We start from the raw sequence: 123429 nt of genomic DNA, 5'->3' as shown, positions 1-123429 counted from the left end.
TTCATAGCTCCCTCCAGGCCTTTGTTGCACCAACCTTCATCTCTCCTACTGCTCCCCTAGAGGCGCCACTGGCTGTCACAGGCCTCAGGCTTGAGGTCCCCTCTCCTTTACTCTCCCAGCCTCCTCTTCACTGGTGATGCCGCACTTCCCGACTCCCGACTCCTTGAGTCAGTTGAGCTCTTTAAAGGGCTCTTAGCCTGGGGCGCCTGGGTGGCTCAGTCAGTCAAGCTTCCGCTTCTTGATTTCGGCTCAGGTCATGATCTTGGGCTGGTGGGTTCGAGTCCCGCGTTGGGCTGCTTGCTCAGCAGGGAGTCTGCTTGAGATTCTCTCTCCCTCTGCCCCTCACCCCCGTGCATGCTTTCTCTCTCTCTAAATAAATACATCTTTAAAAAATAAAGTGCCCTCAGCCCATGTTCAACCCTTACTACTTGACCCTCACTCCCCACCAGCTGCTCATCCTCTGCCTGTGTGATCCTGAAAAATACTTCACTTGGCTCCACTGTTCTCATCACCATCATTCTGTTTCACTTTTCATTCACTGCCCAACTTCTTGAACAAGGAGCACACCCTCCCGCTCCATGGCGTCACTGTCTGTTCTGGTGAACCTCTGCATGCTGCTGTCCCCACTCTTCCTTTCTCTTCAGACACATATTTTTTAAGTAGGATCCATGCCCAGTGTGGAGCCCAACTTGGGGCGTGAACTCACGACCCTGAGATTAAGACCTGAGCCAAGATCAAGAGTTGGATGCTTAACTGACTGAGCCACCCGGGCACCCTAATATTCGTATTCTCTGCCAGAATGTCAGCTCCGTGAAAGCAGAGATTTAAAAATTTTATTTAGTTCTAATGCTTCCCTTAGGTCAGTGCCTGGTACACGGGAAGCCCTCAAACGTGAAGGAATGACTTGTCTTTCCTTATTGTACCGTAAGCTCCATGAGGATGGGCCTTGTTTGGCTCGCATTAGGTCTTTGGTGCCTGGCACCTAGTAGGCGTTCATGTATTTTTTGAATTAGCAAATGAATCCAGTTGCCAGGTAAGTTCCGTGATTGTTTTTTGCAACGCTGCTTTCTCTAGTTGATGTGGTTTGCATATTGTCCTTTGCATCTGTCCCTTCCTGCTGTTACCCTCACACCTGGCCTTCAGCAGTAACCTCCTTGAAAGCTCAGCAGCAGAAATCCACTCTGCATGCTTGCACCAGACTACTTTCTTAAAATAATAGGTTGATATTGCTCCTCTGCTCAGAAACTTTTATTGCCTCCCCGTTATAGTTTCTGCTGTGCAAACAGGTGGCACCGCAAAATCTCCTCTGGAAACTGGCTGTTCAGAAGAGCGGGACCGGGTTTCCCATCGGTGGCGCATTCAGATGCCTACCTTAGGTCCTCGCACTTTATAATTTTGTACATTTATAGTTTCTCCCTCTCTCTTTCTCCCTACCTCTATCCACCTACCTATCTTCCCACCTACCAGAACATAGCCCACTACTGAATTGTAGTTTAAATAAATGTAAAGCAATATTTCTAGGGGGCACCTGGGTGGTGCAGTTAGTTTAGTGTCCGACTCTTGATTTCAGCTCAGGTTGTGATCTCAGGGGCGTGAGACGGAGTCCCATGCTGGGCTCCACACAGGGCTTGGAGCCTGCTTGAGATTCTCTCTCCTTCTACCCACCCCCCCCCAAAAAAAATTAAATAAAAAAAAACCACCAATGTTTCTAGAGGAAATATGCTCCATTTCATTTGGGGGACACCAGGCACATATCCTGGCCTATAGGGAATTTCCCCTCCAAACCAAAATTGATGATTCTCAGACTGTGACAGCAGCTGTCTAAATACACCAGTCATTCAAGGCTCTTAAGTTCCAATTCCATCATGAAATCTTTATGATGAAATCTTCCCCATCATTTGAGCTAAAAGTGATAGCTGTCTCCCTCTTAAGTCTAGACTGCTTATTTGACAGCTGCTTTATCTACTGCATTGTCTTGTATTTTTAATTCCTTATGTCTTACCTCTGAAAAGACTATCAGCTCCTGGAGGGAAAAGGCTCTAGTCTACAACCTGTCATATAATAAATGGTAAGCACCCATTAAATAGTTAATAAATGATTAATTAATGCCTATTGTTTTCCAGCAGACAAGGGCAGGCAAGTCAGAAATCTGGTCTTCACAATGGCCAATTCTGCTCTTTTTTTTTTTGTTTTTTAAAGATTTTTATTTATTTGACAGAGACACAGCGAGAGAGGGAACACAAGCAGGGGGAGTGGGAGAGGGAGAAGCAGGCTTCCCGCCAAGCAGGGAGCCTGATATGGGGCTCCATCCCAGGACCCCGGGATCATGACCCAAGCCAAAGGCAGACGCTTAACGACTCAGCCGCCCAGGCGCCCCCCCCCCCCCCTTTTTTAAAGATTCATTTATCTAGGGATGCCTGGGTGGCTCAGTTGGTTAGGCGTCTGCCTTTGGCTCAGGTCATGACCCTAGGGTCCTGGGATCGAGTCCCGCACTGGGCTCCTTGCTCAGCGGGAGCCTGCTTCTCCCTCTGCTTGTCATTCCCCCCCTGCTTGTGCTCTCTTTCTGACAAATAATAAAATATTTTTAAAAAATACTTAGGGAGATCGCAAGTGTGTGCGAGGTGAGGGAGGGGGAGAGATGGAGAGAGAAACTTAAGCAGACCAGACCATCTGACCAGAGTCCGATGCAGGGCTCCATCTCACGACCCTGAGATCATCCTGAGCCGAAAGCAGAGTCGGATGCTTAACCACAGTGCCACCCAGGCGCCCCTCTGCTCTACTTTTGAGTAAAAGTATCCTGCAGCCTGATTATCAGGAGACTGCCTTGGAAACGTGTGCAACAGGTGTCTACAATAGGAAACGGCTGAAAGTATGAGTCAATGCAGAATGATCGTGGCTAACATCGTGTTGCTGTTTATCATGTGCCTGTATATGCCAGATAATTTACAAACCTCTCTCATCCTCACAACTATTCTGTGAGGAAATGGGCTCTGAGATGTGATGTGACATTGTAAATATCAAAACTTTTAAGGGATAGAGCCAGGATTTCAGAGCTAGCATTTGGAGTGCCTGGCTGGCTCAGTCAGTAGAGCACGTGACTCTTGATCTCAGGGTTGTGAGTTTAAGTCCCATGTTGGGTGTGGCATTTGAACCAAAGTCTCTCTGACTCCAGAGTAGGTTGAGAAGATGAGCTGGAGTGGCCTTCCTGCCTCACTGGCTGGTCAGTGTCAAGTGTGCATACCTGGTCGCTACTTCTTCCCTTCTATTTCCTAAAACGGCTGAATCAAAGGGGATCCCGCTAACCTTTCCTAGATCAAGGACCACTTTTTTTTTTTTTTTTTTAGAGAGCAAGATGGGGAGGAGGGCAGGGGAGGGGCAGAGGGAAACAATTTTTTTTTTTAAGATTTTATTTATTTATTTGACAGAGAGAGAGATAGCGAGAGCAGGAACACAAGCAGGGGGAGAGGGAGAGGGAGAAGCAGGCTTCCCGCGGAGCAAGGAGCCCGATGCGGGACCCGATCCCAGGATCCCTGGATCATGACCTGAGCCGAAGGCAGACGCTTAACGACTGAGCCACCCAGGCACCCAAGGGAGAGAATCTTAAGCAGACCACATCCAGCACAGAGCCTGACTCAGGGCTCCAACTCACATGGCTCCTGAACCGAGCCAAAATCAAGAGTCGGCCTCTTAATCAACTGAGCCACCCAGGTGCCCCAAGAAGGAACACTTTTAAATGGTCATATGAAGAGTGCCTGGGTGGCTCAGTTGGTTGAGCGGCCAACTCTTGATTTTGGCTCAGGTCATGATCTCGGGGTCCTGGGACTGAGCCAGGTGATGGGTTCCACACTCAGTATGGAGTCTGCCTGGGATCCTCTCTCTCTCTCTCCCTCTCTCCCTCTGCCCCTCCCCCTGCTTGTGTGCTCTCTCTAAATTAATTCTTTTTTTTTTTTTTTTTAAAGGTCATATGAGCAGCTCCTCTCCCAGGCAGATTCCAAGTCCATGTTCTTCTGACATCACCACACCTGATTCTTAGCTCCTGGAAAAACAACTAAAAACTTGAGCTGGACATTCCATGAGCTGTTCAAGGATCTTCCCTGCGACCTTGTTTATAACAAATTATAAACAACATGAATGCCTATCAATAGCAGAGTGGTTAAATTACAGTATAACCAACCCTATGACAGCGTACCATACCACGCAGCTGTTAAATGACAGAATGCCCAAGCATGTTGGTAAAGAGAAAAGGCAACATTCATACATGTATGTGTTTGCATAGGCACAGAAATTCCTTGAAGGACATTAATTCATTCAACAAATATTTCTTAGGCATCTTAAAGTGTCCGAGGAACTTATTAACGAAGGTTACCTGGGAGGAGTGGGTCTTTTTTTTTTTTTTAATGTAAGTTATTTATTTTTTTTTAAAGATTTGTTTATTTGAGAGAGCGAGAATGAGAGAGGGAGAGTACATGAGAGGGGGGGAGGGTAGAGGCAGGCTCCCCGCTGAGCACGGAGCCCGATGCGGGACTGGATCCCGGAACTTGATCCCAGAACTCCGGGATCATGACCTGAGCCGAAGGCAGTCACTTAACCAACTGAGCCACCCAGGCGCCCCGGGAGGAGTGGGTCTTAAGGAAAAACAGTAACTTGTACTTTGGGGTAAACTTCTGTACAGTTTTTTAAACCATGAGTATTACTTTTTATAAAGTCTAAAAATGGTAAAAAGAGTAGAACTATTCAACAGGTACTTGACTGGAAAGGGGCAGGGCTATAAGGAACTTCGAATTCTCCGCAATTCTCAGAATGGCAGTAGTAGCATCTCACTTTTAGGGCAGGTGGGAACTTACTCTAAAACAGGGAAAAAACTGGAGTTGATGATAAACCCAATCCCGCTTAATTCCTGGCGGCCCAGGTCTTCCTAACCACACGCTTTTGAGATGTGACTGTGTAGGCGGTGTAAAATCGAAGCCGAAGGAGCTGCTGCTTCGGGCTCCGGGTGCCGCTCACACCGGCTCGGCGTCAGGGTGGACGAGACTCTGACTCTGGAACTGCCCTCCCCATTTTACCAAGGAGGCAACCCAGGCTCCATGGGGTCACGGGGCAAGTGGTGATTCAAAGGCCACACTCCTCTCACGCTCCGCTCCGCCGGCAACTCGTGTCCCTCAAAACTGGGCAGCCAGCGACCGCCTGGGCGTCCAGTCCGCGGGCCCGGTACCAGCACCCCGGAGGCGGCGTCCGTGCGGAAGGGGGCGGAGTGTCCGGGTCCCGGGTCTCGAGACACCGGGAGCTCGGCGTAAGCCCCGCCTCCAAGGTCACTGCAGGCCGCTCTTTCCGTCTCCGCAGCGCCTGCGGCTCTCGAAGATGAAGGAGCCAATCCGTCCCGGGCCACGGCCGAGCTTCTCCGGCGCTCTCGGCGTCCTTGAAGGCTCCACAGCACCCAGGTTCTCCGAGCCCCCAGGCCCGCGCGCGACTGCGGCAACGTTCGCCGACGAGACGCAGGTAAGGCAAGCCCGCGCCCGCGGGCCTCCGCCAGGGCGCCTGCGCGGTGCGCGAGCGCGGAGAGGGCGCGGCTGGCCGCGGCTGCGGCTGCGCAAAGGCGGTGTCAAACGCTGCGCCTGCGCACTGGCGGGGCGGGGCGGGAAGGAGGGAGGCGGTGGCAGCGGCGGCGGCTGCTGAAGAGGAGGAGGAGGAGGAGGAGGAGGAGGAGGAGGAGGGGGGGGGGAGAGGAGGGAGGTGTTTCTGTCAGTTCCGGCTGTTTGTTCGGGAAGTGGATCCGCCGCTGCCGAAGCAGCCCAGAGGGAGCTGCGGATCGCGAGGCCAGCACCGACCCCGCCCGCCCGCGCGCGCCTCCCCCGCCCGCCATGGCCCGGGACTACGACCACCTCTTCAAGCTGCTCATCATCGGCGACAGCGGTGAGGGCCGCGGCGGCCGGAGGCGGCGTGGGCCCTGCCGGGCGCGGCCCGCGGGGGCCTCGGGGCGGGCAGGCGGGCGGGGAGGTGCCGGCCCGCGCGGGGCGGGGCTGCCCGGCGGCCGCCGGCTCTAGGGACGCGCCGAGGGGCTGCGGGCGGCCTCGAGGTGAGGCTGGGGCACCCGGCTTCGGAGCGGAGGGGCTGGGCGCGCGGGGCGCACGGGGGTCGGGGCTGGGGCGCCCGGTTCTCTCGCCGCGCCTGCCCCTGCCTCACGTGTGACCTTGGTCAAGTCGCGCGATGCATGGAGTTGGAGAGACCCTGGTTCGAGTTCTGGGACTACCAGCTTCCTCACTCTGTGACCTTGGGCAAGTTGTTTCGCCTTTGTGAGCCTCAGTTCCCTCATCTGTGAAGTGGGGACTTGCCTCACTGGGTGGTTGACTATTTGATGAGATAAAGCTGGGAAAGTGCTTAGCGCCCAGCCTGGCGTAAAGTCAGCCCTGGATAGATGCTAGCTATTGATGTGATTGTTAGTGCCCTTTGTAAGCCTCAGTTTCTTCCTCTGTAAACTGGGGATAATCCCAGAACCTGTCTCATGGGATTATCTCGCACAGGGCCTGGCACATTCCTGCTGAATTATTATCTGTATGGTTCCGTTTCCCCATCTGTAAAATGGTGCTGATAGTAGAATCTGCCTCTCAGGGCTGAGTGAGTATTCAGTGAGATAATGCACACGTAGTGTTGCATGGAGAGTGTGCTCAGTACGTGTTTGCTGCTACATACTGTATACTAGATCTGTACTGGAGTTGGGTCAGCCAGTATTGCAAAAGGGCTCTGACCACGTATACACTCTTGGAGAGCTCCTAGCTCCCTCCGTGCACTGCATCTTCTCCAGGGCCTGGTGCAGTGCCTTGCAACCAGTAGGTGCCTAAAACACATTTGTTGAATGAATGAATCAATGTTAAGTTTCTAGAAAAGACAGGTTGGTTTCTGGGAAAGGGTGGAGGGTTTTAGAGGTGTTTGTAGTGTGGCAGGTAAGCAGGTTTATGGGGTGACCACGAGGTCAGGGAGGCAGGCCCTGGGAGGTTTATGGGAGCATAGGTGAGGCGCTAGGATTATATGATGGGGAAGGAGGCTTGGGAGCATGCCAGGTTTATAGACCAGACCTGAGTTGAGTGTGGGCAAGGCAGTCATATGACTGAAGGCAGAGGCCAGGTTGGTGGTAGAGCCCATGGAAAGGGGGTTAAGAAAGGGGAGTAAATCAAAGGGTTGTAAGACATTGATGGAGGAGTGTTGGGTGACACTGGGCCATAGCTGGCCATGGAAGTGAGTGGGTTTTGATCTCACTGTGAAGTTAGATTGGGATGTGGTTGGTGGTTTGGATCCGGTGAAGGATGGCTGAGGTTTCTGTGGTTACTGGTGGAAGGGAGAGGTAAGGGGAAAAGTTAAGGGCCAACAAGGGAGATGCAGAGTAGCTGTGGTCAAGGAAGGAGTTAGATGGGTGGAGGATGGATTCGTTGTGGTTTGAATGAAAGAAAACCAGATGAGCTGTGTAGACTCACCCTTGGAGATGGACTCTGGTTATTCCCTAGGGTCCCGAGGCTTTCGCCTTTACAGGATTTGATTTCAGCCCCGGCCTTCGTTCCCAGGAGCTGACACCAGAATAATTTCTCTCCTTTTGGAGTTAAAGTAAGCCCACCACCGTCAAGGGTCCTTATCCCTCTAGGGCTTGTGTATTGATATCCAAAAATGAAAAGCATAAATTCTGCAAGAAGATGCAGCTTGTTGGCTTTTCTCTCTAAAACCCAGGGGATGGTTCTGGCCCCCTTTCTCACAGTACCTTTTGCTTGGTGTATTGATTTTTCACCCAGAAGTCAGGTGTGGGAGAAGACTCGCTAAGTTATGTGGCTGGCTCCTAATTCAGTCTGAGCTTGTCGAACTACATCAGGTACAGGAGTCAAAGCTGGACCCTTCTGAGCCTGGGAGGTGGAAGTTCAGACTGAGCGTGGCAACTGAGGGAGGAGAACGTCAGGCACCGCCCGGGACCGGCACCTTATGGGGAGGCTTTCTTAAGGTTTTTCAAATGATTTCACAGACGCTTTCATCTGGTTCTCACCTGCTGCCTGTGTGATTTGTCACATAAGGAAACTAAGGCTCAGAGGCACTGCCTGACTTGCCCGAAGTCACACAGCTCATCATAGGCAAAGCCAGGAGTTAATGCTCATCGGTGCTATGCGTGAGCAGCTGATGTCAGGCCTGTTGGGCCCTCAATGAATGTTCGTTTCTTTCTTTATAAATCTAGAGTTCTTCCCACTCTGCCACATCGTACACGCTTCTGGGATACATTCCCTCAGCTTTGCAGCTCTTCTTTATGGCTCAAGTTCTACACTTTCTCTTAGGTTCTTCTGATCGGCTCAGAAGTGTCACAGCATTTCATCTGAACTGTGGGGCCAGCCATCCTCATTCTTAGAACCTGGAGGCTGGAGTGGCCATCAGAGAACTAGTTAAAGCCTTTTACTTTACAGATGAGTGAGCTGAGGCTCAGAGAGAGGAAGTGACTTGCCTGAGGTTGTACAGTGAGTGGGTGACTGAGCCAGGATTAAAATCGCGAACGCTTTACTCGAAGGTCTAAGGGTCTTCAACAGTCCAGAACTGATGCCCAGACGAGTGAGGGAACTAACTATAGCCCAAGGGAGGAGCAGGGCTGAGGGTGGGGACTTCTGTGGGGGCTTTCTGAGGACCAGAGCATCTGTGTAGGCCGAGAGGCAGGGAGCAGGGGAGAGCGGTGAGGGCTGAGGGACACGTGCGGTGTTTGCCGAATAAATCGGTCTCCTGGCTGCCTGTGGTCTTCGCAGGGTAGGAGGTTGGGGCAGGACCGGTTGGGTTTCGTGCCGGGTGCGGCCCTTGGGAAGCTCTTGACTTCCGCTGTGGGGAAGGTAGATTGGTACTTATCACTTCCTCCCTTCGGCCAATGCTGTGGAATGAATGGAAGCAGCGCGTTTTCCCGAGGAGGCCTCTTCCAGGGATATTTAGGAGAGGTCATTTCTCAGGGCGGGTTTCTCTTCCTTTCAAAGGGAAGAGCAGTGCCGGAGCTTGGTGTCAGGCCCAGAGCAGCAGTTACGTGGTGACCGTAGTGGTCGTTCTGCAGCCTGGTGGTTTTCAGCAGCTCTGCAGAGCACTGGGGTGAGTGCAGGGGACTGGGAGAGGCCAGGTTGGAGGGCACACTGCTGCTTCCTTGCTTCTTGCAGAGAGCAACTCCCCCTTACCTCTTGGATTTTTTATTTTAATTTTTTTTTTAGAGAGAGAGAGAGCAATCGGTGGGGAGGGAGGGGCAGAGGCAGAGGGAGAGAGAGAACCCTAAGCAGGCTGCATGCCCAGCGCAGAGCCCAACGAGGGGTCACGATCTCACCTGAGCTGGAACCAAGAGTCAGATGCTTAACTGACTGAGCCACCCAGCGTCCCCCACCTGTTTTAGATATATGGGATCCAGATAAAATTTAATTTTAAAGAAGGATTCTGCTGCCCCCTGAAAGTTTGAAAACCATTGCTTTTGCTTCTGTGAATGCTGCAGTCAGAGCATCTGATGGTATAGCTGTCAGTGCTATTGGCATTTGTTTGGCCCTAAATTCATTAAGCCATGCTTTGTTGGTGTCGACTAAGTGCTGGGCCCAGCTTCCAGCGCTGTAAATATCCAGGGCAAGGGAGGCAAGATCTCCTTCCTAGAGGAACTCACAGCTAGTGGCCCAGACACAGTTTTTAGCTGAGTAAGCGAGCCCAGAAGGCTCCAGGAGGAAGCCAAGGAGCCGGCAGGCCTGATGGAGTGTCGGCGCCAGGCAGAGCGCCGTGGGGACCCAGCCCAGGGCTTGGGCTCTCCTTGGGCTCAGCAGGAAGCCTCGCAGAAGCGGCGATGAGGAAGTGGCTCTGAGCAAGAGCACTGCGGGCGCAGGGGGCTGAGCAGCAGGTACCGAGGGTGCAGCACCCGTCTGCTCAGAGCCGCGCCACTGTCCTTGGGAAGGGAAGCCCCAGGTTCACTCCATGAAACAAGTTCTGGGTATCTCCGGACCACTCATTCATCGGAGAAGTCCCCAGAAGAGAGCATCAGAGAGGACTGGCCAGAGAGGTTGTCTGGGGTTGGTTAGGTTTCGAGAAACTGCACAGGAGGGGGGCGGAGGCAGCGCCCTCTCAGGCTCTGATGGCTGCTTGTGGGCTCCTCCCCACCAATTTGCACTTAGCTTGGGGACACTTGAGACCCTGGTGGAAATCTCCCGTCTGCAGTGGCAGCACTGCTGCTGCAAATCTAACAGGAGTCAGATGCAGGAGCCCCTTTGGGGTCTTTTTGTTCCACTTTCTGAGCCAGACGCAGGAAGACTGCCTTCGCGGTATATATTGGAGAGAGTGCTAGGGCCCTGGAGCAGACAGCCCCCGATTCCCATCTCAGCCCCGCGCTTCCCTGCGGAGGCCCCGAAGGCCCGCTGCTTGGCTTCCCGCGGCCTCAGGTGCCTCCTCTTCAGAGACATAGTTGGAATGACAGGGGCGTCCAAGTGCCCATCACACACACAGCTCTGTGTGTGCCGATTCTTCCTTCTGGGTTTGGTTCACCCAGTGGGCTTTAGGCTTGGCAGGGGTAGGGGATGGGGTGGGGGAGATAGGGCAGGTGCACAGGCTAGAACTGCTCCTTTTGAGGTAAAGGGAAGCCAGGCTTATGGGGTTCTGCTTGTTCTTGGGACAAGTATGTTAAGGGGCTGCCGTGCTAAGTGAAATGGTCTGAGCATGTGTGAGCTCTTGGGCTGACAGGTGTAAGGCAGACACCCCCTCCTCACTGATCCAGCTGGCAGTGACATCAGCAGGGGGAGGATGGTTGGCAGTTGGTTTGTGTTGTCTGGGCCTCAGTTTTCTCATCTGTAAAATGGCCTTTATGATCTCAAGGGTCCCTTCCGGGTTCACAATTCCTCATCTCATGCTGTGCACAAACTGAAGCTCCACACACGGTGTATACTTTTCTAGGGACCGTGTGTTTTAGACACACTTTGGGGCCCATATCATTTGGCTGACCTTCCCCCTGCTTTATTTCTGTCGTCTGGTATCTTCCTCTGGGTCTCATCAGCACAGGGCCTGGGCACAAGCCCCTTTCTCTCTCCCCGCGGGACTTGGGGCAGCTTATCTCACACCAGGACAGAGGAAAAGGTCAGACATTGAGTGGGAGAGATGTTCTTGGTGTGTGGCCGGCCGGTCAGAGAGATAAAAAGCAGCATTGAGGTGGGAGATGGGTCTGCTGAGCTTCTTAAGAGTTAGCATTTGGGTGCCATCTCCCTGAAGGACTGGGTTAGAGGGAGGGACCCATGCCCCCTCTCATCTCCTGCTTTCTCTCCTGCAGGTGTGGGCAAGAGCAGTTTACTGTTACGTTTTGCCGACAACACTTTCTCAGGTGAGTGTGCCCCCTGGGATGCTGCTGGAGTATTCTGGGTTTGAGATCCCTTTACCTGGCCAGGCCTTTGCCTAATGTCTGTCTTGTTCAAAAAGTCCTTTTGTAGGCCCATCCCTTTTCTACCCAGAGACTTTTTGTGTCCCAACATTTAAGGGAGGGAAAAAAAAGTTAAGTATTACAAGTTAGTACATGCCTGTATAAAATGTCAAACAGGCAGACTCAACGGGTGAAGAATAAAAGCTGTCCCTTCACCTGCCCCTACTCTGGTGCCCTGGGAGCTTCTGTTCAGCATGGTGTGTGTCTTCCTGACTTTTTTCAACTCTACCTGTGATGGTTTGGCAACTGGCCTTCCCCTCAGCATATCAAGGACCATCCTTGCCCATCTCTAGCAGACCCCTGGTTCTTCTGAATGGCTGTGGATTTTCCTGAGCTGTGCATGGATCTACATCATTCATTGGCAGTGCTCTTGATAATGTGTGTGCTTTCTGGCTGCTTCTATTTTAAGTGATGCATTACTTTGGGTGCATTGTATGTTTATCCTTGTATAGAAGTGGAGTTACTAGGTCGGGGTATAGGCTTTTGAAACTGCCATCTTGCCTTTCAAAGAAGCTGTGCTAAGTGACACTCCCACTGAAGGGGTCAAAAGTGCCCCTTGTCAACTCTGATTAGCGCTGCATCTTAGTCTTCATTTTTGCTAAGCTAATAGGCAGAAAGTGCCATCAACTTAAATGTGTATTTTCCTGATAGCTTGTGAAGTTGGACACGTTTTTGTTCGTTGAATGTCATGTTTATTGCAGAGGTTTCTGGTTGGCTTGGCCTCTCTGATCAAGGACTGAACGTGACTCTGTCGTTGGAATTCGTGTGCTGTGGTTGAGCAGCGAGCTACAATTAGGAAGTGATTACGTGGCGAACACTTGCCTCTTGGTAGACAATTGGGTTTTGCCCGACGGTAGCCCTGCAGCACCCCTGGTGGTGTGATGTCGGGAAGAGTGGTCTGCCCTGTGTGTGCCCTTGGGCGCCACTAAGTCTCAGCCCATCTGTGAAATGGGACCACTCGGCGTCCGTCCCGCATAGAGTGATTGCGAGGATTACCCGAGATGCCCCGAGTCCTAGTGCCTGGACTAAGGAATCCCCCCAGAAGTAGCAGCTGGGTGGTGTTGCTGTTCTGTTCCATTCAGGGATGGTGCCTGTTGGCAGCTTCCCAGGCCCAGGAGTACCGCTCTTCCTTGTGTTCCTCTTGCTGTCTGCCCAGGAGCTTTCAGCTCTGGTCTCCTGGGCGGTGTCTCCTTTCCGTTTCTACCCCCCGCATCTTAGTCGAGACCCCCGTTGGTTCTGGCCCGAAGCGTCACAGCAGCTTCTGCCCATCCCATACCCGACGGCCAAGTTCATCTTGCCCATACGGGGTCTCTGGCCGGGTCTTTCCTGGGGTGGCAAACCTCAGCGGCCTTCTCACGTGAGCAGAGTTTATACCGGGGTTTCTCCAGCTTGGCACCATCGACACTGGGGCCCTGTGCTTCCCGGGGAGGGGAGGGCCTGCTCTGCGTGTAAGGATGTTGAGCAGCATTCCGGGGCTCCACCTGAGAGACATTGGTTGCTCTGACTCCTACCTTCTCTCGGCCTTGGAAATGGTGCCTGTTCTTTGAGCAAGGCCCAAGTGTGACTTCCTCCCCAAAGCCTTCCTTGATCTCTGCCCCACCCTGAAGTTTGACCCCTCCTATAAGCGCACCGTGTAGTTGGGTGTGTGTGGTGGGACTTGTCTGCAGCACCGTGTTACACAGTCAGCCCCAAACAGAGCGTGAACGTGTGCCGTTTGTCAGCCTAGGTGGGACTAGGGCATTGGCTAGATTTTCTCTTCAACTCCATCTTTCACACAGATGCCTGAATGAACTGCTTACAATGCGGCTCAGGCTCTGATTCAGACCCTTCAGTGCCGCCCTGCCACACACCAGAGAAAGTCCAAGCTCGTGGAAATGGCACAAAGGCCCTGAGACCCGGCCTCCGGTCCCCCTACCTGCCTCCCACTGCGTGCCCGACCTCACGTGACCCCCCACCCTCCCCCATTGCTATTTTTGCTACTCTCTCCTCTGCCTGGAGCAGTGTTTTCCAAAATGCAGGTCGTGACTTGTGTGTTAGGAAGTTAATGTTGTGGGTCATTTACAGTGTTGGGAATAGCACAGGAGAAAAAACCCAGAGTGTGTCCTGGGTCCCCCAGCACACTCAGGCTGCTGCTGACACATGCGTGCCGGCCCTTCTAATGCAAGGAGCCTGGCCCCTCCCCGGTCTCATCCTGGTTTAATTTCCTTTGTGGTGCTCCTCATTCCTGAAATTGTGGTCTTTATCACTGTTTCATTATGTCCTGTCTCTTGCCCTCCACCAATGAGGGCTCCATTGGGGTGAGGACCTTATCTTTTTTGTTCAGGGCTGTGTCCCTTGGACATCCAACTGGCTAGGCACAAAGAGCCAGCGGGGAGGGATCTTGGAGGCTGGGGTCCCCTGTGAGGGTGAGGATGCGTCCCGACGGGGGCGCCCCACGGGCCTGGCTAACGTGCGTGTGTGTGCAGGCAGCTACATCACCACAATCGGAGTGGATTTCAAGATTCGGACCGTGGAGATCAACGGGGAGAAAGTGAAGCTGCAGATCTGGGACACGGCCGGGCAGGAGCGCTTCCGCACCATCACCTCCACGTGAGTCAGGCTGGCCTCCCCCTCGCCACCTGCATTTGGATCAGCATCGGGTGTCCCGAGTCACAGAAATGTCATGGGGTGGGCTCCTTGCTGGCCACAGTGGCTGGTGTCGCGCGAGGGGAGGAGGTGACGAGGTGACGAGGTGGGTACTGTCAACGGGCAGCCGGTGGCTGGGGGCCCTGGCCCTGGGGGCTGCCAGGACAGTACGCGTCAGCCAGCTTGCCCTCTGGCCTTCAGTTCCTCAGTATGTAAAATGGGAGAACGGGGTTGTGGCTCCCTAGGTGGTCACTCGGTGAGTGAGTGACTTATTCGGCCGGCTGTGCAGGCTCCTGTCACCCACCCCGACTTGGGAGGAGGCTTCCCTCTTTTGAGAGGCCTGGAAGGAGCACTGGTACATAGGAGGCCCTCGGGAGGCCTCTCCTCTGCCTCCCCAAAGCCATTTACCAGGAGCCTGGTTCACCCAGTGGGCTGCCCTCCTTTGCAGCTGCAGCACCTTTGTGGTCCTTAGCTGTACAGAGGGGGACCCAGCTGGAGCCCCGGACAGCAGGAGTCCCCTGGAACTGTGGAGGGGCTCTTGGTTCTTGGGCTGTTAATAGAAAAGCTTCCAGGAAGGAGCAGGGCTTTGAAGACAGTTCGGAATTTATATTTCTGTTTTACTGTGTGACCTTGGGCAAGTTGCCTAAACTCTCTGTGCTTCAGTTTCCCAGAGGGTTTCTCCTTAGGATTGGCTTTAATGCTGAGTCCCCTGCGCCAGGTGCTCTGTGCTTGGGCTCCCCACGGGCGACCTGGTTGCGCTTGCTGCCGTCGGTACTGTTGCTTTCCCCATGTTCCAGATGAGGGGACTTCTGAGAGCAGTCCTGCTCCCAGTGAGTGGCAGAGCCCGAGCTCCACCCCGTGACGTGTGCAGAGGAGGAGCTGGGGTCTGGCCTGCAGTAGTTGCTGCTTTGGTAGGCCTCTCCTTTGCCTCCTCCCAGAAGTTCCTCTGTGACTGGGGGCTCTTGGGAAAGTGTGTGAGTTTTACTGGCCAGAGATCCCTTTCTTCCCTTCGGCATGGAAATGGGACAGACCCCAGGCTGCCTACCCATCTGGAGGCTCCTCAGGGTCTTGGGAGCGATGGGACGCTGAGGGGCAAAAAGCCCCCACGGTGGTGGTTGGGAGTGTCGTGGGGGGGAATCTCGGGGGTGCTGGCCAGGCAGGCAGAGGGGCTAGGCCAGTGGGTGGGCTGCCCTGGTTCGAGGGGCTGGAGCCTGAGCAGCCCCTGAGCAGGAGGGGCTTCTGTCACCGGGCCAGCCTTGGTGAGCACACATGCGCCATGGCCTGTGATGCCACAGACCCCACGGGTCCCCGGGCCTGGGCGCCGCCCAGTGCAGCGCTGACTACTTGCTGATGAGCTGCCTGAATCCCCTTGTGTCGTAGCAATTAGCAGCAAGGCCTTAGGGAGGGCGAATGGGTCAGAGGCTCCTTGGGGTAGGATGGATGGCATGGGCAGCCCAAGGGTCCAGACCTGAACAAGACCGCTTGTCCAGGTCAGGAGGTCTGGACACTGACCCCAGATGTCCTTAACTCTGAGCTGGGACCATCGCTAAGGATTTTACTGTATTTATTTCATTTAATTCCAAATAAAAAAAAGTCCTGTGATTATTTCCATTTTATGGATGAGAAAATTGAGGCCCAGAGAGGGTAAAGTGACTTAGTTTGGTTTGTTAGTTAGGAGTTGAATTGAGGCCCGTTTGATGCCAAAGCTCTTGCCTTCTGGCTCGGTCCACGGCCCTGCTCTCTGCTGGCCCCCCCCTGAGGGCCCGGGGCTGAGGAGATGCTCCAGTGTCTCCTGTGGGTTAAAACCGCTTAGGGAATTGAGGGTGGCCAAGAATACTGGGCTTGTGGCCGTGAGAAGGGCTTTGGGCAGGGCAGTGGGCTGGGGTGCAGAGGAGTCCGTGGCCACCTCGAGGTCAGCTCCTTTCAGGTCAGGGTGGAAGAGGTGAATCGCCTCCTTCATTCTGTTGGGGACACTGGAGTAGCTCAGCTACCAGAGGGCAACATGTGGTGGTTCCGGGGTGCTCGAGAAGGGGGGCAGTGCTGCACCGTGGTGGCCAGGGAGCCCGGGCTTGGCCTCTGCTGGCCACCTTGCCTGTGTTGGGGAAGCTGAGGCAGCTCCGGTGGCTGGGGGCCCTGGCCCTGGGGGCTGCCAGGACAGTACGCGTCAGCCAGCTTGCCCTCTGGCCTTCAGTTCCTCAGTATGTAAAATGGGAGAACGGGGTTGTGGCTCCCTAGGTGGTCACTCGGTGAGTGAGTGACTTATTCGGTCCCCTGCTGCGCGCCTCACGAGGCAGGAGGCGCACACACCATGCGGGGGGTGGGGGGCGCGGAAAGACTCCGCGTCCTGCTGGGGCGGGTGGTGAGGAAGGGAGCCTCGGGAGAGTTCAGGAGTTGTTCTCAGGGATCGGGGCGGTCGGGCTGTAGTAGTATGGCCTTTTCTGATTCAGGGCATTAAGAGAGAAACTAAAACTGCATCCTGTTAGCCTGACGGGGAGCCCTTTTGTCACCCTGTTTCCTCTGTCTCTGAGGGCGGGGTTTGCTGACCCTGAGAGGCGCAGCTGGGGTGCAGGTCGGGGAAGGGTGAGTAACGAGCTGTTGGGTGGTGAGGAAGGGAAGCCCCTTTGATACCTGGCCCTGGCCCGGCAGTCCGGCCCAGATGCTCTGACTTCAGCAGGTCATTCCACGTGGCCTCATGGCCTCACTGGTCAAAAGGGGCGCCCGTGTCTGTCATGCCAGGTCGCTGCAAAGATTAATAGGGCGGTGGATATAAAGTGTTGGGCGCCATGCCGGGCACAGAGCTGGGCAGGGGTGAGTGGGTGTGATTACTGGTGGCGGTGGTGACAGGAGGTCCAGAAGCACTGGTGGGCCCCTCCTCAGAGCTCTGAGCCCCGATCTCATCCCCAGACTAGTTCTCGCCCTTTCGGCACTTCTTGGCATTTCAGTAGTCTTGAACTCAGGAGAGCTTGGAAATGTGTTCCTCGCTCGCACTGCCTTTGCTGGCTGGGGACAGTCGTTTGTCGCCCTGGCCCTGGCGCGCACTCCTGCCCGGTTGGGCGAGGACCTGGCGCTCCCAGCAACAGCTGCTGGGGCACTGCCGAGACTGGTCCCGAGGGCCCGGCGCCTGCCCGGCTTCGCGGTTCGGCCTCCCCAGGGCAGGGACACTGTGTCCCTGGAAGGCAGAGCTGTGGCAGAATGAAGCCCCCGGGAGCCCCCAGCAGGTTTCTGAGGGGGGGCAGAGACGGGGTAGGGGAGACAAGCTGGGCTAGACCTGGGGGCACAGCACAGACTGCTTCTGCCCGCAGCCCTGGTGCCCAGCTCGGGAGAGTGGGTCACCTGCTGCCTTGCACGCTGTCCCTCGGTTTTCTTCCACCTGGGTCAGGGGCCCCAGCTTGTCACTGAAGGAATATCAATAATGGTGAGGAGCCACCATTCCTTGAATGTTGACTACCGACTGGCCCTTGTGGAAACGTGAGTTCTCTCCTTTATTCCTCGCAACCGTCCCAAGAGCAGGTACCATCATATAGTTGAGGAAAGAGGTGCGCCGGGGTGCCTGCTGTAACCTTCCCGGGGTCCCACATCCTTTCAGAGATGGTGCCAGCGTAGCCTTTGTCCTGCAACTGGGCCTAGCAAGTGAAGAGTTGGCCAGAGCGCTGCTGAGCTGGTCGTGAGAACATCCCCATCCCCCTAAGGCTCTGGTGCCAGGCGTGGGGGCCGAGGGTTCAGGCTGTGATAAGCGGGGGCGGGGGGGCGGGGGGGGGCGGCAGCAGGGGTGTGTGGTCCATGTCCTCCATCCTCCTACCTTCCAGACCTTCTGGCTGACCTCAGGCCATAGGGTCTGTACGTTTGGATGGTGGCACCTCTGGGACACCTTCTTCCCACTGTGCCCTGGGTGCCCATACCGTTTCCATGTGCTCTCTGCCACCAGCACAGATGAGCCCAGAGAGGTGGAAGGGAGATGTCCACCTGCCCCCAGTGGGGTGAATGAGACGTTGGTGGGACTTCACAAATGGTGTGTCTTCTTGGAATGGCATTTTACTAAGAGATTTGAAGAGAGAAATTCTTTCAATGTTAAAACAAGGACAGTGATAATAGGACATCAAATACAAAAATTACTTGGCATTTTAAACCTAAAACAAGAACTTCAAAGAAGGTTCAGGCTAGTGGCAGACTCGAACAACTTGACCGGCCACCTCAGGGCTGCTCCCTCTTCACTGGTGCCTTGGGGACAAGCGTGAGCAACGGTGCTGCTGAGCATCCTGGCTGGTGCATGGTTCCAGGATGTCCAGCCGGGGTCAGACCGAGAGGAGATGCTGGGTGTCTTGCAGGAGAGCATGTGCCCCATCACCATCTCCCTGGCCGCTGTCCGGACACGGGCAGGCTCGGTCTTAGTGAAGGGGCCACTCTTGTCTAGGCTGAAGCTCTGACACAGATCCTGACCCTACAGGTATTACCGGGGGACCCACGGGGTCATCGTGGTTTATGACGTCACCAGTGCAGAGTCCTTTGTCAACGTTAAGCGGTGGCTTCATGAAATCAACCAAAACTGTGATGATGTGTGCCGAATATTAGGTGAGGCTGGACCCACCGGGGTGGGGACAGTGGCCTGGGAGGTGACTGGGGGGTGCTCCTGCAGGGCTGGGCTGACTTTGCTTTGCCTTGAAGTGGGGAATAAGAATGACGACCCTGAGCGGAAGGTGGTGGAAACAGAAGATGCCTACAAATTCGCAGGGCAGATGGGGATCCAGTTGTTTGAGACCAGCGCCAAGGAGAATGTCAATGTGGAAGAGGTGAGGCCTGGGCCCGAGTGGGGGCAGGGCAGGGAGTGGGGCCCAACTGTCCCACCGCCACAGTCCTCTTCTCTGCGTGTCTAGCCTGCCCAGAGTACCCGGGCGGCGGACAGAAAAGCTCCTAGTAACTGCCGTTCCTCAGGGCCTGCTGGGTGCCAGGCATCGTGCTAGGCCTTTTGTAGGTGTTAGCTCATATCTCAACAGTCCTCTGACCTGAGGTTCCAAGTTGAGGACTATCACCCAACTTGTAAGAGGCCAAGTCACCTGGAGCCCAGCCACGCTCAGTCTTCAGCCTCACCGCCCTCCCTGGCCCCACCTGTTACCCCTTCCTGCTCTCAAGGCTTTCCTTGGGGCCTTGGCCTCCCTGCAGACACCTGGTTGCCTCCTTGTGGCCTCCAGAGTTCGGGTGGGCACCTGCTGCGAGTCCCCCAGAGGCTGTTGGGGAGACACGTCCCCCGCAGAGCAGCTGAGCTTCTGGCCCGGGGGCAGCTTCTCTTCCGCTAGGCCTGCTGGGAGGTAGTTGTGAGCCTGTGGGAGAAAAGTGGGACCTTTTGCCACAAGCCCAGGCAGGCCATGCTTGTAGCTTTAGGTGAGTCCTGCCCCACAGTGTGCGGAATCTGGAGACCCAGGGAAGCCAGGATTCCCCACTGCATCCTGGACACCCGATGCACAGTGGCAGGGAGCCCAGGTGCCTCCGAGTCAGGCTGGGATCACAAGACGGGCCTTACGTGTGACCTTGGGCGGTGACTTACCTCCGTAGGTTGCACCTGTTCCTTCTGTAGATCGGGGTGGGGTGAGGGTCCCTGCCTCCTGGGTTGTGAGGAGTAAGTGGAGCAAATTATGTCAGGTGCTTGATACCTTTCCTGGCAGAGTGGAGGAGAGGACTGTGGGTTGGCAGGTGGAGTTCCACTGGATCCTGGCACCGCAGGGACATCTTGGGGGCCTGGAGTGGGCAGGCTCTGGATCCCTCTGGCCCGACACCGGAGCTGGGGCGCCTTCGTCTTGTCCGGATTCCAGCTGGAGAGGTTCTTTCTCTCTTTTTAAAAGAAAGGCTGGAAAATTCCTGAGATTGATTTCCCCAAGACACAGCTCATGGGGCTTTGATGTTGTTCCTTTCTGGCCTTTAGAACTGACCAGCTCCTTTTGGAACGGGTCTGGGGACATGTGTACAGAAAGCCCTGAGGGTAGAAAGAGCAGATGGGGAGCGGGGCCTGGGTGCCGGGTCTGAGGCCCACCCCACCTCCTTCGTCCTCACAGATGTTCAACTGCATCACAGAGCTGGTCCTCCGAGCAAAGAAGGACAACTTAGCCAAGCAGCAGCAGCAGCAACAGAACGACGTGGTGAAGCTCACGAAGAACAGTAAACGGAAGAAGCGCTGCTGCTAGGCACCCCCCCTGCCCCCGGCCCCCCCGGCCCCCCGCAGAGACTGCGCTGTGCCTGCTCCCCGCCCGCCGCTCGCGGGGCTTCTCGGGGACAGTCGCATCTTCGTGCCGTTATTTAAAGAATTCTCTCCCCGTTTTTGTATTGGGAGGCGCCGTCGGCACTTCCTCCCCTCCCCCCTTGAGTGCCAAGAAGGTGTCGGACGACCTGCCCTTCCCTTCTGGTGCCCCTGGCCCGGGCACCTGGGCCTGGCGACGCTGCGGCCAGCCGAGCGGAGTGAGGAGCCAGAGTGTGTACATACGTGTATTGCTTTAACCAGCCGCGTCACCTTCGTCCTGCTCTGGCTTTTGCCTCCTTCACGCCAGCCCGCTGCGGTAGACCCTCCCGTCCGCACCCCTCCGCACCCCTCCGCATCCCATCTTCCGACCCCGCGGCTTCCTGAGGAGACAGGCTCGAGTTCTAGCCACACCTTTAGCCAACCTGGGCTGGTGGAGCGGGCCTTCTTCGTTACATGTTCTCTCCTACAGGCTGTCACCTTCTGTCCCTGGCACATCGGGTTGCCCCCTCTCTCGGGGGGCCTGTGTTGTGTCTCTTCCCGGCCCAGCTCCCTTCCCTCCCCTACCCCGCCCCACCCCCGTAACCATTCTGGCAGCTGGGGGAAACCTGGCCTGGAGGTAGGCCTGGGGGTTCCCATTAGAGGCCTAGCCTTTTGGTCACCAGATTTCTTGTCCTGCCTTCTAGATGCCTCTGAACTACAACCCCAGGGAAACCGTGGCTTTTAATTTATACCAACCTGTTTCAGTTCCAACAGAAAGGTAGGGGTGTGTTTGTGCAGGGAACGGGGCTTGCAGGGGCACCGAGGAGCGTTATTTTAACACATAAAGAAAATGAAGCCAAATCAAATGAATTAAATTCCTCACACTTTCTCTTCCTGAGGTTTGGTTGGCACAGCAGCAAACGTTGTGGCCTCTCCACTTTGGGTCCAGTGTTTTTAGAAAAATTGAATGGCTTCCTGTCATTGTGGGGCTGGGCTCTTGGCAGAGCAGCCTCGCCTTCCTGGCCGTTTCTTGGTGGGAGAGGAGAACGGGCCTCCTGCCCTCGTCTCTGTCGGCCCAGGGCTCTCCACGGAGCTCCCGGGTCTCTGTCGCAGCACCAGGCAGCCCTGGATGTGAGGCGTGGGTGCCAGGCACTGCTGGGCGGTGGGGACGCCACCTCAGAGGTGGATGGCAGCCTACCCTGATCACTGGCGGGACTGTTTCAGTGCGGAGGCAGTGGGAGGATTTGTTAGCGGCTGGGAAGGGTGGCAGCCCGGGGCTGGGAGCTGGCCAGCTTTGACCGTGGTCCCCTGGAGGAAAAAGCCAGGGTCATCTGCACTTGATTACTGTCCCCCTCGGGACACTTCATCATTCACCTTTCCCCTAAAAGGATCACGTAACCTGGGAGTAATTTATTTCAACACCACGATGTGTTTTATTAGATTTCCTTTCCTAGGCGAATTCCAGGCAAAGCCCTGATTGGACAATCACATCACAGATCACACTGCAGATTTTCCATGTTATCACTGTTGATGGGTTTTCAGCCAATACTGACCTGTCTCTCCACTTCCCCAGACTGCCAAAAGCCTGTGGTTCTCTGGGAGCAGGCCTTCACTGGAACTACCTGACGAGGTGGGGGAGCTCGGGGCCTAGGGAAGCGGGGCTGCGGAGGGTGGCTGTGGGGCCAGGAGCGAAAGTGTGGTCTCCGTCCTCAGGGCTGTGCTGGGTGACCAGAGGTCCTGTGCAGGACGCAGAGAGCTCGAGACCCCTGGGCGGGCAGCGTTCTCAACTCTGAGCATTCACGTGACGTCAGTGTGGCAGTGCTTGCAAATTCAAGCAATAAGGGGAAGGGGTCCTGGAAGTTTCCAGCCTGGGCTAGAAGACACTATGGCTCTGGCCACTGGACGTCCAGACCCAGGTGGTGGGGTGATTTTGGTGACGACAGTGTGCCTGTCCCACTGAGTGTTACACGCATGAATGGGGGGTGGGGGTGGGGGGCTCACAGGGCTGGACTGACGTCCTGGTGGACCTGATGTGAAATTCCTGTCGAACAACAAAACTTTTAAATGGTTTGCTAGGATTATTTCTGTATTGAAAGTTTCTAATTATGCTTTTTAAAAAAATACTAAAAATAAAGGTTCAAGCTGCCAAATTTTCTTCCAGGGTCTGTTTCCTCTCCTCCAGCTGTGCTCAGGGTGGGCCTGCCTTCTTCCCACCCACGGTATCCAGCTCTTGTTTGTCCTGGTCTGAGTCCAGCACAGGTGCCTGTTGAGGCCGAGGGACACTTTCAGGAGCGAAATTTGTTTTCTCCACAAAAGGTTGGTCCAGGTTGAGCTCCCCCCCCCCCCCCCGCCCCAGTTCAGCAGAGGTTGGGCGTGCACGTGGTAAGATGGCAGGGGAAGCGCCGTGTTTATTCTCCGCGCGGCCGGAAGGATGCAGTGATTGCTCTCTGGCTCCAAGTTCCTGCCAAGCCGTATGGCCTGCTCGAGGCTCGGGAAGCAGGGCGGGTGTGGAGGCAGGCCCCAGAGCGCTGTCCTGCACAGGATGCTGTGCCCTCCGGGGGAGGTGCCCCCCCCCCCCGGCTGAATCCACTCACCCGGGACCAAGAGAGGAGGTGACCTCCCAGAGGCGTGAAGGACTCCCTACCGCTGCCCCTTCAGAGCGGCGGCTGGTGGCTCTGAAGTGGGAGCTGCATTCTGAGCAGACAAGCTCTCCGGGTCCCCAGTGATTGAGGCAGGAAGCTCTTTAGAAATTCATTTTATTCTCAGACTATTTTCAAAAGAAGCAGTGGTGCGCTGTTTTTCTAAAAATATGCCTTTATAGATTTATATATAATATGTATATTATAAAATCCATACATATATTTACATGATTGCTACATACAAAATTACAGCACTGTGGTATGTACATATCTATAGGTACATTCTTTCCGCTCATCCCTGCTGTGCTTTTCCCATGTGAGGGAGGGAGATGATCCTTTGTAAAGCAGCTTGCGGGCAGGCTCAGCCTGGGGTGCCTCTGAGTGAGGGCCTCAGCAGAGGGGGAGAGGGGAGGGCTGCCGAGGAGGGAGCAGAAGCAGCAGGTTGCAGGATTCATCCTTCTGCAGGCCTGGGTGGCAGTTACCTGGTGGCATCTGCCCTGTGGTGCCAGTGCTGCCCTTGAGGTGGAGGTGGTTGACCGCAGACCCCTCTGGGGCCATTCTGTGGCCTGGACTCACTTGGCCGAGCCAAGAACTTGCATGTGTGAGGGGAGCCAGGGGGCCGTGGGCAGAGGAGCAGACCCCCTCCCCAGCTCTGGCCCCATGAAGGGGAAAGGACTGGCTGGCTAATGCCTGCAGAGGGCCCAGGAAAACACCGGCGGGCCTGGAGGCCAGGGAGGGAGAACAGTGGCGGCTGGGGGGGTGGGGAGATGGGGGGGTTGGCAGGGCCCTTCTTCCTCCTGACCTTGGGATGGTGACAGCCAAGCCTGGGTAAAGCCCATTGTGGCCGAATGCAAGAGAACAGCTGCGGCCCGTCAGGCCCTGCAGGCTGGGCCCCCTGCCGCAGAGGTGCATGCACGTGGGTGAGGAGCCGCCTCCCCTTCCTCCGTGGGCCAGAGACTGGGGGTGAGGTGGAGGCTCAGCCTTGGGCCTGCTGTCCCAGAGGACTAGGCCGCCCCCCCCCCCCCCGCAGCTGAGGCTCGCTTGGGGCCGCGACGGCCTCCATTCTTTCTGTTCCCTGTATTCCCAAACAGGAGGGCAGCGGAGCCTGGGGTGGGACGCGGGAGCCACTGAGGGGTGGGCGGGGTGGGCTGTGACCCCCTGCGTCTGCGCCGCAGAGCCCAAGGGGCTGCTCTGGAGGCAGCCTGAGCCCTGCTCAACAGCGGATCTGGGGGAAGCCCAGGCCAGCTGCGGCCTGGTAGTGGGGACAGGGCTCCTGCCTGTCCCTCTGTCGAGGGCCGCCATCACAGGCCACGTGGGCCCTTCTGGAGACTCGGCCCCAGCGTGGGTGGGCAGTGCAGCCGCGGAGCTGGCCCAGGGGAGCCCTCGTGTACAAGCATGGTGTGCTGAGCCCTCGCACGCACCCCGTTTCAGTCACCTCTAGTCCACCCATCCTTGCTGGCCTGACTCCTCCTGACCTAAATTTTCCTGAAGAATGAGAAGAGCCGCTTGCCTTCGGCGGGGCCGGGCTCGTCCGCACGCCCCGCGCCGTGGGCCCTGGACAGGGCGGCAGCAGGCCGGCTCCGTTCCTTCAGGTGCGTGTCCATCAGCTGCCGGTCAATGACCCTGTGCATGTCATCCTGCGGAGGGCAGAGCGGAGGGGCTGAGCAGGCTGCTGATCGGGGCCCGGGTACGGAAACGTCCGCAGGACGCGGGGTGAGGATGGGATGAGATGACTGAACGGCTGCAGCCGGGGCAGGCCGACCACGGAAGCAGCAAGTGTAGACACAGCAGCCGCCGCTGCCGCCGCCGCCGCCGCCGCCGCTGCCGCCGCCCCGCCCCGCCCCGCCCCCGGCCTCCGGGCTTCTTGCGGGCAACAGCTCCTTGACTGGCCCCGCCCCCGGTGTGTCCCTACAAGCCCAGAGCCCGGCAAGCCTGTCTCCACCCGGGCCTTGCCGGTGGCCGGCCTTCTCTGCCCTGCTTCCCTTTCCCTTGGCACCCCTCCCCGGGCCCTAGGGCGACCTCTGCTTGCCAGCTCTCTGGTCCAAAGGGTCAGCCCCCTTCAAGTTTCTACCAGGCTGTGCCGCACGGCCAGGACACAGGCTCCCTCGCCTACGGGCAAGCACACGCTGCACCTTCCGCTGGCGCGGCTCCCGACCTGCGCACAGGCCACAGGCGCCGCTGTCTTCAGGGCCTGCCTTGCTCCTGCTCAGGCCCATATCCCTGGCTTCCTCACTGGGGTAGCACCTTTCCCCAGTTTGGTAAAGTTGCCCAGAAAATGCCCCCCTCACCCCGACTGCCTCAAGGCACAGCAGCTGCACCCCACAGAGGGGCTTCTGGACACAGCAGCTCCGCCCTCTCTCCATTCTAGTGGTAGGATCCCGACACTGCACAAGATTCCGCTTGGCAAAGGCATTCTGCCACTAACAAAAGTATGAAAGCTACTGCTTTGGATATAGAAACAGCCCTGTCTAGTTAACATCAGCAGGAACATAAAAAACATCCACCTGATGCCTTCACCCCTAAACCCTGTGGGTTCTGGGGTGCCCTGGTCAAGACACCAAACCCTGGCTTAACCCCTGGGGTGAGTCGGCTGATTGTGTCCTGCTTGAGCGCCAGACAGCGAGGGCTGCGCTTGGGCGGCCACTCACTTGACAAGGGCAGGAAGTGGGGCTGGCACCCCCTGCCCCCATCCATCACCTCCTGCGCTCACACCCACGCTCCTGCCGCTGTAGGTTTTAGTGTGAAACAAAGGGACTTTCCTTAGCCCACACCAGGTAGCAAGCACGGAGTGTGGACCTCCCGCTCCCTCCCTTGCTCAAGTCCTGCTTCCTCACACCCTGCTTCCTTCCAGCGCCTCTCCTCCCCCTCACAGAAATAGGGGACATGCTCCCTACCTCCGAGGTCCCAGAGCCAAATCCTGGGCACAGCGCTATGCGCTTAGGGCCTGCTCCATAAAATCTGTTACCTGCAGCACTAGGAATGTTACAGGGCCCTTCAGAAAGAAACCCTTTCAAAGCACGAGGGCTTTTTCTGGGACACTGCAAACTGCCTCTTTTATACCTTAAAATTCATCAGAACAAAGCCCATGAAATAGATCACTTGAGAACTTCATACACATACAGGCGTGAACCGCTTAGAATTCCACACCTGCCTGCACTTCTGTGGGCACAGGAGCCCAGTGATGCGGAGGGAGCATCAAAGAACCAGGGCGGAGGCGGTCCGAAACGGGCCGTGGCGGTGGCGGGAGGTGCGCTGCGGGGAATGGCACGACACACACTGCAGAGATGACACTGGATGCGGGCACATACAACACGGCGGGCCACGGGAAGGCGGGGGGGGGCAGGACGGTGATGGCAGCGGGGGGACACGGTGGGTGGAATGGGGGTTCAATCTCACCTCAAAGGCAGGAGGGGTGTACAACTAAAGCTGTTGATACGGGAACTGAGAAAGGCCACTAGATCAGAAACCAAAGGAGCCAGATAGTAAAAAGCCCTGAGGAAGCAAACTGTAGCCGGGAGAGAAGAGAGAAGAATGGGCGGTGAGCCGGGGACCGGTCAGTTGGTGGTGGGGCAGAGCCCGGGAGCCAGGGACCATCTCCCCGGGGCGGGGAGGCGAGTGCTCCTGTGGCCGGGCCGGCTGGGTCCTTGGAGGAATGGTCACTGCTAACCTGCCCGCCATTGGGGGGAGCTCTTCACCTGTCTGCTTCGGATTTCGTTGGGAGAGACACGAAAGGCTACACCCATATCCTGAAATTGTCCTTAACAAAAAGCAAGTACAGCCCTGGGCCAGGGGAAGCTGAGCTGGAGCTGGGACAGAGCAGGCTGACTGCACTCTGAAAATAGTGGTCCTAGAGAGAACATACTGACTCATTTTCCCCCAAGGTAGTGCTCTTTGGAAAAAGGAAGCTGGCCTTCGAGAAAGGGAAGGGCAGCAGCTGCTGGTGGCCCCGGGGCTGGGGAACTACATCCATCGGGCTGTGAATTCTTGTCCCCCCATGTAGGGCTTCCGGGGCCCTTTGTGTTAACAGCTGTTTCTTTCCAGCTAATTTAAACAGAGCAGAGATGACCAGTCGAAGGAGGCCACCGCAGCCCTAAATGGCACAGCCTGGGGTTCACCGCTCTCGACAGCATCCTCAGGCCTTCTTCCCTGGGGACTGGGGAAGCACAGGCTCTGAATCGCACCAGGTGAAGGCAGGTTACTACTCACCCACGTGCACGGGACCCTCTAGTGACAAATTCTCCTTATGCTCTGCCTGGGTTCAGCCACTCCTCCCAGAGCCTCGTCTTCCCTCACCCTGGGTCTCAGGGCTCTCCTTACCTGCCAAGCCTCAAGCTGCTGCGAGAGGTTCAGTTTCTGCTGAATGGCATCCAGCAACTGGCTGTTCAGAGACATCATGTCCATCTTGCACTTGGCGAGTTCCAACTCCACAGCATTCTTCCTAAAAACAGACAAGCCAGGGTGAGCATGGACGCCTTGTAGCAGAGGCATCTGATTCTTTACCTGGGGCACCTGGAGTCCACAGGATGAGGAAACGGGCTCTGACCAAACTCACAATAGGAACCGTGACAGTAACTAGGATGTTCCTTGCAGAGGGCTGGAAAGTTCCCAGCATCGGTTCACATCCATTCTCTCAACTGTTGTAACAAGGTGTGGGTGAAGGGATCTGTCCTCCCCATCTCACAGATGAAGAGGGGGCTCAGGGAGGAGGGTAAAGGAGGACTGGAGCCCAGAGGACATCAAAGGCCTCACAGGGCACTAAGGAGCTGCTAAACCTTCCCAAAAGGCCAGTCCCCATGGGAGGTAAGGACCTTGTTCTCTCAGCCCCTCCTTCTCACTAGCAACCTCCCCCCACTTAAGGGATCGGTCCTAAGGGCACACAGGTGTGCACAAGTAGCCACACAGTGGTGATGATCACAGCCTAGCTAGTCATGGTCGCCAGCAATTAGGGCACTGGTGGTAAAGTATGCGACGGGACACAGTCACCAGTAGCAACCATGACACTGAGTATTCATTATTCACGGACGATGGGGAAACACGAAGAATTGCTGAGTGGAGAGAAGCACCACAAGGCAAAGTCTGGTACGATACTAGCTTTGTCGAAGAAAAAACTGCCCGGTGTTTAAAGGTCATACACAACAATGTCTACGTGGCTCGCTCTGAATGATCAGTGATGGGCTCCCACATACTTCTGCATTTTGTCTTTTCACATTTTAATATGTTTCATATGTTACCGTTTGCCTTTCCAACATTCCTAAATCATAGTTGTTCAATGCAAAAGAAGTTTTTTTTCTCAGAGGTGGGGGAATGGGAGTACGACGTGTGAGAGACTATCTGGGCAGCTTCTGCCAAGGAGGCACTGGTTGCCCAGCTGCCAAAATGGGCATTACTCAGCCCCTGTCATCAACTGCCTCTTGCATTCGAAACGGCAAAGCAAAATGCCTCACGCACCGGGCCGGCGACCACCGTGCGCGTCCCAAGGACGGCTGGAGGACCTGGCTGGAGAGGCCTCAGGGACGCCGGCCTCAGCAAGCTAAGTGCGGCGGGGAGGCGGGGCAGTTGGGGTAAAGCTCTCGGGGCCAGCGCGGCGACCGGCACTTCCTCTCCAGCCTCGAGTCCGACCCGTGAGTCACCTCCCCTGACACCTCAGGGTCGCAGAACGGCGCCCCGCCCGCCTTTCCCAGAGAAGCCATCCGGACAGCTCGCCTCACCCGGGTCCGCCCGCCGCACTGCGGTTGAGAGGACCAGAGCAGAGACCGTCCAATGAGCGCCACCGTCTCAGATGCCTCAGGCTCCCTGTCACGCCCGCTGCCATTGGCTGTCAGTGAACGGCGGAAATCCTTGCGCGGCCGCGGTTGCCATGGACGCCCCGCCGGCCCCCCCCCCCCCCCCCCCCCCGCGGTCCCGGAACAGCGGCGCAAACCCCTGGCAGCCTCCCGAGCTTCTGGGCGTCTCCCGGCAGGTGGCGCCACGAGAAGCCCGGAGACCCCGGAACGTGCTGACCAAGGCCTCCGGGCGGAGGTCCGGCAGCAGCTGTGTCGCCGGGCTCACAGTGGGTCCCCTTCCTTCCCGAAAACCCCCAAAGCGGGGCCCGACTTGCCGAAATCCGCATTCCAGCCTCGGACTGCACCCCAGAGAACGTTTGCTCACTAGAGAATCTTGGTGCTTTTCATTCAGGAGAAACCCCAGACCAGGAGAGCTAAGCCGCAGAGGCCGCTGATCGATATATTAATCAGAATTTTAAAAAGGAGTATCTCAAAGGGCTGGAAGAATTCCTTATTTAAATGAAACCACTAGTAACGGACTCCCTTCTGTTTTGGGGAGGCAGATTGCTAGCCCCAGATTTTTGCTTTTAGTGAGGGCCATTTACCTGCAAGATACGAAATTGTTACTTAACTTTTCTGAAACTCACTACTGTGCAGGATAAAGAACACCTTAAGGTTTTTGTAGCCCAGTGAGGAGAGGAAAGTTATTTTTCCTGGGGGTTCTCACTCCTGACTACGCACTAGAATCACAGGGTGGGGTAGGGACACTTTTAAGAAGAAGCTCCAAACTAGGAGATTCAGACTGAATTGTCTGGAGAGGGCCCCTGCATCCAGGGAGTTCCCCAGATGATTCTAAAGTGCAGTCAGGATGGAGAATCAGAGATGAGGTGTATGAAAGCATCTTGTAAAACCCTTAAGGTCCTATACAAAGTGTGCTTCCCCCACATTTAAATGATTCTGTAGTCTCAATTCTTTATACCAAGAGTTTAATTTCTAAGGGACAGAAAAAGAGCTAACCTGTGCTGGAGTGATCTAACCCCTTCCCTCAGCACCAGCCTTATTTTGTAGGGTCCATGAAGGACAAGGGCTTCACTGCAGAATTCTGAGTACTCACAGAGGAGAGTCTGCTCTGACACCAGGAGGTTCACTGGGCCTCCTTTGGCAGAAGGCAAAGGCCTGCATTTCAAGGTTTCATGGAGACTTGCTGGCCTCCTTGGTCCCCCAGATGTCACAGCTAGGTTCCAATTATTTTAAAGGAGGGGACTAGACAAGTTCTGCTGCTTCTTCTCTCCTGCACCCTGGTTCTTTGGTTGTATCTCCCACCTCCTGTGCTGATGGCAGAATATGGTCAGAGCTTGATGTTCAGCTCTCATATGCTTGTCCAGCTGAGAGACAGCTAACTTCATTCTGCTTTTTATTCCCAACAGGCTTCCACAATTAGCACCTTAATTTTACCATTTTTATTCCCTAACTGTATGACACAGTTTCACCCTTTGTTATTCATGAAAGTATGCTCCCACTCCAAAATATTACAGTGCCATTCAAGTATTCGCTAATGAATCAAATATTCACCAGGAATCCAGTGGCAGAGATGCATAGGTTTGTAAGCCTCACTGAATATACTTCCTAAATGAACTGGAAACTGTCAGCTTCACAGAAGGTCCTGGCCAGACAGGAAAGGGGACCCATAGGTAAAACTAAGTAATGGAGATGATGAAATGATTAGAGCAGAAGGGAGCAGACAAGTGTGTGTGGAAGTGAGAAGGGAAAAGGTGTGGGGCATTTTAAAGTCAGAAATTAAAATGTGTCCTATTACTTTTTAAAAGGTATATAGTATCTATTTACAATTTGTTTCAAATGAGCTCCTTTTAGTTTGCTGACAAGCAGCCTGTGTTACCACACAGGGGAAAGGATGCGCGGACAGGGGGCAAGAGACCTGAGGTGGAGGCGTGATCACCACTGGCTGTGGAACTGGGGAAAGTATCTCAGTTTCCTCATCTGTAAAAATTGGGATTAAAATTTTTACTTCTTGCTGTGGCTGGGAGGATTAAAGGATGAAGTGTTTGTAAGCAGTAAAGTGACAGATGTTATGAGCGTGCTGCGAAGTGCCTCCTGAGCAGACAACATATTCAGTACCTTTTATCTCCTCACAGTGAAGAGGGTAGATTGAATGCACGATAAAGAAATCATTTGAAGGGGGATGGGGAATATGTACGTATGTTTTTTTGCCTATGCACTTCCAAATTTTTTGAATGCAAGAGAATGCATTTCTTCTCTGTTAAAGAAAACCCAAAACATTATTAAAATACGACCCAGTTTACTAGGAACACAGGTGAGAGAAAACTGTTGAATGACACTCTGAGGATGCATCAAACCCAGAATGTAGAAAAACTCTAGGAGACAAACGATCAGTTTCTTCAATAAATAAATGCAATATGGAAAAAAGATGGAGGGGACTTACGTACATATCAACTAAATGGGGTTTGTGGACTTTGCAGGCTGATTCTAATCAATCATTAAAAGACATTTATGGGCCAGCTGGTTACTATATGATATTAAGAAATTATTGTAAGTTTTTTCAAGTGTGACAACTGTATTGTGGTTGTGTGTTTTCCAGAAAGAGTCTTTATCTGGTAGAATCTATACTGAAGTGTTTATGAATGAGATAAGGGATCTTGTGATTTGCTTCCATACAATCCAGCGGGGAGGGGCACGAGGTGGGTGGGGATATAGATGAAACAGTCGGCCATATGCTGATGAGGGTTGAAACCAGAAGACAGGTAGGTAGGGATTCATCTTATTTTTTTCTACTTTTGTGTATGCTTGAAAATGTCCATAATAAAAAGTAACAACTCCCCTAAAAAACCCTAAAAATAAAGAAGTTGAGGTAGGTCTATATAATGAAATTGAAAAGCTGAGATAGAAAGCTAAGATATACAAGACACACAGAGCATCATCCCACTGATACTTAAAAACCCCAAACAACTCTATTGCACGTACAGCTGCAAACATACAGGAGAAAGATCTGCAGCAAACACACCCCCCGACCTCCACCAGTAAGTAGCGTCTGTCTGAGGAGAAGAACCAGACTGGGGGTGAGGGTGGGTAGCAGGGCAACACTTTCACTTTTGTCGTCTTCTGTAGGGTTTCACTTTTAAAACTGAGCACATACTCATGTTGCTGTGACGACAGTCAGCTTCGACAAGCCCTGTCCACTCACTTTGCAATAGCCTCGTCGCGGTCCCGGACGGCCTTCTGAAGCTGCTCCTTTGGCTCCTTGGCCTCGGACGTCACTCTGAGTCGGTCTCTCTCCTCCTTCAGGGCAGTCATCTCGACACTCAGCAACGTCACCTGACGGGAGACCACAAGGATGAATGGGGGGGGAGGGGCTGCCACTGCTGCTGGCCTGGGGGCGTGCCCTTAAAGAGGCAGAAAGGAACAAGCAGCTCCAGGCAGGTGCCTGTAGCTTCCTGAGGCCCCTGGCTCTGAGAGACGCCCATCTCTTCTGTAGGAAGGATGCCACACGCTAGGCTGGAGCCCACGGATGGTGATGAAATTCAGCCCCGGACGGCAGCCACAGGGCTCAGATCCCTTTTGGACGCAGCACCCCACACCACCACCTCCATTTCAAGGCACTTGCGGGCAACTAATGAAGACCACACATGCATCAGGGCTCTGAAACACATGGTTAGGGGTAGCGACTCAAGTTCTGTTTCCAGCCATCTTCCACTGAGCATGGAATGCTGCTATCCGCAGGGCCCTGGCTCCCACTTCTGTGACAGTACTTGGTGCAACCTGACCAATTCCCTGGTCAAAGCCATATGGAATTCAGACACCCACGTGATATCATCTTTCACTTCAAGCCTGTTACCTTTTCTGTGGGCCATGCCTCAGTGAATGGTCCCACAGCCCATTTATTGGGGGCCATCCTTTGGTGGTAGGGTGCCCTTCCTAGTGGCTCCCTTGGTGACCGCAGCTTATCCCATCCTTTGTATAGGAACCCTCTGTACACCTAGAGCTCTGCAATGGCAGGAAGTGTGCCTTACTCATCTGTGCATTTCAGAGCCTGACTGTATGATGCTTAATCCCCAAATGCTTGTGCAGTAGACAGTTGTCTTTTTTTGGCTAGTCATCCTCCCAAATGCTTTCCTATTTGGGGGACATTCCTGGTTGCATGAGTCTTGGTGGGAAACAGGGGATGCCCTCCCACTAAGGAAGCCAAAGGAGAGAGACATATATCCTTTCCTAAGCACAGAGGCATAGAAAGGTGACCTAGATGTGCCAGTCACACCCCCCTACCTGGGACTGCAGTTCTTGAGGGTTCAGCAAAGCCACAGGCCAGGGGGCAATTATTACACTGACAGCAGATTGCTTCTGTGGCCCCACTTCCCATGGCTCCTTTCTGCTTTGGAGCTTGGTTCTCCAGCCTTCCTGTTGATTCTGTTAGTGATCAGATTTAATTCCAATACAGTCTCTCTCAAGTTAAGCAGAGAGAGTTTGGGTTGTTTGCAACCAGAAACCCTGCTTGGTAGAATTTTTAGTAAATATTTGTTGAATGAATGGAAGGGTGGGAGCCCCTTCTCAGTAAATAGGCTCAGACTGGAGTCAGGATGACCGGCCCTGCCCTTTTGTTAAATATTACACATACTTGGACATTTTTCCAAGGGAGGATCCATCCATACAGGTCTAGCCTTCCCATAAGGGGACAGACGCCACCTTTCTGTGTACTCCCTGACTCAAATTCCAGGCCTAAACAACTTCAGACTGACTGAAATTGAGCAAAGACCCCAGGAGCAAGGCTGAAGATCAAGCTTCCCTGAAGATGCTTTGGACTCCCCAGACTAGACAGCAGAGTTGCCAACTCCTGGGGTAGAGGCACTCGGGAAGAAATCAGAGGACGCCCCACAATGAAGAGGCATACAGGACAATCTGTTGTTACTGGGGGCAATGGATTTCGTACTCTTAGACGCCTGGTAGGACACGTCAAGACCAGGTGCTCTGTGCTTTCATGGTGGGGACAGCTGCGGTGACAGGGCTCCAAGCCACAGGGAAGAACAGGCTGGGGCTCTTGCAGAGGCCACAGGGTATAGCTAGTCCTGAGGCAAGCAGGCAGCGGTGAGAAACCCAGCCTCACCCTACTTAATAGCAGGTTCTGTAGCCTGGTAGGCCAGAAACTCAAGACCCAGAAAGTACCTGGCAGAGAGAGCGCCAGACCTCCTCTGACCAAATCAGCCCTAACATGGCCCCGGGCTGGCTGTGTGCCAGACAAGGGTTTTGCCAGCTGAGTAAGCTACAGATAAAACCACATTCCAGGCAGGAAATGCCAACATTTAATAGGCTCCCGAAAAAAACTCTGTAAGAACTTTTTGCTTTGGTCTGGAAAACTTGGTCAAAGTAGAGACCATCAGCTATCTGCCTTAGAAGTGACAAGGGACTTACCTTCTTTGAACTGCATATACTTTTCATAAAAAGCAGGAATAAAAATAACTAGTTCCCACCATCAAGTTGTTGTGAGGCTCAAATAAGGTAACTGACATCAAGGACAGAGCTCAGTGCCTGGCGCCTGGGGGCAAGCTCTGCTCCTTTCTCTTCTCCGCATCGGTGTGGACCTATGGCTGGGGCTGTCATGAGGACTGGCCCAGCCTGTTTATACACTGACTTAGGTTGCAGCCACCCCTAAATCCACTTTTCCCACATAAAGTAAGTGTCCTCATGATTGAATAGGATCAAAGAAAACATCCTGAAGTCATATATCTAGGGCTTTCTTTGCCCTTTCATTTGGTAATATTTTTGTGCCTACTCTAGGTGAGCCCTGTGCTAGATGCTTTAAGAGAAGATAAAGAGAAGTTGGACCTCAAGCTTGTCCTCGTGGAGGTATAAAGTTTAACTGGGAAGATGAGATGTGAGTGAGGGTAATCATGACAAAGCAGGGCTGGGGGCTCCAGGAGGAAGGGAATCAAGAGTTTCAAGGAAGAAGTGAAACTTGAAGGATGAGTAGGGCTGATACATGCAGGTGGCCGGGGAGAGTCTTCTGGGCAGAGGCAAAGGGCCGGAGAAAAGGCCCGGATGTGGGGAAGCACAGGGAGTGTGCGCCATGCCCTTTCATAGTCTATGTTCAATTGACTAAAGCAAAGGAGGGGAGATGCCAACAATGGGGAAGAAGGCTGGATGGCTGGCATGCAGCCCGTCTGTAGGGCCATGAGAGTTCGAGGCTTCCCACCATGTGACAAGAGGAAGTCAATCCAGAACTTGTAAGGGTGTTCTGTTTCCAAGCCGTGCTTCAGGAAGATCAATCCAAATCGTGTGGGGGTAAGTGGGCTGGGGGGAGTGATGACCAGAGCCACAGTGTGAAAGAAGGAAGGTCTGAAATAGGGCAATGGCTAGGAAGCCGGAGAAAAGAGAACAAAGAGAGATTTCACCCAGGAGGAGTCACCAAGATTTCCTCAGTGAAGGCCTTCCGTGTTCCCAGTACCTGCTCCGCTGTGCTGTCATGCCCCTTGGGGGTAAATGGCTAGTGCTGCAGTCAAGCCCTATAAAGGAACCAAACACAGGACTGGGACTATTTGTTTCTTTCTTTTTAAAGATTTATTTATAAATAAATCAATACTATTTATTTGAGAGAGAGAAAGAGCACACATAAGCAGGGGGAGGAGCAGAGAGGGAGGGAGAGGGAGAAGCAGGCTCCCCGAAGAGCAGGGAGCCCCACGTGGGGCTCCATCCCAGGACCCTGAGATCATGACCTGAGCCAAAATCAAGAGTCGGCCGCTTAACTGCCTGAGCCCCCCGTGCTCCCCAGGCCTGGTTCTATTTCTCACTGTACTTCCCAAAGCCTGGTTTACTGGCCTGGGAATTGGTAGAGGGCTCCCCAGATAACTGGTTTTCCTATTGTTCAGAACGTCCTTCCTGCCTCCCAGCAGCAGATCCAGACCCCAGTGAGCCCTGACCAGGAGGGAGCAGGAGTCTGCAAAGCTGTGGGGACTGAGAGGGGGCTCTCCATGGCATAAGGGTGTGGGGCGCTCTTCAGGTCTGGTTTTAGATTCTTGTCTCAAACATAAGTATCAGTTAAAATTAAACCTGGGCTCTCTTTTATTTAAAAATTTGGATAGGCTTCAGAGGGGCTGGTCACTTCACCTTCCAGGTCCCACACCTTTTACCTGTGGCTCAGTTTCCAGGAGAAAAAAAGAACACTCTTGGGTAGGAAAGCAGTGGGCTTGGAGGCTGGATCATCCCTTGGATGAGGCTGCACTCGTCTAGGAGCTATCTGCTGCAACTTCGGTTTCACATAACCTTGTCTGGGCTCTGCCCTTCCTCCCCGCAACCCCCGCCCCCGCTCCCCACCCCGAAGGGAACAGAGCTAGTCTGACTCGCCTCACAGTTCTAGGAGAGGTTGTGGAGCATGAGCGCGCAGTCACATCCATCCTGAGCGTCTCAGGGACTAGTGTAGTACAGTGCAAGTGCACGGGGAATGCTCAGGAGCTGCTGCACGAACTGCATGAGGAATGCTGGGCCCGCTCTGAGGGCCACCGTCTCCACTGGCATGCTGCAATTCAATCTGCGTCCTACCCACTGCCTTGGGAGGTCAGGGTTACTCTCACAGGATGGTTCTGGATAGATGTAGTTTGGCTGAGAGATCTGCTGCTTTGTCTGAGCTTTTGGGAAGAGATGACCCACTCAAGAGGCCCAGTTCTATACCCCATGGGACTGAGCACTTAATGAGCTGAGAGGGAATGCACAGGAAATGGCATTAACCACTTATCAGCTGAACTTTTCAGGAGAATCCCCTGGTGGAGACAGGCTCCGAAAGAGCTGTGTCCAGACCCTCAGCAACATGTGCCTTGCTCTTGTTTCTCAATGATGCCCTCTGCTGTTTCTAGTTCTGCTATCCTGAGAAGCAACAAAACCAGCCAGCCAGTATCAAGAGCTGATAAGAAGCACCCCACAAAAATTTAGGCTTTAAAGTAAATAAACTTTTATTAACCCAAAGAACTTTTAGATCCACTTTGTCCTGTTTTGATTCTTACAGTTTGAAGACCTGTGCTGGTGTCTGAACTACTCTCTGGCCAAACGACCGCCTGAGGGACTTTGGCTTTGGGCATGACAATGTCTTTGGCTGCCCAATCCCATTCTTCAGGGCTTGGTCGGAAATAAGCTACGCTCTCAGGAGCATCTTTCTACCCTATCTGGTCGCTCCCAGAAAGGAGAGCACACAGCAATAGCTGCAGGAGGGTTCCCCAATATCTTTCAAGAGGATTATGTTGGGGTGTCTCATGGGTATGACCCCCAAAAGGAGTTTATTTCTATAAGGTCCTTTAAATTTAAGAAATACTGACTGAAGCAAAAGCCAGGCTTAACTTCCATCTCTCAGCGATCTGGTGCAGCAGGAAGGGATGACCAGCTCTGGACGAGGGAGGAAGGGGGCAGGCTGGGTGGGGGCAGGGTTTAAAATGCTACCTGTTTGGTGTCCCCCACAAGTGGGACAGAACACTACACATGGCCCTTGTCAAAAGGAAGCGCCTTATCTATTTCCTAAGACAGAATTTAGAAGCTCCTTTCTGGGTGGGGGCTGCTCCTAAGCCCTTTAGAACTTTTCAGATAGGAATATAGATGCCCTTCTCCAGGATTCTCGAGAGAGATGAAATCATGATCAAACAGGAATGGAACAGCAAGAGGAGCAGTAAGTGCTTCTAAAGCTGAAAATCAGGCTGGCAGAGGTGATGGCATTACAAAGAGAGAACAGGCCTACAAAGATCAATTGCTTCTTGGTTTGCAAACTTCCCTGCTTAGAATCTGCTGGAAAAACATCCGAGAACGTCCTGAGAGCTAAGGCACTTTAAACTGTCAGAAGCCAGGGGATAATCTGGGCTCTGTGGAAGGCAGCATGTCACTGGAGGAAATGGAGGGTCAGCTATTCTTATCCCTATCAATTTTACTTTGGGATAAACCAGAGGGTTGGCTTCTTCTCTTGAAGACGCCCAGCTTACCTCAACTTCAGGTCACCGTCCTTCGAGGATCTGTCAGAGGAGAGCCACTTCTCAAATAGACATAGGAGAGGGAAACTCATGAGGGTCCCAAGAAACCTTGGGGGGCACATGCACATTCCCTGCTCGGGACTGAGGATTGGGGTGCTCACCTGACTGTGGAGTTGCTGTAGCTCCTCTAGGCTTTGCCTCAGTTTACCCCTCTCTCCCTCCATGAGTTCCCTTAGGGCTCTCGAGTCCTCACTGGTCTGCCTTATCTGTTCTTCTAAGGAGTCATCGTCAATTCTCCGGGAGCTCTGAGAGCAAGAGAGAAAGCCCTCAACCCGAGAGATGGTGCAAGCAGGGGTGGGTGTGGTGAGATGGTTAGTGGGAGAGAGGGAGAGGGGAGGTACGGGGAGGGAGTAGAGATGGGTCGGTTTGGAGGAGAGCAGTATAGAGGAGATGGGGGCGGGAAGGTGGAGGGAAAGGGAGAGAAAGAGGAGAGACACAGGAGGGAGGAAAGAAAGGGTCAGAGGAGAGAGGTTCTCTCGCCCAATCTGGATCTGCAAACATCAGCTAGATGTTTTTCTTTCAGGCTTCAGGGGAGGGAATTTTCGTGGCGTGAACAGCACACCTCATTCTGATAGCTCCCATTCCCCACGACTACAGCACATTCCACAAATCCACGCGGCATGTTCAGGTAAGGACAACCACCCTCTGACAGGACTTCATCTAATATGGGTAGAAAGATGGTAGCTATTCTGTAGGAGGTTGGGCCCTGAAGACAAACAACTGCCTGCCAGCCGGGGTTGCGAACAGAGAGGAAGTCTGGCAGAAATTGGTCACGGAGCTGAAAGAGATGCCCATCTGCCCCGGAGGCCCACAGGAATATTCTCCTCCATAAGGGGAGCCACATCTGGAATTCTAAAACGCCCCTGTTGATCTTCTCAACTTTCTGTTCTTGTATCATTTTAGCAGAAGCTTCAGGTCTTTCAAGTTTGCCTATTTGCAGCTAACTCCACCACCAGGACCAATGAGCTACAGAAAAACGCAGTTTGCACCTAAATCCCTTCTAAGGAAAGTCCTTGACCTCGAGGCCACCATGGCCTGGACTTAACTACATGGAGAAAGGACTCCACTTGTACGCCAGTGTCTTCAGGAAGATGACTTTGGAACTTCCATTCCCTGACACTGTCCCTCTGCCCGGTCACCAGTATATGGTGCTCTCAGACAACAAGGGCTCAGACGGCATTCTCACCGACTCTGCAAGTTGCCCTTCCTGGGTTAACCTCATCCCCCACACTTGCTTTTAGCCTTCCACCAGCCAGGCTGTGTGGGGTGAGGAGCTTCTCGGCCTGGCTGCTTACCGTGGGCTCCATGCCATCCACAATGCTCTGTATCAGCCTCTTGAGCTCGCTCAGGGCCGTGCGCAAGCTGCCAGCCGGCACATCCTTGGCGGATGAAGTTTCTGAAGACTCGTCCATTGAGGAGTCCGTGGAGACGGCCGAGTCGGCACTGTCGTTCCCTCGGAGGTGCGCGCAGAGGTAGCGAACCTGGCAGTAGGCCTCCCAGAGCTGCAGTCTCAGCTGCTCCACAAAGAACCATTCTTGATTACGGACTCTAGAGAAGCCTGCCACCCGCTCATCTTTTTCTAGTGTAGGAACCCAACATACTGACACTCAAGAGACTAGTTTTAAGAGAAAGAGTTTTTCTTTTTTAAATCACCTGTCCAGGAAATACTGGTCCTTATTCTGGGCCCAGTACATCTATCCAGACTCTAGCCCTCTACTCCCCTCCCATTTGTCATATAAGCCATTCTTTATAGAGTTGGTTACTTTGACAGGAGTCAGGATTAGGGGAGTAAGTGGTTAGGAGTAGTATGAAAACAAGCCTTTGGTTGGACTGTGAGTGTTCTAGAGCCCAGTCAGTGTAAGAGGTATGAGGCTGAGGATGAGCCAATAAGCATCTCCTAAGAGGCACTGGGGCAACAGTGAGCCCGGGACAGGCTTTGGGCAGGGCCTGCTTCCCGACGGCTCTGGCCAGCAGGCGTAGGCTTCTGCAGGTGCAGGGCCACAGGCCCCCACTGGGAGGAAGCTGAAACGGTAGGCACTGGGGCCACAAGGAGGACGGAGAGGCTCCTGCAGTCTGGGGCCTGCCCCCGCGATCCCTGGGCAACCTCGCATGCCAGAGGGACAGGACGTCAGCACCTGCTCTCTCTCTTGCTCCAGCTCCTCAGCCTCCATGCTCTGCTCTATCTCGGACAGGAGAGACGTGCTGGTGGCGGCGGAACTGTGCAGGCTCCTCTCCTCCGTGAGCTCTTCCACCTTCACCTGCAGCTGTCGGGAGGAGAGCCGCGCCTCCTGGAGCTCCAGCTGGCTCTGATGCAGCTTTCAAAAGATACAACGGTGGGTGGGCCGCTCGGGAGGCTTCCCCCAACCAAAAACAAACACGAAAAACTGACCCCAAACCTGATCATGCTGCTACCTCCAACCACCAATGTACAGAAACACACAGAGGAGAGAACATGCTAGATTACATCAGGGGTGTGCAGGCAGTAAACTCCAGATTTGGGAAATTCTGCGGGACAAACAGTTCAGCTTCTTCAATATATACATTTTAAGAAAAAAAGAAAAGATAAAGGGGGAACCTATAGATTAAAAGAGACTCAAAAGACTTATTAACCAACTGCAATGTGTAGGCCTATTTTAACTTGCATCTTGATTCAAGTAAAAAATGTAAGGACACAATTATGACATTTATAAGACAATTAAAAATTTGAACACTGGCTATTTGATATTAAGAAAATATTGCAGGGCACCTGGCTGGCTCAGTCAGGAGAGCGTGCAACTCTTGATCTTGGGGTCATGAGTTTGAGCCCCAACTTGGGCATGGAGCCTAATTAGAAAAATTAAAAATTTTTTAAAAAAGAAAATATTGCTTTTTTCCTTAAGTATAATAGTCCTGTGGCTTTTTTTTTTTTTTTAAGATTTTATTTATTTGAGAGAGAGAAAGGGAGAGAAGAAGCACAAGCAGGGGTAGTAGCAGAGGCAGAAGGAGAAACAGACTCCCCACTGAGCAGGGAGCCCAACACGAGGCTCGATCCCAGGACCCTGGGATCATGACCTGAGCTGAAGGCAGACACTTAACTGACTGAGCCACCCAGGCGTCCCCTGTGGCTATGTTTTTTTAAGTTCTTATCATTCTTTATTTACAGATGAAATTATAAAAATTCTGGGATTTACTTCAGAATAATACAAGAGAGAAGTAGATGTAATGATACCAAGTGCTGATGAGGGTGTGGAGCATCCGGGACTCTCACTGCTGCTGGGAGTAAAGATGTACAACCACTCTGAGAAACCGGCAGTTTCTACTGGGTGAAATACACAGCTGTCCCATGACCCAGCGGTTCACTTTTAGGTGCAGATCCAACACAAATGGCTGTGTATGTGCACGCAAGACAAACAGGATGTCTACAGCATCATTATTCTTGAGAGCCACAAATGGGAAACAGTCCAAATGCTAACAGAGAATGGAGAGAGTCCCATGCTGGAATACTATATAGCAGTGAAAAAAAGAACACACTGCTACTCTATGCCATAACATGGATGGATTTCAGAGACATAATGTCAAGCAAAACCAGGCATAAAACAATATGGAATTAATTTATAAAATATTCTAAAACTTCATTGAGACAGAAGAGATGAAGGCGGAAGAGGCAGTGTCAGGGTACTGACTGGGAAGCGTGAGAGGGAGGCCTGTAGGGTGCAGATAATGGGCTTTATCTTGATCTGCATCTGCTACACAGGGATGTACATTTGTAAAAATTCACTGGGCTGTCCACTTAAGATCTGTATGCTTTACTGTATGTATGTTGTATTTTAGTGAAAAAATTTAAGGGGAAACGGGTTGTTTGGAAAGAAGCTGAGGGTAGGATTTGGTATAACATTTGGGTAGAAATACCAAGAATTCCCAAACCCATGAGAAGAGAGGTCTCTGTACTTTCTGTGTCATACCTCACAGTTTACAGAGAAGGCCCAGGCCTGGGAGAGGCTTACGGGGCGTGGGAGGCTCAGAGAGGGAGAGGGGTGCCAGCAGTAGAGGGGACAGCAATGCAGCTATCACAATGTAAAGGCCAGGGCTCGTTCCTCTCTCTTGCTGCCGCTACTTCTCTCCTCTCTGCGTTCTCTGGGGTCCCATCCCCGTGGAATCCAAACAAGGCCCCATTACCTGGTGAGCTTACTACTGCTGAAAGTTGACGCCACCATGGCTGCTAAGCGCTGTATGCTCCTAGTGCACTCCACCACTACACTAGCTCTTAACACAACAGACCCTACCTGCAAAATCTTCATCTGCTCACCAACCGCTATGCACATGTCCACAGATGACACCTGCACAAGAGCAAAGCTTCCTACTCCTGTATTTGTGGACTGCCCACCCCTTTTAAAAGATTTACGGGGGGGGGGGGGCGAAAGAATTTCCTAGGATTTAAATTAAACTAATTTATCCTTTCATAACACAGGATTTCTGGGGTCACCCCTGTTCATTTAAAATAGAGCAGACACGGTTCTGTCTGTTCCAGACTGCTGGCCAGATAGGCTTGTGGCTCCTGCAGAGAGGCAGACACTGGGCAGCAGTGGGTAGCAACCCTGAGCTCTGTAGTTCCCATGAGTGGAGCAAGCTGCCTTGCAGAACCTCCAGCCCATCCTTTAGGTGCCCTAGGGCCTTGCCTCTGCTGGTCAGTATCAGACAAGGGCTGGCTAATAGCACCAGTGATCGGATGCGCCTTTACTAGGAAGAGTCTGGAGCCTGGCTGCTCAGAGAATGAAAAAGGAATGGGCAAGCCTGCTCTGTCTGCATGGATCCCATGGATCAGCAATACCTGCTGGTCCAGTGGGAACTCCTCCAGCCTCAGTTTTGAGAAAACTTAGAAGAAATTAGGGTTAAAAAAAAAAAAAAAAGAAGACATTCCTAGGAAGCATTTGGCACAATTACAAATGGCATACTAAGTTGGCAAAATGCTTTACAATTATTTTCTAGGCAACTCCACATACATCTCAGCAGGAGAACTTCAGCACAGACAAGTACAAGTTCTTATGCACTGGACAAAATTAGTTCAATTACTCATGTACACTCGAGGGTGCTTAATTAATTATAACAGCAAGAGAACAAAAGACCAGGACAGGTCTGCCCTCTCTGGTCAATATGATCCACAAGCATATGCAGAAAAACCAAACCAGAGGAGTCTATTAAATGTAAGAAACCTCTAAAATAAGAAATATCATCCTTTGTATAACAAAGATGACTAAATAAATAAATAATAAGGAAGACACCAAATGCCTTACTTAGTTTAAGCTTACAATACTCATGCCCCTCAAGTTGATGGAGGTGGGAGCACCCTCCCATTTCTCACTGAGGGAACTAAGATGCTATGGTGTTAATTGTCAGAGCAAAGTCTATACTGCAGGCCATCTGCTTCCTGGGTCACCCCACAGAGTGGAGCCTATGCTTTCTGTTGATGAAATCCTGGGACAAGACCCCTGCACACATCTGTAAGATGCCCAGGTGGGTATGAATCGTACAGGGCAGTTAAGTGGTCCTTAGAGGGACAAAATCCTTTACTGGGTATTAAGAGTTTAGCAAAATGTCCAGTTTTTTAATTTATTGGGTATTCAACAAATAATAATTTTTATACCTACTGTCAGTCTGAAAAAAAAATGAGAGCTAGAGTTGATCAGTGATTTAAAAATCTGCGCTAGACAGTAGAACCCCAACTACATGGTGGACTAGATTTAGGAGGGGCTACCCTGGTTGTGCAGGCCTGACGCCCTGCCTACTCAGCCTTCTTCTCATCCTTTAGCTGAAACAAAGGATTAAAATCATGGAATTATACACATTCCAAGGACACAAGCTCTACATTTTGCAAGTCTGATTGAGACCTCTCAACTACCACCTAAGCAGGCATTTTTATTTCTGTATCAGTACAGGCCATTTTAGCAATAGCAAGGGCTTTCTGGAGGATACTGGTAATTGGCAGCGGCTTAAGGAAAATTTCATATGAGCTGAAGGAAAAGAATCACAGAAAGGTGGGAAAGATAAAAATTCAGCCCATAAACACAGATTCTCCAAATCAAAGTGTGCACTGCCTGACTTGATATAGGCCATGCGGGGAGTGACACCCTCTCGTTCTTGAAGAAGCCCAGTCGGAAGACAGCGGATGTGCAGATGGCAAGGTTGTGAACGTGGTGTGACCTGGGGCTCTTGCTGCAGAGAGCGCGCAGCCCATGGCATCAGCCAGGGGGACACTGGTCCTGCTCTCCGCTGTACTTTGGTCCCCAATTCTTGGTTTGAAATAAGGACTTATCATTTGTGAATTCAAGCGAGACTGAAAAGGTCTTTTAGGCAGGGATCATTTCTGCATTTTTTTGTATTTCTTTTCCTTCTCCATCTTCTACCTCAGTAACCTCAGGAGAGTGCCTTAAGGGGATAAGAAATGCTGGCGAGACGCTGACTTGCAGAGGCAAGGGATGCGCTAGACGTTGTCACTGAGCACCACGTGAAGAAGGTGGGAGGCTCTAATTTTAATTCTAACAAGGACTTACTATACTACTTTGGTAAATGATTCACTTTTTTCTAAGCCTCAGTTTTAGAATGTTTGTAAAAGCACTCTGTACCCTGTACAGAAGTATACAAACATTCACCACTATTAACCACCGTCAACCTTAGAATATGAGTCAACTCCTTTCCATCTTGTAAACAGCTGTGAGGCTTTAGCCAGCATCATTTTCTATTCAACATTTACGGAATGTTGCCTGCAACGTTCCAAGCTGAAGGTGCAAAAAACCTGGAGGGTGGAAAACTGCTCATCTGCCCTTAAGGAGGTTAATCACTCAGGTGGCAGCTTAGCTGATGGTGTCAATAACAAGTGATGTTAGCCTAAGATGTTTCCTTATCCCACATCCTAGAGTCTTCCTCAACAGCCAACCACTGAGCCCAGTGGGGCCTGCCATGGCCTGGTCTTTGGGGAGGAACCTGCCTGATGCTCGCACACATTTGGCTGACCACCCCCACACAAACGACACTGTTGCAATCTCCCCCACTGCCTGGCACCCTCAGAGGGTGCCCAAGGGAAGCGGTGCACTCTTAGCCACTGGCCCCAGGTGCTCCTAGGCCACTCTGGCAAAGCCGCCTTTGTAGCACATGTCACACTCTGTTTCTGGGGAGGCTAGGGGCAATTATCTTTTTGTTTAGGGGGTTGTCAAGTGTGAGCCTGGGGATTCAGCTGAGGACTGGTGGCAGGTCCCAGATAAGGACAAATATGGCCATGAAGTGATTTCCTTTAGGAAGGAAAAAGAGGCCAATTAGGTTCACAAAGGGTCAGCCTATGCCTTTTCTAGCAACCGTTAGAAGCAGGATGTAAGTCCTGCTGTGTTCAGCGGGCAGCTTCTTGATTTCTGCTCAGTGCAAGCTGACTAAATGCATCAGCCTAGGAAAGCAGCAGCAGAGAGAATTGTGAGCAAGCACAGAAAGTCACAGGCTCCCTCTGAAACCTCTGGCAGATTTCACAAACCCTAGGAGGCAGAATGACACTCCTCATGTTCCAGTCATGTTAATAGCCCAGAAAGAACTCTCTGAAATTGCTCCAGGGGCCAGTGGCTCAGAACAAATTGGAAGGATGACCTGTGGGTAGTGATGCATTTGTTTTCAGCAGAGCCAGACTGGCCAAGTTTGTGAGTGCCCAAGGAGAATAACAACAGGGCCAAAAGAGAGACCTCGGCTTTACCCCTCCTGAGCCCTACGGTGGTGCTGGCCCCTCAGCTTTCCTTCTGGCTAGGCAGCTACATGCTCCTTTCCTCTGGCCCGGCTCTGCAGGGCAGCTTCTCTGCCTCAGTACCTGTAGGTCTTTGTCATGGCCTTGCCTCTCCAGGATCAGCACCCGGTCCTGGAGCTCCTCCACAGTCCCCTGGAGCAGGTCGTTCTCCTCTAAGGTGGTCCTGAGACGATGTTCCAGCTCCCGTTTCCGATCCGACAGCATCTTGATCTGAAAGGGTGGAGTCACAGGGGTGGTGTGCGGTTACACCCAGGCTGATGAGTAGGAAGGGAGGGACTAGCCCCAAACATGAAGGCAGGTGTCTCCCCAAGTGCTCTGCCCAGCGGCCTGGTGCCCCCATCTCTGACAGAACAGCTGTGAACTCCCAAGCTGCAGAGAAAGCCCCTCCCTCCTAGAAACCTGTCTGGGAAGGGATGGGAGATGAGCTTTGGGGAAGCTGGAATGTGGGATGCCAGGCAGAGGAAGGGAAGGTCAGTGTTCTGGAAATTCCACAGATAAGACACAGAAGGGCTCCACCTTGCCAGCCTATAACTTCACCTCAACCCCACAATTTATGGGGGAGTGGAACCCAACCTGCGGTTCCATCCTTCCTTCTCAAGTCACAGGCGCAGGAAAATGCCTGAGACAGCCTCTTGAGCCACAGTCTTGTCATACTTTTACGGGTCTCTTCTGTACTTTCCCCCACTGCTAACAGGTCTGGCTCTAGAGGTTGCAGTTCAGAGCCAGTGTCCCAAGTTAATGGGGGAGCCGGCAGGGTACAGAAACAAAGTAGTGCCTGCCTCAGCCTTTGTCTTGGAAGCAACAGGACACAGACACAAGTGAGTAACTGATTTTACTCAAAGCGTCTTTTTGCCTGAGCCAGTCATTTGTGAATAGGAGCAATTTCACTCCTTTTATTAAACAGGCTGGTGTGTTTGTACACTGCATATCTAGCCAGTCTCAGGAGATATAAATCTTTTAGGAAGGCCTGTCAGTCTCTTCAATGTCAGTGAGAAAACAAACGAAAAGAGGAAAGAGATGCCAAGTCTTCTGGCTGCGAGGTCTGTAGGCTCAGGGGCTGGGCTGGCACTCCACAAGACCAGCGACGCTTCACCCCAAGAACACTGCCTTGCTAAGGGGCCACGGGAGCCTTCCCAAGTCCTGCATGAAGATCCCACTGGCTCCTCCCGTCTATCAGTTCCCTGCTGGACTCATCTCTCACCCGGCTTCTTGCTCCCAACATGGTTAAGATGTTCCCCACGCTCTCCAGTTTGGCTTGGAGAACAATCCATTAAGGAGACCCACCTCCAACCCTTTCCTGGGGAGATTTTGAAATGAATGTGTAATATGTCTGAGGTTCTCTGAAATCCACCTTTCCCTCTGTTTTTTGTCTGTTCTCGTTTTCCACGCTAGAATTCTGTTCAGAGGGCACAGATCTTCCCTGGCCACCAATCAATCAGATAGGATGCTGTCCTGGGGAAATGAAGTATGTGGCCTTTGTCCAGAGAGATCAGGTATCTGGCCAAACAAAGAAATACTGTCTCAAGTGTGCACCTGGGTGAGGGACAAAAAGGACTAAGTCTCTTCTGTGAATGGGACCACTATTCCCCACACTGAAGCACGTTACCTGCGTGAAGGAATTCTTACTCTAGTTGATTTTCATTTAAATACCCTCTGACCTTTATATTTTCCTTCCATGAATAATCTTTCTTTCTCAAGTTCCACTCAGTGAAATAATGAGGTAATACAGTTCTGATAGACAATCCTGGTCCCTTAAAAAAAACTTAGAAGTTCAGAGCTACATGAAGTAACGTGCTTAACCAACTTCATAGATTGGCTTTTTAAAGTAGCAGTGTTACCGGATGAAGCAAGGCATCGACACTCCATCACCCCACCCTATATACCCTGAAGCTTGTGACCAAATCTGCCAAATTAACATTCCTGGGAATGACCCTGAGTCACGAGGGTCTGAAAATAGTAAGCAGAGGGGAGAGGAAAACAGGCAACTCGAAGGAGTCAGAGCTTGGCAAAGGCAGTTGAATGGCAAGTCATGCACACAAGTGGTCACAGACAGGCATGCCAAACCCCACCAGAACCAACTACTTACTTCAAGAACCTGCTGCTCAATACCAGTAGTATTTCCAAGGGAAGGGAGAAAGGAAGGGAATGACAGGCAGGAGAAAAGAGAAGATATTGACAGACTTTAGGAAAAACATCTTCAGGTCATTTCCAAAGCAGGGGAGCAGCCATCTGGGCTTCTCTGGGCCTGACCACACCTACTGATTCCTTAACCACAGTGGGGATGTGATTCAGCTGGCCCTAGTCTAGCCCTTCAGGTGTAACTTAGCCAAAGGTTTGCTGTCCAGACAACCAGCTTAGGAGCCCTCAGGATCAGATTAGGCGGAATCCTCTGGGGAAGGGGGAGGCCCCCCCCCCTCCCCCCATTTGGGCTGGTGATAGGACTCCCCTTTTCTCACCTCCCACAACTGGGTTCTCACAGAGTTGTCCCCTAAGTGCTACTTTTTCTTTCCCTCTGGCCCACTGAGGGCCATAGACCCTGCCTGCCGTGATCTGGCTCATACACTCTGCACAGAGTGCTTTCCATGTATTAACTCGTCAAACACAACAACCCTATGAAGCAGCTACTTCTATTACTCTCATTTTGTATGTGAGAATATAATAGGTCCCAATAAGGTGGACTGAACTGGACCTAAATAGAATGGAGCAAGGGAAAATTCTCTTTCCCATCTTCTATTTAGGATTGGCAAGAATGTTTTTGGACCGATCAACATATTCAGTAAAAGTAGGTCATTCATGATTTCAACACACTCAGCAGTAACTCTGAGCAACCTTATTCTTCCAGACAAGAGGCTACCCAGTGGAACTTGAATCAAGTGCTCCCCATTTAGTTTCTCACAGATACATCTCTCTTTAGAGATTTTTAGATAGAGCAGGGTTTTGTTTCCCAATTCAGAGGACTCCTTATCCGAAAGATCTAGTGGAGTGCCTCATTGAGAAAAGCACTTCCATCTCCAAGCACCACCACACGGGGGAGGCTCACCTCAGCCTGAAGGCTTTCAAGCCTGATGATGTGCTGGTTGGTTGATGAGTTTTTCTCCCGAAAGTCTTCTCTGAGGGCATGGACTTGCATGGAGAGTTGTCTCTCAACTTCTGATGCCTGCAAACAGAGGAGACCTTCAGGGTGGATTCAGAGGCTGTGCAAAGGGCATCTGTTAAGATTTTTCTGCCTTTCGTTTCCCAAGCTTCTCTGCAACTTGCTACTCTGTAAGGACTATAGGATGAAATGCTGGCTTCCCACCCCTGGTCCATGTGTTCCCTCGTGCTCAAATAAGACCAACCCCCATCTCTACTTCCACCACGGATGAGTCTGTCTCGGTAAAGATCGCTTTGCTAGTCAGAGGAAACAGGCCTAGAAATAGTAAGCTCCCAAATGTTCGATATCATCATTATTACTCTGTACACAGCAGAAGCTCAGCAAACATCTACTAAATTGAGAGAAAGTCTCAGTGTTTTACACAAAAGAGTAAGAGATAAACCTACTACCTTAGAAACTCCTTTATTTCTCTCTTAGAAATTTACTTACTTATATTCTCTCATTCCTTTATTTCCTCAGCAGGGCCAAGGTAAATCATCCCTCTCTCCATTTCTCATTTCCATTCAACATGGGCACTATTTGAAGTTCCCTGTCATGTCTGTTAAGATTTTTTTAATTTTTATTTTTAAAAGATTTATTTTATTTTGATTTTTTGATTTTTATTTATTTATTTGACAGAGAGAGATACAGTGAGAGAGGGAACATAAGCAGGGGGAGTGGGAGAGGGAGAAGCAGGTTTCCCGCCGAGCAGAGAGCCCGATGCGGGGCTCCATCCCAGGACCCTGGGATCATGACCTGAGCCGAAGGCAGACGCTTAATGACTGAGCCACCCAGGCGCTCCTTACAAGATTTTTATTTGAGAGAGAGAGAGAGAGGGAGAAGCAGACTCTCCACTGAGCATGGAACCCTACATGGAACCTGATCCCAGGACCCTGGGATCATGACCTCAGCTGAAGGCAGATGCTTAACCGACTGAGCCACGCAGGCGCCCTGTTAAGAATTTTTTTTTTTTTTTTTTTTTAAGATTTTACTTTTAAGTAATCTCTATACCCAGCATGGGGCTTGAACTCACAGCCCCGGCATCAAGAGTCGCACACTCCACCAACTGAGCCAGCCAGGCACCCCAATGTCTGTTAATATTTTTGCCATTCAATCCTCAAGGACATCTTTTGCAACTTCTAATTCTCTGGGGAACACTGGCTGAGGCACTTATTTCTCACCCTAATCCATTTATTCTCTAATGCTCCAACACAGCAAAACACCTAATACATTTAGTGTATCAGCACCTTCTCTTGAATATACAGGAGAGTATTTTGAAAGAATGCTTCCTTGATAAGATTTGAACTCTAGTCTTTCTCAAGGAGTCCCAGCCCAGCTCCCAGTGTGCACTGGCCCTGAACACTGCCCAGGAGACAAGAGCCACAGGATAGGTTAATTAACTGCCTCAGTGCTTTTTTGAGGCCAAAAAGGGGTCAGTAAGCTTTATGAGTTCTTGGGAGAGATCACTGTGTGCTGAAATGGTTAGGAGGTGGGATGGTTAATAATGTTGATATGGTAGGCTAGCTGTTCAGTGAGGCTCTCACATTAAGAGATACGTGTCCAATAGTTGTTCTTTTTCTTAAACTTAAAAAAAAAAAGATGTATTTATTTATTTTAGAAAGAGTGAGCGAAGGTTGGGGGAGTGACAGAGGGAGAGAATCCCCAGGCAAACTCCCTGCCGAGCATGGAGCCCATGCAGGGCTCAATCTTATGACCCTGAGATCATGACCTGAGCTGAAACCAAGAGTCAGACACTCAACTGACTGAGCCACCCAGGTGCCTCTCAATAGTTGTTTTTATCTTCAAGTGCTATATAAGCAACTGTCCATCTTCGCTTTGGTCCCATAGATTCAATAAATGTTGCTCCCCTGAACTAGATGGCAACGTAAGAATCTCAGCCTAAAGTTCAAATTTTTCAACAGTTACAAAACACACAACAAAATAAAACCAAACCACCTCTTTTTCCTTATTCTAAATTTAATTTCAGACACCACCAGCTTGTTTTAGTTTTCTTAATCACTTAGAAACACAATGTTAGTCATCCTTGCCTAAAATAACAGTGAGGGGCGCCTGGGTGGCTCAGTTGGTTAAGTGACTGCCTTCGGCTCAGGTCATGATCCTGGAGTCCCGGGATCGAGTCCCGCATCAGGCTACATGCTCAGCAGTGAGTCTGCTTCTCCCTCGGACCCTCCCCCCTCTCATGCTCTCTCTATCTCATTCTCTCTCTCAAATAAAAAAAAAATCTTAAAATAAAATAAAATAACATTAGTGATATGTACTGTGTACTTACTATGTGCCAAGAATTGTGCTAGATGCTTTAAATGCATTATCTCAATTGTCATAACCAAAGTAGTGCCTATCACGCTCAATTTACTAATGAGGGAACAGGCTCAGGGAAGTGAAGGAACTTGCCAACTTCTCAGTAAATGATGGCATCAAAATGGTAAACTTGTCAAAATGGGTTATCTTGTCTCCAAATTAGGACTTCAATATAGGAATACCCTTTTGGCTGCACTTTGCTTTATTGTACTCTGCAGATACTGTGTTTTTTCCAAATTGGAGGTTTGTGGCAACCTGCATCGAGCAAGTCTACCATTACTAGTTTGCCAACAGCATTTGCTCACTTTGTGTCTCATGTGTTGCATTTTGGTAATTCTTGCAGTATTTCAAACTTCTCCATTATTATTATATTTCTTTTGGCAATCCGTGACCTGTGATCTCTGATGTTACTACGGTAGTTATTTTGGGGGTGCCACGAAACATGCCCGCAGGAGACGGCGAACTTAATCAATAAACGTTGAGTGTGTTCTGACTTCTCCACTGCTCTCCTGGCGGCCACTCCCCTGTCTCTCGACCTCTCCTCAGACCTCCCCATTCCCTGAGAGACAGCAATGTTGACATCAGGCCTCTAAGTGCACAAGTAAAAGGAAGAGTTGCACATCTCGTCACTTTAAATCCAAAGCTAGAAATGATTACGCCTAGTGAAGAAGGCACGTCAAAAGCCAAAAGGGGCCAAAAGCTAGGCCTCTTGCGCCAACCGGTAGCCAAGTGGCAGATGCAAAGGAAGAGATCCTGAAGGAAATGACAAGTGCTACTCCGGGGAACACACGAATGATAAGGAAAGAAAACAGCCTTCCTGCTGACCTGGAGAAACTGTGCGTGGTCTGGATGGAAGCTCAAACCTGGCACAACACTCCCTGAAGCCAAAGCTGAGCCCAGAGCAAGGTCCTAACTCCCTTCCATTCTGTGAAGGCTGAGAGAGGTGAGGAGGCTGCAGAAGAAATGTCTGAAGCTAGCCGAGGTTGGTTCACGAGGTTTAAGGAAAGAAGCCATCTCCATAACACAGAAGGGCAAGGTAAAGCAGCGGGTGCTCATGTAGAAGCTGCACCAAGTTCTCCAGAAGACCCAGCTAAGACCATCCACGAAGGTGGCCACGCCCAACAACAGATTTTCAGTGTCGATGTAAGAGCCTACTTTCGGAGGACGATGCCATGTAGGACTTTGGTAGCTAGAGAGGAGAAGTCAGTGCCTGGCTTCCAAGCTGCAAAGGACAGGCTGACTCTCTTGTGAGGGGCTGATGCAGCGGGTGTCTCTGAGTGGAAGCCACTTACCATTCTGAAAACCCTAGAGCCCTGAAGCATGATGCTAAATCTACCCCGCCCGTGCTCTGTAAATGGGATAACAAAGCCTGGGTGACAGCACATCTGTTTACAACAAGACTGCCTGAATATTTCAAGCCAGCTGTTGAGACCTGCTGCTCAGAAAAAAAGAGATACCTTTCAGAATATCACTGCTCATTGGCAGTGCACCTGGTCACCCGAGCGCTCTGATGGAGTGGAGATGTACGAGATTAATGTTGTTTTCATGCCTGCTAACACAACATCCATTCTGCAGCCCGGGGACCAAGGAGTCATTTCAACTTTCAGGTCTTATTATTTAAGAAATACATTTGAAAGGCTAGAGCTGCCGTAGATAGTGCGTCCTCTGATGGGTCTGGGCAAAGTAAATTGGAAACCTTCTGGAAGGGGTTCACCATTCTAGATAACACTAAGAACATTCCTGATTCACGGGAGAGGTCAAAATAACAATGTTAACAGAGCGTGGAAGAGGTTGATCCCAACCTTCGTGGAGGACTTGGAGGGGTGCAAGACTTCAGTGGAGGAAGTAGCTGCAGATGGGGTGGGAACAGCAAGAGAACTAGAATTAGACGTGGAGCCTGAAGATGGGACTGAATTGCTAGAAACTCGTGATAAAACTTGAAGCGAAGAGGAGTTGCTTCTCGTGGATGAGCAGAGAAGTTGGTGTCTGGAGATGGAATCTACTCCTGGTGAGGATGCTGGGAAGACTGTTGACACGAGGACAAAGCACTCAGAACGTTCCATACACTTAGTCGATAAAGCAGCAGCAGGGCTTGAGAAGACGGACTCCAAGTTTGAAAGAAGTTCTGCAGTGGGTAAAATGCTATCAAACACCATTGCCTGCTACAGAGAAATCGTTCGTGAAAGGGAGAGTCAACTGATGTGGCAAATGTCGTGCTGTCTTATTTTAAGAAACTACCACAGCCTCCCCAACCTTCAGCGACCACCACCCCCATCAGTCAGCAGCCATCAACAGCAAGGCAAGACCCGCCACCAGCAAAAAGAGGACTCGCTGAAAGCTCAGATGATGGTTAGCATTTTTTAGCAATAAAGTATTTTTAAGCTGAGATACATAAATTTATTTAGACAAAATGTTACTGCACACTTAACAGATTATGTGTAGTGTAAATACAACTTTTATGTGCACTGGAAAACCAAAAAAAATTTATTTGGCTGGCTTTACTGTGGTATTCGCTTTACTGTGGTGGTCTGGAACCGATCAGCAATGTGTTCACAGTCTTCCTGTAACATAAAGTTTAGGTAAAGAGCAAGTTCCATGTGTCTGAACAAAGATAGGATGAATTAGTAAAGCAGCACAGCAGATGTCTACAGCCACACCGTCATCATGTAACAGCAAACACTTTATGAGAACCCAAGAACACAACATGGATTATGTGGATAAGCATCTGCCTTTACAGACATTGAACTTTGGGTTTTTCAGAAAAACAGATTCCTATTAAACATTAAAATGAAGGGCTTGGGGGCACCTGGCTGGCTCATTAAGAAGAGCGTGCGACTTTTGATATCAGGGTCGTGGGTTTGAGCCCCACGTTGGGTGTAGAGATTACTAGAAAATAAATGAAATTTGGAGTGCCTGGCTGACTCTGTTAGTGGAGCATGAGACTTGGCCTCAGGGTCATGAGTTTAAGCCCCACGTTGGGCATGAAGCTTACTTAAAAAAAAAAAAAAACACAAAGAGTTTAATAAAATAAAATGGGGGCACCTGGTTGGCTAAATTGGAAGAGCACGCAACTCTTGATCTCAGGGTCATGAGTTCAAGCCCCACTTTGGGTGTAGAGATTACTTAAAAATTAAAATAAAATGAAAGTCTTGAACAAAACTGCATTTTATTCTGTTAAGATCTTTAATTTTTCACTTGAAAGAATTGTTAGATGTATCTGTGTTTGCTATGGCTTGGTAGTAAAGTTATGCTTTGCAGAATTTAAAGAGGATGCTCTGTATTATAAAGTGAAAATTAACTTGCTAGGAAAACTGATTTTCTAATCAGAAAATATAAATCATTCATTCTCCAAATATGCACCAGACACCAATGATGTGCTAAATAATGTCCTGGATACCAGAGCTCAAGGTCTGGTAATCTGTCAAGGAGACAGATTAAAATAATTAGTAGAATATGCTTCACACTAGTTGAAACCTAAGAGGAGAGACCAGGAAAAGAAAATGCTTTCCTTTGGGCGCCTGGGTGGCTCAGTTGGTTAAGCATCTGCCTTCGGTTCAGGTCCTGCTCCCAGGGTCCTGGGATAGAGTCACATATCAGGCTCCCTGCTCAGCGGGAAGTCTTCTTCCCCCCTGCCCCTCCCCCCTGCACGTGCTCTCTCTCTCTCAAATAGATAAAATCTTTTTAAAAAAATGCTTTCCCCCCAATCAAAAGACACAGGCTATCAGATTGGATTAAAAAACAAGACTCATCAATATGCTGTCTGCAAGAGACTCATTTCAGACCCAAAGACACCCCCACATTGAAAGTGAAGGGGTAGAAAACCATTTGCCATGCTAATGGACACCAAAAGAAAGCTGGGGTGGCAATCCTTATATCAGACAAATTAGATTTTAAAACAAAGACTGTAATAAGAGATGAGGAAGGACACTATATCCTACTTAAAGGGTCTATCCAGCAAGAAGATCTAACAATTGTAAATATCTATGCCCCTAACATGGGAGCAGCCAATTATGTAAGGCAATTAATAACAAAAGCAAAGAAACACATTGACAACAATACAATAATAGTGGGGGACTTTAACACCCCCCTGACTGAAATGGACAGATCATCTAAGCAAAAGATCAACAAGGAAATAAAGACTTTAAATGACACACGGGACCAAATGGACTTCACAGACATATTCAGAACATTCCATCCCAAAGCAACAGAATACACATTCTTCTCTAGTGCCCATGGAACATTCTCCAGAATAGATCACATCTTAGGTCACAAATCAGGTCTCAACCAGTACCAAAAAATTGGGATTATTCCCTGCATATTTTCAGACCACAATGCTTTGAAACTAGAACTCAATCACAAGAGGAAAGTTGAAAAGAACTCAAATACATGGAGGCTAAAGAGCTTTCTACTAAAGAATGAATGGGTCAACCAGGAAATTAAAGAAGAATTAAAAAAATTCATGGAAACCAATGAAAATGAAAACACAACTGTTCAAAATCTTTGGGATACAGCAAAGGCAGTCCTAAGAGGAAAGTATATAGCAATACAAGCCTTTCTCAAGAAACAAGAAAGGTCTCAAATACACAACCTAACCCTACACCTAAAGGAGCTAGAGAAAAAACAGGAAATAAAGCCTAAACCCAGCAGGAGAAGAGAAATAATAAAGATCAGAGCAGAAATCAATGAAATAGAAACCAAAAGAACAGTAGAACAGATCAACGAAACTAGGAACTGGTTCTTTGAAAGAATTCACAAGATTGATAAATCCCTGGCCAGACTTATCAAAAAGAAAAGAGAAATGACCCAAATCAACAAAATCATGAATGAAAGAGGAGAGATCACAACCAACACCAAAGAAATACAAACACATCTCTAGGAATGCATCCATTTCTTCCAGGTTATCTAATTTGCTGACATAGAGTTGCTCATAATATGTTCTTATATTTATCAACTACCAAAATTGAACCAGGAAGAAATAGAAAACCTAAACAGACCTATAACCACTAAGGAAATTGAAGCAGTCATCAAAAATCTCCCAACAAACAAAAGCCCAGGGCCAGATGGCTTCCCAGGGGAATTCTACCAAACATTTAAAGAAGAATTAATACCTCTTCTCCTGAAACTGTTCCAAAAAATAGAAATGGAAGGAAAACTTCCAAACTCATTTTATGAGGCCATCATTACCTTGATCCCAAAACCAAAGACCCCATCAAAAAGGAGAATTACAGACCAATATCCTTGATGAACATGGATGCAAAAATTCTCACCAAAATACTAGCCAATAGGATCCAACAGTACATTAAAAGGATTATTCACAATGACCAAGTGGGATTTATCCCTGGACTACTAGATTGGTTCAACATCTGCAAATCAATCAACGTGATACAATACATTAACAAAAGAAAGAACAAGAATCATATGATCCTCTCAATAGATGCAGAAAAAGCATTTGACAAAGTACAGCATCCTTTCTTGATCAAAACTCTTCAGAGTATAGGGATAGAGGGTCCATACCTCAATATCATAAAAGCCATTTATGAACAACCTACAGCGAATATCATTCTCAACGGGGAAAAGCTGAGAGCTTTCCCCCTAAGGTCAGGAACGCGGCAGGGATGTCCACTCTCACCACTGCTATTCAACATAGTATTAGAAGTCCTAGCCACAGCAATCAGACAACAAAAAGAAATGAAAGGCATCCAAATCGGCAAAGAGGAAGTCAAACTCTCACTCTTTGCAGATGATATGATACTGTATGTGGAAAACCCAAAAGACTCCACCCCAAAACTGCTAGAACTCATACAGGAATTCAGTAAAGTGGCAGGATATAAAATCAATGCACAGAAATCAGTGGCATTCCTATACACCAACAACAAGACAAGAGAGAGAAATTAAGGAGTCGATCCCATTTACAATTGCACCCAAAACCATAAGATACCTAGGAATAAATCTAACCAAAGAGGCAAAGGATCTGTACTCAGAAAACTATAAAATACGCATGAAAGAAATTGAGGAAGACACAAAGAAATGGAAAAATGTTCCATGCTCATGGATTGGAAGAAAAAACATTGTGAAGATGTCAATGCTACCTAGAGCAATCTACACATTCAACGCAATCCCTATCAAAATACCATCCACTTTTTTCAAAGAAATAGAACAAATAATCCTAAAATTTGTGTGGAACCAGAAGAGACCCCGAATAGCCAGAGGAATGTTGAAAAAGAAAAGCAAAGCTGGCGGCATCACAATTCCGGACTTCCAGCTCTATTACAAAGCTGTCATCATCAAGACAGTATGGTACTGGCACAAAAACAGACACATAGATCAATGGAATAGAATAGAGAGCCCAGAAATGGACCCTCAACTCTATGGTCAACTCATCTTTGACAAAGCTGGAAAGAATGTCCAATGGAAAAAAGACAGTCTCTTCAACAAATGGTGTTGGGAAAATTGGACAGCCACATGCAGAAGAATGAAACTGGACCATTTCCTTATACCACACACAAAAATAGACTCCAAATGGTTGAAAGACCTAAATGTGAGACAGGTGTCCATCAAAATCCTAAAGGAGAACACAGGCAACAACTTCTTCGACCTCAGCCGCAGCAGCTTCTTCCTAGAAACATTGCCAAAGGCAAGGGAAGCAAGGGCAAAAATGAACTATTGGGACTTCATCAAGATAAAAAGCTTTTGCACAGCAAAAGAAACAGTCAACAAAACGAAAAGACAACCGACAGAATGGGAGAAAATATTTGCAAATGACATATCAGATCAAGGGCTAGTACCCAAAATCTATAAAGAACTTATCAAACTCAACACCCAAAGAACAAATAATCCAATCAAGAAATGGGCAGAAGACATGAACAGACATTTTTCCAAAGAAGACATCCAAATGGCCAACAGACACACGAAAAAGTGCTCAACATCGCTTGGCATCAGGGAAATCCAAATCAAAACCTCAATGAGGTACCACCTCACACCAATCAGAATGGCTAAAATTAACAAGTCAGGAAATGACAGATATTGGCAGGGCTGCAGAGAAAGGGGAACCCTCCTACACTGTTGGTGGGAATGCAAGCTGGTGCAACCACTCTGGAAAACAGTGTGGAGGTTCCTCAAAAAGTTGAAAATAGAGCTACCATACGATCCAGCAATTGCACTACTGGGTATTTACCTCAAAGATACAAATGTAGGGACCCGAAGGGGTACGTGCACCCTGATGTGTATAGCAGCAATGTCCACAATAGCCAAACTGGAAAGAGCCAAGATGTCCATCGACAGATGAATGGATAAAGAAGATGTGGTATATATACACAATGGAATATTATGCAGCCATCAAAAGGAATGAGATCTTGCCATTTGCAATGACGTGGATGGAACTGGAGGGTGTTATGCTGCGTGAAATAAGTCAATCAGAAAAAGACATGTATCACATGATCTCACTGATATGAGGAATTCTTAATCTCAGGAAACAAACTGAGGGTTACTGGAATAGGGGTGGGGTGGGAGGGATGGGGTGGCTGGGTGATAGACATTGGGGAGGGTATGTGCTATGGTGAGTGCTGTGAAGTGTGCAAGACTGTTGAATCACAGATCTGTACCTCTGAAACAAATAATGCAATATATGTTCAGAAAAAAAAAAGAAGAAGAAGATAGCAGGAGGGGAAGAATGAAGGGGGGTAAATCGGAGAGGGAGATGAACCATGAAAGATGATGGACTCTGAAAAACAAACTGAGGGTTCTAGAGGGGAGGGGGTTGGGGGGATGGGTTAGCCTGGTGATGGGTATTAAAGAGGGCACGTTCTGCGTGGAGCACTGGGTGTTATGCACAATCAATCATGGAACACTATATCAAAAACTAATGATGTAATGTATGGTGATTAACATAATAAAAAATTTAAAAAAATTAAAAATGCTTTTCTTTGAATATTTGCAAACATCAGTATTACTCCACTTGCTATGCCTCAGATTTTTTTGTATTTTGCTTACTTTTTACTGGGCTTCTTAAGGATTGAATTGGTGTATTCATCAGTTAGATTATCAGCAAGTATCTTCTCTCTTATTTCCTCTGCCCTTTATGGATCTGGAGTTTATACTTAGAGAGCATATGCTGACCTATCTTCTGTTTCCCATCTCTGTCTCTGTACTGTTGTCTGAATAATGCCTTCTGACTAGTCTTATTCCTTCTGATGAGTTTTTTAATTTGGTAACTTGCTCTTCAGTTGTTTCATGTGTTCTTAAGCTCTGTTCATGATGTTTTAAGAAGCCGCAAGGCTTTTGTCCAAAGTGGGTTTTGACATTTTATACTCCCACCAACAACGTATGAGAATTTTAGTTGTTCCACAATTGCCGGCATTTTGTGTTGTCAGTCTTTTTAATTATAGCCTTCTTAAGGATGTGTCAAGTTATCTCATTGTAGTTTCAGTTTACATTTCCCTGGTAACCAGTGATGTTGGGCATATTTTCATGTACTTTTTGGCCATTCATAGGTCTTCCTCTGTGACATGTCTATTCCATTTCTTTGCCCATTTGAAAAATTAGGCATCTTTTTATAATTTAGAGGTTTTTATATATTCTGGATACAGGTCTTTTGTCAGATGTAGGTGTTGCATATCCTTTCTCCCAAACTGGACCTTACAGATTTATTTTTTTAATGATGTCTTAGAAGTCTTCAATTTTTATATTACCCATTGGGTTTTAATTTCAATTATTATTACTTTTTCTTTCTAGACATTTGCCATTGGATCTTAATCTTTTATGTATCTAAACAAAATCAACAAAGTTGTCTTATAATTTATATCTGATAATTCTAGGATCTAAAGTCTTTGTGGGTCTGTTTCTGCTGGTTCTTGCTCATGAGTCCTTGTTTTATGGATATGTTTGGCTTTGTTTTTATTTTACTTATAATCTGATTATTTTATTAGAAAATTGTGGAGATAATTTGAACTTTGGATGGAGGTACCATCCTCCAGAGATGATTTATTTTCTTCTGCCATGTGTCTGGGGGCACTATCAATCTGATTTTGTTTTTTTAAATAGTGTTAGACACAGAGAAGTTAGAAAAACAATATAGAAATTTTAATGGGGTGCCTGGGTGGTTCAGTTGGTCGAGCATCCAACTCTTGGTTTTGGCTCAGGTCATGATTGCAGGGTTGTGAGATCGAGCTCAGCATTGGGCTCAGCATGGAGTCAGCTTGGGATTCTCCCTCTTCCTCTGACCCTCCCCCCACATGTAAACACACGCTCTCTGTCCCTCTCTCTCAAATAAATGGATAAAATATTTTTTTTAAGATTTTATTTATTTGACAGAGAGAGACACAGCGAGAGAGGGAATACAAGCAGGGGGAGTGGGAGAGGGAGAAGCAGACTTCCCACAGAGCAGGGAGCTTGATGCGGGGCCGATCCCAGGACCCCGGGAAAATGACCTGAGCCAAAGGCAGATGCCTAATGACTGAGCCCCTAGATAAAATCTTTTTTAAAAAAAATTCTCATAGATCCTTCATCCAGCTTCCCTTAATGTCAACATCTTTTGGATCCATAGTACAGTACAGGAGATTAACACTGAGACAATAATGTGAACTAATGTGCATACCTATTGGGATGTTGCCAGTTTTCCCACCAGTGTTTATTTTCTGGCCCAGGATCTAGTTCACGCTCCCCTATTGCATTTAGTTGTCATGATGTTGTGTTGTTTTGTTTTGTCTACCTCCTTGTCTGCAAAAAAAGGCCAGCGATTCAAATAAGAGATGTAGGTTAAAAGCCTTCCCTGGGCACATCGGAGGAGTCAAACATTTAAAGGAGACACATTATAGCTTAGTGGTTAAGAGCTCAGACTCCGGAGTCAGGCTACCTGATAGGAAAAGACCATTTTTACCTCTAGGAAGATCACTTTGAGAGGAGACTAGTGTCCAAGAGAGTCTCTAATATAGCTTGGGCTACCTGACCGCCTTCAGAGCATCTTGGCCTTAGTTAAATCTCACGATTCCTGTCAAGCTGGTGATATTCAGAATAAGGTCAGCTACCTGAATTACCCAGTGCTTTTTGCAAATCTAAACCTATTTGAAACCTTGACAGCCAGGTGAATTCAGTACAGGCAATCAAATTGCAGCATCTGTTAGAGGGAATTTTCCTTATGAGCCCTAAATTCTATTAGAAGAAATTTCGAGAATCTTAAAATTCCTTAGCATTAAAGAAGAAGGAGAAAACAAAGAAAAAAAGCCTTCATAACTTGGACTGGTTAAACTGTTAAAAATTTGGTTTTAATACTGGGACATAGAAACAGGAAAAACTGTTTTCAAGGTACAAAAAAGCAGTACAGGCCTACCTCAGATATATCACAGGTTCAGTTCCAGGCCACCACAAAGAAGCCAATACCACATTGAAGCGAGTAAAATGAATTTTTTGGTTTTCTAGTGCACATAAAAGTTGTATTTACACTACACATAATCTATTAAGCGTGCAGTAACATTATGTCTAAACAAATTTATGTATCTCAGCTTAAAAATACTTTATTGCTAAAAAATGCTAACCATCGTCTGAGCTTTCAGCGAGTCCTCTTTTTGCTGGTGGAGGGTCTTGCTCGCTGTTGATGGCTGCTGACTGATGGGGGTGGTGGTCGCTGAAGGTTGGGGAGGCTGTGGTAGTTTCTTAAAATAAGACAGCACGACATTTGCCACATCAGTTGACTCTCCCTTTCACGAACGATTTCTCTGTAGCAGGCAATGGTGTTTGATAGCATTTTACCCACTGCAGAACTTCTTTCAAACTTGGAGTCCGTCTTCTCAAGCCCTGCTGCTGCTTTATCGACTAAGTGTACGGAACGTTCTGAGTGCTTTGTCCTCGTGTCAACAGTCTTCCCAGCATCCTCACCAGGAGTAGATTCCATCTCCAGACACCAACTTCTCTGCTCATCCACGAGAAGCAACTCCTCTTCGCTTCAAGTTTTATCACGAGTTTCTAGCAATTCAGTCCCATCTTCAGGCTCCACGTCTAATTCTAGTTCTCTTGCTGTTCCCACCCCATCTGCAGCTACTTCCTCCACTGAAGTCTTGCACCCCTCCAAGTCCTCCACGAAGGTTGGGATCAACCTCTTCCACGCTCTGTTAACATTGTTATTTTGACCTCTCCCGTGAATCAGGAATGTTCTTAGTGTTATCTAGAATGGTGAACCCCTTCCAGAAGGTTTCCAATTTACTTTGCCCAGACCCATCAGAGGACGCACTATCTACGGCAGCTCTAGCCTTTCAAATGTATTTCTTAAATAATAAGACCTGAAAGTTGAAATGACTCCTTGGTCCCCGGGCTGCAGAATGGATGTTGTGTTAGCAGGCATGAAAACAACATTAATCTCGTACATCTCCACTCCATCAGAGCGCTCGGGTGACCAGGTGCACTGCCAATGAGCAGTGATATTCTGAAAGGTATCTCTTTTTTTCTGAGCAGCAGGTCTCAACAGCTGGCTTGAAATATTCAGGCAGTCTTGTTGTAAACAGATGTGCTGTCACCCAGGCTTTGTTATCCCATTTACAGAGCACGGGCGGGGTAGATTTAGCATCATGCTTCAGGGCTCTAGGGTTTTCAGAATGGTAAGTGGCTTCCACTCAGAGACACCCGCTGCATCAGCCCCTCACAAGAGAGTCAGCCTGTCCTTTGCAGCTTGGAAGCCAGGCACTGACTTCTCCTCTCTAGCTACCAAAGTCCTACATGGCATCGTCCTCCGAAAGTAGGCTCTTACATCGACACTGAAAATCTGTTGTTGGGCGTGGCCACCTTCGTGGATGGTCTTAGCTGGGTCTTCTGGAGAACTTGGTGCAGCTTCTACATGAGCACCCGCTGCTTTACCTTGCCCTTCTGTGTTATGGAGATGGCTTCTTTCCTTAAACCTCGTGAACCAACCTCGGCTAGCTTCAGACATTTCTTCTGCAGCCTCCTCACCTCTCTCAGCCTTCACAGAATGGAAGGGAGTTAGGACCTTGCTCTGGGCTCAGCTTTGGCTTCAGGGAGTGTTGTGCCAGGTTTGAGCTTCCATCCAGACCACGCACAGTTTCTCCAGGTCAGCAGGAAGGCTGTTTTCTTTCCTTATCATTCGTGTGTTCCCCGGAGTAGCACTTGTCATTTCCTTCAGGATCTCTTCCTTTGCATCTGCCACTTGGCTACCGGTTGGCGCAAGAGGCCTAGCTTTTGGCCCCTTTTGGCTTTTGACGTGCCTTCTTCACTAGGCGTAATCATTTCTAGCTTTGGATTTAAAGTGACGAGATGTGCAACTCTTCCTTTTACTTGTGCACTTAGAGGCCTGATGTCAACATTGCTGTCTCTCAGGGAATGGGGAGGTCTGAGGAGAGGTCGAGAGACAGGGGAGTGGCCGCCAGGAGAGCAGTGGAGAAGTCAGAACACACTCAACGTTTATTGATTAAGTTCGCCGTCTCCTGCGGGCATGTTTCGTGGCACCCCCAAAATAACTACCGTAGTAACATCAGAGATCACAGGTCACGGATTGCCAAAAGAAATATAATAATAATGGAGAAGTTTGAAATACTGCAAGAATTACCAAAATGCAACACATGAGACACAAAGTGAGCAAATGCTGTTGGCAAACTAGCAATGGTAGACTTGCTCGATGCAGGTTGCCACAAACCTCCAATATGGAGAAAATTCATTAATTTCAAATTGCAATAAAGCAAAAGCATAGTAAAATGAGGTATGGCTGTACAAGGATGTTCCGTATAGTATTGTTTTTAATAGTAAGAAGCTGGAAGCAACCTAAATATTTGCTATTAGCTGACTCGATTGAAAACATTAATCAGTGTCGTGGAATGCTATATGCATCTACCTGTATTAATATGGAAAGATTTCACAATGTAACCTAAAGTAAAAAACATAGCACATTCGATTCTAGCATACAAAATTATGAGTGTGTATTTATATGTACACATACCTATAAGAATGCACACTTGTATAAGAATGTCTGGAAAGCCATTCATCAAAATGTTATCTGTGATTACCTCTGGGGGACATTAGATTCCTATAGATTTTCACTTTGGAAAAAATTATTTTTCTGTAATGTTTGAATATTCTATAGAAATATGTATTAATATTGGGGAAAATAAAGCTATTTTTATTTTCTTAAAATAAGTAAATTCATAGGATGACATTCTAGGGAGAAAAGTGAAAGAAAGAAAATAATATTGTAAACATCAAACCAAAGATCAGTATCTTCAGTAATATGAGGCTGGGGAGAGTGATCAGTAATCACAGGGAACCTCAGACAGCATGAACTTAGAAAGATTGAGGGGGGAAGAGAAGATATCTATTTATTTATTTTTTGACTTTTAAGTTTGAAAATTGACAAAGTTTCAAACCCCTATGAGGAATATAAAGAAATATAAGATGCAATCTCCATCCACAAATAGCTGAAGGAGAGGAGATGAATACTCATGAAGCAGCCAATATAAGTCACAGAATAAATATTTGTATATATGGAAGATGGTATGAGAAGTACACAAGTAACTTGAGACAAAATATAGTAAGTCTTGAGAGGAGGAAGAACAAAGTAAACAGCTTGGTGACCTTGAGAGATTATATAACCACTACATCTCAGCTTCCTCATCTGAAAAGTGGTAATTAAAAGACTTTTAAAGTTATGCCAGTATTAAAATGCAATAACATGGACAACACGTTTAGCACAGATTAAATATGTAGTGTGTTAGAACTATTACTATTAATTCTAATAAAGTAAAAACTCCAAATAGAACATGCATTCATTCAAAGGAAAACATGCAATTTGTAAGTTAAAACCTCAGAGACCTTCTGGTTTAAACCCTGAAGACAGCACATGATGAAACAGAGGCGCGGGTCAACAAAATCAGGCCTACCAGGACACGATGTGAGCAAGTAATGGCAAGGGCCTTACCTAAGATCACAGAGTTAGTTAGTTCTCGACTCCTCTTCCAGTTTCTTTCCATTTTATTACCATTTTTATAAAAGACAAAAATTAATAGTCACATAGCCAACAATTTTTAGGGACGCTGGAATGAGGCAGGTCTGACGCTACTAACAATGTTTATTACTCATGTGAGGAGATGCCTGATAAAGTCAATGCATGACTGTTGGTCCTGCTTATACCAAGTATGTGCTCTTTAACATTTAGAAGGTGCACTGAATGAGACAGGGACAATGCTAATTTTATTTGAACTAACTTTAAAATTAGAGCATTATAATGGTTTTATTATCATCCTTTTAATCATGGTCACAAACATAATCCCTCAACATCAAAGACCAGCAATTCTGGCAGCACAGGATTTAACTGAAAAAGAAAAATGGACAAATGTCAATCTACTTTTGTTGCTGAAAGAGGGTCATTATTCAGTGTCAGATCCCTACTACCAGTTAAGAAAAAATGTTTCAGAAGCCAGAGAGAAGAGACTAAAAAGTTTTTATTTTTAAATGTTCTATGAGGACTCATAATAAAATAGGCCCAGATATTCCCAATATACTGTATTCACAGAGTTTTGATTCACTCTTTGTCCTCTTTTTTTTTTTAACCAAAAGGACACAATCCTCTGTGTTAACTTGATGGCCTGGCACTTGGCGCTGATTCCAACATGGATGGAACACTTGTTTTTTATACTCTGAATTGAGGATGCAGAGATGAGTAAGACTCAGTTTTGGGGGGAAAACTGCCTTGCTAACTCAGGGTCTGAAACGGAACGTGGTCCTCCTCTACCAAATACCATACTGTGTGAGCTCAGGCAGACTGCTTAACTCTTCATGCTTTTGTTTCTTTACCTGTGAAGTGAGGATAAAGTGGCAGCTATCTCAAAAAGCTGTTGTGAGAATGAAATGAATTAAGAGAGGTAAAGTGCTTAGGACAGTGTCTGATATAGAGTAAGTACTCTATGTGGGAGCGCTTGTTGCTACTGCCGTCATCACTAGCTCTAATAATCTCAAAGATCAACCCTGACTGGAGATCTGATGTTTAAGTTATTGGCACAAAAAAGTCTAAAAGATTAAATGTAAATGAGGGAGGATCTTAAAGAGCCTAAAGAAAGAGACCAAGAAAATTTGGCAGAGGGATTGATGGAGGGTGGGGAGAATGACAGCTCAGAGTTGCCAAAAATTTAGGCACTCTCTTTCATCTGTGGATGGTGGTATGGTAATAATAGAGACAACCTGAAAGTTCTTAGGGGCAAAGGGAGGAGTGGATATGAGAAGGGAACCAAGGTAAAGATGAATTACTATCTAGATAAACCGAGGCACTGTAAACATGTGTATTTTGGACCAGGCTTTCCTGCTCCCTCAGGGCTGAAAATACTGAGTACCAAGGATTTCCTGCAATGTGAAATATTTATGCTTTCAAAAGAAAACTGCTTGAAGATGCTTGGAGAAGAAATGGAGAACCTTGTCATAATAAACAGGAAGGCTGAGGAGAAGCCAGCTACTTTGAATGATGTTCTATTTAGCAAAAGTTTAATTTAGGACAGTGATGGGAATAGGCTGGGGTAAACTGTTGTGTGTCTTTCACTAGAAGACAAATGGTGTGACAGGGACCCATTCAGGATGCCCCTAGAAAATAAATGTCATGTCTAAGCCTAAGAAAGAAAGAAAATTCCAGTAATTTTAATTAATTTTTGTTTATTTATTTACTTATTGGTCTTTTGGTCAGATGGCTCACCAGGGAACTCATCAAGACCTCAAAAGGTTAGAAAGTTAAAATGTTCTTGTTTGGAGCTGGAGAAGGGTTAGGAAAAAAATTGCTTTCCAAACTAGTAGTCACTTTCTCCTTCCCACCACCACAAAAACAAAACTACTATATTAATCAAATTATGCCTTTTTCTTCTTACCCTGAAGATACCTCCATGATTTTGCTTACCGTGTGCTCCCTTTTTAGAATTCTTTACCTGAAATTTTTTACTGGATCAATTCTAAATCTTAACAGCCCAGTCCAGAGGTGACTTCTATATTGCTTTTATAATCTCCCAGGGTAAAATGACTACATCACTTTCAGTATTTCAGCACTCAGCATACACTCTATTTTATTTGTTTACATGTCTGTTTTCTGTCTTATATAGTGAAGAATTTAAGGAAAGGAGTTATACCTTCTAGTTATCATTGTTTCCCTAAAGAAGTACATGGCACATAGTAGGTGCTCAAATATTCATTATATGAAATGAAATGTGAACACCTTAAGTGAGTACTTTTTGAGACAGTCAAGCTATGATTATAGAAAATAGAAGTGGGATTAAGCTAAACCCCAAGAGTGTCCCATTAGTAAAGTTCCACTAGGATCATCAGGGAATTAATGAGATAATTCCCTTTGATTTAAGTAGTCCAGCCCCAGTAAAGGGCACTATTTCCCTCTATAGGTCATCACCATGGCTCATGCGGAGTTACTTAGGCTTTGATGTAAATTACCCATGACTGATCGGTGGATTTGCAGCCTGGTGCTTCTACCTGTACCATCACTCTGCTTTTGTATGTGAAACCTTTTAATACTCAGAACCTACAACTTCTTTCCCTGTGCCTTCTATAAACTTCACTGGAATTCCTTCTTTTAAAAGATTATCATTTGATAAGAAATAGATTTGAAATCCCTTTTGGGGAGATTGTTATTAAATAGGCACCACCAAAAAAGCATATGTGGGAGTAGGCTTTAAGTTCAGATTTATTTTATCCTGGAAGAGAAGCTCATGTTCTATATTAGTTTGGGTTGAATGCAAGAAACTAAACCTGAGGGGTGCCTGAGTGGTCCTGGGATCAAGCCCTGCATCGGGTTCCCTGCTCAGCGGAGAGTCTACTTCTCCCTCTCCCTCTGCTGCTCCCCCTGCTTGTGTGCTCTCTTTTTCTGTCAAATAAATACATCTTAAAAAAAAAAAAAAAGAGAGAGAGAGAGACTAAACCTGAAAAAGGGGAAGATAAATATTTATTAATGCACTTCCTATGTCCAAGCACTGCTCTAGGTAATGTACAGTTATTTCATTTAATCTTAACAATACTATGGGATGAGTCCAATTAACCCATTTTATAGATGAAGAAACTGAAACTAGAAGAGATTAAGTCACATAATTGAGGTCACTTAATTAGTAAACAAAAGAGCTAGTATTCAAATGCAGGTCAATGAAAATGCCACCACATGACCATGCCTAAGGGAAAAGACCCCTCATATCTACTTCCGGTTAGGTTTAGCAGCAAAAACCAGATATCCAGTTGGCACTTCTTCCAGAATGCTTTGAGACTTCTTTTGTAATTTACCTCCAGCACTGACCTCTTCTCTGACTTTAAATTCAGATATCCAACTACCTACTCAACACATCCACTTGGATAGCTACTGTGCATCTTAAACTCAATATGTACAAAAACCAAACTCCTGATTCCACCCAAACATGCTTCTCCCAAGTTCACCTTTTTTCAGGAGAAGGCAACTCCATTCTTAGGAGTTTTAGTCCCAAACACAGGAACCATCCTTGACACCCTTTCACCCCTTAACACCCACATCCAGTCTATCTACAAATCCTGTGGGCTATACCTTTGAAATCAACGTCAGAGGACTGTTATGAGCATGTATGAGCTGGTATCTAAAAAGCTGTTAGAACAGTGCCTGGTTTATAATAGACACTGAATGAGTACTTACTGAGAAAACTAAATATGCAGCAACCCACCATTTCTGTCTCCATTCTTCCACCCTAGTTCCAGCCAGCATAATTGCTCACCTAGACTACTGACCCCAGCAATCACCTAACTGGTCTTTCTGCATTCAGCCTTGTCCTTCCACAGCTCATTCTCCACACAGCAGAGCAATCCTTTAGAAACCCAAGTCAGATCATGCCCCTGCTCAAAACAGTCTAGAAGCTTTCATCTTACTCAGAATAAAGTATGATAAAGTTCTTATCATGGCTTAAAGGCTCTACAAGATTCCTTCCCAACGCCAACCTCATCTCTCATCTACTCTTATCCACTGTATTCTTTCTGTTCCACTCACACTGGCCTCCTTCCCGTCCTCAGCCCTGTTGAGTATGCTCTTACATCAGATGTGCGTGTTTGCTATCCCTCTGCCTGACACTCTTTTCCCTTAGCTATTCACAAGCTGTTCAGTCATGCACAAAGGTCTCGTCTCAAATGTCATCTCATCAGAGAGGTCTGCTTTGTTTACCCTACGCTACACGTGTCAGTCTCTATTCCCATCCTCTGTTTAATTTTTCTCTATGGCACTTACCTGACATATAGCTCTTTGTTAATTGAGTTACTGCCTCTCTCTCTGCCCTTGATGTCAATTCCAAAAGGGCAGGGCCTCTGTTTCATTTGCTGCTCACAACCCCACTATTGAGAACCGTACCAGGCACGTAGCTGACAAATTTGTTAAGTATAGGGAAAACATTCACTATATTCACTCATGTTCAACCTTCAGGTTGTCTATAACACACTCCTGAATGTCCCAGGGAATAAAACAAATTCTATAAAATCTGCATATTACAGAATGAGTTCAATTTTCAGCAGGAAATTTTTATTTTTAAATATGAAGAATTATATTTTTAAATCTTTCCTTTTGTTTAAGTAAAATGGACAGAAGACAAATCATTTTTATCTCTGTCCCTAATTACTTACCAAGAGTCACAAAGACTCTATGTAAATTAGATATAAAATCTTTTCTTCCTCTCAGATTTACCTTATCTGTTATGTCTATTGTGTAAAAATGCTATTTCCTTATAAAAAAATTCATGGTAAGATTTTTTTCTGAAAAAAATATCTCCTACTAAATTTTCAAACACGAAAATGTGGAAAAGCAGGGTTTAAGATTCTGGAGACAGCAGCTAAGTAGTTGGGCAATCTCCCAGTGGGACATTTTACCAGTAAATTTGGGCATTTGTTGATGAAAATATTTCTCACATCTTGCCCCAGTAACATACATCATCTGATGGTTGCCATGGAAATACTAGTAATGCTAACAAGGATTAGCCCCACAGGGTTTTACCACTGGGTGCAGAATTACTTTCTGAGAGGTCACTAGAGAAGCAACACAGATATTATGTGGGGACAAAAAGCTGGTGAAACCCCCTGTTAGTGGGGGAGTGTCAGAGTGGGGGAGGGCCTAACTCTTCCCCCAAATCAGCAGCTCCACTTCTTACCCTAATACTACTACAGCTTGATCATCTAAGTTCTGAGCCTCTTTCAATCCTACATCTTCCATGAAGCCTTTCCTAATACACTCTAGCTATCGGTTCCTGCTGTCTCTTAATTCACACTTTAAAAAAAGGGCCCTCAGGGGCACCTGGGTGGCTCAGTTGGTTGAGTATCTGACTCGGGTTTGGCTCATGTCATGATCTTGGGGTCACAGGATCGAGCCCCTCAAGGGGCTAGCAGTGGATGCAGAGTTTGCTTGTCCCTCTCCACCACTCCCGTTCTCTCTCTCTCTCAATAAATAAAATCTTTAAAAAACCAAAATAAAAAATGTCCTTCATATCATAATTTAAGACTCTAATGATAGTGCCCTGCATGGTTCCCTACATCCAAGTTGAATGAACAGTAGTTACTGAGTGCCTACTCTGAGCCAGGCACCAGTGCTAAGTGCTCTTACATGAATTATTTCACAAAGTCCTCATAATAATGCCTGTTAGAGAGGTATTATTAACCCACTACCTAGATGAGGAAACTGAACTTTGGAGAGGTTAAATGACTTTCCCAATACAAGCGATTTCCTAAAACAAGCCTTATCACTAGCACTAGACTACAGGCTCCTTAAAAGAAGGGCTGGCTCGCCATCTCTTGCCAGTTCTCCAGTATTCAAAAAGGGCATAGTTCACAACAAGCAATCAACTAACAAAAAATGATTTTTTTTAAGTTTTTTTTTTTTAAAGATTTCATTTATTTGACAGAGAGAGACACAGCGAGAGAGGGAACACAAGCAGGGGGAGTGGGAGAGGGAGAAGCAGGCTTCCCGCAGAGTAGAGAGCCCGATGTGGGGCTTGATCCCAGGACCCTGGGACCATGACCTGAGCTGAAGGCAGATGCTTAACGACAGAGCCAACCAGGCGCCCCTAACAAAAAATGATTTAAAGAAAATCAACAATGAAAAAAATACAAAGAACTACATTTTAATTAAAAAAAAAAAAACAAAACTTTTTTGGGGTGGTGCCTGGGTGGCTCAGTCAGTTAAGCGTCTGCCTTCCCTCTGCTTGTGTATGCTCTGTTAAATAAATAAAATCTTAAAAAAAAATCTTTAAAAAAATTTTGTTTGAGAGAGAGAGAGAGAGCACACACAAGAGTGGAGGGAGGAGCGGAGGGAGAAAGAGAAGCAGGTTCTCCGCTCAGCAGGGAGCCTGATGGGGAGCTCGATCCCAGGACTCTGAGATCATGACCTGAGCCGAAGGCAGATGCTTAACTGATGGAGCCACCCAGGTGCCCCCAAAGAACTACATTTTATGTGAACAAGTGGAAGGCCAGAGATTGCTGTGTGTGTGTTCTTAAGAAATCAAATGTAGCAAGAGACTTCTAACAAAGCCCATCTACTATTTTGAAAAACAAAAATTTTTTTTAATCTTACATAAAACTATAACTATGAACATTATCTGTGTTTGGTCATGATCAGTTGTGAGATATATGTTGCATGTCACTTGTTATTACTAATAAAACAATGAAGTAAATACTTCAGAAATATCAATAATAGCAAATTCAAAATGTTCGCTTACTATGTTTTCTCCAGTAGAAAAGGAAAAGTATAGTCACAGCTAGCCCTCTGGGCAAGACAAACGCTGTGTAAGCATTTTGAGCATGTGTCTTGATGGAAAAAAGGTTAGGAACCACTAGTAAAAAAGTATTAAGACAGGGATCACTCGTCACTGGACCCCATTCCTAGCTGTTCCTGGCTCACTGGTTGAATATAAGCAATTCAGGTAAGCAACGTGGCCTCTATCTCCTCAGGACTTCAAAAACATGGGACAAACCAGTTCCACCTATTGCCAGACTATCTTTCAGGGGCAATTAGACATTACTTAGTGTTCTGAGCTGGCGTTTGTTCTATTTTCTTGTTTCTCCGGATGGTAAGGGGGCAAGAGTAGCTTACTACTTGTGGAAACTGCCTAGTGGATTGGCTTTGTGAAAAGGAAACCAGTAAGCTCGGAAGCAGACTCAGTTGTCTCCCTCTGAGAACATGGAAGGTCTAAGGATGAGTCTCTTTTAAAAAAATCAGATTAAAAAAAATAGAATGTATTATGTAAACCAGTCTACAAAAAATGTCTCTATGATTTTAAACAGAGTAAGCTGTTCCCAAGTGAACATTAACTTCTCAGAGAGAGTTAAGAGATTAAAGGCATATAGGCATATCTCACTTCCTCAGCTTTTGATACATAAAACTCATTTTCTACTTCTCCAAGGTGCTAGAAAATTGAATAGTTAATGTCTGTGAAGGCTTTCAGGTATACAGTGCTATCTTACAGCTAAACACTATTCTATTTAAACTTGTTTCTGCTTCCTTTCTGTCAGTCAACTACCATGTCTGTCTGGGATGCCACGAAGGAGATTATTAATTAACTGCAATCATATAAGCTTGAAAATTCTCAGAAATTCTCTATTAAAAAGATAGAAATGAAAATTTGGGGCACATTCAGACAGAGGTTCATTTAAATGCCAGAATAATTATCCCAAGCCAAAGAGAATTCAAATGACCTGTCATCTCAGAGTTCCTAGGTGGGAGAGAAGGTGCTCCGTAAATCAAAATGATCATTCCTTAATAAACCTAACATATTAAGGAAGAACAAAAATACAACAGACAACAATTCAAAATAATGTGGTATTCCAATACCATTTCAACATACAATTACTGAACATCTACCACAGGCAAGGCAATTATGTTAGGCACTAAATAAGATGCAGAAAAGTCATGATACACTAGGGATCACATTTGTTAAAGTAAAAGCAACAACACAGAAGCACTTATATTAAAACATTCAATTGGTAAAACTTAAGTTCTGGTTAGTGAATCCTCAAAGCATACTGAATCAATGTCTTTATGTTTGATCACTGTGAATTTTGACATATGCTAATTTTATACAATGAGATTCACCAACAGTTTTAAGCTTTCCGGACAATCAGCCATAACAATAGTCTATAATGCAGCATGAAATACAGCTTCTTAAATTAATTAATTTATTTATTTTGAGAGAAAGAGAGCCAGAGCCCATGAATGGGGAGTAGGGGCAGAGGGAAAGAGAAAATCTCAAGCAGACACCCCGCTGAGCGTAGAGCCTGAGGCAGGGCTCAATCTCACGACCCTGAGATCATAACCTGAGCTGAAATCCAGAGTCGGACACTCAACCAACAGAGCCACCCAGGTGCCCCATGAAATACATTTTCAAATGGCTATAGAGAAAAGCAAGTCTGATGCTCCCAAGTATAAGGAAAATGCTTACTGATTTTATAAGAGTTTGTTTCCACAGAATGAACAAAGTGTAGCTGGTCTACATTGCAGCAGAAAGAATTAAACCTGCATAGAGCTTATCCTACCGATTACGGAGTAAATTCACAGAAGTCCTGAAACCTCCCCATGGTTACACCTTCTGATCCATTAATTTTACTACTAGGACTCTATCCTCAGGAATAAGCAAAGAAGCTGTCAAAGATTTACATACCTAGCAATTTCCTAGGTGTACAGCCTACAGAAATGTGTGCTTATGTTCACCAGAATATATGGTCAAGATGATTTATTGTAACAGCATTATTTGCTAATAGCTAAAACCTACAAACAACCATTACCAGTAAACTAGGTATGTTACATATTCCTTCAACAGAATACACACCAGAGCAAATGAATTATTTAAACTATACATATCAAAGGGTGCCTGGGTGTCTCAGTTTGTTAAGCGACTGCCTTCAGCTCAGGTCATGATCCTGGAGTCCTGGGATCAAGTCCCACATCGGGCTCCCTGCTCAGCAGGGAGTCTGCTTCTCCCTCTGCCTCTCACCCCTCTCATGCTCTCTCTCATTCTCAATCTCTCAAATAAATAAATAAAATCTTAAAAAAAATAAAAAAATAAACTATACGTATCAACAAGGATAAAATGTAAAAACAAAATGTTAAGCAAAAGGAGTCAGACACAAAATAATCCTCACTGTATGATTCCATTTATGCTCAATACCAAAACAGGCAAAACAGAACAGTATTATTTATGAATGAACACTTAGGAAGTGAAAGACACTATAAAGTAAAGGGCTGATTTTCATAAAAGTCCTGGATAGTGACTCCTCTGGGAAGAAAGGGGTTGTTGGGCTTTTGAGACCATGCAGAGGACTCAGTTAAGCTGTGCCCAATTCCTAACCACCAGTAAAAATGGTATAATAAATAAAAAGTTTGCTGATCCCTGTATCCCTTGAAAGAAATTGGCATATGAAGCCAACTGGATGATCTTAAGTCCCAAACAGGGTCATAAAGTCACATGTCATGCTCTCTCCAGGGATCAACTGCCCAGGACCAGATGCTTCTATTCAAGCCCAGCACTCCCAATCTAGGGAAGGAGATGCACTGGCAGACTGAAGCTCTCAAACCCCTTTGTATTTAGTTAATTGTGGTATAATTTTAGTTAAAAATGTAGTCATGTCTTCCTGAAATTACACTTAAGTAGCCTTGATTGAATTTTATATGTTCCCAAACCTGTCCTATTAAAAGACAATTCTTGGGACGCCTGGGTGGCTCAGTCAGTTAAGTGTCTGCCTTCAGCTCAGGTCATGATTTTTGGGTCCTGGGATTGAGTCACCCAACAGGCTCCTTGCTCAGTGGGGAGCCTGCTTCTCACTCTGCCTGATGTTCCCCGATTGTGTGCGCTTTCACTCTGACAAATAAAATCTTAAAAAAAAAAAAGACAGGGGCACCTGGGTGGCTCAGTCATTAAGCATCTGCCTTCGGCTCAGGTCATGATCCCAGGGTCCTGGGATCAAGCCCCGCATCGGGCTCCCTGCTCAGCAGGAAGCCAGCTTCTCCCTCTCCCACTCCCCCTGCTTGTGCTCCTGCTCTCGCTCTCTCTCTCTCTCAAATAAATAAATAGAATCTTAAAAAAAAAAGACAATTCTTGGTTTATTTCTAAAGAGGGCACATATCATCTTCCTAATTTCATTATTAGACATAAAGTATAATTTCTATTAGTCTGCAACTAATACTGACTCATTTTTGAAATCAGAACAGTTAAGTTATATGGACCAAAAGCATGTAGGAAAGTTACAAAGTTAGTTGCTGATATGCTATTTTCATCAAGATGCTCAATGACCACAAAGGATGAGAAATTGTGTTCCAGTATTTGGTGGTGTTGGAAGAAGAATCAATGCATGAATAAACCATGGAGCACTTTTCTTGACAAAAGGGGGAAAACATAACTGAACAATGGAGAATCAATCTCACATCACTGCCATAGTCCAGGTTATCAATGTCAGTATCATCGATGGAAGGACAACCAGCTATGTTGTAATACATTCGATGTAACACATCGTAAGTGCACATTTTCTAGCCAAAATCCATCAAGCTTTTAATATATAGCCTCCAGTTACAGGAAATGCAGGGAATAGAAGAGTGAACTAAATGTCAACTATGAGGGAGCAACCAGACAAATTCAGAAGCTGGAACTTTCTACAGGGCAACTGGCCCAGTTTTTTCAACATGTCAATGGAAAAGAGGAATTGTACTAAAATAAATAACACTCAAGGGACCAGACATAACGCAACAGATATAATGCACGGTCCTGGACTGCATGCAACTGGATTTGCAAACCAAATGTAAAGGACATCTTCTGAGGTCAACTGGGGAATTTTGAATATGGACTTGGATTAGAATAATGAAAAGTTACTGGAGTGGAAAGGTGGAGATCATGGATTTAAAAAGCAGGTTACAAAATAGTATGTGCAGTATATGATATATGTTTAAAAAATTATAGTTGCTTTTACATATGTCTAGGAAAAAGGTCCCTAAAGATTTGCACTGAACTGTTCCAATGGTCATCTCTAGAAGGTAAAAATTTTTAATTATTTGAATTGTTTCTATTTTCTAACTTTCTTCAGAGCACATGTACTGCTTTTGCAATAATGAAAGGTTAAAAAATAAAACAAAATCTCCAAGGCAGTGAATATTAAGTGCCAATAAGTGATAGTTGAGTTGAGATGAAGCAATCACTGTGCTAGCATGGTGACGGAAGCTTTCGTGGTGGAGATGAAGTATCAGCTGGTCCTGGAAAAATGGGCATTATTTGGACAGGCAGAAACTGCTACTTCTTTAACCCATCAGTCAGCCTAAAAGTGGCAGGTATGTATGGAGGACAGCTTGGCTAGGCTATGAGATACTTAGGCCAAAAAGCCCTCTCCCTTCAAATTCTAGTCAGCTGTTTCTGGTTTCTGCCATTGCTCATGATCCAAAAAGCCACTGCCAAGAGACGAGCACTGATTTATCCTGGCCTCATTTTCCCAAAAGATGCCCTCTTTCTGGCTTCTGAGAATGGAATGTTCTCACACAGGCATGTGTGGGGCTCTGTATACATGCACTGGGCTGAAGAGAAGATATGGCAGAGGGAATTTTGAGACTGTCACGACAGCAGACATAGTATGGCCTTGTGGAACTGTATAGGGTTCTACCACTTTTGTGAATGTGCACCCTCCAGTCTTCTTTCTCTTCTTCGTGTTTTGACCTGATTGAGTCATTTACACATTCAACAGACATTTGAGAAGCACCTATCATGTGCCTGGCACATAAAAAGTTACACACACAAACACAAAAGGAACTGTAAACAAATGCTGAACTCTAGTTAATGATATATATTCTGAAATATTAAGGAATAAAGTGTACTGATGTCTCCAACTTACTCTGAAATGCATCAGAAAATAAGGTGGAGTGATATAGCCTTTACTTCCAAGAGCATGTTAACCAAGTGTTGAAGAAATATTAGTTCAAAAGAAGGTTGGTAGAGGCAGACCCGGGACCCGGAGCAGCTCGGAGGCGGTGAATAATAGCTCTTCAAGTCTGCAATAAAAAATGGCCTCCAATAAAACTGCATTGCAAAAAATGGGAAAGAAACAAAATGGAAAGAGTAAAAAAGTAGAAGAGGCAGAGCCTGAAGAATTTGTGGTGGAAAAAGTACTGGACCGACGTGTAGTGAATGGGAAGGTGGAGTATTTCCTGAAGTGGAAGGGATTTACAAATGCCGACAATACTTGGGAACCTGAAGAAAATTTAGATTGTCCACAGTTAATTGAAGCATTTCTTAATTCTCAAAAAGCTGGTAAAGAAAAAGATGGTACAAAAAGAAAATCTTTATCTGACAGTGAATCTGATGATAGCAAATCAAAGAAAAAAAGAGATGCTGCTGATAAACCAAGAGGCTTTGCCAGAGGTCTTGATCCTGAACGAATAATTGGTGCCACGGACAGCAGTGGAGAATTAATGTTTCTCATGAAGTGGAAAGATTCAGATGAGGCAGACTTGGTGCTGGCAAAAGAGGCAAATATGAAGTGTCCTCAGATTGTAATTGCTTTTTACGAAGAGAGACTAACTTGGCATTCTTGTCCAGAAGATGAAGCTCAATAATTGTTTGCATTGTTTTTTATATATATTTATATATATATATATAAAATCTGGGTCTTTGTTTTTTGATTTATTAGTGTGAAGAAATAACATTCTAATGAAAATCAAGTTCGATATGTTTGTTTTGAAGTAGTATTGGCGGAGTTGTTGGGGTTTTTTTGCATCTATAGCACTGGTTACTTTGAACAAATAAAAGCTTTCTGTAGTTGCTTCCTTTATCAGAAAAAAAGTATTTGAGACCATGGTATATTATCCCCCTGCATTAGAGAACACCTTTTCTAAATGTTGGGGGAAATCTTCATAGTCGTTACTCAGTCAGAATTTGTGTTTAACTCCTATATGCCTAAGGACCATTCTGGATTTTTTATTTAGGGGGTTTTTGTGTGTATACTTAAAATACATACATAAATGGTTTTTGTTTTTTAACATTCACCAAAACAAAAACAGCATTTATAACCATGGATAAGCCCGTGTTTCCGGGATGCTATCATTTTCAGCAACTTAAGAAATAAATCACTTAAAGTTAAACTGAAGTTTTTCCTGAAGCCTTAACCTTTCAGATTTTTAAATTGGACAATTTAAAAGCAGCCATATCAGAATCCGTATTCATATCTACAGTCATAAATGCAAGTTCATTTGCAAGATCCCTGAAAGGAAAATTTTATCACCACCAACAACCTCCCCACCCAAATGACAAAACTAGACAAGTCCTGGTGTGTTTTAATTAGGTAAGCAAAACTTAGTTAAATGGACATTTAAAGGTTCCTTCTAGTGAACCATTCCTTTTCAAGAAGTTGAAATCTCTGTGCTGTATTGACTAAAAGGTCATGATTCATGGAATGTCTAAGACTTTGTTCATGGAAACCTAATCATAATCAGATGGTTAGAGATGTTGGCAATTTAGCACCTGTTGGAATAAATGGGTGAACAGACTTGTATAATCCAAATTCTTAACCTGCATGTATTTTCTTTACCCCAACTCGTTCCTGACATGTAGGCTCAGTCTTCTCAGTACTTGAGTTACTGGTTCAGCAGAAACCAGGAAAAACAGTAACTTTGTAGTCAGAATGTTATCCAACTGTATATTGTTTACTTTATTGTAAATACTGGTAAACAGTGGTCAATAAATAGTTTTATATTCCTTTAAAAAAAAAAGGTTGGTAGATATTAGTGACAAAAAATTCCAAAGTTAAAAAAATTTGGGAAACACTGGATCAAAGAGATTTCTTTACTGTAAGACTCACAAAAATCTTTTAGCTTACTAATAATACACACTGCAAATCTTCAAGAGAGGGATATAGTATTAAATGTTTCCTGGACTCATTTGACCATGGAATCTTTTTTATTCCAATCTTTTTTATTTTCTTGGGACTGATGCTATAATGGCACACTGGGGAAAGCTGCTGTAAACACTGGAAAATTCTAAACAGATTTACATTTCAATTCAGGGCTCCACTGATTGCAACCAAGTTAAAAACAAAACAAAAAAACCCCACTCAATTATAATAATGACAATGTCAGAGACTGTTTTATAGAATGAAGCTGAGCAAACTCTGTCCTACCTATTGAGAGGAAAAATGCTGCTAACCTTTAAGTGAAATTACAGCTATGCAATTCAGGGCACAGAGAATATTGCCCTGGGGGTTCTACAGTACACTCTGTTCTGCACCTGTTGTGATCTTAGCATGCCTACCTTGTATGCCTTAGAGCAGATCCACTGTGAGCCTCTGACCACAAGCATTAAGAGCCAGGGTTCTAAGGCCCCACATTCTCAGCCCCTTTTTCAGTAGGCTTTACTAGAGCCTCCTCATTGGCTTCTTGAATCAAGATCACCTTAGCTATCTTTTTTTTCTCCTTTCCTTTTACACGAAGGCTGCTTTTTCCTGTTAGCTGGCTGCCCTCTGACTTGACTCCTTGTTTACCTGTAACTATGGAATCTGCAGACTCTGTCTCAACAGCTAGGCTCCTGGCCACTCCTGTACCATTGCTGCCTATTTCATAAAACAATATATTTTCTTATTTTCAATATTCATCATTTTTGGGGGAACCAGTTCTCAAATAGGTGACTCACAATGGGCCTTTGAAACATTTGGTGAAGCCAATGAAATAGAAGAGTTAGAAGGTAGAGAGCAAAACCCAGAATTAGAGAGGTTTTCTTATTAATTAATTAAAACTCTAGTAAGAATGAGACTGGGAGAGACCACCAAAGTGGTATTCCTAATAAAGCCTGTAGTTCCAGATAATGTTAGAGCTACATTCCAATTCCAGAGCCTTGACTAAGTGAATAGTCATGACCTGGTGATCACATATTAAGAGAAAAACAAAGTCATTTAACAGCTAGTCTTCCAAAATAGCCAATTTCCTGAATGAATTCTGAGTTAACAGCTTAGTGTTATGGTAAAGCAGGGTGAGATTAATACCCACCACTGCCTCGATTAAAACTGTCTTAAAAACACCCAGTTACAAACATGACAATCAACATTTTAGTGCTTCTGAATCTGAATCTTCTTGTTGTTTGCCTACCTTGTATTATAATTGCAAATTTAGAGTAAACAAATCTGCTAATTAGGAATAGTGGTGTTAAGAGATGTTAGCCTTTGTCTTGGATGAAAAAAAGCTAAACTAGTCCTACAGGGACCAAAGATATTTTGGATACTAGCTACACTACGCCCAAGAGAAAATTCTGGGGCATAAATTGTTCCACAAAGAAAGTCTTATTTTCAACAACACCTGGGGAGTGCAAATTAGATTTTTAAAGGCTCAAAGAAGTCTGAGGAAAAACAGCAATGATAGAACACAGAAAGTGATAATAATATGACAGTCTGGGCAGGAGCTAGCTGATTGACTGTCTGGGTCTCAGTTTCCTTATCTGCAAAATAGGGATAATACATAACTAACTAGGATATTATTCCTTTTTATAGAAGAAGAAACTAACAATACAGTTTTGAGTCTCAAATTAGATAGCATGAAAACAGACCAAACTTTAAAGCACAAAAATGTTTTTGCTAAGCAATTTCAAGGTAAAAGTGGTACTTGAACGGAATAGGATAAGATTCAACCTTTATTTCAAAGGGATGTGATCCATCATTCTCATCTCATATCAAGCATTGACACAGCCAGTAATTCATATTCTTTATATGATCCCAATTTCCTCATGGAATTCCCACTACAGTCTAATACCAACTCCAACTGAATTGGATGTGGGGAAAACAACTTTTTGTAGCCCCAAGGCTCTGTCAGGCCATACATAGCACAGGGATCTCATACCAATGAGCACATTCATAGACAGCAAGTAAAGCAAGAAAGCTGAGTAGCAAGCTAAAGCCTAGTGACAATGCAGCAGAAACCACCTTCTCACACCCTTCTCACACACACAACGCAATGTTGGGAAGTCCAGTTGGTTACTACTCCTTGCTTCTAGAGAAATCCATAAAATCCCAAAGGTGAAGTAGCCCTTTGCTTCTGTTAGTAGTGTATTTCCTTGTTATAGGTGCTTTACATTTATCTTCTACTGTTTTTGCCCTTTTTATTTTTTTCCCCTTTAAAACATTTTGAAGCCATATGAACAAGGCATATAATGCCATTTATTAAGTTCACTCATCAGTGTTTTGTACTTTTTTCTTAAAGATTTTATTTTTAACCAATTTCTATACCCAATGTGGGCTCGAGCTTACAACTCCTGAGATCAAGAGTCACATGCTCTACCGACTAAGCCAGCCGGGTGCCCCTTGTACATTTTGATATACAGGTCTTCCGCATCTTTCATCAGATTACCTAAGTATTTCACATTTTTTGATATTTTAAGTAGCATTCTGAAAATTCAATTTCTTATTGGTATTGTTAGTATGCTAATTACTCATTGTATATTCATCTTGAATCTTGCAATCTTCCTAAATCAACTTATTAGTTACTCGTAGCTTTTTTGTAGTTCCATCAGTTTCTACATGGACAATCACATCATCTGTGAAAAAGACATCATTACTTCTTCCTTTCTTTTCTGGATGCCTTTTATTTCTTTTTCTTTCCCGACTGTACTGGCTAGAACCTCCAGGACGATGCCAAATACAAGTGGTGAGAACAGACATCTTCGTCTCATTCCTGACTTTAGAGAGCGGTCTTTCACCATTTAAACATAACGTTAGCTGGAGGTTTTTTTATTTTGCAAATGTCTCTTATCAGGCTGAAAAAGTTCTCTACTCCTAGTCTTCCTGAGAGTTTTCATCAGGATTGGAGATTAGATTTTGTTCAGTGCTTTGTCTATGTCTATTGAGATAATCAAATAGTCTTTAATTTTTAGTTTGTTAAAATGGTGAATTATATTAATTTTTGAAGGTTACATCAACCCTAAATGTGTGGGACAGATCTTACTTGTTCATGGTTTTTACCCTTTTAATATATTGTTGGTTTCAATTAACTAAAATACTTTTTAATATTTTTGCATTTATGTTCATAAGGGATATTGGTTTGTGGTTTTCTTGCAATGCCTGTCTGGTTTTGGTTATCAGGATAATACTGTTCACATACAGTGAGTTGGGGATATTCCCTTCTCTTAAAGCTTTTGGAAGAATGTGTGTAGAACTGGTATTATTTCTTCCTTAAATGTTTGGTCCTGGACTTTCCTTTGGGGAAAAGTTTATAATTTCAATTTCTGTAATAGATACAGTTAAGACTGCTCCTGAGTGAGATCTGGTAGTTGGTCTTTCAAGGAATTTTTCCATTTCACTTAAGCTATCAAATTTATTGGCATAAAGGTGCTCATCATATTCCTTATTTTCTGGAGCACCTGGGTGGCATGGTTGGTTAAGCCTCCAATTCTTGGTTTTAGCTCAGGTCATGATCTCAGAGTGCTGAGATCTAGTCCCACATCGGGCTCCATGCTCATCACGGAGTCTGCTTAAGATTTTCTCTCCCTCTGCCCCTCCCTGCCTGTGCTCTCTCTCTTTAGAAACAAATAAATAAATCTTTTAAAAAATTCCTCATTTTCCTTTTATTATTTGTAGAATCTGTGGTGATGGTGCCTTTCTCATTCCTGACATCAGTAATATGTGTTTTCTCTCTTTTTTCTCTGCTCAGTCTGGCTAGAGGTTTATCAATTTTATTGATCTTTTTTTTTTAAAGATTTTATTATTAGAGAGAGCGAGCGAGAGCAAGAACACAAGCAGGGAGTAGAAGAGGGAGAAGCAGGCTTCCCACCGAGCAGGGAGACCGATGCGGGGCTCCATCCCAGGACCCTGGGATCATGACCTGAGCCAAAGGCAGACACTCAACTGACTGAGCCACCCAGGTGCCCCAAGTACCAGCTCTGGGTTTTACTAATTTTATTTGCTGTTTTTGTTTTCTATTTCACTGATTTATACTTTAATCTTTATCTTCTTTCTTCTACTTACTTCAAATTTCATTTATTCATTTATTAGTTTTTTTTCCCTAGTTTCCTAAGGTGGAAGCTAAAGTCAATGATTTAAAACTTTTTTCCTTTTCAAATACAGATCTTCCTCAACTTATGATGCGATGTCCCAATAAAACCACTGTAAGTTAGAAATACTGAAAAAGCATTTAATACACCTAAACTACCAAACATTATAGCTTAGCCCAGTCTACCTTAAATGTACTCAGAACACTTAAATTAGCCTACAGTTGGGCAAAATCATCTAACAACATAAGCTTATTTTATAATAAAGTGTTGAATATCTCATGTAATTCACTGAACACTGAACTGAAAGTGAGAAAGAGAATGGTTGAATGGTTGTGTGGGTACAGAACTGTTGTAAGTGTATTGGGTTGTTTACCCTCATAATTGCATGGCTGACTGGGAGCTGTGGCTGGCTGCCACTGCCCAGTATCACAAGAGAGTACTGTATCACATCTCACTTGCATGGGAAAAGATCAACTTCCAAAATGTGAAGTATCATTTCTACTAAAAGTGTATTGCTTTCACACCATCATGAATTTTTTTTTAAAGATTTTATTTATTTGACAGAGAGAGACAGCGAGAGAGGGAACACAAGCAGGGGAAGCGGGAGAGGGAGAAGCAGGCTTCCTGCTGAGCAGGGAGCCCGATGCGGGGCTCGATCCCAGGACCCCGGGATCATGACCTGAGCCGAAGGCAGACAATTAACGACTGAGCCACCCAGGCGCCCCTCATCATGAAGTTTTTCAATCATAAATTGAATCATAAGTCAAGGACCGTCTGTATAGGCATTCAGTGCTATAAATTACCCCAAGTACTGCTTTAGTGACATCCCACCAATTATGATATGTTTTCATTTCATCCAGTTCCTAAAACTTTCTAATTTCCATTTTGATTTACCCTTTTATCCATGGGTTATTTAGAAGTATTATTTACTTTCCAAAGGTGCCTGGGTGGCTTAGTCAGTTAAGTGTCCGACTCTTGATCTCAGCTCAGGTCTTGATCTCAGGGTCGTGAGTTCAAGCCCCATACTGGACTCCACACTGGGCATGGAGCCTACTTAAAAAAAAAAGTATTATTTACTTTCTAAATGTTTTTGGATTTTCCAGAGATCTTTCTGCTACTGATTCCTAATTTAATTCCATTATGGTCACAGAACATACTTTGTAGGACTTGAATCCTTTTAAATTTATTGACTTTTTTTAATGGCCCATAATAATGGTCTATCTTGGTAGGATGTACACTTGAAAATAATGTACATTCTGTTGTTAGGTGGAGTGTTCTACCAGGTCTAGTTCTAATTAGGATAAGCTGATTAATAGTTGTTTCAAATCGGGCACCTGGGTGGCTCAGTTGGTTAAGGGACTGCCTTCGGCTCAGGTCATGATCCTGGAGTCCCGGGATCGAGTCCCACATTGGGCTCCCTGCTCAGCAGGGAGTCTACTTCTCCCTCTGACCGTCTTCCCTCTCGTGCTCTCTCTCTCATTCTCTCTCTCAAAATCTTAAAAAAAAAAAAATAGTTCTTTCAAATCTTCTATACCCTGGCTTATTTTCTGTTTACTCATTCTATTAGTTGAGAGAGTTGTATTGAATTGTGAATTTATTTAGTTTTGCTTGTAGTTCTATCATTTTTTGTTTCATGTATTTTAAAATTCTGTTATTCAAGCATAAACGTTTACGATCACAATGTCCTCTTGATTGACCTCTTCACCATTATGAAATTACCTTCTCTATTGCTGGCAATATTCTTTGTATTTGATGTTAAACAATGTTTCTACTACAGTTTTTTACTATTGTTTTTTCTTAAAGGTTTATTTGAGAGAGAGTGCGTGAGCAAGAGAGTGAGAGAGAGCATGAGCAACAGGGAGGTGCACAGAGAGAAGCCGACTCCCCGCTGACCAGGGAGCCCAACTAAGGGCTTGATCCCAGGACTCCAGGATCATGACCTGAGCCAAAGGCAGAGCCACCCAGGCGCTGACTGAGCCACCCAGGTGCCCCTTGATTTGTGTTAACATGGTATAATTTTTCATTTATTTATTGAAATTGATATTTTTGATATGTTCAGGTTCAAGTCTGTCATCTTGTATTTGTATTCTATTTGAGCCATCTGTTTTTTTTTTTACTGCCTTTAAAAAAATTAATGGGAGTATTTTTATGATTCCATGCTTATTAGCTATAATTCTTTGTAATTTAAGAGGTTGCATTGAAAGTGTATAGTATTCATCTTTAACATATCATACCCCTTCACATATAGTATAAGAACTTTATAATAGTATACTTCCATTTCTCCCCTTCTGGCCTTCAGGCTATGTTGCCATGCATTTTATTTATGTTATAAATCCCATAATACCCTGTCATTTTTGTTTGAAGAGTCAATTACCTTTTGAAAAGATTTATATAATAAGAAAAAAACATTTATCCGTATAGTTACTATTTCTAGTCTTTTTCATTCCTTTATAAGAACTAGATTTCCAACTGGTATCATTTTCCTTTCACCTGAATGGCTTCTTTTAACATTTCTGGTAGTGTGGGTCTGATGAATTATTTCAGCTTTTTTTACAGCTGAAAATGTCTATTTCACCTTCACTTTTGAAATATATTTTTATTGGATATAAAATTCTAGGTTGACAGGTTTTTTTCCTGCTCCCAGTTCAGAACTTCAAAAATGTTGCTCCATTATATTCTCACTTGCATTATTTTTTATGAGAAATCTGATGTCATTCATATCTTTGTTCCTCTTTAGGTAGTGTCTTTTCCTCTGGCTGCTTTTAAGATTTTCTTTTTATTACTGGTTTTGAGCAGTTTGTTATGTGCCTTGGTGTATGTAGCAGTTGGGTCAAATCAGGAGACAGAAATCACACAGTAGACTAAAAGGAGAAATTTAAGACAAAGGATTATAACTATAACAAAGAGTAACTAAAAGAAATAAGAAAACCCTATAGGGTACCCATAGCTGACTGAGAGTACCCATAAAGGACAAAGCTGGAAGAGTTCAGATCTCATTGGAAGATAGTATGATTTAGCCCCCCTGGACAGCAGAGAAGTTTGCTGGTTTGGTCAGGCCAGAGGTAGTCCCGAGTTCCTGGGCAAACAATAAGCTACCCTCTGGAGTAAATGGGGAACAGGTAATCAGAAGGAATGACATGCATGGGGGTGGGGGGGTTCTGAATGTCAGTGGGGGCAGGAAGCCTTCAGAGCACAGGGCCACAGTGAAGTTTCAATTTATATGCTGAGAACACTGAAAAAAGGAGTGCAAACACTACAGAGAGACCATATTCTGGGGAAGGCTCCACTGGATATCCTCACATCCACTCCTCCAACACCCAGCCTGCACTAGAAACGAGAGCTTTTGTCTCCGATAATGTCCCTCCAGCACCAATGCCCTATACTAAGAAAGCTTACATCATGCACTCAACTTTAAAGAAGAAAAACTTAAAAGAATTCCTTTTTCTCAGAGCTTGATATTGAAGGATGCATCTGGAGCCAAAAGTCAGTAAACTGATAAATGAAAGTATAGTTTTCTTCATGTTTCTTGTGTTTGGGGTTCACTGAACTTCTTAGATCTGTAGGTTTATACTTTTCATCAAGTTTGGATAATTTTCAGCCATTATTTCTTCAATATTTTTTCTCTACCCCCTCTTTAGGAATTCCCATTACACATATATGAGACCACTTAATGTTGTCCTAGAGTTTACTGATGTTTTCTTTCTTTCTGCATTTTATTGTGGATAATTTATATTACTATGCCTTCAAATTCCCTAATTTTTTCTTCTGCAATGTCTAATCTGCCATTAATTTTATCTAGTGTATTTTTCATCTCAGACATTGTAGTTTTCATTTCTAGAAATTCTACTTGGGTCTGTTTTATACCTTCCATGTCTCTACTTCCTTTTGAACATACGGAGTGCACATTATAACAACTCCTAATATTCTTCTCTAATTCTAATATCTGTGTCAGTTCTGGATGAGTTTCAATTGACTGATTATTTTCTTTTTTATGGATGTTTTCTTGCTTCTTTGCATGCCTGATAATCTTTTATTAGATGCCAGACATTATAAATTTTACCTTGTAAGATGTTGGATATTTTTGTATTCCTACAACTCTTCTTGAGTTTTGTTCCATGATACTGTAAAGTTACTTGGACACAGTTTGATCCTTTTGAATCTTGCTTTTAAGTTTGCTAGGCAGGTCCAGAGCAGTACTCAGTCTAAAGCTAATTATTCCTTACTATTAACTCAAGACCTTCCCAAGTACTCTAATGCCTCATGAATTACAAAAGTCTCCAATCTGGCTGGTAGTAACAGTGCCTAATAATACCACTGGTGTGAGCACAGTATATCAATCCTTCTAATCTCTTTGAACCCCCTTGTCTTGAGTAGTTTGCTCAAATGCTTGTGTTGATCAGTCTCTTCTGAGTGCTCAAGGGAGACCTTCTGCAGATCTCTGTGGTTCTGTGTATCTCTCGTCATTCTGGTATACTCTGTCCTATGAACTGTAGTCGCAGAGGTCTCCAAACTCACAGCTCCATGTCAACTCAGGGAGTCTTTTGGGTTCTCCTTCAGTTCCTGCTCCTGATACCAGAGTCTGGAAACTCAAGGCAGAATGGGGCAATTTCAGTACAGGCTCACTTCTTTTGTTTGCCATCTCTCAGGGATCACTGTCCTTCATTTCCTGATGCCCAGTGTCTTGAAAACCATAGTTTCATACAGCATACTATTTTGTTTGTTTGTTTGTTTTTTTAAGTAGGCTCTATGGCCCAACATGGGGCCTCAACTCACGACCCCAAGATCAAGAATCACATGCTCTACTGACTAAGCCAGCCCGGAGCACGAGTTTGTCGGGTTTTTTTAAGCAGGAAGGTAAATCTGGCTCCTGTTATTCTAGCTTGGCTGGAAATGGAAGTTACCAGTATATCTCTTAAAGCTAATTTGTTCAAATTAGAATCCACACATTGCATTTGACTCTTATGTCTCTTAAGTCTCTTTTAATTTTGAATAAATTCCCACCCTGTACCTCTTCAGTTTTTCTATGAAATTGAATAGAGCCAGCCAGTTTTTGCTGTAGGATGTCTACTTTCTATATTTGTCTGATTGCTTCCCCTTAAAGTCACTTAACTTGTTCCTCTAACTCAGGGCTGGCAAATTTTCTTTAAAGATCCAGAAAGTAAGTATTTTAGGCTTTTTGGGCCACATAATATCTCTGTCATATACTCTTTTTTGTGTGTTTTACGTTGTTTTTATAATCATTTAAAAATGTAAAAACCATTCTTAGCTCAAGAGTTATACAAAAACAAGCCTTGGGCTGGTTTGGCCTGAGGGCCGTAGTTTGCCGACTCCCGCTTCTGTAAACTCAAAGTCACTCTAAAAGCCCCGAATTAAGTCACGCAAATGCATCACAGGTGAAATTGTTTACCTTATAATGCATCTCAATGAGAAGCACATAATGTCTAGTTGTCCCACTATTCATGATGCCAAGACAGATCACTAGGTGAAGATGATCCTTCTATTGTAAAGTTGAAGTAATCAAGTAATCTGTGGGGTGATATGTCCGGTTCTCTACCTTTTACCTAATTATTTTTATCATCTATAAATATTTTTGCCTGAATCAGTTATTTTCTTAGGAGTTGAAATGGTGATTCTCTATATCATTACTTCTACAATTATTAGCTGGCATTCTTATGAAAGAGCATTCCATCATCACTTAGAGTTACTCAGTTGCCTTAAAAAAACTGTTCCTGGAAAAACGCTCAATTATTTCCTTTTATCAATATTTAGAGTAATGAGCTAATATCAGAGGAATTTTTAATGCTGACAATTGTGTGTGGGGGGAGCTTTCTCTTTTCTGATTATGGACTCCTTTTTTTTATATTCATGTGTATAAGTTAATTACAGCCATTATTCTCCCTAATGCTCCAGTTCTCCCAACTTTTGCCAGTGGGAGTTCCTTCAAACAGATTTCTGTGTCCTTCTGACAAAACTCCACTAGTTTATTTTGAATTGAAGTATAATTATGCCATTAGACTTTGAAAGCGTTCTTATATCTAACACAAGATGTCTCGGGCTCACCCTGTCAAGTTCCTACTTTACTTGGAATTATTTTTCCAAAGAGCCCTAGTTTTTTTGTTTTTTTGTTTTTTTTTTTTAGTGGGGAATGCTTAGAAAGTAAAATATGGGCATTAGGGGTACTCATTCCTACTAGTATTTCATTGCTTCTAGGTCCTTTGAGGACAAAGCTAGGAATAAAAAATATGTGATGAATTGTACTTATATATTCTGATTTGGGCTTATCTGTCCATCCTAACCTGTTTTTGACCTCTTCCCTGATTACTCACAGCTGTTTCTCATACCCATTCTCTTGCTAACATCACACTTGCTGTAACTACTGAAACACTGCTTGCTAAATAAACACTGAGGTGCTACTATTTTTGTCCCTGAGTTGTATGACATTGCATGACTTTGACCATGAATCTCACTGAACAAAAATGAAGGGATAATGTCATTAAAATAATGTGTAGCAACATTAGCTGAGCATGACTGTTATAATGCCACATCTGTTATTTACCTATGAGATTTTTTTTTTTTTTTAAGATTTATTTATTTGACAGAGAGAGACACAGCGAGAGAGGGAACACAGGCAGGGGGAGTGGGAGAGGGAGAAGCAGGCTTCCCGCGGAGCAGGGAGCCCGATGTGGGACTCCATCCCAGGACCCTGGGATCATGACCTGAGCGGAAGGCAGACGCTTAACCGACTGAGCCACCCAGGTGCCTGAGAGATTTTTTTTTAAAGATTTTATTTGAGAGAGAGAGAGCGAGAGCGAGCACAAGTCGGGGGCGGGAAGAGGGAGAAGCAGGCTCCCCAGTGATCAGGGAGTCTGACGTCGAACTCGATCCCAGGACCCTGGGATCATGACCTGAGCCAAAGACAGACACTTAACCGACTGAGCCACCCAGCCGTCCCTACCTGTGAGATTAAAAAAAAGCAAAAACAAAACAGATTTAAAAAAGAATTTGGTTTTCTATATCATCATCCAATTTTATAACTTCCTGAGCATAGGGCACTATGATTGACACTGGAGATCCAAACCAGTCTAAGACGGTCTCTAATGTCACAGCCTCTGGGCCTTTATGCCCACTTGGTGAGACATAGCACGAGTACCAGTACAAATGCAACTGCTATTTACTACACCAGAAGGTATGCAAAGGACTTTATACAGTCTATAATCCTAACAGCCCTGCAAGGTATATAGTACGATTTTGCTTTTATTTCTTAAATAATCCCTATTTTTTCCAGATGAGGAAAATGTGCAATTGCAAACCCTCTGAATCTCAACATAGCTAGTGATCAACAGAGCCAGAATAAACCCAGATTCATCTAGTGCCACAACCTGAACCCATTTCACTATGCCACAGTGCCCCTTAGAAGGAGTGACGATGGATGAAATGTGCGCTTAAGCAAGGTTTAAGGTTTACTGCTTTCATTCCATATCACCTCCTTTCAGTCACTGACTGTGCTACTTCTGTGGAGGAAGGGCTTACCTGAGAGGTTCCTCCAGTGGCTTGTATCCCAGGGACTCCATTTTGTTAAATTCCTTTACCAATGAAGGAATTAAGATACTTATAATGTTGGCTGCTAACGCTAAATTAGGCAAGAACAACTGTCACCAATCCTGGTTTCACATAGAATAGTAATTCTCATCCTTAGCCACGCATTATAATCACCTGCTTTTAAAATCCTGATGCCCAGGGGCACCTGGCTGGCTCAGTCAGAGGACCAGGACCTCGGGGTCATGAGTTCGAGCCCCATGTCAGGTGTAGAGATTACTTAAATAAACCTATAAAAAATAAAATAAAATCCTGATGCCCAGGTCACATCCTAGAGCAGTTAAAGCAGAATCTCTGGGGATGGGACCCAGTTCAAAAGCTGACCAGTGATTCGAATTTGCAATCAGGAATGAGACTTAAAGTTTTAGAATACAGGGATAACATTTGCTAAGTGACTGATAAATTGGAGGCAAGAAGACGACTCCTTTACAAAAAAAAGATAAAATTAAAGGAAATGGGTACATGCAAACGGCAATTTGAAGTCAGCAAGAAGTATGGAAATAGGTGTTTCCAAGAATCCAGAGTTTCCATTCCAGGGTAGTTTGAGTGAAGGAGAGACTGCTGTTAAGTTAGCCTGGTTCAGGTAAGTTAGCATTCTCACCTGTGTGGCTCCAAAGACAACACTTTCTATTAGGTCACACTGATTCCTAGTAGTAACAGCTGTCATTATGGGCCAAATGCCTGACATTTTTTCATACAACTTGAGGAGGCAAGCCTCTATTTTACAGATGATGCATAAAAACAGACAAGACAGCTTATGTTTATTTCTAATTTTTTAAAAAAATTTCATTTATCTTAAATTTTTTTCTTTTTTAAAGATTTTATTTATTTGACAGAGAGAGACACAGCGAGAGAGGGAACACAAGAAGGGGGAGTGGGAGAGGGAGAAGCAGGCTTCCCACAGAGCAGGGAGCCCAACATGGGGCTCGATCCCAGGACCCTGGGATCATGACCTGAGCCGAAGGCAGACTCTTAACAACTGAGCCACCCAGGCGCCCCAAGATTTCATTTATTTTAGAGAGAGAGGTAGAGAAAGCGGTGGGAGGGGAGTGACAAGGACAAGTAGACTCTGCACTGAGTGCAGAGACTGATGTGGGGCTCGATCCCACGACCCCAAGATCACAACCTGAGCTGAAATCAAGAGTCAGACGTCCAACCAAATGAGCCACCCTAGCGCCCCAAGACAGCTTATATTTATTTCTAAAGTTATCTAGACTAGTAGCTCCTGACCATGGATCCTTGGGAGACATTGAATTTCTGTAAGAATGTACACAAAGCACTGCCTGTAGCTTGAATACATCCTATCATTAAATGTTATTGTGATACCCTATGACCCAGCAATTGCACTACGGGATATTTACCCCAAAGATACAAATGTAGTGATCCAAAGGGGCACGTGCACCCCAATATTAATAGCACACTAGCCAAACTATGGAAAGAGCCCAGATGTCCATCAACAGATGAATGGATAAAAAAGGTGTGGTGTATAGACACAATGGAATATTACACAGCCATCAAAAAAAGAAATCTTGCTATTTGCAACCATGTGGATGGAACTAGAGGGTATTACGCTAAGTGAAATAAGTCAGTCAGAGAAAGCAATTATCATATGATCTCACTGACATGTGGAATTTAAGAAACAAGGCAGAAGATCATAGGGGAAGAGAGGGAAAAATTAAACAAGAGGAGACCAGAGAGGGAGACAACCATAAGAGACTCTTAATCTTAGGAAATGAATGGAGGGTTGTTGGAGTGGAGGGGAGTAGGAGGATGGGGTGGCTGGGTGATGGACACTAGGGAGGGTATGTGCTGTGGTGAGTGCTGGGTGTTGTGTAAGACTGATGAATCACAGACCTGTACCGCTGAAACAAATAATACATTATGTTAATTTAAAAAAATGCAATTGTGGGCGCCTGGGTGGCTCAGATGGTTAAGTGTCTGCCTTCGGCTCAGCAGGGAGCCTGCTTCTCCCTCTCCCTCTGCGTCTCTCTTTCTGTCTCTCATGAATAAATAAAATCTTAAAAAAAATGCAATTGTGATTACAGAATGTAAATGTTTCTAAAAATATTACTAAATCCTTAGTAATATATCATCTTTATACTTTTTATCAATCTGCACATACTAAAACATCTATTATCAAGTGAGAGTTAAGAATTTTTTTAATTTAAAAATTAAAAAAAAATTTAAGCGCCCAACACAGGGCTCAAACTCACCACCCTGAGAGCAAGACCTGAGCTGAAATCAAGAGTGAGACATTTGGAGCGACTGGGTGGCTCAGTGGGTTGAGAACCTGACTCTTGATTTGAGCTTGGGTCATGACCTCAGGGTTGCGGGATCGAGCCCCACATCAGGCTCCACACACAGCACAGAGTCTGCTTGTCCCTCACCCTGCTCACATGCTCTCATGATCTTTCTCTCTCTCAAATAAATAAATAAATAAAATCTTAAAAAAAAAAAGTTGGATGGTTAACCGAGACACCCAGATGCCCTTGCAATTTTTTTTTTTAAAGATTTTATTTATTTGAGAGAGAGAGAGAGAGAGAGCAAGAGAGGGAACACAAGCAGGGGGAGTGGGAGAGGGAGAAGCAGGCCTCCTGCGGAGCAGGGAGCCCGATGAGGGGCTCCATCCCAGGACCCTGGGATCATGACCCAAGCCGAAGGCAGACGCTTAACGACTGAGCCACCCAGGTGCCCCAATTTTTTTTAAATTTTAGAAAGGGTCCTCTTGTGGAGAAACTGGAACCCTCCCTTGTCAGTGGGAATGTAAAATGGTACAAGGCTTTTTGAAAACCAGTTTGGCAGGTTTTTTTTTTTTTGTCATTTTTATTAAGTTTTTTAATTCCAGCATAGGTAACATACTGTTATATTAGTTTCAGGTGTACAACATAGTGATCTAACAGTTCTATACATTTCTCAGTTTTCATCGTGATAAAGATACTCTTTAATCCCCTTCACTTATTTTACCTGTCCCCCCCCACCTCTGGTAACCATTGGTTTGTTCTCTATAATTAAGAGTCTGTTTCTTGGTTTGTCTCTCTCTTTTTCTTTTGTTTCTTAAATTTCACATATGAGTGAAATCATATGGTATTTGTCTTTTTTTAATGGTTTTTTTAAAAAGATTTTATTTATTCATGAGAGACAGAGAGAGAGAGAGAAGCAGAGGGAGAAGCAGGCTCCCAAGGAGCAGGGAGCCCGATGCGGGACTCGATCCCAGGACCCTGGGATCATGACCTGAGCCGAAGGCAGACGCTTAACCATCTGAGCCACCCAGGTGCCCGGTATTTGTCTTTTAATGACTGACTTATTTCACTTAACATTAAACCCTCTAGCTCCATCCATGTTGTTGTAAATGGCAAGATTTCATTCTTTCTTATGGCTGAAAAATACCCCCTATATATATATTTATATTTATATATATTTAAATATATATATATCACATCTATCGATGGACACTTGGGCCACTTCCATAATTTAGCTATTGTAAATAATGCTGAAATAAACATAGGGGTGCATATATTCTTTTGAATTAGTGGTTTTTTAAAAATTCTTTGGGTAAATACTTAGCAGTGCGATCACTGGATCACAGGGTAGTTTTATTTTTAATTTTCTGAGGAACCTCCAGACTGTTTCCCACAGTGGCTGCACCAGTTTGCATTCCCACCAACAGTGCACGAAGGTTCCTTTTTTCCCCACATCCTCACAGTTTGGCAGTTTCTTGAACTGTTACACAGAGACATACCATACAGCAATTTCACTCCTAGCTATATACTCAAGAGAAACAAAAACGTATATCTACACAAAGGCTTATAAATGAATATTCATAGCAGCACTATTCATAATAGTCAAAAACTAGAAATAATCCAAATGTCCATCAATGGGTGAGTGAACAAAATGCAGTATAGCCACACAACAGAATACTATTCAGCAATAAAAAGGAACTACTAATATGTGCTACAACACAAATGAACCTCACAAATATTATGCTAAGTGAAAGAAACCAGACACAAAAAAACTATATGCTGGCCTTTTTTTTTGTCCGACATCTTAGCGAGGCTGCAGGGGTGGATGCTGCTCTCCCAGCTTCGCTATGCCGCCCAAGGATGACAAGAAGAAGAAAGATGCCGGAAAGTCGGCCAAGAAAGACAAAGACCCAGTGAACAAATCTGGGGGCAAGGCCAAAAAGAAGAAGTGGTCCAAAGGCAAAGTTAGGGACAAGCTCAATAATCTGGTCTTGTTTGACAAAGCGACATATGACAAACTCTGTAAGGAAGCTCCCAACTATAAGCTTATAACTCCAGCTGTTGTCTCTGAGAGACTGAAGATTCGAGGTTCCCTGGCCAGGGCAGCCCTTCAGGAGCTCCTTAGTAAAGGACTTATCAAACTGGTTTCAAAGCACAGAGCTCAAGTAATTTACACCAGAAACACCAAGGGTGGAGATGCCCCAGCTGCTGGTGAAGATGCATGAACAAGATCCCACCAACTGTACATTTTGGAAAATAAAACTTTATTAAATAAAAAAAAACCAAAACAAAATTATATGCTGTCTGATTCCATTTATACGAAATACCCAGAGAAGGTAAATCAATAGACAGAAAGCAGATCAGTGTTTGCCTGGAGCCGAGGGTGGGGGCGGAGACTAACTACAAAAGGACATGAAGAACCTTTCTGGGCACGGGGTGAGGTTACGGAAATGTTCTGAAACTGGATTGTGGTAATGGTAGCACAACTCTATTATACATTTGCTAAAAATAACTGAATCGTACACTTCCAACGGGTGAATTTTATAAAGTGTAAATTATACTTCAATGAGTATAATTACAAAAACATTGTAAAAGGTAATTGATTAGATTATTTTTATTTTTTTAAAGATTTATTTATCTATTTCAGGGAGAGAGAGGAGCCCAAGCCTGTGCACGAGTTGGGGGAGAGGCAGAGGGAGAGGGAGATAAACAGACTCCCTGCTAAGCAGGGAGCCCAACACGGGGCTGGATTCCAGGACCCCAGATCATGACCTCAGCTGAAACCAAGAGCTGAACACCTAACCAGCTGAGCCACTCAGGTGCCCCTTGATTCGATAAAGGCAAGGGTCCTCATGCTGAAAGACTGGAAGCCAATGATACAGACAATGGTGAAGGAATTCAGCAAGGGTGAGTGTACATTTGGTGATCATTCTGCAATATATAGAAATATCAAATCATTATGTTATACACCTGAAACTAACATGTTATGCATCAGTATTATCTCAATAATTTTTTAAAAAGTTAATGAAAATATTTCCTAAGAAAAAAAAAGACTGTACATTAAAGGAAGTAAAATATTAATTCTCCGGGTGGGTAAAATCTTTCAGTAAACACTCAAATTTGTTATACATTTGAACCACAGAACCACCTCTGTGGGAGGTGCCCTGAGTGCACAGCCCTTGACGGAACAGAGTTCAAGTACATCAATCAACCATAATAGATGGTTGTCACTTACAATGTAAGTGACAAAAGAAAGGTACTAAAGTGCTCTTGCTGGTTAGTAGGAGAGATGAAAACTGGCGCGGGAAGAAGAGCAAAGGCCTCATGAAGGAAGTGGCAAGTACACTTGGCCTTAAAGACTGGGGAAAATCCCAACAGGTGGCAATGGGAGGAGACAACGTGAAGTGGGAAAGCACAGTACATTCTCAGGAAATAGGCCAATTTGGTTGAAGCATGGGGCTCAGAAAGAAAGGTAATGGGAGACAAGGCTGGAAATGTGTGTTAGGTCCAGATGGTACAGGGCTTTGAAAGCCATACCATGGAGCCCCAACTTTATTGAGTAAGCAAAGGAGGAGCTCCTGAAGAAAATGAGTTGTCTGAAACATCCATGGATGAAGGTCATCTGACAATGGGAGAAAATGGAGGGGCAGAGCATCAAGGCAGGGAGATATATGGGGGATTACTGCATGAAGTTCAGAGAGCCTCAACAAGGGATACGGCAGTAAGAAGAGAAAGGAGGGGGCAGACCCCGATTCTCTAGTCCTAGGAAAGAGGGGAGGTTCATCTTGAATTATACTTCATCTTTTGAGGGCTACTGCTTTGTTGCTTTCCCCAACTCTCAGGGATTTGTCTGTGTCTCCTGCTGACAGTCCTTAATTGATAACTGCAGCAATCTGTGTTTCAGAAGACACATTTTCATTCATTTTGTTTTTTCCTCAAACAAAAGGACTCTATTTGGTAAATAAATTCCTTTCACTTAGGGAAGCACCACCATATTTAAGGGATGACTTTTTTTTTAAGATTTTAATTAATTAATTATTTTGAGAGAGAGAGACATGAGCGGCAGAGGGGGGAGTTCAGAAGGAGAGGAACAAGCAGACTGCACTGAGCACAGAGCTAGATGGGGGCTGGGGTGGTGGTCTCAATCCCACAACCCTGAGATCATGACCTGAGCCAAGATCAAGAGTCGGAGCCTTAACCAACTAAGGCACCCAGGCTCCCCCTTTTTTTTTTTTTAAGATTTACTTATTTGAGAGAGAGTATGCGTGGGAGCATGCAAGCATGCACACAGCAGGGACAGAAAGAGTCTTAAGCAGACTCAGCGCTGAGTGCAGTCATGCAGGGCTCGATCCCACCACCCTGAGATCATGACCTGAGCCGAAACCAAGAGTTGGACACCTAACTGACTGCGCCAGCCAGGCGCCCCAAGGGATGACTTTTTTTAATTCAAATTCTGCAGGTTTTAAAATAGGATGTTAATTTTGAAAGACTGGCCTCAATCCAATGCTATGTTCAATTTCAATCTGGTTTTGAAGAATAAGCCAAATAGTTAAGTAGACTACAAGGCTTTGAGTTGACATGAAATAAAAATTGGTATACTCTTCACAGAGCTCCTGTTAAACACTGAAATTCCTCTTTGATATTTACCAGCTTTTTAAGTAAACAAGTGAAATAAAACAAAATACTACTGTTTAAGTAAACAGAATTTTTTTTACTGCAAAGATTTTAAAATCTGTTTTTACAGACTTTTTATAACAAGTTTATGTAAGCCACAGCTTTACTTGCTCTGTGACCTTAGATGAGTCACATCCTCTTAAGGCCTTAGTTATTTCTTCAACTGTGAGATCAAACAGACTAGTAGCAGCTAAGTAACATAATTCATACTATAATACTATAATATGAAAGGATTCTCACTAACTTAAAACATGCTAGAAATCCAAAGTCAAATTAATAATTGCCTACTCTTTTAGTCTTTAGAACATATCAATAAGCCTTTTATCCATAGCTGCCACGTGTATGGCACTATACTGATCATTGTTGGGGACAGAAACCAGTTAAAGATAGTCCCTTGCCTTCATGTTGTCTAAAATAGAAGAAAAACAAACATAACCATGTGTGATATTAAATGGCAATAAAATTTAGACCACAGGCTTTATCATTTAGACAAACTGAGTTTGACAAATATCATCCCCAAATGACCCTAACTTTGAAGGCAATGTAAAAAGATAATGATTACATTCCATGGCTAACCCATGGCTGAAGAGGCAGCATGCTGGTGTGGAACATGAGCTGGACACAGTATGGCAGGTTTCTCATTCATAGTTCATAATGTTAATTTTACGTCTGTAAAATAATAATGGAATAAAGGTCCTAAGTGATGGAGGATGTTCAGGATTCAGTTAACATCTCATTTCTTTAATTTATACAATGTTAGAAGACATGGAATTGATATCTATTACTTAGACCTTATCATCAACGTAGAGGAAAAGCTATATGCTAAAACATCTCTGACATCACAGTTACATCTTGCCTGCACTCTGAGCTTGACCAGAACAGTGTCCTAAGAGGAGGAATAACTGGTATCCATAGCAACATCCCAGACTGGGACACTGTAAAAAGCTGTAACCTAGCAACTGATGACGAGAGATGTGTGTAGGGGGAATTCTCCCAGTTCTGCAAATGACAAACATGCAGCACTGAATGCGACTTATAATATTAGGGCAATGGGGAAAATCTGACTTATTTGTAGAGGGTTGGGAATGTCAACCTCATAAAACCTTAGTACTATGCTGCATAATTTTAAAACAGGAAAAGCAAGCAAACACCTCCTCACTGCCCACAACAGCAGTCGTGTGCAGGGAAAGTACCTTATGTGTCATGACTGAAATGGAAAATAAATTTCATTGCGGCACCAAACATCTCAACCTCCCTCTGGTTCTCATTATATGGAGGCACTGAATTTTGGTGAGAGGGGAAGCTGCCCCTGGTCCTAGAGAAGGATGGATAGGTTCTGTACGCAAAAAACACAGCATTACAAAGCTACCAGACTCATAACATACCACATAATGTCAGAATGTCCCCTTAAGAATCCTGTTTTTAAAAGAAATCACATACATATATGTAGACATTTAGACAATGAAAGAACCATCTAGTTCAATCCCCTTGTTTTACGGACTCAGAAATTGAGACCCAGAGTGAGGATTTATTTAAGGTCAGAAAGTGACAGAGCATGGGCTAGAACTGAGGTCTTCTGTTTTCCAGACCAATTCTACCCATTAAAACATGATGCTATATTTTTTTCCTTATGTTAACAGGAACACTGTTCGGACTTTATAGGAATGAGAAATAAATTTCTATTATGTAAAGCCATGAGAACTTGTGGTTTGTCTTTTATAATAGTGTTATTATAACCATGAATGGGTCTATCCAACCCCAAGATAATCTAAAAAATATACCCACTTTAAAAAATTTTTATGATTCTGGATTAAGTCACAGTGTCATAGGAATTTACCCAAATCTGTGATTACCAGAGATCTTTCCTTAGTACAAAAAACACAACAGCTTCTCTAGAACAAAATGGTATACGTGTTGGGGCACCTGGGTGGCTCAGTCAGTTATGTGTCTGACTCTTGATTTCGGCTCAGGTCATGATCTCAGGGTCGTGAGATCGAGACCCACGTCAGGCCCTGTGCTTAAGTTTCTCTCTCCCTCTTCCCCCACCAAAAAAAAAAACCACAAAAAAAACAAAAAAACAAAACTAAACCAGTAGTTTTCCAAATTATGTGGGTTTTTTGTTTTTGTTTTGCAGAACTCTCTTCCATATGAAATCTTATGAGAAGCCTCAATAAACAGATACAGATAAAGGTAATCTTTCATTAATATTAAATATTTTATAAATTTAAATGTATACAATTTTTAAACTCAGTAAGAACATGAGGCTTTTTAAAAGCAATTTAAAATTAGGCAATAAGGATGACAGCGGCAGCTTTACTCAGTATAATGTATCTGTGGATTTCATTTTGATTTAAAAGTACTGAAAACAAATTTTTTATTCACCCAGGGAAGTAGCTACAAATGCCACCAGTTTTTACACAGCTCACCTTACAACAGCACAGAAGAGATGGACAAGGAAGGCTGCATGCTAAGGTCTCCACAAAGGCAAGTTACACTGGCAGCACAAACTGAGGAACCAAATACCTTTCATATGTAAAATGTGGCATCATCTACTTCAAGAGACTACATGATATCTGTTTTGGTAATGGTTCTTCAAAATCATACAAATTCTTAAAAACAATCAAATTTGCAAAATCTCTGAAAAGCAAACATTTTATAAATCACTGGTCCAGCTAGGCTAGAAGTCTTTTTTTGGTTCTGGAAATTATGATGAGAGTTGGATTATTGTCCTAGACTCCAATGAAGAGCAATGGAGAAGATGCTATCAGAGTCAAACATGATCTGCTTTTCTGCTGATTATGTTTACTCACTGAATACAGATATTTCATTTTTCAAGGCAACACTATTTAGGGGCCAGAACCATGGGTTACCATAGGTAACAAAAGAGTGCATAGTTTGCTGCCAAATTTTTTTCTCTGCCAATAAACTCCAATCTTCTTGCCACCTGCAACCCATTTGCCAGGTATAAAATCTAAAGGCCCCACCTCACATCAGGGCAGGGTCAGCTCATTTAGCTCTACTTCCAACATGATACACTAAGCTGTCTATAGGGGAGGAGAGAATCTAGATTCAATGTCAAAAAAAAAGGTTGACTGCCATTGTATTAAGTCAAATCTAGGAGCATTAAGAAGATCTACTCCTACAGTGATTTATCTGAATTTTGGGCCTTGCAGGCCTCCAAATTTAGAGAATATGCTAGAACTTTAGGCTCTCCCCTTTTGAAAAAGATAATCAGAACTAGATACAGATGTAAATAATACAACCAAACTGAAGACTCCAGATTCAGGCATGGCTCTCTTTGGTAAATAATTAAGAACAGGTTCAAATAATCAAGACATGAATCCACTAATAAAAACACCCATATGCTGAAAGAATAAGCAATTACCACCCTAATGTGTTTAACCTACTAATTGCAATAGTACTAATCTGGAAAAAGCTGGAAATGCTATCTTCATAGGGGAGAGCTCCTAGAAGCAAAAGCCCCTTTTCTGCTCTAGCTGAAGTGATACTCTCAACAAATCATCTTCAATCCTTTTAGTACACCCTGACATAACAAACAGAAATTGCTAAAAGTGGATGCCAACCTTTGGATTCATTTTACTCAGTGACTGAAGTTAAGAGGCATCCAAGACAATAATACCCAGCAAATATCAACTAAAAATTAAGTCAACAAGATGGAAATACATGTGAGGAGGTTTTTATTTTTGATTGATTACCCATCCTTCCGAAATGTACAAAAACCTATCTTCAAACCAGTGGTTAACCTGTAACCAGTGTAGGCCTCGGGCAATGTCACTAAACCTCTGATCCTCAGTATCCTTTGTCAAATAAAGACTAATTAGTACTACTTCCTAACAGAATAGGTACCATGTATGAATGTCCTTTGGAGATTGAAATTACTGTTATTTGGTTGGGAAATAATCTTGTTTTCCTAACTTCTTTCAGGGATAGGCTGACTAAAAACTGTCACATCTTTTTCTACAAAAACCTGTAAATAAGGCGGACTTTATGAAGAAAACAAGTGGGACGCCTGGGTGACTCAGTCAGTTAAGCGTCCGCCCTTGGCTCAGGTAATGATCCCGGAGTCCTGGGATCGAGTCCTGCTCAGCCGGGAGCCTGCTTCCCCCTGTCTGCCACTCCCCCTGCTTGTGCACGCTCTCTCTGACAAATAAATAAGTAGACTCTTAAAAAAAAAGAAAAGAAAAGAAAACAAGTAATAAAGCCCCCACCCCTAAAAGTACAAAAGCACATTCAGCAATTAAAACTACTTTTGGTGAGCAGCTGTTCACTGTAAAGGGCTCTAGAAGCAAGGATGGCTACATGTCACCCACCAGCAGCAGAGCAACTGTTGACACTAATGGCAACTATTTAAAAGCCTTTAACCCAGAGAAGGAAACCAGCAAGAAATTTGCTTCAAGAAGTGTGCCAGATGCGGAGCTGAGAATCCCAAATGAGCTGTTTAAAGAACAGGGATCTGTTTACTCTTCAGAGGAAAATTAGTCTTTTCAGGGAAGATTAGCTCCAGCTAGTATGCACACTGTATTCTTTGTGTGAGGGGAAGATGTTAGAGGCAGACTGAGGATACAGCTCCCAACAGGCAGGAAACAGACAAAGCACCTGTTTGCACCAACTTCCTCCCACATGTGTCACTTCAGAGACACCAACTCACTAAGAGTGGCTCTCCTGGGAGCTTAGAGTGTGGGGGTGGGTGAGGAGACAGGGCATCACAGAGGGCAAAGGTCAGGAGGGGGACTGGGCAATCATCAAAATACAGCTCCAGCCACTCTCAATCAGTTAATTCTTAGGTGACAACCTAACAAAAGGTACAAGAACACAGTCTCAGGACATTTAAATTTTTAATAGATACTATCATTGTGCTGTGCCCCTCCCCAAAATGTTTCATAGTTTTATTCTCCCTAACATTTATCTTTAAATAGGCTGAAAAACCTATCATTCTTCATGCATAAGCAGTAAAACTATAAAGAAAACTGAGGTAATTTTTATCACAAAATTGAGGATATTGGTTACCTGAGGAGTGTGAAGGGGAGAGGGTTGTCATCATGGAAAGGTGCTTGGGAAGGAGGCCTCTGGGATATCCTACTTTCTGACGTTGGTGGTAATTAAATGGATGTTTGCTTGACAATTACTTCTTAAACAGTATATCTATGTTTTAGGTAACTGTCTTTATATATATCTGGTAATAAAAAGAGAAAGTCATTTGACAAATATTTATGGTGTGTACCTGCTGTGTATGAAGGCACAGATACAGATACAGAGATACTTCAAGATCCTGTTTTAAAATAATGTAGGCGGTTGACAGTAAAGAGAGAAATACATAAGTAATACAAATCAGGAAGTGGTAAGTGCTATACATAAAATATAGCCAGGTAAAGGGAGAAAGTAATAGCTGTAAGGACAACTCAATTTTGGATAGGGTTGTCAAGAAGGAACCTTTGAAGAGGTGAGGTCTGAACAGACCCTTGATAGATAAAAAGGAGTGCAAGAATATTCCAGGCATTTAAAAGCCTAGGAATGAATGAAAAGAAGAAACACCTCAAAATGGTTGTTGTGGGTTGAAATTCTTATGTTGAAGGCCAAACTCCAGTACCTCAGAATGTGACCTTTTTGGAGACAAAGTCTTTACAGTGGTAATCAAATTAAAACACAGTTATTAGGCTGGGCCCCAATCCAATATATTGTTCTTATAAGGAGAGGAAATTTGGGAACAGAGAGTTACATATGGGGGAAAGAGACAGAAGGAGAAGACAGCCATCTACAAGCCAAGGAGCAAGATCTGGAACAGATCCTTCCTCCATAGCCCTCCAAAACCAACTTTTATGACACCTTGATTTTGGATTTCCAGCTTCCAGAACTGTGAGACAATACATTTCCGTTGTTTAAACTACCCAGTCTGTGGTACTTTGTTATAACAGCCCAGCAAACCAATACAGCTTTCTACAACCTTCTAAAGTTTTTAAGTTATTTTGGCTCTTCAGTCAAGAATAAATGTTAGGATTTTTTTTTCATTAAAAAAATCCATAGAGCATTAGAAATCCATGGGGAAATAAACAGCATTGAGACAGTAATCCACATAGAAAACATAACTGGATTCCTATGTCATATCACACTACAAAGTTAAGGTCTAGATAAAGATCTAAATGTAAAAAGCCTTAAGTTTTTGTAATTAACATGGGAAAATATCTTTATGACTTGGAAAACAGGATAAAGCAGAACACAAAAGAAGAAATCATAAAGGAAATGACTGATAAATTTGACTTCACTGAAAGGACACACTTCTGTTCAGTAAAAGACTCCATAAACAAAGTGAAAATATAATAGTATCAAGAACTTGTAAAAACACATTTATACACCAGTAAGAAAATAGGTGAAGGATACAAACAGGTGATTCACAATAAACATAAAAACAAAGATGCCCAACCTCACCAGCAATTCATGAAATAAAAATTAAGACAATAAAAATTCAAAAAACTCACAACAGTAAAAATTCCATTTCACATACCGGAAACTGACTTTTTTTTCAATAGTTTAAAGATTTTTATTTTTTTCATTTATTTATTGAGAGAGAGAGAATTAGAGAGAGCATGAGAAGGGGGAGAGTCAGAGGGAGAAGGAGACTCCCCGCCGAGCAGGGAGCCCGATGCGGGACTCGATCCCGGGACTCCAGGATCATGACCTGAGCTGAAGGCAGTCGCCCAACCATCTGAGCCACCCAGGTGCCCAGGAGACTGATTTTTAAAACTGGACAGTAACCAAGTGCTGGTGAAGATGTGAACAATCACACCTACTGGCTCTCATACACACTGCTAGGTAAGAATGTAAATTTGTATAATTTTGGAGAGTCATTTGGCAATATCTCATGAAGCTGAAGAGGTCTTTACTCTTGGACCAAGCAGTTCCACTCCTAGATTTACCAGAGTAACTCAAATATATGTACACAAGAAGAAAAGGTACAAGAATAGTCACTATAGGAAAGTGTGTAATAATGAAAAATTGGGAAAAACTTAATATCAACAAAAGAATGGAAAATATATTGTACTACATTTGCACAAATAATAAACGATTGAAATAAATGAACTAGAGCTGTATTTATTAATATAGAGCTGTAAATCCCTAAAACATAACCTTGAGCCAAAAGAATGAGGTATAGAATGATGTGAATATGATGCTGCCATTTATTTAATGTTTGAAACGTGCAAAAAATTATTATACATTGTTAATGGATATGGTATACATAATGGAATACATATGTCCATATACATGCACACACGTGTGTATGTGTGTAATATAAACACATGAATAGGAAGAAGAGTAAAGGAAAAGTGGAGAAGACACAAGACCCTCAAATGTTATCAATTACGTTTTATCTCTTTAAAAAATCAGTATGACAAAATGTTAAGATTTTACAAAGGTGGATTTGTATTATTCTCTGAAGTTTTCTGTGTGCTTCAAATACATCATATTCTTTTTTAAAGATTTTATTTATTTATTTGAGAGAGAGAGCGCACGCAAGCACAAACAAGGGGAGCAGCAGACAGAGGGAGAGGGAGAGGCAGACTCCCCGCGGAGTAGGGAGCCCAACATGGGGCTCGATCCCAGGACCCTGGGATGGAGCCCAACATGGGGCTCGATCCCAGGACCCTGGGATCATGACCTGAGCCAAAGGCAGATGCTCAACCGACTGAGCCACCCAAGCACCCTGTTATGGTTTTTTAAATGGAAAATGCAAAAATCTATACAATTATCCAAAAATTATAACCCAGTACATAATAAACAGTCACTAAGGATATATACATTCAGTCCTGCAGTCTGAAGCCCTGACCCCCTGTAGAGAAAATGGGATTAGGATTAAGCATATGGGTCTGCTGTTGGTAGGATTAGGGGTGAGGGAAGGACAGGGGAGAAAAGGTACAGATGATATTTCATGTATAAAACTGCAGGGGAAAAGTGTAAGAAAATTCCCTAGCCAGTTCCTACAAACTCTAGAACTATGTTATTTCAGGGAAGGAAAACTTTAGTGGTTCCTGAGCAATTTTAAATCCTCCCCCTCTTTTTTTTTTTAAAGAAGGAATCAATCATTTTTCCCATTCTTTGGTCAACAAGTGCTCAAGTCTGACCTTAGTGTTTACAAGGACGTTTGAGCAGTGTTTTATTAGTAAAAACTGTGAAAATGACTTAACTCTTACTGAAGTTTCTACTACTACTGAGATTCATTTTGAAAATATCTTATGTCAACTGCTTCTGTAGGCTGAAAAGGCTAAAGAAGCTTGTTATTACTGACATTATTATTATTATTATGAACAAGACTGTTTCTATACTGTTCAAATCTATTTTGACTTGCTGCCCTACACACAAACTATAAGAACTTTCCACAGTGCCTAAACTGTGGTTAAGCTGTAGCAGGTTAAATTAGTGAATGATCACTTTAGAACACTTTAACACTGATCAAAATACTCTGTTATCTTTGCTGCTACTGTTGGGGAGAAAATCATCTGGGGGCTCTGGAGGATTCTGCTGTAATGCTAGTGAAAATTACTGTATTAGGTATGTGTCAGAGGGAATCTCAAAAAACCTCCATTTTAAGTTTTACATGAAAATACTCTTCTTAGGTGACAAGCATGGCCCATGTCTCTCCTCTTCTCTTCCTGAAAGCAAGGCCCACTGTATTCTTTCTACTTTTGAGATAGGATGATAAATGTCTAGCATGCCCTATCAAACCCCATTGTAGGGATGCCTGGGCGGCTCAGTCAGTTAAGCATCTGCCTTCGGCTCAGGTCATGATCCCAGGGTCCTGGGATCAAGTTCTGCATTGGGCTCCTTGTTCAGCCGGGAGTCTATTTCTCCCTCTGCCTGCCTCTCCTCCTGCTTGTGCTCTTTTTCTCTCTCTGACAAATAAATAAAATCTAAAAAAACCCCCAAAAAACCAAAACAAAAACCCACTGTCAATGCCATCATGGTGTTACTTTCTAACTCATAAAGTGAACTACACTTTCTCCAAATATGTCAGCCTGAGTTTCACAAAAATGAAACTCACAGAATTTTAGAAGCTAGAAGAGAATTTAGAGGGCATTTTGTCCAAATGAACAAATAAACTCGAATAATGGTATCCCCAGAGTATATGAAGCAGTGTCTAGGGGATACGAGATGCCATAGAATGAACCTGACTCACTCCTAGAAGGATCATTTTTACTCAAATATTTCTGAATAGAGATTTAACTGCAAGACAAAACATTTTCAGGCACTAATATATGCTGGGGACACTTCAGATTCTTCTGCCATCAGGTTAGAATTCCAATGTTTGACTAGATGCAGAAATCCCGTCTATGTGAAGAAGACATGATAATTATAAATCATGGCTACCATTTACTGAGCACTTACAATATGCTAGGCACTGTGGTTAGAGTTTTACATATATTATCTCATTTAGTCCTCCTAACACTATCAGGTAACAGTAATAGTTGTTTGTTTCTATTTTACAAAGGAGGAAACTAAGCTTAAAAAAGGTGAAAAACTTTCCCATGTTCACCCAGCTAGTAAATAGCAGAGCTGGTGTTTGGCCCAGGGCTGTCTGGCTCCAAAACCTTAATTGCCGCCTCAGAAATCTGAAACTGAGGCACAGGAACCATAAGTCTTAAATTAGAAAAGCCTTAAACAAGCCATGTGTCTTTCTGTCCCTCAAGTTTTCCCAGCTACAAAATTGGAAAACCTATCTCTTCCTTCATGATAATGAGGATCCAGAAGCTCATGGGTTATATATGCCCACAGCATCCTATTTTAGAGCTAAAAAGAAGCCTGGTCACATAAAAACATGTACATGAATGTTTATGGTAACCTTATTCCTAATAGCCAAAAAGTGGAAACAACCTAAATGTCCATCAACTAATGAATAAGCAAACTGTGTTATACCCAAGAATGGAATATTCTTCAGCTGTAAAAATAAGGTATTGATATATGCTACAATGCAGATGAACCTTGAAACATCATGCTAAGGGAAAGAAGCCAGTCACAAAGAATCACGTATGTATGATTTCATTTATATGAAATGTCCAGAACAGGCAAATCCATAGAAACAGAAAGCAGATGAGTGGTTACCAGGGGTCAGGGCAAGGGGTAGGGGGTTAGGAAGAATGGACAGTGACTACTAATGGGTATAGGATTTCTTTCTTTGGGGGGGTGAAATGTTCTATAATTAAATAGTGGTGATGGTTGCACAACTCTGAATATACTAAAACCCAGTGAATTTTATACCTTTAAAAAGTAAATGTTATGGTATGTGCATTATATCTCAATAGAGCTGTACTTAAAAAAAAACAAACAAAACGTGGATGCCATTGTGGCAAAAGAAATATACTTAAAAATACTTTGAGGGTACTTGGCTGGCTCAGTCTGAAGAGCATGCAGCTCTTGATCTCGGGATCATGAGTTTGAGCCCTGCATTGGGTATAGAGATTACTAAAAAAATAAGCTTAAAAAAATACTTTGGACAAAAGCATCACAGAAATATTGTACTACACTTTAGATATTATACATTTCATGCTTATAAAGGCATGTTATATACATCATAAAAAAACCTGGCCTTCTACTACTTCTGCTGGTTTTCTTATCCAAGGCGAATCTTAATTCACTTCAAAGTACTCAACTCCTCTAGTTCCTGAATACCCAGTTAATAAAATGATAAAATACAATCTAAACTGGCTATTGATGGAAACCCCAGGGGCTTGTCCTGCTTAAAAAGAGAAAGGGAAAAAAAGCCACAAAACTCACCAAGAGCCTACATTCAAGGCCAGAAAGGATAACAAGAATCTAGATCTAGTGGAAATGTTATCCTCCTATATCCTTTTGGGAACAGCTTATCAGGATTTTCTACAGAGAAATTAGGCAAAGGAACCTCAACTATAGAAGTACTATTAGTAAAACAACCCACCAACATTCATACACTGCAGCATAACAAACACATTATCTTACTTTTGTTTCAACACTTGTATAAGGTTTGGATTTGTATCCCCATTTTATAGGTAAAGAAAGTGAGGCACAAACAAGGCCATCCAGTCAACGAGAAACAGAGTCAAGATTCAACATGCATGTAAATTCCAAGTTCTCTGCTCTTTTGCTATGTCATGTTAATATCTGCTTTCTCCCTTCATCTCTCTTGGCCACCTATCTTTCACCAGATCAGAGAGCGGAGTGGAGTCTGTTTCTGCTCACATTATTTTGTAACATGAACTTACCCCCAAGAAATAATTTCCCCTTTAATTGTTCTGGTTTGCTGTATTCCCTGCATAGATGTCCATAAGAAACACTGGCTCAGAATAAGTATTAAGTCAATGCTGTTGAACAAATAAATAAATCTGGCTAGGTGTATCCAGTTAGTTTAATCTTTCATGAATAATGAATAAAGACTCAAAACCTAAAAAATCTTACAAAATCCCTTCCCAGTTATTGCAAAAGGTTTTAGAACAGAGTCAGAAATGTTGCTACTGAACTGGCCTTGAAATGACTTCTTGAAGAACTGTCCAACTCTTCCCTTCCAGCCAATCAAACGGTGATTTAATCCCTCAGATGGGAAGCCTGCAGGCAAGATCTTTAGCTCTACTTATCATCTGTACTCTCATCTTTCACATGAGTTGATATTTCCTGCAATTAGCTATTTTCCAAGTTACCAGGCATCTCTTTTTTCCCTTCCTTCTTCCTTCCCTGTCTCCCTCCCCTCCTTCCCACCTTTATTCTCCCCCCACCTCTTCTCCCTTTCTCTAGTGGGAGCATTTACCTCACACTTCCTAGTGAAGCACAAAGGTACCCATGGGAAGCAACTATGACAAACTAATGAAATAACTTCACATGGTATTACCCGCTGAATTAGTGGAAATGCCAAGAATTTACCATGTGCTGCTCTAGCTAAGCCTTTTCCAAAAACCTAAGCATGACCTATGGGATGAGATCAGACTACGAGTTCTTTTTTCCTCTGATAACTGAAGAATTAATAGTTTTATTTTCAACACATAAGAAGGACTGAGGTACCATAGTAAATCCAACTCTTAATTTTCAAAAGTAGGTGGATTTAAAGACCAGGGCATTAACAGCATTCCTGCATTTGTTAAAAAGGTATGTTCTGTATTTAAATTAGATTTCTACCTATTCAGCCCTCAAACTCAAACTTACAATGATTTCATAGTCTTAACCTTGGTTAATTAATACTTTCATGACACCATCCTATAAAGGTAACAAGTAAAGAATTTTTACTTAATATGAAATAAAAAGAACAAGTTTTAAACACAGATATGTATATACCTCCTTTCACATTTAAATATGAAGAAATGTACATTCACAAATGTAACATCAATGAAAATCTTTAGCTCTAGTAATTTTCCCTAAGCTTTTCAGTTTAAGGATGGCATCATTTGATATTTGAACTAAATGTATTAACATAATTTTACTCATGACAGACTTTCTCTAGGTAAGGAATCATAGACTTTTAGAGCTTTCTGGAATGTCAGAAATCATTAGGCACAATTCTTTCATTTTATAAACGAAAAAACTCCCAATTTAAGTGTTTTCAAAGTCTAATGACAGGTAAGGATTTTGGCTCCTGACTCCTAGTTCACACAGCTAAAGTTCTCATTAGGTGAAAAATATTCAACTTGTCGATATCAACACCAAAGGCAACAAAAATCAGAACTCCTATTACCATATGTATGACTGACATCACACAGCAGCTCTGGTTTCAACTTTCAGTATTTTTGTACCATAAATTCTTAACTTGTGACTTACTCTGCTGAGTTGATCCAATAACCTCTGGTTCTGTTCTGATAATTCCTGGACAGCCCGTGTTTTTTCTCGATCTGCTTCCCGTAGATGAACCTGCTGCCTCTCCAACTCATCCTGAAGTTGTTTCACATCACTCTCCAGCTCTGACACACGCCCTTCCCATTCCCCTTCTCGGTTCTCAAATCGTCTTCTTAGTTCGTGTTTCTCTTGTTCTAAGTGCTGGGTGAGAAGCAAAGAGAATTTAAAAACTGTTCAAAATACACAGCCTTTTGCTTTTTTCTCTTATCACACTTTCCTAACTTCTTTTTCTCAGCCAGTCAGCACAACAAAACACTCTGCCACATGGGAAAAGTTGCCTATTTCACAGCTACAAAAACATTCCTTTCTTGCAAAGTAGGGAAGGAGTTTGGCTTCACAAAGAAAATGCCATTCCTATTTAAAATGCTTAATATTACTACGTTTATTCTTTTTCTTGAGAATGGGATTGTGGACTTAGGAATTCACTTGAAAGTCAGCAAGTCACCCAGTTAACTGGTGAACTATACATTTAAACAACTTAAGACAAGTCCTTAAGGCTTCTTTTGGAATCATCTATTATGCTTGACATAATATTAGGCACTCAGAATCAAAGGTCAATACTAGTAAATGGCAGAGCTGGGATTTGTGTTTAAGTCATCAGACTCTGTTAGTGCTCTAAATCACAATTCAATAAATATTTGTTGTGATATAAAGCATTATATTTTGATAACAAGCAAGTTCAGCTTCAGATCTACTTTAAATCATGGCCTATTAGCCTTGCACATTTATTTCTGATCCATCCATTCATTTTTTTTTAAAAGATTTTATTTATGTATTTGACAGAGAGAGACACAGAGAGAGAGGAAACACAAGCAGGGGGAGTGGGAGAGGGAGAAGCAGACTTCCCACAGAGCAGGGTGCCCAATGCGGGGCTTGATCCCAGGACCCTGGGATCATGACCTGAGCTGAAGGCAGACACTTAACAACTGAGCCACCCAGGCGCCCCCCATCCATTCATTCTTAAATACCTACTATGGGTCAGCCACTGTGCTGGGGACACACTGAAAAGTAAAACAGACATGGTCCTTGCCTTTATGAAGCTTTCATTCTAGTGGGAGAGACTGATAAAAGTAGGGAGTTGTGTGTGACAAATGGTAGGCAGTAAAAATACAGATGGCTTGAGGTAGCAGCTCAATAAAAAGGATTCTTTTGAAGGAAATAAGAGTATCTTTTTGTTTCTGTGAGACAAATACGGATGTCTCTTTACAGAGGCAAGTATGCTCTACTTGAAAAGCATATTATGTACAAGAAAGCAAAGTCTATACCCCAAGGAGTATATTAAAAAGAAGTTAAAGCAATGGTCCTCAATTCGGGGGGCTCTCAGAAAAGCTCTGATATGATTGTTGAAAATACACCCTCCTAGACCCGAATCCCAAAGACTGTGATTAGTTAAGAATGGGATGAACCCTAGACATGCATCTATCTATCTATCTGCCTATCTATATTGGCTCTACAGGAAATTCCGATGCACTGAAGGTTGCTATCAAGCACAGTGATAGTTTCAACAAGCTAAGATGAGCATATGAATCTTCTTCAGGAGTAGTCAGTCATCTTTTCTACTTGGGAAGCTACGTTCTTATTCTATCCAAGTTCTCACTCTTTGAATATTTTTTGGAATGCTTCTTTTGGAAAGCCTTAAGGGCCAGTGTATACTTATACATGAAAATGAAAATCAGTCCTGTTACTTCACATCTAATAAGAGTCTAAAAAAGAGATCACCCCATTTCATCCTGTCATTTTATTCCCCTCTTTTGCTCTGAATGACTTGTTGATGTTTCTTAAAGTTGAATTTATCCCCAAAAGATAAAAATATACCATGACTGAGCAGTCAAAATAATGTGCCAAAAGATGAAACCAGTGAAATGAAAATTCTGATCACATCAGCGAAGGCAATTTTTACTATAATAAATGTATGGCCTCCCAAGTTGACCACTTCTGGGAGATAACTCACTTGGATATAATCACTCTACTATATTTGTTGAAAAAGTCGCATTATAGTTATACTTTATACAGCCTCAATTTGGAGCATGCAGGGAAAGGAAGGACAAGGGAGGGACTTCTACTCATCAGCATGAGAACTTTCTGCTCTATGCTTCCCTCAACATTGCTAAACTCCAAAAATGAAAATGTTTTAGTCACCGTAGAGACTTCAGAAAGATGAAATGCAGAAACAAATGCTAATTGCAATCCTAAAATTGTGATACTTGGTTTTATTCAGTTTTTCCAAAATGAAAAAGATTGAGCAGAAGGCAACAGCAAGAACTCAGTAATCACAGTGTTACTGAGAGGCCAGATAAATTAGGCTTGTGTTCTAAAAGAACAGAGAGACTTAAAAATATTCAGCAAACAGCTGTTAGTTAACAGCCCAACCAAGCAACTAAAACAATCCAATCCACTTGGAGTTGGGGGAGGGTTTGAGACAGGTGGTGCTGATCAGTCTATTCGGTCCTTACAGTTCTTTGATCACGTGACAAATTTCCTAATTCAGGTTCCCCTGAACACTGAAAAAAATCAATCAAGACTTTGCTATTAATGAACATACAGAATTTAACCTTTTGTTTACTCAAAAAAAGGTTTTCTAGAATTGTATTTTCAACTAAGTGAAATTAACCAGTAAACTCTAGGCAGCATATTGGGAAGTATGGAGGTCGGGGTTGTATGTTATTCATTTTATATGTTATATTTATGTTATGCATTATTTTAAAAGTTAATATCTACCCCTGAAACTAATAATAATGTTACATTATATGTTAATTATACCTCAATAAACAAAAGAAGGAAAGTTAACATCAAAACTGTCAAGGTCATCAAAAACAAGAAAAGTCTAAGAAAATGCTACTGCAAAGAGGAGATTAAGATAGGAAAACTAAATGCAATGTGTTCAGGATGGGGTCCTGGAACAGGAAAAAAAAATAAGTAAAGGCTAAGGAAACCTGAATAAACTGAGGAGTTTAGTTAACAATGTATCCATATTGATTTTTTTTTATTATGGCAAGTGTACCATAATATGTTAATAACAGAGGAAACTGTGTGCCTGGCATATGGAGACTTACTGTACCATCTTTCCATGTTTTCTGTAAATCTGAAACCATTCTTAAAAAAATAAGGTTTATTATTGAAAACTCTGAAAAAAATAAGAGTTAGTATCATTAGCTCATCTAAAATTGGTTGTTACAGAAAATGGATTTCTGCAAAGAATCAAAAAAGCAACACCATTCTCCTAAGTCCAGGATATACAATGAAAAAGTACTAATTTTTAAGTGGACCAAGCATTGAACACAAGTAAGGACCTCTGGGTTTGCCTTCCCAAATCTACTAGTGACTCTCATTATGTGGTAATTTTCACTTTACTTGTTCTGCCCTTTAAAAAAACTGTCCTAGAATCCTAAGAATTGGCCTAAGGAAGGGAGAAGAAAATGTAATTGGGGGAAAAGACTACTTTTGCAGTAAGAAAAAATTCACTCTAAGCTAGAATAGGAAAAAAGGGGATCTTGTATGTTAAAAATGTTTTTAAAAACTAAGTATTTAATTTTTGAAGAAAAAAATATATAAATAAATGCAAGTTAATATCTTAGTTCATATTCTGGGAAAAAAACTAAGGACCTAGCTGGATATAAGATTTAAAAGCAAAAGGGCAGGGGCGACCAGGTGGCTCAGGTGGTTAAGTCTCTGCCTTTGGCTCAGGTCATGATCTCAGGGTCCTGGGATCGAGCCCCCCCATCAGGCTCCCTGCTCAGTGGGGAGCCTGCTTCTCCCTCTTCTCCCAGCTTGTGCGCGCTCTCTCAAATAAATAAAATCTTTAAAAAAAAAATAATAATAAAAGCAAAAGGGCTCACTGTAGATGCAGATTATTTTTTTAAAGTAGGCTCCACCCCCAGCATGGAACCAAGTCATAGGGCCTGAACCCACCACCCAGAGATGAAGACCTGAGATGAGATCAAGAGTCCAGCGCTCAATAGACTAAGCCACCCAGGTACCTCCAGAAGAAATAAATTTTTTTAAAAGATTTTATTTATTTATTTGAGAGAGAGAATGAGATAGAGGGAACATGGCGGGGGAGGGTCAAGGGAGAAGCAGGCTCCCCGCCGAGCAAGGAGCCCGATGCGGGACTCAATCCCGGGACTCCAGGATCATGACCTGAGCCGAAGGCAGTCGCTTAACCAACTGAGCCACCCAGGCGCCCCTGGAAGAAATAAATTTTTAAAAATAACGTTAGGAGTGGGGCACCTGGATGCTGCAGTCAGTTAAGTGTGGGACCCTCGGTTTTGACTGGGGTCTGATCTCAGGGTCCTGAGATGATGGGAGTCCTGTACAGGGCTCCAGGCTCAGCGGGGAGTCTGCTTGGGATTCTTTCTCCGTCTCCCTTGCCTGTGCCCCCCAACCCCACATTCTCTCTAAAATACATAAGTAAATCTTTAAAAAAATAAGTTTAGGGGTGCCTGGTTGGAACAGCTGGTGGAGTATGGGACTCCCGGTCTTGGGTTGTGAGTTTGAGACCCAGAGTGCACATAGAGATTACCTAAAAAATAAAATCTTAAGGGGCACCTGGATAGCCAGTCAGTTAAGCTGCTAACTCTTGATTTCGGCTCAATCATCTCAGGGTCCTGGGTTCAAGCCCCAAATTTGGCTCTGTGCTCAGCAGGGAGTCTGCTTCAGAATTCTCTCTCCCTCTGCATCCCCCACCCTGCTCTCTCTCTCTCTCTCTCCCTAAAATAAATAAATCTTTATTTTTTTTAAGATTTTATTTATTTATCTGTCAGAGAGAGAGCACAAGCAAGGGAACAGCAGGCAGAGGGAGAAGCAGGATCCCTGCGGAGCAAGGAGCCTGATGTGAGACTCGATCCCAGGACCTTGGGATCATGACTTGGACTGGAGGCAGATGCTTAACCGACTGAGCCACCCAGGCAACCCAAGAAGTAAATCTTTAAAAAGAAATAAAATAAAATCTTTAAAAAAAATAACTTTAGAACTCTAAGCATATGAAAATGTAATTCAGTGAATGAATAAAATACAATATAGTCAATTTAAGGGTGGAAAAAATGACCAAATCTTCCAGTCTTTCAAATTAAATTAATCTTCAGAGATTACTCTGAGATATACAGGTAAAAAAAATTCTGTTAACCTTTAAACCATTATAGACTTTAAAGAATGTGCCTTTAAATGAGAGTGCAGTATAAAATCAAGACTTTATTTTTTTTAAAGATTTTATTTATTTATTTGAGAGAGACATAATGAGAGATAGAGAGCACGAGAGGGAAGAGGGTCAGAGGGAGAAGCAGACTCCCTGCTGAGCAGGGAGCCCGATGCGGGACTTGATCCCGGGACTCCAGGATCATGACCTGAGCTGAAGGCAGTCGCTTAACCAACTGAGCCACCCAGGCGCCCCAAAACTTTATGTTTTAAATGACAAAACAAAATCGTAGGTTTGGCACATAGAACTGGAAATCTATTCACTATTAACTAATAAATAGGTAGAAAAAAATCTTGACAATAGCTTGTCGGTCCTGCAGTTAGAAATGTGCCAATTTTGAAGTAGTAAGGGAACAGAGGGGACTAAAACAAGACCACTCTCATTATTTAACAGTCAAGCCAACATTCTCTCAGAGTCCACTCGTATTAATCTTTCAAACCAACCTGTGAGAAAATGTGTTTGACTCCACTGACAGTTTGTGGAAAATTACAAATGCTTTTTGTAAGGGCAGGTCCTCTACTCTTAAATATTTAATTTAATTGAAAATATAGCAGAGTGGTGGTGTTAAACTTAAGACAGTATTTTGTCTAAGCAGACATTCTAAAATCTAGGCTGCTTAAAAAAATATACTGTGAGGAAAATTCATTGCAGGTATCACATGAAATCGTCCTCTATTAGGTTTCAGTCAATTAACAAGAATTAAAAGAATTAACAAGGAACTAATGACAGTATCTTCATGAGATATTTTTAAATGTACTTTTTAAAAAACCCCAAAATTTTTAATGATAATCTTCAAATATACCTTGAAAAAATAGTATAACTAAACCCTCCAATACTGATCTTCAGTAATGATCAGTATTTGGCTTTTAAAAATAAACAGTTTAAAAATGTAAGTATATATAACTTAAAATTTACCATCATAACCATTTTTAAGTGTACAGTTGAGGAGTGTTAAGTACATTCACGCTGTGGTGCAACCACAACCTCCAGAAATTAGAATAAATTTTTAACACTAGAGTTCATATGGTAACCTGTAGAGCAATGAAGATTTTAAAAACTAAAAGCTTTAAATAATTTATTATTGTCTATTTGGTCAATAGCAAAAAGTCAAAGGTAATTTACTCTTTTACAATAGAACCTTTCTTGTTACACAATTTTTAAATCTTTTTCTTTTGTTGAAGAAATGTACAAAGGCTCCACATGGAACCCAGGATGTGTGTAATTGCACACTCAGGATTACTCTGAAATCTATCAGTAATCAAACTGACTGATACGATGTTCCTTTCAAGTTACCTGTCTCTTCAATCAAGTCCCTCACTGAAGGTATTTCAAATCACAAGTATAAATCTCTGCAGCAGTACTTTTACATAGAGTCATGTAACCAAATCCCATTTTTTAAAAAGACACCCTTTTATTTCTAGACCTCTCCTTCAAGTGAAAATTAATTCAATTCATTGGGTTGCTTTTTTGGCAGTCTACCTATAGGTTTCACAAACCACTTTTCAGAGAGGTATCTCAGGGGTTCATCGCCTGGCCGACCTAGTTAACAGGCCAACTGAACTAAAGGGCACTCACTGGTTTCCTTTTTTCCCCCCCTGATTTACTTTTGATATGTCGCTAGACTACAAACACACTTAAATCTTATTACAGAAAAGTTTCTGAATCTACATTCTGTTAAACCAGTAGCAGAGATATGGAAACCGACTAGGGTCAATTTCAGACCTTGTTCAGAACTGTACTATTCTCTTGTAACTAAGAATAAAAAGAACTGGTTGCAACCAAACTGGGTAACAATAGTAAATGCACAGGCAAACAAAAAGAAGCTCCTCTCCACTGCCACAGATGCCCCCCCCCGCCCCCTTTAAAAAAAAAATCTCCTTAATTTAGAAAGGCTGGCATTCCATACCACTTTCAAGGCCCTTTTCCAGTAAAGGGCAAGAAAACAAACAGGCATAGCTCTGAGAAAGACTTTGGTCCAGAGAATTGGCAGAAATCTTACAGACACTTTAAGAGGTATTTATAACAGTTAAAGTAACATGGTTCTCCTAGGTTGCATGCGGCCATCAAAATGCATGCATGAGGCCCGAACACAGAAGCATACTAAATGCTGAGGTCCAAATTAAATCCACTACCAACAGTCACATGCTGAGCCCAGGCTTGCCTGATTTCTGCAATGGAGCCACATTTCCTAATCCCTGCGTATTTGAAGGCTATATAAAGCTCCTTCGGGGGCACTTGTTTCCCACAACTCTGAGCTGCCGGTAAGTTAAGACAAGGGCATCTGGAGGCCTTCACGCCAAAACTGGAAGGCTTTAGGCTAACACCCTGATTAGAGATTAACTACTCTGAAAACCTGGAGCATATTTTAAATGCTTCCCGACTTTCTCATTTCTCTGTGTGCAGACATCACCTCAGCGCTGTATAAATTAGTCATACTGTAAGCTCTATTTTAGATGCAGTGTACAATACATATATAGAATGGCCCACAGCGGGGCTGGGGCTGTGCATGGACACATTTGCTGCTGAAGTCAGATGGATTCAATGTTGCCCTGGTCTGATAACTGAAAACCCTCCAGCCTACCCCTCCCCTCAGGTGGTTTTCTGTTGAGGCAGCGTGAGCACGGAAGGAGTGGGGTGGTGAGTGGCTCCCGAAGCTGCCCAGGGCCAGGCGGGCTCCCCGTGCTTCCCACCTATCCCACGAGGGACGTCCTCACCTCCAGCTTGTCTGTCAGCTCCTTGTGCATCTGCTCGTACTGCCGGCTCATGTCCTGGTTCCTCTCGAGCAGCGCCTTGCCCAGCCGGGCCGCCAACACCAGATCCTTCTCCTTTTGCCGGATCACCGACAGCAGCTCGGGATCCTGGGCGGGTGGCGGCTGCAGTCCGGACCCCTCGGCCGGAGGCCCGACCTCGGCCTGAGAATGCTCCCCGGGGTCGGACGGCCGTTCCCCGGCCGCCAGCAGCGCCAGCTCCTCCTCTAACGCCAGTTCCAGCTCCCCGGGGCCCCCGGGGAAGGAGACGAGGGCAGTGGCGGCTGGACTCCCGACTGCGTCCGCGACCGCGGCGGGCAGCTCCATGCAGCAGGCGCTGTCCGGCTCGGCGGGTGCTGAAGCGCGGCCGGCCAAGCCCAGGCAGAAGGCGGACATGGCCCGCGCGCGCGGAGCCCGCAGCGGTGCGGCCCGGCCGGCGCGCGCCAGGCTGCAGGGGGGAGGGGCCCCGCCGCGCCGCCCCGCGCCTCGCCCCGCGCCGCGGCACGCGCCCCCCGGGTCCCCGCGAGCCCTGGGCGCGGCGCGCGCCGGCCCGCCCCTCCCCCGCGCCGGCGGCACGCGCCCCCTCCCCCCGCCCCCGGGCTCAGCTGCTCAGCGCGCGCTGGGGAGGCGGAGGGGGTGGCAGAAGGAAAGGCTGAGGAAGGGAAGACCGAGGGGCGGCGAAGCGGGAGGGGAGGTTGCGAGGAACGCTGCCCGCCGCCGCCGCCGCCGAGTTTTCAGCCGCCCTGTTGCTGCTGCTGCTGCTGCCGCTGCCGCCGCCGGCCGGGCAGCGCCTCACGGGGCCGGCTGCGCTCCGCTGTCGCTGCGACGCTCGCTGCTGCTGCTGCCGGCGGCCGCTCTCTGCAGCCGCGCTCCATGTCCCTCGGCTCGGCGGCAGCCCCAGCAGCGGCGGCGGCGGCGGCTGCTGCAGGCGCCGAGGCGGCGGCTCCACATCGCGCGCCGAGCAGCCCGGCGAGCTCCTTCCTGCCTCCCTCAGCTCCTCCCGCTCACCGGGCCGGCCGCACCCCGCCCCGGGCTTCCGGCCGCGCCCCCTGTCCCCGCCCCTTGCCGGCGCCTGACGCGCGCGGGCACCTGTTCGCCGCGCCCGCGCGGGATTCGCCGGCTCGCGGGTCTCCTCAGCGGCGCCCAGGTGGCGCCGGCGGCCTTAACCCCTGCGCTGCCTCAAGCCCGGGGATGGCTGCGCGCGCCTCCTGGGGAGGTGGCTGGCGCATCCCTAACGGTCGGGGCGGTTCCCCAGCGCGGCCACGCCCCACGGCCTCGCGCCCTCGGTCGGGTGTTGGGCCCGCCCCCAGCATGATCACCTCGGGGTGTGGCCTCGCTCTCACCTCGGAGCACGGCCCCGCCCCCGGCCTCCTTCTCACCTCGATGCGCGGCCCCGCATCCGGGCTCGCGCCCACTCGTGGGCTGGGGCGTTTCTCCGAGTCCCGTGGGGATCAGTTTTCTCGCGCCTTAGGTGGTCTCCAAGAGGAGTGGGGACGTTCTTCCAAGGCCGAGCCCTGACAGAGACTCGTGGGCACGGATTTTTGGTCTGGGCCCCCGCCAGAGCTAAGCAGACTGGAGAGGGAGCCCTAGACAGCAGGAGGGGGAGAGATGACTTCAGAAACCCGGCATTTTAATGATGATGACTCAGGGATACGAGGGACCAGATGCCTTCGAGATCAACAGCCCCGAAAGAAAGGGTTATGTTGAGAAAAAACTGAAAAAACTGCTCACAGATGGGAACATGAAGCAAAGAATTGCCGTGATAATGACTTCTGTGTATTAGGTCTTAGTATGTGCCGTGGCTTGTGCTGAGTGCTTTGTACGCATTATCTTAGATAATCCTAACAAGAACCTGTCAAGTAAGTGCTGTCGCTCTTTCCATTTTACCGGAAGGAAATTGAGGCAACGAGAGGTGGAGTTATCTGCCCAAGTCATCACATCCAGGCAGGCTGACTCCAGGGTTCCCGTAAATCATTATTCTTTACTTTCCTCGCCCGTGAGAAGTCTCGAGGAAGAGAAATGCTAATTTGTAACCAAGATGGCTGGGTGGATATAGAAGGTGGTATCAGGAAGCTTCCTGCAAAGATCAAAACAAGAATTGAAAGCCTACTGGGAGACTCCAGGCAGTTCTTGCTCTGACCTCACTGGTGATGCTGTCTCCTATTTTCAGAAACAATCCCATCTGAAGCTAGAATTGGTCCCTATTCTTTTCTTTTCCTCTTGAAAACCCATTTTTGAGTTAGATCATACCCTGATTATTTTCATCACAGCGAGGTGGAAATTTCAGGACACCAAGAGGCTGAAATTGGTCAAATGGCTTCTGGTTTTTATTCTTTATTAAATTTAGAACCCATCAATATTCTGGTGTAGACATGAGACTGAACTTCGGGTCTGGTTTTGGTTGCTTGTTGATTGGAAAGGAGACAGACAAGGAAGGGATTCCCTCGTCTATCTAAAAGCTAAATTTAGGAGGTTGATCATGGTACTGTTCCAGCAGCAATGGATTGTTCTAACATCTTTTATTATGCCCCTTGAGCAGAAATTGTGGGCCCATGGTGAGATCCAACTGCAACTCCCTTTGGTCTTTTTTGGTCACAAAAGGACAAATTTCTCCCTAACCTACTTTATAGAGAAAGAAATATCAAGAGCAAACGGGATTCCCAATCAAAAAGAGTTTCAGAGAGGGAAAAATCTTTCTGATGTCTTTAATGAAGCATATAAGTTTAATATCTACACAGATAGTAATATTATGTAGGCATATAGATGTACAAAAAAGGGGGGATCAGCTCTTTATTTTTCCTTGATGCAGACTTGGCAGCCTATGTTTCCTGAAAGGTCTTTGATTTACCTTTCTTGAACTCAATGGCTCTACTCTATTAGACTTACCTGTTACTGTGAGAATGAACTACAATTAACTCTAGCTCCTGAAGATTCTTCTAAACAATGTTCCCCCACCTAAACAGACTAGGAGGTGATGATTTCCTATTGTAGATTTGCCCTAAGCCCTATCTTTCTGTAAACAGTCAAAGGAGAACAGCTCAAGTTTGGAGAACTATTTAGAATCGTGGTTGTTACAGTTTTTCGTCTCACAACCTCTTTATACTCTTAAAAATTACTGAAGATCTCAAAAACCTTTGTGTAGATTTAGATATTTATATTTACTTACACAGTAAAAATTAAAACTGAGAACATTTAAAAACATTAATTCATGGGGCACCTGGGTGGCTCAGTAGGTTAAGTATCTGGTTCTTGATCTCAGCTCAGGTCTCGGTTGTGAGTTCAAGCCCCACGTTGGGCTCCACCCTGGGCTTGGAGCCTACTTTAAATAAATAAATAAATATACTTAGAATAAATTTGTTACATGTTAATGTAGTGTATTTTATGAAAAAAAATATTCCCAAATAAAAAATGAGTGAGAAGAATGCCAGTATTTTTCATTTTTACAAATGTCTTTAATGTTTGGCTTAGTAATAAAAAACTGGATTTTTATATCTGCTTCTCCTTTGATATAGTGATATTTTGTTTAAATTGAAATATACGGAGGTGAGACGACTGGATGGCTCAGTCGGTTAAGCATCTGCCTTCAGCTCAGGTCATGATCCCAGGGTACTGGGATCAAGCCCCACGTCGGGCTCACTAGGGAGCTTGCTTCTCCCGCTGCCCCTCCCCCTGCTAATGCGCATGTGCTCTCTCTCTCTCTTTCTCTGTCTCTCTCTCAAATAAGTAAGTCAAATCTTAAAAAAAAGAAGGAATGTACAAAGGAAATCTGGTCTCACAAAGATGTAGTTGAGAAAAGAAGGAATGTTTTAATAGCCTTTACAGATCTCTGTGAATTTTTCTCTTTGATATTACATCAAAACTCGGCAAGTAATAGCTTCTTAAAGGTTAATTGCCATGTGCAATCTAAAACCTTATCAAGGAGGGCGCCTGGGTGGCTCAGTTGGTTAAGCGACTGCCTTCGGATCAGGTCATGATCCCGGAGTCCCGGGATCGAGTCCCACCTCAGGCTCCCAGCTCAGTGGGGAGCCTGCTTCTCCCTCTGACTCTCTCCCCTCTCATGCTGTTTCTCTCTCTCTTGCTCTCTAATAAATAAATGAAATCTTTAAAAAAAATAAGTAAAACCTTATCAAGGAAATGCACTAATCTATATTTCATTTTGAGTGTATCTTTTAGCCATGTATGATTGATTCTGTAACAGCACATATTGGTCATTTGGAAAATGTCGGTTCACTAAGCTATACAGATCTTCCAAATATTGTGACATGTCATTATAGTATATTTAAAAAAATCGCAGTTATTAATATCATCACTGATCTCATCAGAAAAGTCTTCAAGTATTGGCAAGCTATCAAGCTCACTGAGGTGGATATGAGTTTTTCAGAATTCTAATTTCCACTGAAAAGCTCCAATCTTATCCTTGGTACAATATTGTCAATTATTTTCCTTGAAGTAACAGACTTGTTTCATTAATTTTTGAGAAAATATCACCAGATACACAAATCTGAATACCATAGTTTGTCAGTCATTCATTCATTCAAGTAAGGCAGGTGTTTCATGACAAACATGGCTAGTTCAGCTCATAACTCAAATCGTGGTACAAGTGCTTTATCTTAAGGCAAACATTGTATTTGGGTATACAGCTGAGTGCTTTATGGGTACTTCCCATTTCATCACATGGACTATTAAAATATGTACGTGCTTGCTTTGGTAGCACATATACTAAAAAAGAGTTATACTCAAGGAATAAGGATTTAATAAAAGTACTGCTTCATCAGGGACATTCCTAAGTGAAACTAGTTTTTTTTTTCCCCTGTGAGCACATGCTAGTGAAGAATAACAGTTAACTTTGGTACCACTGTCTTGATTCATGCTAAGGTATCATTAGTGTTATCCACCAATGTTTTCACCCCATCAGTGCAAATGTCAATGCAGTGAAAAATGAAGATAGTTATTAGACAATTAGTATTATTAAGAAATTAGTTTTGCTATTAATTAATAAAGTTAGAATTACTAGAATTGCAATTATTATGAAAAGAGTGTTTATTTCACAGATTATCTGAAAGGGTCTTTGGGACCTTCTGGAGTTAGTGAATCACACTCAGAACTGTTGGTTTAGAGCCATTCAAGACCCTCAGGTCGGCCTTGACCTAGAAGAATGAACAAGGACCTTGCCTACATGGAAATTAGTGCCAGGAATCAAAACTCATCAAAGCAAAGTTATGAAAACCCTCAAGCTTCTCAGAAGCTTATTGTTTAGTTTATTCTGCTCCAT

General features: G+C 45.1%; 4 protein-coding genes across 11 annotated transcripts; 3 read left to right on the top strand and 1 right to left on the bottom strand.

Annotated features, from left to right (window-relative positions):
• Window positions 1–5719: 5719 nt before the first annotated feature.
• RAB35 (RAB35, member RAS oncogene family) lies at window positions 5720–22427 on the top strand. Of its 3 annotated transcripts, XM_027576795.2 has the most exons (6): window positions 5720–5910; window positions 11279–11329; window positions 13891–14014; window positions 18495–18619; window positions 18713–18837; window positions 20095–22427. In XM_027576795.2, the coding sequence occupies exons 1-6, from the start codon at window positions 5859–5861 to the stop codon at window positions 20221–20223; spliced, it is 606 nt and encodes a 201-aa protein (XP_027432596.1). In that variant the 5' UTR covers window positions 5720–5858; the 3' UTR covers window positions 20224–22427. The 3 variants fall into 3 exon arrangements, with proteins under 3 accessions (XP_027432596.1, XP_027432597.1, XP_027432598.1); XM_027576796.2 differs by lacking the exon at window positions 11279–11329; XM_027576797.2 differs by lacking the exon at window positions 18713–18837 and having other exon boundaries at window positions 20095–20201.
• Window positions 22428–24257: 1830 nt separating this feature from the next.
• Window positions 24258–118606, bottom strand: BICDL1 (BICD family like cargo adaptor 1). 6 transcript variants are annotated; one of them, XR_003517017.1, is made up of 12 exons: window positions 118125–118606; window positions 110145–110360; window positions 48482–48598; window positions 47528–47539; window positions 45505–45651; window positions 39821–40000; window positions 38981–39199; window positions 37787–37930; window positions 31877–32007; window positions 27212–27332; window positions 26291–26399; window positions 24396–24531 (listed from the first exon to the last, which is right to left on the bottom strand). XR_003517017.1 is itself a non-coding variant. In XM_027576676.2 (11 exons), the coding sequence occupies exons 1-11, from the start codon at window positions 118551–118553 to the stop codon at window positions 24370–24372; spliced, it is 1878 nt and encodes a 625-aa protein (XP_027432477.1). In that variant the 5' UTR covers window positions 118554–118606; the 3' UTR covers window positions 24258–24369. The 6 variants fall into 6 exon arrangements, 5 of the variants coding, with proteins under 5 accessions (XP_027432477.1, XP_027432479.1, XP_027432478.1 ...); XM_027576676.2 differs by lacking the exon at window positions 26291–26399 and having other exon boundaries at window positions 24258–24531; XM_027576678.2 differs by lacking the exons at window positions 26291–26399; window positions 37787–37930 and having other exon boundaries at window positions 24258–24531.
• On the top strand, window positions 76859–78590 carry LOC113912868 (chromobox protein homolog 3-like). The gene has a single exon (XM_035723922.1). It carries the CDS (start codon window positions 76887–76889, stop codon window positions 77436–77438), a length of 552 nt encoding a protein of 183 aa, XP_035579815.1. The 5' UTR covers window positions 76859–76886; the 3' UTR covers window positions 77439–78590.
• LOC113912869 (40S ribosomal protein S25-like) lies at window positions 94475–94957 on the top strand. Its single transcript, XM_035723923.1, has one exon. The coding sequence runs from the start codon at window positions 94532–94534 to the stop codon at window positions 94907–94909; it is 378 nt and encodes a 125-aa protein (XP_035579816.1). The 5' UTR covers window positions 94475–94531; the 3' UTR covers window positions 94910–94957.
• Window positions 118607–123429: the final 4823 nt, after the last annotated feature.

The sequence above is a fragment of the Zalophus californianus genome, chromosome 14 (assembly GCF_009762305.2).
Source record: "Zalophus californianus isolate mZalCal1 chromosome 14, mZalCal1.pri.v2, whole genome shotgun sequence".
NCBI lineage: Eukaryota > Metazoa > Chordata > Mammalia > Carnivora > Otariidae > Zalophus > Zalophus californianus.
The sequence above is the reverse complement of the archived record's forward strand: the minus strand, read 5'-3'. Positions and strand labels throughout refer to the sequence as shown.

Excerpts from the sequence above, each read along its gene's own strand:
- RAB35 (XM_027576795.2), top strand. The coding sequence starts at position 5,859 with ATGGCCCGGGACTACGACCACCTCTTCAAGCTGCTCATCATCGGCGAC. Across the intron at positions 5,911-11,278 it reads GCTCATCATCGGCGACAGCG|GTGTGGGCAAGAGCAGTTTA; the intron begins GTGAGGGCCGCG and ends TCTCTCCTGCAG. Across the intron at positions 14,015-18,494 it reads TTCCGCACCATCACCTCCAC|GTATTACCGGGGGACCCACG; the intron begins GTGAGTCAGGCT and ends CTGACCCTACAG.
- LOC113912868 (XM_035723922.1), top strand. The coding sequence starts at position 76,887 with ATGGCCTCCAATAAAACTGCATTGCAAAAAATGGGAAAGAAACAAAAT.
- LOC113912869 (XM_035723923.1), top strand. The coding sequence starts at position 94,532 with ATGCCGCCCAAGGATGACAAGAAGAAGAAAGATGCCGGAAAGTCGGCC.
- BICDL1 (XM_027576676.2), bottom strand. The coding sequence starts at position 118,553 with ATGTCCGCCTTCTGCCTGGGCTTGGCCGGCCGCGCTTCAGCACCCGCC. Across the intron at positions 32,008-37,786 it reads TACAGCAACTCCACAGTCAG|GTGACGTTGCTGAGTGTCGA; the intron begins GTGAGCACCCCA and ends GTCTCCCGTCAG. Across the intron at positions 24,532-27,211 it reads AGCAGCTTGAGGCTTGGCAG|GATGACATGCACAGGGTCAT; the intron begins GTAAGGAGAGCC and ends TGCCCTCCGCAG.